Here is a 144179-nt window from a genome sequence, read left to right on the forward strand (position 1 = left end):
GGATGGGGGGGGGGGGGGTGGGGGGGGGGGGGGGGGAGGTTGGGGGGGCTGGCGGACTGGGTACTGTTTGCTTTCAAATTACGCATCAGCAAAGCCAAATAGTCGGCTGTAAGTTAGTGCATGCTTGTCAGGTGCAATATGGAGAGATATTCTGTAATTTTTTTCTCTGCAAAAAATAACTTTGCAATGAGGTTTATTGTCTCAGATGGGGTGCAGTGCCTCTTTGTCAGCTGTTTGGCTATTTCGCTGTGCTGTGCTAGTTCTCTGATCTCCTCTCCTCTTTTCTGTAAGTCAGCGACAGGCCCTGTCATGGTGCCATCTACGTTTGAGGATTGTGCTGAGCACTCAGTTCCCAGTTCCTGCCAGTACTCGGAGCCAATAATTGGACATCGAGCTTACTGATGACCCAATTAGGACATTTCCAGGTGAATATTTAGTTTTATGGAAGTGATACAGACACTGGTTCTATTTACACAGTTTGCATGCCCCCTGGTATTAATATTATTTGAACCTATTGGCAGATTTAGTGCCACAATTTCAAGGCTTTCCTCCCACAAGTCCCAAAAGATGTGTTGTTAGGTAATTTGGGCATTCTGAATTCTCCCTCAGTGTACCTGAACAGGCGCCAGAATGTGGAGACTAGGGGCTTTTCACAGTAATTTCATTGCAGTGTTAATGGAAGCCTACTTGTGACAATAATAAAGATTATTATTATTGTAAAAACTTATAAAATTCTAACAGGATTAGACAGAGTAGACTCAGAAAGAATGTTCCCGATGGTGGGAGAGCCCAGAATTAGTGGTCATAGTTTGAGGATAAGGGGTGAATCGTATAGGACTGGGGTGAGGAGAACTTTCTTCAGAGAGTGGTGAATCTGTGGAATTCACAACCACAGAAAGTAGTTGAGGCTAAAAATGTTGTGTAATTTCAAGAAGGAATTAGATATAGCTCTTGGGGCTCACAGGATCAAGGGATATGTGAGGAAAGTGGGATCAGGGTATTGAACTTGATGATCAGCCATGATCATAATGAATGGTGGAGCAGGCTCGAAGGGCCAAATGGCCTCCTCCTGCTTCTATTTTCCATGTATGTTTCTATGTATGTTTCTTAATTCTAATTTTGTCATCGCACCATTGGAATTTCAGGCCAAAGGCCCCAGAATTACACAGGTTTTGTCGGGTGGAACCATGGGGATGTCACATAAAAGGGGGGCCGGGGTTGGAGGGGGGGGGGGGGGGGGGCAGGGCATGCAGTTGTGGAATTTTAGATTTTGATTACGCTTTAGATTTTAGCTTAGGCATTCAATTCTGTTTTTTTTCTTTTATAAATTTAGAGTACCCAATTCATTTTTTCCAATTAAGGGGCAATTTAGCCTGTTCAATCCACCTACCTTGCACATCTTTGTGGTGTGGTGGCGAAACCCTCACAAACACGGGGAGAATGTGCAAACTCCACACCGACAGTGACCCAGAGCCGGGATCGAATCTGGGACCTCGGCGCCGTGAGGCAGCAGGGCTAACCCACGCTGCCACCATGCTGCCCTCTCAATTCTGTTTAAAGCCAGGGAGAGTATAAAATCCTGGAAAAAGTACAGCCATAAAAATGTTTTAACTACAGATGACATTATTAGTATGAAATTCCATTATTTATGCTCTATGTACTGTCATTCCAGAATGCAACTTTAAAACTGGGATAAATTAGTTCTGCGACTGACGTGAACATCTTAAAGAGGAATTTCTGTTTTCATTACGCGGTGACAGAGACTTGTAGCTTTACTTTGGATCAATGTTTTTGCCAATATTTTTTGCTTCTATTTTGGAGTTATTTCAAAATCTCCCTTCAGGTGGTTTCATGCTTGCAAAATTTCCCTAACACAGGACATGGCAAAAACATCGACTGCCTGGTGAAAAGCACAATAGATATCTGCCAGAGTACTTTGCAGTCTGCCAATGCTCAGATGTTCCATCATGCAGGGACTGCAGTCCTGTCAAGATGTATTCTGAGGCAACATTGTAAAATTAATCTAAATGTAAGCACACCTTACACAGCAACCTGCAGAGAGAGACAGCTGATTTCTTCCTCACCAGCTCCTAACTTTAGGATGCAGCTGAAACAGCATTTAGTCTGTCAGCAATCTCATCCATTGTTTTTAACTGAAAGATACCCCTAGTTTCTTAATGATCCACCTTTCTTTGATCCAAATTGGTTTTGTTAAATGGAACGCCTCTGACTTGTGTCTTTGTACCGACCATTTTGACCCTTCTTCAGTGTCTGTAGAAAATCATACCTAGGGCATCACACTGTAAAAATGTGAAATTTACCTTTTTTTGTTTGCTCAGATGATCACTATCTATTATAATCACCATGTTGATTCGGTCAAATGTCCCTTGATTAAATATATTCCATGTGAAAACCACATCTATACACAAAGATAGGATAAAACTGCTGATTAGCATAAGGCAACCATCTGAAAACCAACTGTCAAATCACTCTTTATATTTTCAAAGTGACTCAATAATAATCAGAAAGAACAACCAACCAATCAAATACCTGAGGAAGCTTTCACTACCTTCTTTCAGGGGTAATTTGGTTCCTCTGAAAGCTCAATAATAATCTTTATTAGTGTAAGAAGTAGGCTTACATTAGCACAGTGGTGAGCACTGTTGCATCACAGCACCAGGGACCCGGGTTTGATTCCTGGCTTGGGTCACTGTCTATGCGGAGTCTGCACATTCTCCCTGTTGTAAGTTGTAGCAAACTCATCAAAGGCCCAAAAGAAACTGGACATGTTGGGACAGCACATTCCATTTTAAATGAGCAGATCAGGCAGACAACGGAATCAAGACAAACAGGCCATCAGTCATGAAACAGCCCAATCTCATCAAGAGACCAGGGGCAGTTTAAATGCAAATCACTTATTGTCCTGGCCAGACGGAAGCCCAATACCTTCATGAGATAACAAAGTTGGCTCCAGCGACCATTGTCAAATACCAGGGACATTGCAAGCCTTTTGTAAGGGCACTGATTAAAATCAAATTACATTATGACACCTTGTGATTGGGGAACTTGATCACTTCCATTCTGTCAACCATCAGAAAGGTTTCCTTTGTCCTGGAACTCACCTGTGGGAGGATCAGTGTTTGACCCATTCAGGGTTTTGCCCTTAAAAAGTCAAGTCTGAGGAACTGTGAAGAAAAAAGGAACTCTACTCGCCCCTGCAAGAACTCTACTCTCCTGAAAGAAACTCTACTCTCTTGCCTGACACACGCTTCGCCTGGCTGAAAAGAGACCACAAGAACTGAAGGAGCAACAGCCGCAAGGACCAGCCGGCTTGGAAGAAGATCCAAATAAATCTGTGTCAACGTTTATTTTAACTATCCTGTCCCTGGAGCGGTGAGTATATTCCTCCAGTTCACAGAAAACTCCCAATTAGTATAGCTTGTTGAGGTTTGGGGTGGGTGAGTGAATGTATCTGTGTTTGCGTCGCTAAAGTAAATCTGTGTAAACTGTAAGAATTTTCGATGTGCTGTTTAGTCTCTTGTTTTACACATAGTATTTCATAATCAGTGTGTGTGTGTGTGTGTGTGGGGGTTAATCTGAGTTGCAGAAGACTTAATTTCTCTTGAATAAATCAATTATTTTAAAAACTACCAATATTGTGGTCTCACCTTCCTTTCACTGTCCGCTCTGGTCAAATCACAATAATTGCCAGGACATAATCCCGTAGTCAAGGACCGGAAAAGGGAATCTGAGCGCTTCGAACATGCTCACTCAAGAGAGGCTACTGGTCAGGAATAAACAGTGGTCCCTCTCTCTCTCTCTCTTGTGAAGTTGCACTAGTGGGGCACTTCCGGGTAACATTTCACCACCACAGGAGAGAGACTCACACAGGCATAGGTGGCAGTCAAGGTAACTGGTGTGGCATAAGGACAACCTCACTGGTTAGGTATAAACAGTGAGACTTTCCCCCTCTCTCTTGCGAAACTGTCCCAGTGTGAGACTTCCGGGTCGTGGTTTTAACACCTGCAGGAGAGAGATACCCACAGTTATCTGTGACACCCAATACCAGCCTGTTGTGGAGTAAAGGAAACCCTTTTCGTTACAACACAATGGTTAGCACTGTTGCATCACAGCACCGGGGACCCGGGTTTGGTTCCTGGCTTGGGTCACTGTCTGTGCGGAGTCTACACGTTCTCCCTGTGTCTGCGTGGGTTTCCTCCGGACGCTCCAGTTTCCTCCCATAAGTCCCAAAAAGACATGCTGTCAGGACATTCTGAATTCTCCCTCAGTGTACCCGAACAGGTGCTGGAATGTGGCAATGAGGGAATTTTAATAATAATCGCTTATTGTCACAAGTAGGCTTCAATGAAGTTACTGTGAAAAGCCCCTAGTCGCCACATTCCGGTGCCTGTTCAGGGAGGCCGGTACGGGAATTGAGCCCGCTCTGCTGGTCTTCTTCTGCAATACAAGCATCTGTTTAGCCCACTGTGCTAAACCAGCCCTTCACAGTAACTTCATTGCAGTGTTAATGTAAGCCTACTTGTGACACTAATAAAGACTATTGTTAATATAAAGGGTGGAGATGGAGCTTAATGTCGAACACTGGACAAAGAGGGTCGAGTTTATGAACAGGAGGCCATGGCCTAAATGGCCTGTCTTGCTGTCAATAATAGAAGATATTTGTGTTCTTTACAAAGAAAATAAAATTTCTCTGATGGTTTTCTGAATGAACATTAAGATCAAGACATTTCTTCTGAGCTCAAATATCGTCACACTTATCTGCATCTGTGAAGCAACTTCTAACTCTTTCAAGGGTCACTTGTTTTAATAAATTTTTTTTTTACCGTGTTGTGCATCACTTGAAAACATTTATTTGCTCCATTGTCCCTGCTGTGATTCTAGCTCCTATTATTCTCCTACTCATACCCTGCCACAGATTCCAAGATTGTCACTGTGCTTTTCAAACTATCTGTGCTCCCGTGCAGGCCTTACTGTTTATTCCTTGCCAACATGCTTTGCTTTTAGGCCTCTTGTAGTTTTTTTTGTCTTGGTCCCCTGCTATTCTGGACTCGCACTGTGGTCTGCTGGCTCAGTTTGGTCCACACTCGCCATTCCCACCATCAATCTTCATCAATCTCTGAAGTACTCTAACAGTTATACCAGGATCACCCAAGCTGGTCACTGCCCCCCCTCCTCCACCTCTCCCCACCCCCCTCTCTCCCCCACCCTCCTCCCATCGCAGTGCTGAGCTGGCCACATGAAGCTGCAGAGGGGCAAATATAAAATTATTTAGAATTCACAGTGAGCAGAACTGGGTTTGCCAAACAGCCTGAGTCCCAGGCTTCTGTGTGAGGCAAGGGAGGAGATTGCAGAGTCTCTGACCTAAATTTGTAATTCCTGTCTGGCCATGGTGAAGGTGCCTGAAGGACTCGAGAACAGCTAATGTGGTCCCACTATTTAAGAAGGTTTGTAGAGATAAGCCAGGAAACTACACACCAGTGAGTCTCATGTCAGTGGTCGGGAAACTATTTGAGAAAATTCTCAGGAGAGAATCTATCTCCACTTGGAGAGGCAAGGTTTGATCAGGGATAGTCAACATGACTTTGTCAGAGGGAGGCCATGCCTAACAAATTAGATTGAATTTTTTGAGGAGTTGACTAGTTGTGGAGATGAGGGCTGTGCAGTTGATGTGGTTGATATGGATATCAGAAAAGCCTTTGACAAGGTCCCTTATCAAGAAGGTAATTGCACATGGTGACTTGATTCAAAATTGGCTTAGCTTTAGGAGACAAAGGGTAATGACAGGCGGCTGCTTTAGTGATCGAAAGCTAGTGTCCAGTGGCGTACCACAGGCATCTGTGCTGGGTCCCCTGTTATTCATCATTTGTATAACTGACATAGATGACTATGTGGAGGGGGGGGGGGGGGGGGGGGGGGGGGGGTAGGATCAGTAAGTTTGCAGATGACACAAAGATTGGCTGGGTGGTTAACAGTGAGATTGAGTGTCTTGGGTTACAGGAAGATATTGACCGGATGGTCAAATGGGAAGATAAGTGGCAGATGGAATTTAAGCCTGAAAAGTGTGAGGTGATACACTTTGGAAGGAGTAATTTCGCAAGGAGGTATTCAGTGAATGGCCTGACACTGGGAAGTTCTGAGGAACAAAAGAACCTTGGTGTGTTTGTCCACAGATCTCTGAAGGCAGAAGAGCAGGTTAATAAGGTGGTGCATATGGGACACTGACCTTTATCAATCAAGGCATAGATTAGTATCGACAGTCAAAGAGATATTGGTGTACAGGTCCACAGGTCACTGAAAGGGGCAACACAGGTGGAGAAGGTAGTCAAGAAGGCATACGGCATGCTTGCCTTCATTGGCTGGGGCATTGAGTATAAAAATTGGCAAGTTATGTTGCAGCTGTATAGAACCTTAGTTAGGCCACACTTGGAGTATAGTGTTCAATTCTGGTCGCCACACCACCAGAAGGATGTGGAGGCTTTAGAGAGGGTGCAGCAGGGATTTACCAGGATGGTATGGAGGGTATTAGCTATGAGGAGAGGTTGAATAAATTTGGTTTGTTCTCACTGGAACGAAGGAGGTTGAGGGGCGACCTGATAGAGGTCTACAAGATTATGAGGGGCATAGACAGAGGGGATAGTCAGAGACTTGTTCCCAGGGTAGAGGGGTAAATTACTAGGGGGCATAGGTTTAAGATGCGAGGGGCAAGGTTTAGAGGAGATGTATGAGGTATGTTTTTTACACAGAGGGTAGTGGGTGCCTGGAACTCGCTGCCGGAGAAGGTGGTGGAAGCAGGGACAAGAGTGACATTTAAGGGGCATCTTGACAAATATATGAATAGGATGGGAATAGAGGGATACGGACTCCGGAAGTGTAGAAGATTTTAGTTCAGACGGGCAGCATGGTCGGCGCAGGCTTGGAGGGCCAAAGGGCCTTTTCCTGTGCTGTACTTTTCTTTGTTCTTTGTATTACAAAAGCTAGGGAGGTCATGTTGGAGTTGTGTAGAACTTTGGTGAGGCCACATCTGGAGTACTGTGTGCAATTCTGGTCGCCACATGATAGGGAGGATGTGATGCACTGGAGGGGGTGCAGAGGCAATTCACCAGGATGTTGCCTGGGATGAAACATTTAAGCTCTGAATGGAGGTTAGATATGCTTGGATTGTTTTTTTAGAGCAGAGAAAACTGATGGGGCCACTGCATTGAGGTGTATAAGATTATGAGAGTGGATAGGGAGCAGCTGTCCCCCTTAGCTGAAGTGTCAGTCAGGAAGAGACACAAGTTCAATGTGAAAGGCAGGAGGTTTAGGGGAGATGTGAGGTTGCCTCACATTCTTTAAAAGTACTTGGATGAGCACTTGGCCATCACAACATTCAAGGCTATGGGCCAAGTGCTGGTAAATGGGGTTAGGTAGATAGGTCATGTGGTTTTCACAAGTCAGTAGAGATTCAATGGGCCAAAGGGCTTCTTTTGCACTGTGTGATTCTGTGATTCTTTGTGAATCTGGAGAAACTGCTAAGGGAGCAGTAAGGAATCTCTCTCTTAAATAGATCAACAGTATAAAAATCCAGCACAAGAGATAATGGTTGCCCGTCGGCAAGAGTCTCAGGAGAAACTCATTGATTTTTGGAAGACAGATTGATCTTTAAAAAAAAGGGAAATTGTCTCCAGCAGGTGCAGTTACATGGATTTCAATGTAAATCCAGGATTTTCCAAGGAATCAGACAACTCCATTTGGCTGGAATGCTTAACAATCCATTGTCTCAAAGACAAGCAATGGATATCCAACTATATATTGATCAACTTTTTATTTGGACTCTAATTTTCCTTACTTCTGATACCTCCATGTATGTTATGTTACATCTTTTATAATTTTTTCCTCATGTATTGTGGATAATAAACTTGCTCTTTCTTTGATTCAAGAAAACCTTGTTGATTGACTTCTTCTTAATTACCTGCATTGATAGTAGGAGGTCTGGTGGTGCAGTGAGTAGTGTCCCTGCCTCTGAGCCCAACCCAAGGGCTTGATGGTAAAGGAAGGTGCATTCATAACGCAGTCAAACAGGTTGAGCGTCAACCTGCATATCCTTCCACACACGCCAATGGGAAGAGTGGGGAGACCCCTGGTCAGCCATGCATGATGTGCAATGGCGCTCCTCCTGGCGACAGACTAGTGGAATATTCCGAGGATTGAGAGCTGTGGAAACAGATTAGATGCGGGAAGAGAATTGGAATTGGTATAGATAGTAAAAAATAATTTGGATTTGAAAAAGGCATCTACGGGAACAATAAAATTAAAAACCTATGCAGTGTTGAATTGAGGAGGCTGATTAGAGGGGAGCCAATTCACTCCTCTCTGACTGATCATAACCAAATTGACCTTGTTGACCTTGGGTAGGATGCTCTTTACAAGAGCCGGTGCAGACTCGATGGGCCGAATGGCCTCCTTCTGCACTGTAAATTCTATGTAAAATTGGGGGGTACCTGGAAATGTTCTCACAGGCCAATGCTTTTCTAGAACAGAGGTAAGTTATTCATCAAGAAAAAAAAAGAAATGAAAACCACTTATTGTCACAATAGGCTTCAAATGAAGTTACTGTGAAAAGCCCCGAGTCGCCACATTCCAGCGCCTGTTCGGGGAGGCTGGAACGGGAATTGAACCGTGCTGCTGGCCTGCTGTGGTCTGCTTTAAAAGCTAGCTCTTTAACCCTGTGAAGAGTTCTGTCCTTCAAAGAGTTAATCGTGACAGCAAAGCACTTTGAGTTTCACCTCAATGCTGTAATAGGTACAATATTAAAATGCTGGGCCAGCAAATAAATTGCAAACTGAAGACAAGAGTAGGAAGAGAGTTGGTGAGAATACAGCTGGAACAGAGACAAAGAGATTTGGAACTCCAAGAATATAAGCGTGGAAGCTCTCCAAGTCAGATAGCAAAAGAGAGGAGGAGGTTGGGCAAAAGGGAAAAGAAAAATGGAAAGAGATAAACGGGAAAGGAAGGAAACTTTCTAAACAAAGTTACATGTACTGGAAAAGGATAATAATAATATAATAATCTTTATTGTCACAAGTAGGCTGACATTAACACTGCAATGAAGTTACTGTGAAAACCCCCTAGTCGCCACATTCCACCCCCTGTTCAGGTACACAGAGGGAGAATTCAGAATGTCCAAATTACCTAATTATCTACCAGCACATCTTTTGGGACTTGTGGGAGGAAACCAGAGCACCCGGAGGAAACCCATGCAGACATGGGGAGAACGTGCAGACTCTGCACAGACAGTGACTCAAGCCGGCAATCGAACCTGGGACCCTGGCACTGTGAATCAACAGTGCTAACCATTGTGCTACCATGTTGCCAGGCAAGCCAGAGAATAGCATTCCTGAAAGGTCAGAACAGTGCACAGAAGGCCAGCAGGAATCTGTAAGACTGCAGGGAACACTGGGAGGTTCAGATGCTCTACAGGGCGTGCGGGTTGGAGTAGCTTAAAAAGGGCTACTTTCGTTTAAAAAGGCTCGAAACAAATAGTGACATCCACAGGGATGCAGAGGGCTGGAGAATGATCAGAGGCTCTGAAGGGGGTGGAAGTACCTGTGAGAGTTAGAGTAGCTAAAATTATGCTGCTTGAATTTAAAAAGGGCAAAGTAGAATTAAAGGAGGTCAAGGAAGAAGCAGTGGAAATTAGGGGAGATGATGGCATAGTGGTATAATCACTAGACTAATAATCCAGAGACCCAGCGTGATGCTCTAGAGACCCAGGTTTGATTCCCACCACAGTAGATGGTGAGAGTTATGAATAAAAATCTGGAATTGATAGTCTAATGATGACCATGGTTTTGTCGATTGTCATTAAAACCCAGCTGGTTCACTAATATCCTTTAGGGATGGAAGTCCTCCACTATTACCTGGTCTGGCCTACATGTGACTCCAGATCTATAGTAGTGTGGCTGACTCTTAAATGGGCAATTAGGAATGGGCAATAAATGCTGGTCCAGCCAGCGACATCCATGTGGCCCATTAAAGAATTTAAAAAAATTATAACAGACAAGAGAATGACGCGGAAATTAGGTTTGTATCATAGAATTTACAATGCAGGCCATTCAGTCCATCGAGTCTGCATGGCTCTTGGAAAGCGCACCCCACTTAAGCCCACACCTCCACCCTATCCCGTAACCCAGTAACTCCACCTAATCTTTTGGACACTAGGGGGCAATTTATCATGTCCAATCTACCTAACCTGCATATCTTTTGACAGTGGGAAGAAACCGGAGCACCCGGAGGAAACACACGCAGACACGTGGGACAAAGTGCAAACTCCACACAGATAGTAACCCAAGGCCGTAATTGAACCCGGGACCCTGGAGCTGTGAGGCAGCAGTGCTAACCCGTGCGCCGCCGTGCTGCCTCAGAATTAAATGGGCACCAGGGAAGTCCCAAAGCATGTAAAGAGATAGTAATGGTGATGCCATACCGAGTTGGGGAGACCCATTAAGTCAAAAGAGCCAAAGTCAGGCCCGTTGAAGTACAACAAGCTGAGCTGGATACTGAAGGAGTGTCACAGTAAGTTCATTGCAGTGTTAATGTAAGCCTACTTGTGACAATAATGATTACTAAAGTTAATTAAACGGACCAAAGCTAGATCAGCTGAAATAGAGGAGGTCCATAAGGGCCTGTAAAGGTTAAAACAGAGAAGAGAAATAGGCCGATGACCTGTTTGGCATACAGCTTCATGACAGATTTAAACAGGGACAATGAGAATTCCCAAACAGGCAAGCAGATCGTGAGGAGATGCCTCACTCAGTTGAAGAGTGACAAGGGAGTACAGCAGGAGCTGAACATCCACTTGGGGGCAGTAGAGTTCCAGGGGCCATGGAATAGCTCAGGAGAAAGCACATTTCCAAGTCAATAGAGGGCGCTAATGAGCCAATGATCTGTTTACCAGATACTAGAACAGGGAAGTTCCCAAATAGGCCATAAAGAGTTAGGGTGGTGCTCCACTTAGATGAAGAGGAACAGGGGGCTACAGCAGGTGCTAAACATCCACCTAAGGCAGTATTGTTCCAACAGACAGGGGACAGTTTATGGGGAAACCCATTCTCAAAACAAAGGTGGATGTAAGGAACAGTGGGAATGAATTGGAGTAAGTCACGGATGAGGCCTGTATTGAACCTCTTACTATCTATCTAACAAACAGATAAATTCAAGAGTAATTAGACTCCATATTTACCCTCCTAAATGCAGAACACTGAGGAGATCTGATGGGGCTGCTCAATATTTAATAGCCAGATAAATTAGGCTGCACCGCTTCAGCTCTACATGATGTGAATATGGGAGAGGTCCCTCCCATAATGCAGCATCCCTATCCTCTGGGTCCAGAAAAGCAGACCTAGGTTTGGGAGGAGATTAACTACATGCTGCAGGACAAACTAGTAGAGCCCAGGAGCAGTAGCTGGAGCTCCCCAATTGAGTTTGTGGAATCCCTACATGAGTCAAAAATCAAATTACAGCCCAGTAACCTCCAAGTAATCAGATTCATAGCATTTACTATGCAAATCCATCAAGTCTGCACCAGCCCTTGGAAAGCGCACCCTTATTAAGCTCACACCTCCACCCAATCCCCATAACCTAGTAACCCCACCTAACCACCAAGGGCAATTTAGCATGGCCAATCCACCTAACCTGCACATCTTTGGACTGTGGGAGGAAGCCGGAGCACCCGGAGTGTGGTAGTCACCACTGTTATATTATATTGTATATATGGGTATTACGGTAAGGCTCCTGTACTACAGGTACGGGTGTAGATCCCTGCCTGCTGGCTCCACCCAGTAGGCGGAGTATAAATGTGTGTGCTCTCCGAACAGCAGCCATTTTGTCAGCTGCTGTAGGAGGCCACACATCTCTGTGTAATAAAGCCTTGATTACATTCTACTCTCGTCCCATCATAATTGATAGTGCATCATGGAGAAAACTATCTGCCATTACTACCACCAAAAATAAAGCAATTTAAATAAAGCGATGCATGGGAATGTAAGTTGACGACTGAGTTATTACATGGATTTCACAGCAGAAATGCCCAGACATGATTGCTCAAGGAATATAACACCTTGGGGTGTCAAGGCCCACTTCAGAAAATAGTGGGGAGCTGCTAGCCAGTCAGGATGTACAAGCACCCTCCCCCCACCCTGTGTCAAAGTGTAAAAGGTTTTAATCTGAAACATCAAAATGTGATCAGTTCTATAACAATGGCTGTAACAAATGTGGCACTCAAATTCCTTTGGAATATACATTGAGCAAGACATTAAGAACTAGGTTTGAAATGTCAAGCAGAAGCAGAGGAATCTGGTGAAGCAGCCATTAGAGGGGTAAGGAGTTTCTCGCTCTCTCTCCCCCAAGTTAAATAAAGCCCCAGCTTTACATTCTAAAAATCCAACACAAGAAATTGGGAACCTCAGGAGCACTTCACTGATTTCTGGAAGGCATGTAATGGATTAAAAGCAAAGGCAAATTGTCTCCAGCAGATGCAGTCACACGGAATTCAGTTTCCCCCAGTCTCCACCCACCCTCCCCCCACCAACAGTCGCCCAATTATGTGTTGTAAATTATTTTGCCAGGTGTACAGAGTTGATGCTATTGAGCTTGTGCACAATACTCTACCAGTTATTCTATTTTATTTTTTATTGTATTTTTTTTATTCTTCACTATTTTCTTTTCTTTGGTATGTTTGGGTGTGACCTTCCCTTCTCTATATGTGTATATATATAAATGTCTCTTATCCTGTGTACATAACGGTAAATATACTTTGTTCAAAAACCCAATAAAAAACATGTATTAAAAAAAATTCCAGAATTTTCCAAGGAATCAGGTAACTCCAATAGGCCACAATGTTTAACAATTTGCTTCCCAAAGACTAGCAAAGAATATCCAATTGTATGGAACAAAGAACAAAGAAAGAACAAAGAAAAGTACAGCACAGGAACTGGCCCTTCGGCCCTCCAAGCCTGCGCCGACCATGCTGCCCATAAAAACTAAAATCTTCAACACTTCCGGGTTCCGTATCCCTCTATTCACATCCTATTTATGTATTTGTCAAGATGCCCCTGAAACATCACTATCGTTCCTGCTTCCACCACCTCCTCCGGCAGCAAGTTCCAGGCACCCACTACCCTCTGTGTAAAAAACTTGTCTTGTACCTCGCCTCTAAACCTTGCCCCTTGCACCTTAAATCTATGCCCCCCCAGTAATTGACTCCTCTACCCTGGGAAAAAGTCTCTGACGATCCACTCTGTCTATGTCCCTCATAATTTTGTAGACCTCTTGCAGGTCGCCCCCTCAACCTCCTTCGTTCCAGTGAGAACAAACTGAGTTAATTCAACCTCTCCTCATAGCTAATGCCCTCCATACCAGACAACATCCTGGTAAATCTCTTCTGCACCCTCTCTAAAGCCTCCACATCATTCTGGTAGTGTGGCGACCAGAATTGAACACTATACTCCAAGTGTGGCCTAACTAAGGTTCTATACAGCTGCAACATGACTTGCCAATTTTTATACTCAATACCCCGGCCAATGAAGGCAAACATGCCGTATGCCTTCTTGACTACCTTCTCCACCTGTGTTGCCCATTTCAGTGACCTGTGGACCTGTACACCTAGATCTCTCTGACTGTCAATACTCATGAGGGTTCTACCATTCACTGTATATTCCCTCCCTGTATTAGACCTTCCAAAATGCATTACCTCACATTTGTCCGGATTATACTCCACCTGCCATCTCTCCACCCAAGTCTCCAAATGATCTAAATCCTGCTGTATCCTCTGACAGTCCTCATCGCTGTCTGCAACTCCACCAACCTTAGTGTCATCCGCAAACTTATTAATCAGACCAGTTACATTTTCCGTCAAATTATTTATATATACTACGAACAGCAAAGGTCCCGGCACTGATCCCTGCGGAATACCACTAGTCACCGCCCTCCAATCAGAAAAGCACTCTTCCATTGCTTCTCTCTGCCTTCTATGATCTAGCCACTTCTGTATCCATCTTGTCAGCTCACCTCTGATCCTATGTAACTTCACCTTCTGTACCAGTCTGCCATGAGGGACCTTGTCAAAGGCCTTACTGAAGTCCATATAGACAACATCCACTGCCCTACCTGCATCAACCATCTTTGTGACCTCCTCGATAAACTCTATCAAGTTAATGAGACACAACCTCCCCTTCACAAAACCGTGCTGCCTCTCGCTAATACGTCCACTTGCTTCCAAATGGGAGTAGATCCTGTCTCGAAGAATTCTCTCCAGTAATTTCCCTACCACTGACGTAAGGCTCACCGGCCTGGGTTCCCTGGATTACCCTTGCTACACTTCTTAAAACAAGGAACAACATTGGCTATTTTCCAGTCCTCCGGGACATCACCTGAAGACAGTGAGGATCCAAAGATTTCTGTCAAGGCCTCAGCAATTTCCTCTCTCGCTTCCTTCAGTATTCTGGGGTAGATCCCATCAGGCCCTGGGGACTTATCCATCTTAATATTTTTCAAGACGCCCAACACCTTGTCTTTTTGGATTTCAATGTGACCCAGGCTATCTACACACCCTTCTCCAGACTCAACATCCACCAATTCCTTCTCTTTGATGAATACTGATGCAAGGAGTCAGAGTATCTGTTGGATGACAGAGTATATTCTTTTAGAACATAAGAGCATAAGAACTAGGAGCAGGAGTAGGGCATATGGCCCCTCGAGCCTGCTCTGCCATTCAATGAGATGATGGCTGATCTTTTGTGGACACCAGAACCCTTAATCCCTTTATTCTTCAAAAAACTATGTACCTTTATCTTAAAAACATTTAATGAAGGAGCCTCAACTGCTTCATTGGGCAAGGAATTCCATAGATTCACAACCCTTTGGGTGAAGAAGTTCCTCCTAAACGCAGTCCTAAATCTACTTCCCCTTATTTTGAGGCTATGCCCACTGGTTCTGCTTTCATCCGCCAGTGGAAACAACCTGCCCGCATCTATTCTATCTATTCCCTTCATAATTTTATATGTTTCTATAAGATCCCCCCTCATCCTTCTAAATTCCAACGAGTACAGTCCCAGTCTACTCAACCTCTCCTCGTAATCCAACCCCTTCAGCTCTGCGACTAACCTAGTGAATCTCCTCTGCATACCCTCCAGCGCCAGTACGTCCTTTCTCAGGTAAGGAGACCAAAAATGAACACAATACTCCAGGTGTGGCCTCACTAACACCTTATACAATTGCAGCATAACATCCCTAGTCTTAAACTCTATCCCTCTAGCAATGAAGGACAAAATTCCATTCGCTTTCTTAATCACCTGTTGCACCTGTAAACCAACTTTTTGCGACTCATGCACGAGCACACCCAGGTCTCTCTGCTCAGCAGCATGTTTTAATATTTTATCATTTAAATAATAATCCCATTTGCTGTTATTCCTACCAAAATGGATAACCTCACATTTGTCTACATTGTATTCCATCTGCCAGACCCTAGCCCATTCACTTAACCTATCGAAATCCCTCTGCAGACTTCTGGTATCCTCTGCACTTTTTACTTTACTACTCATCTTACTGTCGACTGCAAACTTGGACACATTGCCCTTGGTCCCCAACTCCAAATCATCTATGTAAATTGTGAATAATTGTGGGCCCAACACTGATCCCTAAGGGACACCACTAGTTACTGATTGCCAACCAGAGAAACACCCATTAATCCCCATTCTTTGCTTTCTATTAATTAACTAATCCTTATCCATGCTACTACTTTACCCTTAATGCCATGCATCTTTATCTTATGCAGCAACCTTTTGTGTGGCACCTTGTCACAGGCCTTCTGGAAATCCAGATATACCACATCCATTGGCTCCCCGTAATCTGCCGCTCTGGTAATGTCCTCAAAAAATTCCACCAAATTAGTTAGGCACGACCTGCCCTTTATGAACCCATACAGCGTCTGCCCAATAGGACAATTTCCATCCAGATGCCTCGCTATTTCTTCTTTGATGATAGATTCCAGCATCTTCCCTACTACCGAAGTTAAGCTCACTGGCCTATAATTACCCCCTTTCTGCCTACCTCCTTTTTTAAACAGTGGTGTCACATTTGCTAATTTCCAATCCGCCGGGACCACCCCAGAGTCTAGTGAATTTCGGTAAATTATCACTAGTGCATTTGCAATTTCCCTAGCCATCATTTTTAGCACTCTGGGATGCATTCCATCAGGGCCAGGAGACTTGTCGACCATTAGCCCCATGAGCTTGCCCATCACTACCTCCTTAGTGATAACAATCCTCTCAAGGTCCTCACCTGTCACCGCCTCATTTCTATCAGTCACTGGCATATTATTTGTGTCTTCCACTGTGAAGGCCGACCCAATAAACCTGTTCAGTTCCTCAGCCATTTCCTTATCTCCCATTATTAAATCTCCCTTCTCATCCTCCAAAGGACCAATATTTACCTTAGCCACTCTTCTTTGTTTTTTGTTTAACTTTTATTTGGACTCTTTCCTTATTTCTGATACCTGCGTGTTTATATTTTATTTTTCTCTCTCAGGTTTAGTGGCTAAGAAACATGCTCTTTCTTTAACTGAAGCAAACCTTGTTGATTAGTTCCAGCGAGCCTGCAAAATCTATTGCACGTTAATTGGTCAAATTAACAAGGCCTTGCGGTTTTCTCGCCACAAATGAAAGCTCGCCAGCCAATTCGCTGGGACCACGTTCGGCAGCGCCCGCTAACAAGGTCGAGCAGCACTTAAACATCACTTGCACAGCCAACCACCACAATCAGTCAGCTCGCGAACATGTCGGCGAGAAGATCGACCCCAAGATTCCGCGAGGCGGACCTGGCGAGGCTCCTAGATGCGGTGGAGGTCAGGAGGGAAGTCCTGGGCGGGATTCTGTGATCCTGAGGCTAAGTGTTGATGCCGTCAGAAACGCCGTCGCGTTTCTCGATGGCGCCAACACGGTCTCAGGATCAGCAATTCTGGCCCCTACAGAGGGCCAGCACGGCACTGGAGCGATCCATGATGCTCCAGCTGCTGATCCTGGCATGAAATGAGCACCGCGGGGTCCGCGCATGCGCAGTGGCACCAGACGCATGCGCAGTGGCTACTTTCTCCGCGCCGGCCTCAACGCAACATGGCGCAGGGCTACAGGAGCCTGCGTGGAAGAAAGAAGACCCCCAGCCAGAGAGACCGGCCCGCTGATTAGTGGGCCCCGATCGCGGTCCAGGCGACATTGGTGGCACCCCCCCTCCGTCGTTCGATCGCCCCCCCCCCCCCCCCGCTCCCAGTCGCTGAAGGTAAGCATGCAGGTGCAGCAGGCGGTAAAGAAGGCTAATGAAATGTTCGCCTTCATTGTGAGAGGCTTCGAGTCTCGAAGCAGGGATGTGTTGCTGCAATTATACAGGTCCTTGGTAAGGTCACACCTGGAGTATTATGTGTTGTTTTGGTTTCCTTTCCTGAGGATGGATGTTCTTGCTCTTGAGGGAGTGCAGCAAATGTTTACCAGACTGATTCCAGGGATGGCGGACTGTCATATGAGGAGAGATTGACTAGGTTGGGATTGTTTTCGCTGGAGAATTAGGGGGGATCTCATAGAGACTTATACATTTAAAAAAAAAAATTAGAGTACCCAATTCATTTTTCCAATTAAGGGGCAATTTAGCACGGTCAATCCACCTACCCTGCACATCTTTGGGTTGTGGGGGCGAAATCCACGCAAACACGGGGAGAATGCGCAAACTCCACACGGACAGTGACCCAGAGTTGGGATCGAACCTGGGACCTCAGCATCACGAGGCTGCAATACTACCCACTGCACCACCGTGCTGTCCTAAAATTTTAATGGGACGAGACAGGGTAGATGCAGGGAAAATGTTACCAATGATAAGTCTGTCCAGAATCAGGGGTCACAGTCTGAGGATTCAGGGTAAACCATTTCGGACAGATATAAGGAGACATTTCTTCACAGAAAGAGTGGTGAGCCTGTGGAATTCATAACCACAGGAAGGAGTTGTTGCTAAAACTTTGAATATATTGAAGAGGTGGCTAGATATAGCTCTCCGGGGTGCGACGTGGGTGCAATAGCCCAGACATGGTCCGGCATGGTCTGATCGTGGTCCTGCAAGGCAAGCCAAGACACATGATGAGATCTTGGGAAAGAGTGGTCTGCGTTAGGGGGTGAATAATTTACGTTAGGGACATCATTTTGCATTAGGGACTCACTTGGTTGTTGCATGCAGAACTGGGATATGGCCCTCTCCTGCACCTCCCCGGTTAATTCCATCGCCCTCTGCTCGGTGGGGGTGAAGAGCCCTGTGATGTGACTGTCATGGCAGTGTGTGCAAGCTTTATGATGTTAGTGTGAAGCTTACACCAGTGCTCAGTGAGAAGGTGCTGGGAAGCTATTAATGTCAGGTACGAGTGCTAATTGATGTGGGTTATTGGTAAGTTAGTGACTGTTGAGCTTCAATTGTATCTCTGCAATATATCGCTTATTTATTCACAAAGTATATTATATTTCTCATCTGTTATACCCGTATCTTCAGCAATATTTTTAATCTTTGGGAAGATAGATGGGCAAATTGCTGATGCAACGTTAACGCAATCAACTTTTTGTCTTCTAGAGGGGCACCACGGTAGCTCAGTGGAGGGGCAGCACGGTAGCACAGTGGAGGGGCAACACGGTAGTACAGTGGAGGGGCAACACGGTAGCACAGTGGAGGGGCAGCACGGTAACACAGTGGGGGGGCCGCACGGTAGCACAGTGGAGGGGCAACACGGTAGTACAGTGGAGGGGCAGCACGGTAGCTCAGTGAAGGGGCAGCACGGTAGCTCAGTGGAGGGGCAGCACGGTAGCTCAGTGGAGGGGCAACACGGTATCTCAGTGGAGGGGGCAGCACGGTAGTACAGTGGAGTCGCAGCACGGTAGCACAGTGGAGGGGGCAACACGGTAGTACAGTGGAGGGGCAACACGGTAGCACAGTGGAGGGGCAGCACGGTAGCACAGTGGAGGGGGCAGCACGGTAGCACAGTGGAGGGGCAGCACTGTAGCTCAGTGGAGGGGGCAGCACAGTAGCACAGTGGAGGGGCAGCACGGTAGCTCAGTGGTGAGGCAGCACGGTAGCTCAGTGGAGGGGCAGCACAGTAGCTCAGTGGAGGGGCAGCGCGGTAGCTCAGTGGAGGGGCAGCACGGTGGCACAGTGGAGGGGCAGCACGGTAGCTCAGTGGAGGGGGCAGCATGGTAGCTCAGTGGAGGGGCAGCACAGTAGCTCAGTGGAGGGGCAGTACGGTGGCACAGTGGAGGGGCAGCACGGTAGCTCAGTGGAGGGGCAGCACGGTAGCTCAGTGGAGGGGCAGCATGGTAGCTCAGTGGAGGGGCAGCACGGTAGCTCAGTGGAGGGGCAGCACGGTAGCTCAGTGGAGGGGCAGCACGGTAGCTCAGTGGAGGGGCAGCACGGTAGCTCAGTGGAGGGGCAGCACGGTGGAGGGGCAGCACGGTAGCTCAGTGGAGGGGCAACACGGTAGCACAGTGGAGGGGCAACACGGTAGCACAGTGGAGAGGCAGCACGGTAGCTCAGTGGATAGCACTGTGGCTTCACAGCGTCAGGGTCCCAGGTTCGATTCCCCATTGGGCACTGTCTGTCCGGAGTCTGCACATTCTCGCCGTATTTGCATGGGTTTCCTCCAGGTGTTCCGGTTTCCTCCCACAGTCCAAAGACATGTAGGTTAGCTGAATTGGCCATGCTAAATTGCCCTGAGTGTCCAAAACGGTTTGGAGGGGTTATTGGGTTCCAGGGATAGGGTGGAAGTGAGAGCTTAAATGGGTCAGTGCAGACTCAATGGGCCGAATGACCTCCTTCTGCACTGTATGTTCTATGTCTATGACTCCTGTTCTCTGATGCTAACAGTACTTGCATACTTTCTTTATAAGAAAAATTAGGATTCATTAACCAAATAGAATAGTGTCCAGATTGGGTAATTTGTGAGTCCACAGTTTTTTCAAATACGATGGCCTTGACATTTTCTATATCAAGTTTGATTTATGCTTTCTTCATCGATGGTCGGATGAATAGAGAAGGTCTTTCGCTGGATACAACATCCATGCCAATAAAATGATTCCTTTCGGAGATTTTACAAGGAAACACTACTGGGCGGGATTCTGTTATCCTGAGGCTAAGTGTTGACGCAGTCAGAAACACCGTCGCCTTTCTCGACGGCATCAACACGGCCTCAGGATCAGCAATTCTGGCCCCTACAGAGGGCCAGCACGGCACTGGAGCGGTTCACGCCGCTCCAGCTGCTGATCCTGGCTTGAACTGGGTGCAGCAGAATCCACGCATGCGCAGTGGCACCGGCGCCAGCGCGCGCATGCGTAGTGGCGTCCTTCAAAGCGCCGGCCCTGACGCAACATGGCGTAGGACTACAGGGCTGGCTCAGAAGAGGGGAGGCCCCCGGCCAGAGAGGCCGGCCCGCAGATCAGTGGGCCCCGATTACGGGCCAGGCCATATCAGAAGCCCCCCCCCCCCCCCCCCCCCCGGTCGGACACCCCCTCCCTCCCCCCACAGGCTGCCTCCCGACCCTTCCACGCCGAGTTCCCACTGGCTGAGAGCAGGTGTGGACGGCGTCGGTGGGACTCGGCATTTTTATGATGGCCGCTCGGCATCCCGGGCCGAGAATCGGCGGGCTGGCCGCATAGAGCGGCCCCCGACTGGCGCCTCACCAACCACCCCGGTGCCAATGAGCGCCGATTTGTCGCCCTGCAGAGAATCGCGTGCTGGCTTCGGGGTGACGTGGCGCGACTCGCCCCGGCCCCGGGCTGAGAGAATCCCACCCTATTCTTCTCAGCGATTTAAGGGTATTATCATCCTAAATCTGAAATTCGTGGAACATCCAAATTCTATGAAGCATTCCTGTCCACATGCAGCAAGATCTGGACAATATCGAGGGTTGGGCTGACAAGTGGCAAATTACATTTGCGCTACACAAGTGCAAAGCAATGGCTACAGGAGAGGATCAAACCATCACCCCTTGACATTCAATGGCATTACCATCGCTGAATTCCCACAATCAGCATCCTGGGGGTTACCATTGATCAGAAACTGAACTGGACGAGCCACATTAATACTGTGGCTATCAGGGCAGGTCAAAGACTAGGAATCCTACGGTAAGTAACTCACCTCCTGACCCCGCAAAAACCTGTCCACCATCTACAAGGCACAAGACAGGAGTGTAATGGAATACTTTCTACTTGCCTGGATGAGTGCAGCTCCAACAAAACTCAAGACGCTTTACACAATACAGGACAAAGCACCCCGCTAGATTGGCATCCCTTCCACAAACATTCAATCCCTCCACCACCGACAAACAGTGGCAGCCATGTGTACCATCTACAAGATGCACTGCTGTAACTCACCAAGATTCCATAGATAGCACCTCACAAACCCATGACAACTCCCATCTAGAAGGACTAGAGCAGCAGATACCTGGGAACCCCACCACCTGGAGGTTCCACTCCAAGTCACTAACCACCCTGACTTGGAAATCTATCGCTGTTTCTTCACTGTCGCTGGGGCAACATCCTGGAACTCCCTTTGTAACAGCACAATGGGTGTAGCTACACATCAGGAACTGCAGCGGTTCAAGAAGTCAACACACCATCACCTTCTGAAGCGCAACTGGGGATGGGCAATAAATGCTGGTCTAACCAGCAACACCCACATCCTATAAATGAATAAAAAAGAAAACTTGTCCTATATCCTTGAATGTGGTGGTGTTTCAAGTTCATGTGGTGATTTGAGAATAATGATACAGTTGGTGAGATGTACCATTTGAAGATACATTTCTTGGTCGTACTAATTGATGTCAGGTTATTGAATTCTTTGCAACACTGCATCAAAATCCTCAGATCCTGACTCCTCGCATTGATCACAACAGCCGCCTGGCTCCACTTCTTTCTGAGTTTGAATGGAGGGCTTCTGTTGGCAAAACACGTCTCTCCTCCTGTGCATCTCCTCAACCAAGGCTTCCAGTGCTGTATTAAAAAGTCTTGGAACCCATTCTCCTGTGCATGAATGTGCCCCATCAGAATCAGTTTAGGATGACTTCTAGCACCTTCTTCAGCCACAAGGCTCTTCCACTTTAAGAGGCAGAGGCTGACTTCAAGTGCTAATCTCTCATGATTTTGGGTCCCCTCCATAGATATGCAGCCACTCAACAACGCACCTAACACTGGCTGCATGCTGCATGTTGATTCGCAGACAGTACAAAGTTGGTGCATTACCTGCATTGGAAACAACAGGCTTGGTTAATCCTGCATCTCAATCCCGCTTTTAGAGGTGATCAAATTTGCCCTTGCCCACATACGTTGTACCAGTGAGTGTGTTGCGATTGATCACTGCTGTGCTGCATCCTCCACAACATTGCACAGCAGAGAGGATCACAATGGAGGAGGTCAAAGGGATTCATTACGACTCATCTTCAGAAAAGGAAAACATGCTTGAGAAGGAGAAGCGGCAAGAGAAGGAGCATAAATATGGGACACCCATTACGAGTCTAGTCATTTAAATTGCTGTCTGGATGCCAAGGATACTGGGAGGCACCGTGGCGCAGTGGGTTAGCACTGCTGCCTCACGGCGCTCAGGATCCGGGTCATTGTCCGTGTGAAGTTTGCACATTCTCCCCGTATCTACGTGGGGCTCACCCCCACAACCCAAAGATGTGCAGGTTAGGTGGATTGGCCACGTTAAATTTTCTTAATGAAAAAAAAGCATTGGGTACTTTACATTAAAGAAAAGTTTGAAAAAAAGGATGCCAAGGATACTCTAATATCACAAAGGTTTACCCAATGTAAAATATAATGTGAAATTCTGGGGTTCACTCCCATCACCTGGAACACCCTGACCTGTGCCCTTGCACTAACCCATCCATCAACCACTTCAAAGAACCATTCCTCAATGCATGCTGCCATGTGTTGACATTCAGCATGAAACAGGTGCTTGTGGAACAATAATTTACTGGGAAAATCAAAAACCATCATGTGTTATTATAAGAAGTGATAACTTTCCAATAAGGTATTATGGTAAAAACCCATGCCCATGCCCTTGATGAATTCCACATAATTTATAGAATCCTTGCAGTTGATCATGGCCAATCCGCCTAACCTGCACATATCCATTTCCTGAATTTACACTTCGTACTGTTTCAACGTGGTGCCAGTCTTGTAGATTTCGCAGGGGCAGAGACAGGCAGCTCAAGTCACTGCCCTAACACCTGAGATGCTTTGGACTTTAGAGCCCTCATGGCTCTGCTTGAGATTACTGTGCCTTCACCTATACAGGGGTAAACTTAGCCATTGGGTGATTAGCTGCATGTTGAATACTGACTGACAGTGGGAAATAGGGCAGAAATCAGAACACTTCAAGTCGTGTTTCGATTTGCATGTCTACTTTCATTATCATCCCTCTCATTGGTCAGAACCACAGCCCTTGTCAATCAGGAGGGAGCAGCTTTCTATATTTCGAGCATGGAGGGAGGACCATAAGAGCTTGGAGGGGGTACAATGGCAGTGGAGATTACAGCACTGGGAAGAGCAAGGCAGCAACGGACAGAGAGAAAACTGAAGTCTTCCTTGAAGGATTGTTGGATGGTCGGGGAAAATACATGAGGGAAACATTTCTGCTCCTCCTAGTTCTGAGGAATATTATCAAAGGAATGCTGACAGCTCCGGCCTCCCTTCGGGTTTTGAAACAGTTCCAGACTCAGTGAGAGTTAAATTGGCATTGGAATTGCTTTGTGGGAATCCAGTTTAAATGTATTAATGAAGTGTACGTCCTCTCTACAGCAGAACACTCCGTCACCTTGGCATCCCCCACTGCAAAAGAGCAATAAGCAAGTGTGTGGTGTTGTGTTCCCACTTTTTCAGTTTTAAACACCTCCAAATCCTCTCCCAGCTGTTGTAGCAGTATTAATATTATGACAATGGACAGAACAGATCACCTTCATTTTATTTTTAAGACGATGGATGATATTTTTTATCAAAAGAAATAATGAAACACAAAACAAAACAGTTATTAATAACACTGGAAGAATACGCCATATGGTTAACTATTTTAGGTCGTATGATTTAATGGATGATGGAGTCAACTATAATGTAATTGGAGATTCATTCATCTATCTCTCCCCTGGGAAAATACATGCGCACTATGAGACCATTCTTTTGTCTAATTGCAGAACTATATTTGCTATTGGAGCTCCTTGTCCTGAATGTTCAGTGAGCTTTTTGCAGCTGCACATCAGGATGAATGGAAAGTATTCCATCACATTTCTACATGATTTTACTAAATGGAGAGGCATTAGAGAGTCAAAAGGTGAACCACAAGCCACAGAATATACAGCCTCTGACTTACTCTCATAGACATTGCACTTATGTCTGTCCAGTTATTTTTGGTTAATGGTGATTATTAAGACGTTGTTGGAGTTGGCAGAGGTACTGCTACTGAATGTCAAATGAATATGGTTAGACACTTGGCTGCTGGAGATAGTCATTGACTGATACTTGTGCAGTGCAAATATTACTTTCCTCTTCTCAACCCATGCCTTGATATTGTCCAGGGCAGAATTTTAGATAATAAAGTTCAGGCATGCGCCCGACCTGGAAGCGCATAAAAAGTGTGTAAGAAGACATCAGGCGCATGTCCGAATGTCATCACACCCTCATGTGATACTTCACTCAGTGGGCATGTGAGTGAGTTGCAAGTGCGCCCACTAACAATCAAGACGTCAATTTAAATTAATGATGTTGCCCTTCTGCCTTCATGACTGGTTGGCGGGGCCGATAAGCAAGGCAGCCTTTACATTTGAGCTGCAGCCTCGATCCAGGGTGAAAGGTCAGGGTTTGATTAAAATTAACAAATGTGTCTGGGCACTGAGGATTGTGCTGCGTAGACGCTTGTGGCATAATTGTCAGCTGACATTTTCTTTCTAACAGGTGTAGGGGTCCTTCCTGTTTATTCCCTTATTTCCCTTTTCTTTTATTTTGCCATTATTATTTTTTGTCCATGGATGATTAATGGACATGTATCTTTAAGTCAAGTAGGATTAATGGACAAGTATATTCCAGTCAAGCAGGGTTAATGGACATGTATATTTCAGTCAAGCAGCAGAATGCAGAAGTTACAGGAGAGAATACTAGTTCTTGCTGGTTTGAGCAGGAGGCTTCAGACTTGTTTGCACCAGAGAAAGAGATGGGCTGGGACTCGGTTTGATTGATTGGCTAGGAGTCAGTGAATTGGCCCAAAAGGCTGTACTCTGTCCGATAATGGGCAGCAATTGCATCTTATCCCAGTCAAATGCTTTTCAGATTCCAAGGAGTTAAAGTTTGACTCCATGTTTCTCCAGAAAGACTGTATTGCTGGGACTGCAGAGAACCTTAATAAGTTCATAAATATAGGAGCAGAATTAGGCCATTTGGCTCATCAAGTGTGCTCCGCCATTTGATCATGGCCAATCTAATCCTGGCCTTAACTACGCCATCCTGCCCATTCTCCATAACCCTTCAACCCTTTACCATTTAAAAATCTGCCTAAATCCTCCTAAAATTTACTCACTGTCCTCGCGCCCACCTCTCTTTGGGGAGCAAATTCCACAAATTCACAATCCTTTTGGAAGAAGTAATTTCTCCTCAACTCCATTTTACATTTGTTAGCTCTTATCTTAAGACGATGACCTCTCATTCTAGAATGTCCCACAAGAGGAAGCATCTGCTCCACGTCTACTTTACTAATACCTTTTAGCATCTTGTACTTTCATTCTTCTAAACTCAAGAGAGTACAGGCCTAAACTGTTCAATCTCTCCTCATATGAAAACCCCTCATCTCTGGAATCAACCGAGTGAACCTCCTCTGAACTGCCTCCAATGCCATGACATCTTACTTCCAATAAGGGAGCCACAACTGTCCACAAAACACCAGGGTGTGGTCTCACAAATGCCTTGTATAGTTGCAACACTTCCTTACCTTTAAATGCTATTCCTTGAGCTATAAATGCCAACATCCTATTTGCTTTCCTTATTATCTACTGCACTTCATGCTAGTTTTCTCTGATTCATAAATGAGGACCCCAGATCCCTCTGCATCGGAGCACCCCGATGTCTCTCCCCATTTAGATAATAAGTTGCCTTCCCATTTTCCTAACCAAAATGCATGACCTCACACTTATCCACATTAAACTCCATCTGCCACATTTTGGCCCACACTTTTAACCAATCAATATCCATTTGTATCTTTCTTATTTCCTGAATGCAACTTAGTGTCCCACCTGAATGAGTGAATCTACAGGAAAACCATTACAGGTTGTGGACAACACTCTCTCTTTCTCCAGAAAAGCTGAGGATGCTGTTTTTGTGGAACTACAGAGACTGGAATAAACCTGCAGTTCCTACAAAGACTCTTTTTCTATTTTACTTACGTTGTGTTTACCCCCTTCTTTCCCTCTGTGTTACTCTGTTTTGTAATTGTGTGTGTGTTGAGGGTGGTGGCAAGTTCAATTGGGGAGTTAAAATTCATTAACAGTTAACCAGTTGTATTTTCTGCATATTTAATGATAGTTCTTGTTAAAAATAAACAGGAATTGTGTTTACATTTACAAATCTGGTGACTGTAATTATTGGGCAGCCAAGGTCAAAGACTTTGGGTATTTTTCGAAGAATTATTAGTTAATTCACTTTGTTGTGATTCCGGGACAAGTGGGGCTGGAATTGACTACACATTGACCCAGGGTGTTCAAACACAGGATAGCAGCTCCCTGACAGGTCCATAGCGCTGTTGCCCTGAGGGAGCGCAATGGAAATTCCAGCTAGTGCACTTCTTTTCATGGCAACCACTGTATTCCTGCCCTCCCCTGTCTCTGCATTTCCCAGAGTGTGTTTCATGCTAGATGGCTGGAAATTGGTGAGCCAGGGTTGTCCATAGCAAGGAACGCATTTCGTGCCCACTTCTGGGTCCGCGAAGTGCGCGCATCTGACGGGTGAAAATTCAGGCCCATGTCTTTGTGTGTGCAGACATGGACAGTTCTACAACATGAGAAATTATACTGAATACTGTGTATTCCTCCCTGAACAACCACAATTTTGACTGTATATTGGATGATGTGGCATTGATGAAACAGCTGAAGTGAGTTGAGGCCGTATTGCGAGGCTGCTATAACAATGTCCTGAGATGCCTCTCTCTCCAATAACCACAATCATCTAGATGTCAGCTATGAATCTTGACACTGGTGAGATTTCCTCGAATCCCTATTGACTAAAATTCTACAGGGCTTCTTGGTGCCACACTGGTCCAAATGCTGATTTGATATTACCCTCATTTCCCAATTGGAATTTAAATCTTGTACGTTTGCTTGGAGCAATATTGTTTTGAGGTCGGGAGCTGAGTGATCTTGGCTGTACTCACATTGAGTATCTGTGAAAAGGTTTTTTAAAATCTTTATTATTTCATGGGATGTGGGAAATGTTAGAACAAAGAACAAAGAAAAGTACAGCACAGGAACAGGCCCTTCAGCCCTCCAAGCCTGCGCCGACCATGCTGCCCGTCTAAACTAAAATCTTCTCCACTTCCAGCGTCCGTATTCCTCTATTCCCATCCTATTCATGTATTTGTCAAGATGCCCCTCAAATATCACTATCGTCCCTGCTTCCACCACCTCCTCCGGCAGCGAGTTCCAGGCACCCACTACCCTCTGTGTAAAAAACTTGCCTCGTACATCTCCTCTAAACCTTGCCCATCACACCTGAAACTTAGTAATTGACCCCTCTACCCTGGGAAAAAGTCTCTGACTATCCACATTGTCTATGCCCCTCATAATTTTGTAGACCTCTATCAGGTCGCCCCTCAACCTCCTTCGTTCCAGTGAGAACAAACCGAGTTTATTCAACCTTTCATCATAGCTAATGCTATGGTAGCTAATGCCCTCCATACCAGGCAATATCCTGGTAAATCTCTTCTGCACCCTCTCTAAAGCCTCCACATCCTCCTGGTAGTGTGGCAACCAGAATTGAACACTATACTCCAAGTGTGGCCTAACTAAGGTTCTATACAGCTGCAACATGACTTGCCAATTTTTATATACAATGCCCTGGCCAATGGAGGCAAACATGCCGAATACCTTCTTGACTACCTTCTCCACCTGTGTTGCCCCTTTCAGTGACCTGTGGACCTGTACACCTAGATCTCTCTGACTGTCAATACTCATGAGGGTTCTACCATTCGCTGTATATTCCCTACCTGTATTATACCTTCCAAAATGCATAACCTCACATTTGTCCGGATTATACTCCATCTGCCATCTCTCTGCCCAAGTCTCCAAACAATCTAAATCCTGCTAAATTCTCTGACAGTCCTCATCGCTATCCACAATTCAACCAACCTTTGTGTTGTCCGCAAACTTATTAATCAGACCAGTTACATTTTCTTCCAAATCATTTATATAAACTACAAACAGTAAAGGTCCCAGCACTGTGCCTGCGGAACACCACTACAAAAGCACCCTTCCATTGCTGCTCTCTGCCTCTGTGACCTAGCCAGTTCTGTATCCATCTTGCTAGCTCACCCCTGATCCCGTGTGACATCACCTTTTGTACCAGTCTACCATGAGGGACCGTGTCAAAGGCCTTACTGAAGTCCATGTAGACAACAGCCACTGCCCTACCTGCATCAATCATCTTTGTGACCGCCTCGAAAAACTCTATCAAGTTAGTGATACACAACCTCCCCTTCACAAAACCGTGCTGCCTCTCGCTAATACTTCTTTCCAAATGGGAGTAGATCCTGTCTCGAAGAATTCTCTCCAGTAATTTCCCAACCACTGACGTAAGGCTCACCGACCTGTAGTTCCCTGGATTATCCTTGCTACCCTTCTTAAACAAAGGAACAACATTACCTATTCTCCAGTCCTCCGGGACATCACCTGAAGATAGTGAGAATCCAATGATTTCTGTCAAGGCCTCAGAAATTTCCTCTCTTGCCTCCTTCAGTATTCTGGGATGGATCCCATCAGTCCCTGGAAACTTATCCATCTTAATATTTTTTGAAGACGCCCATCACCTCTCCTTTTTGGGTCTCAATGTGACCCAGACTATCTACACACCCTTCTCCAGGCTCAACATCCACCAATTCCTTCTCGTTGGTGAATACTGATGCAAAGTATTCATTTAGTACCTCGATTAGGCCCGGCAGATGTTCGGGTGTCCCAGGTGGTGTGGTGCCTCCCTGTTCTGCCCATCGGCCAGCAGATGTGCCAGGGACAGGAGGAGGAGTGACCGACATGGGCCCCATCACCTTCTCTTCCCTTGGGGTGCCCAGTGTTCCCTGGGCTATTCCATGGGAGGGGGGTGAGAGCGGAGCTAACTCCTGAGGTTCCCCCCGTCACCTGGCCTTGCCAGTCCTGGAGGCCCGCTCGGGTCTGGACCAGTGTCTGCGTTCTAGCAGCCATGGAGCACAGGGAATGGGCACCTCGGTCTGGTACTGTGGCACATCACGCTGTGACTGTGCCACCTTCTGGGTCTGTGCTACATCAGCCAGTGATGGCGCATTTCCCTCTGGGTCTGAGCCACCTCCCTCTGCATCTGTGTCACTTCAGTCAGTGCTCGGGCAAGGCTGCCGATGCTCTCAGGCAGGGCCACAGGAACGCTGCTGGAATGTGCAGGTGGCTGTGGCACATGGCTGCCTGTGAGAGGGCAGCCCTGTTCTGGGCCGTGGCCACCACCTACACACATTGCCCCAAGGTTTCCACGGTGGACGCCACCTGTGCAGCGTTGGTCTGTGCGGCACACATGGCCGGCACCATCTCCTGCTCCTGCACGCGATTGGACTCCTCCACCTGCACTTGCAGGTACTGGATGCTCGCCGCCAACCCCTCGTGGTCACTGGCTCCGCGACTGCATCTCCACAATCGATGGGACATGTCCATTCCAGAAGCTCGAAACCCATCTGGACGGCAGCTGTTCCCTGGGGTCGACCCCCCCTCTGACCGCCCGGCCCCTCGGGAGTTCCTACCTCCACCTCATGCACCGGAGCATTTGTGTGGTGAGAACCCAGATTGAAAAATTGAAAATCGCTTATTGTCACGAGTAGGCTTCAAATGAAGTTACTGTGAAAAGCCCCTAGTCGCCACATTCCTGCGCCTGTTCGGTGTGTCCCAGGAGCATGACTTTCCTTTCATAAATCCATATGAAAAATGAAATGAAATGAAAATCGCTTATTGTCACGAGTAGGCTTCAATGAAGTTACTGTGAAAAGCCCCTAGTCGCCACATTCCGGCGCCTGTCCGGGGAGGCTGGTACGGGAATCGAACCGTGCTGCTGGCCTGCTTGGTCTGCTTTAAAAGCCAGCGATTTAGCCTTGTGAGCTAAACCAGCCCCATATTGACATTTTCTAATCCCATTGATATTTTCCAAATGTCCTGTTGTCACATCCTTTATAATAGTTTCTAGCATTTTCCCTACTACTGAAGTTTACTCAATCTGTCTGTTTTCTCCCTCCGTCCATTTTCAATGACGGGATGCATGAAGGTACAAATGAAAGAGTTTCTATATGGTTAGTATGAGCAGCTGGGCATCAAATTAAGAATCAGAACCACAAAGGTTATAATTTCGGAATTACTGGTGCCATGTGCAAATTGGCATGGGGCAAATAAGATTAGAGAAATTAATGTTTTCATGTTCTCCCCATGACTCTGTGGGTTTCCTCCGGGTGCTCCGGTTTCCTCCTGCAGTCCAATGATGTGCAGTTTAGGTGGATTGGCCATGCTAAATTGTCTGCTAGTGTTAGGGCTGAAGGAAAATTTAAATATCGTTTTCTTTTCTTTCGTTGTAATAAAGTTTGGTTATACAATAACCAAGCCCTATTTCTTATATTATCACTCATGGCATGAATCAATCTTTCCGCACCACATTAAAACTTTAAAAAGTTATGACATCTGGTCCAGTCTCTTAGCCACTGTTGAGAGCTGATCAGGCGTCCGTATTAATCATGACTTTGTGATGTGAAAAGAAAGTCTGAAATGGATTCTACTCATGTTACATTTTCATGCTTAAATGCAATATGATATGTAACTCATAGAGTATCAGTGGTGCTTAGTAATGAGTAATGTTTAGAGTTGAAAGGCTTTGGAAAGTGAAGTAATTTTTCATCGAATCATCACAGAATCTCAGAATTTACAGTGCAAGGAGGCCATTCGGCCCATCGAGTCTGCACCAGCCCTTGGAAAGGGCACCTTACCCAAGCCCACACATCCATCCGATCCGCATAACCCAATAACCCAACCTTTTTTCAACACCAAGGGTAATTTAGCAAGTCCAATCCACCTAACCTGCACATCTTTGGACTGTGGGAGGAAACCGAAGCACCTGGAGGAAACCCACGCAGACAGGGGGAGAATGTGCAGACTCCGCACAGACAGTGACCCAAGCCAGAATCAAACCTGGGACCCTGGAGCAGAGAAGAAATTGTGGAGCTGTGAAGCAACTGTGCTAACCACTATGCTATTCGTATTACTTGTTCATTTTTTTTTAAAAGTGGGAGGTGCGATGAATGTAGGAATTTCAGCTCCATTATATATGTATTTGGATATTAAGTAAATTGTTGGATTTGCTGGCTGACAAATCCCCGGGTCAACGGACTTCATCTTAGGGAACTGAAAGAAGTGGCTAGTGAAATTGTTTACAGGTTGGTTTTAATTTTCTAATATTCCCTAGATTTGGAGAAGGTTCCATTCGATTGGAAAATAGCAGATGTAACTCTTTTGTTCAAAAGGGGAGAGACAGAAAGCAGGAAATTACACGCCAGTTAGCTTGATATCTGTCATAGGGAAATGTTAGAAGCTATTATTAAAGATGTAATGGCAGGGCACTTAGAAAAATTCAAGGCAATCAGGCAGAGTCAACATGTTTTTTTTTGACTGGCACATTTCTGACATATTGAACATTTTGTGAAGATGGATAGAAATTGTCCCATTGGGCTGATGCAGCATGGGTTTATGAAAGGCAGGTCATGTTTGACTGATTTCGTGGAATTGTTTGAGGACATTACGAGGGCAGTGGACAATGGGGAACCGGTGGATGTGGTGAAACTGGTTTTCCAGAAGGCATTTGACAAGGTGCCGCACAAAAGGCTGCTGCACAAGATAAAGTTGCATAGCATTACGGGTAATGTATTAGCATGGACAGAGGATTGGTTAACTAATAGAAAGCAAAGAGCAGGGATAAATGGGTGTTTTTTCTGGTTGGCAATCAGTGGCTCATGGTGTGCCTCAGGGATCAATGTTGGGTCCACAATTTTTCACGATTTACATCGATGATTTGGAGTTGCAGACCAAGTGTGATCTGTCAAAGTTCGCAGATGACACTAAGATGAGTGATAGAGCCAAGTGTGCAGAGGTTACTGGAAGTCTGCAGAGGGATATAGATAGTTTAAGTGAGTGGGCAAGGGTTTGGCAGATGGAGTTCAATGTGGATAAATGTGAGATCATCCATTTTGGTAGGAATAACAGCAAAATTGACCATTATTTAAATGGTAAAAAATGGCACCGTGCTGCTGTGCAGAAGGGCCTGGGTGCCCTTGTGCATGAATCACAGAAAGTTGGTTTGCAGGTGCAGCAAGTAATTCAGAAGGCAAATGGAATTTTGTCCTTTATTGCTAGAGGGATGGAGTTTAAAAGCAGGGAGGTTAAGTTGCAGCTGTATAGGGTGCTGGCAAGGCCACACCAGGAGTACTGTTTACAGTTTTGGCCTCCTTACTTAAGAAAGGATGTACTGGCACTGGAGGATGTGCAGAGGAGATTCACAAGGTTGATTCCGGAGTTGAGAGGATTAGCTTATGAGGAGAGACTAAATAGACTGGGACTATGCTCACTGGAATTTGGAAGAATGAGGGTGTATCTTGTGGAAACATATAACATTTTTAAGGGATAGGGATAGGATAGAAGCAGCAAGGTTTTTTCTGCTGATGGGTGAAACTAGAACAGGGGGGCAGTGCCACAAAATAAAGGGAGCAGATTTAGGACTGAGTTTTTTATTTATTTATTTATTTATTTTTAAAATTTAGATTAGTCAATAATTTTTTCCAATTAAGGGGCAATTTAGCATGGCCAATCCACCTACTCTGCACATTTTTGGGTTGTGGGGGCGAAACCCACGCAAACACAGGGAGAACATGCAAACTCCACACGGACAGTGACCCAGAGCCGGGTTCGAACCTGGGACCTCAGCGCCGTGAGTCGGTTGTGCTAACCACTAGGCCACCGTGCTGCCCTGATTTAGGACTGAGTTAAGGAGGAACTTCTTCACCCAAAGGGTTGCGAATCCGTGGAATTCGCTGCCCAGTGAAGCAGTTGAGGTACCTCATTGAATGTTTTTAAGGCAAACAGTAAAAGAATAAAAGGTTACTGTGAGCGGGCGGGTAAATGGAGCTGAGCCCACAGAAAGATCAGTCATGATCTTATTGAATGGTGGAGCAGCCTCGAGGGGCCAGATAGCCTATTCCTGCTCTTAGTTCTTGGGCGGGAATCTCCGGTCTCCAACGGCGAAATCGCGTTCGGCGATCGGCCGGAGAATCCCTGTTTGGGGTGGAATTGGAAACGCCGGTACTTTTGCGATGCTCCGCCCCCTCAAAAACGGTTTACTCGAAGATTGCGCCACACGCCGTCGGGGCAACATCAGGACGCGACCTGTGGTCCTCTCCTGATGCTCTGCCCCCGATGAGCCGAATTCCCGACAGCGTGGAACACTTATCCTTTTTCTTTTCGTGAACCTGGCATGGTGGCTGCGAACTGAGTCCAGCGCCGCCACAGTCGGGGGGTGGGGGGGGGGGGGGGGGGGCTTTAACGGGAGCTGGGGGCACTGGTGGGGTGTGGTCCGGGGGTGGCGATGGGCGTTACTGGAGGACAGTGTGTGGCAGGCTGGCTCCACGTGCAGCCGGCGCCATGTTGCATGGCCATATTCACAGGTAAAGAGGGGGGCTTCACGCTGTGTGCCTGCTAGCCCCCCACCAGACGGAGGATCGGTGCAGTTTTTGCGCCATTTTTTATGGTGTAAAACGCCACTGTTCCCACTCTGCTGTCAGCACTTAGTCTTCAAATCAGATAATCCAGCCCCTCATGTTTTGTCCCCTTGAGCTAACGTTTTGCACAGTCATTATTTTTGCAATGTTCCATTTTTATTCAAAGCAGCATATAGCTATGTGAAAAAAGTAACATTCAAAAAGCTTCGCAGGGATTGTTGATTTTCACACTGTTACACAGCATGCATGAGGCAAATCTTTTCATGTTGGGGCATGCTCTTCAGGCATTAAGACACCTTGAGCACTTTGTGCACTTTTGCTCTCACTCAGTATCTGTGTATGCACACCATTAAACTCCTAGTTAAGCATATCAGAGGAGTCTGATCTCTGGTGCCTCAAATCACTGCCATTGCCACTTACTGCAGCCTGATCTGCAGATAATGTTGAGCAAGCTTTTCTTGTTGCTGTCAAGGTCACCACGACATTAAAGCTGCTAAGTAAATTCTAAGCTTCTAAGCTTCTAGGCCATCTAAAGGGACATCTGCCAGAGAAGACAGTCTCAAGTTTATTCCTGCAAGAAATATTGAATTATGTTATGTTTGCCGGAGGAAGGACCCTTTCCACGTACCGAACGAGAAAGGGAACTGCAAATGGAATGAGAGCTAGCAAAACTCCATTAGTCCAATGCATTATGCATAGAATCCATGTGACAATCAGTGCTCCACATGGCAACTCCAAAGCATATTGATATGACACCCTGGGCTAGTAGGCATTCAATTTCAGCTTCACTTGACCCGGAGTCGCAACATAATTCAATTAACCAATAATTCTTAGAAAAGTGCCTAAAATCTTTGACCCTTGGCTGCCCGTTAATGACAGTCACCAGGTTGGTAAATTTAAGAAGGGTCTTTTGTTACCTTACTGTAGTATGTTTGGTAGCACTACTGTATGTAACATGCGTTACTCAATCCAGTTGCGGCAGAGGCTTTCTGCACCTTGATGAAGAAGACTCAAAGTCGTCCAGAAGTATTGAAAGGTTTATTGAGTAACAGAATTTAACAACTGCGTGAGTTCTTACTTTAAGATCAATACCAGTAGAAAGGTTCCAACGTTTATATACAGTAGCTATGTCTGACCACACCAGTAGTCCTGAGCTAGATCTATGCTCCTGCTCTCGTCACAGTCTAATCACCAAGCGAGGCAGAGAGCCGCTTGCGTCTGCTTTTATACCTGCTAGTGCTGCCCCCTAGTGATCTTTCAATTTCCCATTAACCCCTTTTGTACATACCCATGTAAAGATCACTTTTTTCACATAGTTTCAGTGTTGTTACTAGAATGGAACAAACATAGTTGGTATCGTGTGCAAATGCATTACAGAAATCAATGATTGCATCAGTCCAATGTTCACAGGTTCAGACGGTTGGGTGTGCGTCTGATTCAAATTGATCTCCTAAGTGGGCATGGAGACACTGAGATTTTAATGTCCGTCTGTTCACCAGCTGATGGTGTCAAGTGTTGTCGAGTGAGTGAGTCCTGTAAATTTAACGTCGGAAAGACAGGTTCAAGAAGTGGAACCTTTAGCAGGTCTTGTCGATTGCATCTGAACAGCACACCTTCGGCGGACTTTACAATGTATGATCATGGTGCCTTAATCGAGCAATGTGGTCTTCTTCTATCGTTGACCATATGATGATGTCGTCGACATATACTCTGACACCTTCAATGCCCTCCGTCATCTGCTCCATGACTCTGTGAAAGATTTGGGATGCGGAGATGATCCCGAAAGGCATGCAATTATAGCAGTATCGTCCAAACGGCGTGTTGAACGTACACAACAGTCTGCTGGAATCGTCGAACTGCATCTGCCAGAAGCCTTGGGAAGCATCAAGTTTAGTGAAGATGCGAGCGTTTGCCATTTCACATGTTATCTCCCCTCGCTTGGGGATGGGGTAGTGTTCCCTGCGAATGTTTTTGTTTAGATAGATTCTGAGGTCACTCGATAGCTTCTTGACACACACCAGCGAGCTGACCCAGTCAGTCGGCTGTGTGACCTTTGATGTTATGCCTTGAGATTGTATGCGTAGGAGCTCTGATTTTAGCCTGTCCCGCAAGGGAGCTGGTACCCTCCTAGGTGGATGAATGACAGGTTTTGCATCTTCCTTGAGCAGGATTTTGTATTGGTAAGGTAATGTACCCATGCCACGAAAGACGTCAGGATACTCGCTGAGCAGCAGCTGGATGTCATCGTCTAGTCGTGATGAGTCAATTCCTGTGCATGACAGCAGTGGGATTTCCACAATCTCTTGGGAACTAGAGATAAAATTCTATCCATTGTCAACACAGCTACTCTGGCCATTATTTACAGGTATGAATTGAGGGAACCTTCTTCCTGTTAAAACAACATGCCCCCATCCCATCCCACCACGTTTAACATTTAAAAACCAAACACCCCAAGCTTATTGTGAGCAGAATTCAGAATGTGTTACATGACCCCCCTTTCATGCCTCCATCTTTCCCAAAATTAAAGGCACAGTCCCAAAGCAAAAAAACTCATAACATAGGGCCAGATTCTCCGATTCTGAGGCTAAGTGTGGAGGATTTGGGATTAGTAAATAGCTAATCAGTTGTATTTGCTGCACATTTCATTAGAATTCTTATTATAAATAGAAAGTAATTGTACTTAAATTTATGGTAAAGTTACCATAGTCCCAGCTGACCATAGTCCACTTTCCCCTTTGAGGGCAAGAACTGACTGGTAGTGATTTAGCCTGAAGATTACCACACCTCAGGCGAGAGGGAAGGTTGAGAAGGTGGGCCTTCTTGAATAACCTTTGACCGTATGAGAATTGAACCCATGTTGCTGGCCTTGCTTCTGCACCATGAACTAGCTGTCTAGCCAAGTGAGCTAAACTGGTTCCCTGTGTAGTGATTTTTATATGGGTATGCACATCAGGAGTTAATGGGAAATTGAAAGATCACTAGGGGGCAGCACTGCTGGGTATAAAATCAGACGCAAGTGGCTCTCTGCCTCTCTTGGTGATTAGACTGTGACGAGAGCAGGAGCATAGATCTAGCTGAGGGCTACTAGTGTGGTCAGACATAGCTACTGCATATAAAAGACACAGCAGAGCAGGGAGACCTCGTCGCATTGTTTTAAGACATTTTAATTGCTCAACAAAAAGGTGTGGAAGAACGAGGTGAAGAATTGAGGAGTCTCAGGGTGACAACTCAAACTGCTCCCATATTTACACAGCACAGACAGTAGCCGCAGACAACCTCTCCCAACCCCAGCTCCATGGCGACCATGAGATTATGCAGAGGGACCAGTCAGGAATCCTCAGGAATGGTAGGTATGTTGGGTCCTGTTCTAGTCACCTACCCATCTCGTGCAGAGACAAGGTGCCGCCCTATTAAGAGAGAGAGGATTTGAGAACTATGTCCTACGTTTTGAGCCACGCACTTTGGCGTGGTTTACAATAGAGTGGACTTATCACCTGGTGCCTTTGCTGACGGAAAAGGCCTACTCCACCATGGATGAGGAGAGGACAACTTCCTACAATGACCTTAAGCCAGTACTACTGGTGAAATTTGACATTGCTGAGGAGACATTTCAATGTGCACTTCCGGTCCAGCATGGTTCTGCCAGGGGAGACACCATGGGAGACTTATCATTGGCTTCAGAGTCTCTACAGAAGGTGGATGCGACCAGACCATTGGAGAAAAGGAAACATTTGGGATGGCTCCATTTTGGAACAGTTGTTTCAGGTTTTTCCTGCAGACATTTGGACTTGGGTAAAGGAGCACAAACCTGAGAATGAGGAGGAAGCTGGACGGCGGGTGGGGCAATTAATGAATGCAGAGTGTGGACTTCCAAAACCGCTGCACCTCCCTGTAAGAACAACATTTACCAGCAGCAAGCGGGGTGCTCCAGTTGAGAGTAAAGGGGTGGGGTGAGTGGAGACACAAATCCTCCTGACAAAAGATTTACTTGTTATTATTGTTAGCAGCCAGGACACACAGCATCCGTTTGTCCACTTAAGAATCCCAAACTGCCGAACTTTTATGTTCCTCGAGAGCATAAGGCTTTGATGGAACAGGGGTTGTCAGGATCCATCCATAAAAGTTTTTGTTAATGGTCAACCGGTACATCTGTTGACATGAAAGGGCAATTTAGTGTGGGTAATCCACATAACCTGCACATCTTTGAACTGTGGAGCACCTGAAGGAAACCCATGCAGACATGGGGAGAAAGTCCACACAGACGGAATTGAACCCGGGTCCCTGGCGCTGTGAAGCAGCAGTGCTAACTACTGTGCCACCATGCTTCCCTTGCAGTCAAGGTTACTACTCCAGATATACCACAGGTAGATGCAGAATGGAAGATCCCTGTTAATATATGGGCATTACAATGGTCAGACCAATCCCTAGCCTACTTATATGAGGATGTGTGTCAGATTGATGGCTCTCCTGTAGGTCAGCCAGACATTTCCAGGAAAGACAAGTAAGTTCCAGATAAAGTTGTTTTGTACCACTCAGGAAACCAAGGCAACTGCCTGGTCATCCCTGCGACCTATAGGCCTCATGTCTTACTTTTGCCGCACACAATTCCATGGGCAGAGCATTTAAGGCAGAACAAGACTTATCTGCAACTCAGTACCCATTTTTACTGGTCAGCCATGTACACTGATGTTAAAAAGTTCTGGAATTGATTGACCAGCTGCGTCCTGCTGGAATCAGGATGGGGCATGACCAATAGATCCCACAAAAGGCCCCTTCCGGGATTCCTGATGGTTTAACGAGATGTTGCGTTCTGGACCATACCCACAATGGCCCGAATCCAGACTTGGATTGTCAAGTGAGCTTAACTTCTCACTGAACTATGCCTCCGCCAGATCTAACAGGCCCCCAGGATCTATTGCCCTCACCGAGGAGACGCTAGCAAGGCTCCATTTAGCATTGGTCCCCACAGACGAGGACCAAGCAGAACGGCACCTCTGAGGGGGTCTCCCAGGCGATTGGAGGCTCCTGGATGGTTGGAATCTATGCAGGGTGGCACACTGATGCCCAGGTGACACTGACTGTCTGGCAGGGTGCCAGGCTGGCAGTACCAAGGTGCACACATGGCATTTTGACCAGGCCCGTGATCGGACCTGAGGGTGCCCTGCCCATATGAGGTGGGGTGTGAGAGGGGGCGCAAGGACCCCCAAACAGGTGAGTTGGGACATTGGGGTGGGTTGAGAGATCTGGGAGCCATTTAAAATGGTGCCCCGATCTCTTCCTGCACTGCTCCATGGTGCAGGAAATACGACTGAGTGTGGCTTTGGTAGGGCATTCCCCGCTGAGACCTGAAAAAACCATATAGTCCAGTTCAATCGCGGGGAAATTGGGCCCACTGTGACAGTTGTACTATTTTTCAGAAAACAAAACCGACTCACACTCCTCATAGAGTTACTTTAAATCCCTTGCCTCTTATTGATACACAATTTCAGCAGATAGCCGTGGATATTGTGAGTCCCCTAGATATCAACAGTTCAGGGTACAAATATATGCTGGTTGTCAGTGATTCTGCTACTTGATTCCTTGAAGAATATCCTTTGAGAAACATCCATACGAACATCATTAGTTGTCTGGTACAATTGTTTTCATGAGTGGGGGTACCAGAGAAATAACAACAAACCAAGGCATAAACTTTACATCAACCCTCATGACACAACTTCATAAACAGCTGAGGATTAAGGGGATTAGGTCCAGTCCATATCATCCACGAACAGATGGGTTAGTTGAACGTTTTAATCAAATCCCTGAAGTCAATATTGTACAAATTTGTTTCAGACACCAGGAAGGGACTGGGATAAATGGCTGTGCTTTTTGTTGTGGAGATGTTCCTCAGGTATCGGCAGGTTTCTCCACTTTTGAGGTTTTGTATGGGCGGCAGGTGCCAGGTCTGCTGATATTCTGAAGAGAAGCTGGGAGGAAGAGCAACAGTAATCACCAAGCATCGTATTTTTATGTCCTGCAAATATGACTCTCTGAAGTCATGAGACGGAAGGGACCTAGGAGATTTCACAGCCGGATAAAAAGAAAACGCAACAGATGTACCACATCAACTTAATAAAAAAGTGGAAAGAGAGAGATGTACCAGAGGTATCCTGATGGTGCTGCAGGTGGAGGAAGTGAAGGAGATACCAGAGATGGAGTTAGAGATGCTGTCCAAATACTAGGGACCAGAACCATCCCATCTGGAAGAACGGCAGCAGCAAGACATGCTAAATCTGTTCAGTGATGCTCCTGAACTCTTTCAAAGTCAGGCAGGACGGATAGGTTTCACTGAGCACACCATCCACCTGAAGGATGATATTCCCATTTGACAGCAACCATACAGGGCACCGGTAAGGATGGTGGAAGATCTAAAAACTGAAATAGGGGCAATGATTGAACTGGGTGTGATCAGGCCTTCTCAGAGTGAGTGGTCAAGTCCAGTGGTGATGGTTTGTGCTTTTGCATGGACTTCAGGAAAGTCAATGGGAGGGATTCTCTGTTTCTGAGGCTAAGTGTTGATGTCAATACAGAATTTGAGAACGTTTACGACTTTAGAACTGGCGCTGCACCTGAACCGATTCAGTTACTGTGAGGGGCTAGCACCGGTGTTGTGTGGAACACAATCGATCCCAATTAAAAACTGCGGGATTCACTGGGCCTGTGATTGAGTCTCTTAGAGACTGACAAGCTGCAGCTGCACGTACACATTACAATCCCCACACATACTCATCTCAGTCAATAAGATGGCACTGGTTGTGCGGGGGTGCGTTCATAAAGCTGGGTTGGCTGGGGCCAGAGGGTACCCAGGGTGGGTGGCCTGGGGAGGACCAGTGGCCCTAAGTTCACAGTGGAGTGTCAGCGGCATGCGCATCGCCCTTTGGCGTCAAATTGGCGCCCGTCGCAATTTCGGCGTTGGAACGATTCTCTGCCCAATCGCGTTTCGCGATTTTGCCGTCGGCCAATGGAATATCCCACCCTTTTTTAGCAGCTTCAAAAGGCTACAATGTATTTGAAACACCATTTGGGCTATACAAGTTCACACTTGGGCTGCATGGAACTCCAGAAACATTCCAATAACTGATAGATAGGATGTTGTCGGGCTGAGAAGTAGTTTTGGCAGCATATCTAGATGATGTAGTTATCTTTAGTGTCACATGGAAGGAACACTTATTTCATCTGCAGAAAGAACATCAAAGCAGCGGACTGACCCTCAAAGCAAACAAATGTGCATGGGCAGTGATGCACTATCAATTACGACGAGACGAGAGTAGAGAGTAATCAAGGCTTTACTACGCAGAGATGTGGAGCCTCACGCAGCTGCTGCCAAAATGGCTGCAGCTCAGAGAGCCCACACATTTATACTCCGCCTACTAGGCGGAGCCAGCAGGCAGGGATCTACCCCCGTACCTGTAGTACAGGGGCCTTACCGTAATACCCTCGTATGCAGTATATAATACAACAGTGGTGACTACCACATTCACCCCCTGTTAAAAAAGAGTCCAGCGGAGGTGACGGAAACTATTAACATACAGGTTGTTGAAAAACATATAGAAAGAGTCTACAAATTTAGACGGTCGGGCGCTTTGATCCGTCGTTGCGAGCGCCGCAGGTGTGGTGTTGATGCCGGTGTCGGTTCGGTCATTGGTGACTCCGGGAGCGTGTCGGCCTCATCTTCATCCATGGGTGGGACCAAGGGGAGGGTGGATCATCCTGGAGTGGGGGCTCTGGTGGGGTGTGCCGGGGGAAGGGAGGGTGGTGCCTAGGCAGAGAGGGGGGTGTGCAGGGACCCCGCTGGTGCCAGGCCTCAGAGGGAGACAGTGTCTTGGCGGCCGTCGGGGAACGCTACGTAGGCGTACTGCGAGTTCACGTGGAGTAGCTGTACCCTCTCAACCAATGGCTCCGCCTTATGTAGCCGCATGTGCTTACGGAGGAGAACGGGTCCTGGAGCTGCCAGCCATATTGGGAGAGAAACCCTGGAGGTGGACTTCCTAGGGAAGGCAAACAGACGTTCATGGGGAGTTTCGTTAGTCGCAGTACACAGGAGCAACCGAATGGAGTGAAGGGCTTCAGGGAGGACATCCTGTCAGCGGCAGGCTGGGAGATTTCTAGACCGTAGGGCCAGCTGGATGGCCTTCCAGACCGTCCCATTCTCCCGCTCCACCTGCCCTTTTCCCCGGGGGTGTACCTGGTCGTCCTGCTCGAGGCAATGCCCCTGTTGAGCAGGTACTGGCTCAGCTCATCACTCATAAATGAGGATCCCCGGTCGCTGTGGACGTAGGCAGGGAAACCGAACAGAGCAAAGATGGTGTTAAGGGCTTTGATGATGGTGGCAGACGTCATGTTGGGGCATGGGATGGCAAAGGGGAATCTTGAGTACTCATCAACCACATTGAGGAAGTACATGTTGCGGGAGGTGGAGGGGAGGGCCCTTTGAAGATCACGCTAAGGCGTTCAAAGGGGCGGGAGGCATTCACCAGGCGCGCACGGTCTAGCTGGTAGAAGTGCGGTTTCCACTCCGCGCAGACCTGGCAGTCTCTGGTGATAGCCCTGACTTCCTCGATGGAGTAGGACAGATTTGGGGCCTTTATGAAGTGACAAAAGCGGGTGACCCCTGGGTCACAGAGATCGTCGTGCAGGGTGCGGAGTTGGTCCACTTGTGCGCCGGCACATGTACCTCGGGATAGAGCATCGGGGACTCATTGAGCTTTCCGGGGCGATACAAAATCTTGTAATTGTAGGTGGAGAGCTCGATCCTCCACCACAAAATTTTATAATTTTTGATCTTGCCCCGCTGTATGTTATTGAACATGAAGGCAACAAACCGTTGGTCAGTGAGGAGAGTGAATCTCCTGCTGGCCAGGTAATGCCTCCAATGTCTCACAGCTTCTACGATGGCTTGGGCTTCCTTTTCGACTGAGGAGTGCCGAATTCTGGAGGCATGGAGGGTGCGGGAAAAGAATGCCACGAGCCTGCCTGCCTGGTTGAGGGTGGCGGCAAGAGCAACGTCTGATGCATCGCTCTCAACTTGGAAGGGGAGCGTCTCGTCGACCGCGTGCATCGCGGCCTTGGCGATGTCCACCTTGATACGGTTGAAGGCCTGGTGAGCCTTGGCCGTCAGTGGGAAAACAGTGGAGTGAATGAGTGGGCGGGCCTTGTCTGCATAGTTTGGAACCCACTGGGCGTAGTACGAAAAGAACCCCAGGCATCGTTTGAGGGCCTTGGGGCAGTGGGGGAGGGGGAGTTCCATGAGGGGGTGCATACGATTGGGATCAGGCGATAGAACTCCGTTGTGGACCACATAGCCAAGGATGGCTAATCGATCCGTGCTGAACACACACTTCTCCTTGTTGTAGATTAGGTTAAGGCGTTTGGCAGTGTGGAGGATTTGGAAAGGTTAGCGTCGTGCTCCTGCTGATCATGGCCGCAGATGGTAACGTTGTCTAGGTACGGGAAAGTGGCCCGCAGTTCGTACCAGTCAACCATTCGGTCCATCTCCCATTGGAAGACTGAGACCCCATTAGTGATGCCGAAGGGAACCCTAAGGAAATGGTGAAGGCGGCGGTCCGCTTCAAATGTGGTCTGGCGGTCCGTCTTGCGAATGGGGAGCTGGTGGTAGGCAAATTTCAGGTCCACTGTCGCGAAGACCCGGTACTGTGCAATCTGATTGACCATATCAGATATGCGAGTGAGGGGGGTACGTGTAGAGCTGCGTGTACCGATTAATGGTCTGACTGTAGTCAACGATCATCCTGTTTTTCTCTCCGGTTTCCACCACTACCACTTGGGCTCTCCAGGGGCTGTTGCTGGCCCTGATAATACCTTCCAGCAGCAGCCGCTGGACCTCAGACCTGATGAAGGTCCTATCCTGGGCACTGTACCATCTTCTCCTGGTGGCGACGGGTTTGCAATCCGGGGTGAGGTTCGCAAACAGGGAAGGTGGGTCGACCTTAAGGGTCGTGAGGCCGCATACAGTAAGGGGTGATAGGGGCCCGCCAAATTTCAAGGTTAGGCTCTGGAGATTGCACTGGAAGTCCAGGCCGAGCAGCAAGGCAGCGTAGAGGTTGGGGAGGATGTAGAGGCGGAAGCCGCTGAACTCTACACCCTGGACAGTGAGGGTGGCAGTACAGTACCCCCGGATCGCCACGGAGTGAGATCCTGAGGACAGGGAGATTCTCTGATTGGTGGGGTGGACCGTGAGGGAGCAGCGCCTTACCATATTGGGGTGGATGATGCTCTCAGTGCTCCCGGAGTCCAGAAGGCAGGAAACCTTGTGCCCGTCGATTTTCACCGTCGTCGATGCGGTTGCGAGGTTGTGCGGTCATGTCTGGTCGATCGTAACGGAGGCCAGGCATGGCTGGTCGGCAGCGGTTGCAGGCGATGAGTGGGCCGATGAGGTGTCTGATGATCAGGGATCCTGAGGCGGGGAAGATGGCGGCGCCCATGGGCCGCACGTGGCCTGTGGCGGGCTAGATGGCGGCGCCCACGGGCCGCACGTGTGAGTCGAGCAAGATGGCGAGTAAGATGGTTGCACCCACAGGCCGCACGTGTTGTGAGGGGAGCAAGATGGCGGCGCACACGGGTCACACGTGGTCTGAGGCGAGGAAGATGGCAGCGCCCACGCGCTGTACGAGATCTCTGGCGAGGAAGATGGAGGCGCCCACGGGTCACACATAGGGGGCACTGGGGCAACAGCGGCAACCGAGCTTGCCTGGCACACAGCAGCAAAATGTCCTTTCTTCCCGCAGGCCTTGCAGAGCATGCTCCGTGCGGGCAGCGTTGTCGGGGGTGTTTTGACTATCTGCAGAAGTAGCACATGGGTCTCCTGGGGTTGTGTGGTTGCCATGCGGCGCAGGCCTGGGGTTGGCTGGGGGCGACCGCTGACGGGGTGCATGGTAGGGTGTTCGCTGGCAGGTCCACAATGCCCAGGAGGGGAGGGCTGTGCGGTCGGGGGCATATGCCTGAATATTGCGTAAGGCGACCGTGAGCGAGTTTCTTGGTTGCCGCGAGGTCGAGGGTAGCCCCTATTAAGAGTCACTGGCGGATGTAGGCTGACTCTATGCTTGTAACGAACGCGTCTCTAAGCAGCAAGTCCGAATGTTCAGCGGCCGAAACGCAGTCTCTCACTAGGAGTTGCAGGGCATGCCAGAAATCCTCCACAGTCTCATCGGGCAGTTGATGCCACGTGGAGAGGAGGTGCCTGGCGTAGATCTTGTTGGTCTGCTGCGTGTAGTTCTCCTTGGCCTCCGTGTAGTCCAATGGCCTCAGCGTATGTCGGCGCATCCCGGAGTAGGGGGAAGATGTCCGAGCTCAGGCGCTTGAAATGAAATGAAATTAAAATCGCTTATTGTCACGAGTAGGCTTCAAATGAAGTTACTGTGAAAAGCCCCTAGGCACCACCTTCCGGCGCCTGTTCAGGGAGGCTGTTACGGGAATTGAACCGTGCTGCTGGCCTGCCTTGGTCGGCTTTCACAGCCAGTGATTTAGCCCAGTGAGCTAAACCAGCCCCTACAAACCAGCTTGTAGAGGATCTGGAGCTTCTGTGCCTCTGAGGGTGGTTCAGTCGCAGATCCTATGTATGCCTCGAAGCAGGCTAGCCAATGTGTGAAGGCTGACTTGCCGTTGTCTGCTTGAGGGTGCAGCTGCAGGCGATCAGGCTTGATGGGGAGATCCATCGTTTTAAAATCTCTGCATAACAAATTGATGCACTATCAATTACGACAAGACGAGAGTAGAGACTAATCGAGGCTTTATTACGCAGAGATGTGTAGCCTCCCGCAGCTGCTGCCAAAATGGCTACAGCTTGGAGAGCCCACACATTTATACTCCACCCACTGGGCGGAGCCAGGAGGCAGGGATCTATCCCTGTACCTGTAGGACAGGGGCCTTACCGTAATACCCTCGCATGCAGTATAAAATACAACAGTGATGACTACCACAGACAGAGGCAGAGACTTAAATACCTGTGGTTTAAGCCGGGGAAGAGAATCATTTGCCCACAGGTCGACATAATGGAGGCAATCAGGAACAGCCCAGAGCCTCAAACAAAGCACCAGATGCACTTGTCCCTTGGCCTGATTGGCTGGTATCGCCATTTCATTCCTCAGTTTTCCACAATTGCAGCCCCCTTACCAACCTTACAATGAAAACTGGGGGAAATCTGGCACAATGGGACAAGAACTGCACCAAATGCTTGCGTGTCTGAAAGGATACATATGCTTAAAACCTGTGCTGAGGGGTCCAGTCTTCAATAAAAAGTCTCTGGTCCAGATAGATACTTCTGCAGTTGAACAGGGAGTGGATCTCGCTCCAGGGTGAAGAAAGGCAGGAACATCCTATCCTTTATGTAAGCAGAAAGCTCTTTTCCTGTGAAACCAGATTCTCCACCGTGGAAAAAGAGAGTTTGCAATCAAATGGGCCTTGGACTGTTTGCGCTATTATCTCCCAGGGCATGAGTTTAATCTTGAGACTGATCACCATGTGGATAACCAATAACTGATCACCAGAACTCTCGGGTGACTCGGTGGTATCTGGCCTCGCAGTCCGAGAGTTTCCCTATTTGTCATTGAGCAGGCAGCAAGATGATTGTAGCTGATTACCTGTCAGGATTGCCCCACATGGCCAATCTGGAGGGAGGAGGTGGATAATGTGACAGAGAGCTCGGTCACAAACACATTTCACACACACATACTCGCAAACATAAAGTATAAACATTTTGTTTAGTTGCACCAATGTTCAAACATACATTATTGGACACTGACTTTGTAAAAGGTGACCTGAGCCATTGTATCCAACCTTTTGCATATCTTTTTTCTCATTCAATTTTTTCAGTTGAAGGACAAACGAGGAACTAAATCCTGTGTACCACTGAGTGTTGTTGGTGAGCTATGGCTTTCGCATTCCTCCGCTAGGACCCAAAGTGGGGAGAAGAGTTGTGCACATAGGGGGCTGTTAATATGCTTATGTGGAAATGACACCTGAAACTTACACTTGTACAATGGGTTTGAATTTACGAAGGGGAGGGGGGTGCGGTGGTGCAGTATTGTCATAGGATTAGCTATTTCTTTGAATATATTGCACCTCAATGTGTATTATCTTAATTGTGGTTTGTGTATTTATGTTCTAACAATCTAGATTGACCCTAATGTTTTGTCATGTCTGTTGTGACAATTTATGTTTTCAAATGTTTAAAAAGTCCAGCCTATTGAGTGGGCTTAATCTTATTAATGCATGTTCTTCCCTCTCAAATGTGTCACTATATGTATGGCCTTTTGGGGGCAATAAAAGATCCAGTGGTGGCACAAGATTTGTGTACTGTCAGCTTTATATTGGAGGTCCTTGTCAGCTTTATATTGGAGGTGCTTTTTAAAAACTAAATTTAGAGTACCCAATTACATTTTTCCAATTAAAGGCCAATTTTGTATGGCCAATCCACCTGACCTATACATCTTTAGGGTGTAGGGGTGAAACCCACGCAGACACGGGGAGAATGTGCAAACTCCACACAGTTTGACCCAGGGTTGGGATCGAACCCGAGTCCTCAGCGCCTGAGGCACTAGTGCTAACCACTGCACCACCGTGTCGCCTACACTGGAGGTACTTTTAACACGGTGTCTGAGGTTCATGCTACCTGCACTCAAGTAGTAGTATGACAGAGATGTTTGGAATACAAGGCTTTGTAAATGGCCATACTTTAAGCTGTCTATTTAATTCCATAACATAATGGCATTGGGGTGAATGTGTCTTGAGGACACCTGATCAGCATTTTATCTAGATACAAGGTCCATGTGTTTCACATCACCATGGAGATGTTTTTTGAAAGGAAAAGAGTCCAATGGAATCCATTGTAGGGTTGGGTTAAAGGTTTCCCTGATAATCTTGCCTTGATTTCACTACCAAGTCAGTCTGTAGGAATCTGAAAGAGAGAGAGAGAGAGACAACAAGTTTCTATTGTTCACCATGCAAAATGCGTGTGGGAACTCGTGTTCGAATTAACGAGACCAAGGTTGTAAGTTTTTAAATGAAGCTGTAAGATTCGCCTAGCTTTGGCTCGAGTGAAGAATCTCTAGTGTAACCCATACTGTGGAAGTCAGTTCAGGGATTAGAAGTTATCCAGCTAGAAAAGGGAAAAGGAACTAAGAATGACTTTGGACTGTTTCATGGAGAATAAACGGACACAGTCAATGGCAAGGCTGTGAGATGAGAAAAGAGCAGTCTTGCCATTTAACACTCAATCATCACCACCATCACCCACTGTAGGTTCAGCTTTATTTAATGGGATGTGACCACAACAGGTGGTCCATGTGACACTGGCAAAAATGGAGAACATTCATGAAGTGCCTCACAAATTGGCTACCTGCTACTGCCCATTGCTGCCCAGTGCCGCCATTGCTGATTTGCTCACATCTCTGGGGAAAATGTGAGATGATGAAAACACATCCAGGAGCTGATTCATTTCTCAAATTCCCAGCCACATGCAGCCTCCAAGGCTGCCTCCAGGTGGGGTGGGAAAATTCCGCCATTACTGAAACTTGCATTTATACTTTATTATGAGGAATTCAAGATGAATCTGACAACCCCTAACTTTGCTCTAGGACTCTTTAAAATCGAGGGCTGGATTCTCCGATTTTGGGGCTGTGTCCGGAGGATCCATGGCATTTTACATGGGAAAAATTGGCCCGGCCGCAGCACCAATCTTCAGATCAGTGCAGGGCTAGCAGCCGTGCCATGTAAAACACATAGCCTTCTGATGTAGATGCCTGGAGAATTGCCGTGTCCGTGGCCGCGCATGTGCACAGTGACGACCTGCAACATGGCGCCGGCCGTGCGCAGACGCGACCTACCAGATGGTACTCCCCTGCACACCCCCTCGCCATCCCCGGACCATCCCCCAACAGTCCCCCCCATACCTCTCCGAAGCCCCCGCCCCCAGCCAGCAGCATAGCTCCCGCCCGACTGTTGGTGGCGCTGGACACAGTCCGCAGCTGACACGCTGGGTTCCCGACCGCTGAGACTATGAGGGGATGGAGCATCCGAAAACAGGCGCTGCCCCCTATTCCATCGTAAAAAGGGATTCTCCCCCAATCGCCAATCACAAAATCACCGTCCTGAACAGAGAATCCCGTCCAATGTTTCTGGTGCAGACCAAACATTTACTTCTAAGGAGTTAAAGCCTTTTACTAATTAAGATCAGTCTATTAATCCCAATAGACTGGACTATTACATATAAATCATCCATTTGTAGCATGTGCCAACAGGAAACACATAGAAAAGACAAATGGAAGAGTGTCTGCTTGTAGTAAGTGTATGTTTTGCCTTGATTATTCCTTGTAGAGTCTCCTTGATCGATACAAAAATGTAAATACTAATTAGGATGATCGTTTAGTGAGTGCAGGAAGCGCCCTAACTATTCTCATTCTTCAAAATACTAAACAGTCACCCAGAATTAGAATTTTACAGCACATAAACTGACCTTTCCGCCCAACAGCTCTATACCAATCTTTATAATCCACACGAGTCTATTACCATTTACTTCATCTCACCCCATCTGCCTACCCTTCTAATTCTTTCTCCCTGATGTACTTAATACCCAAAATTGGGTTGCTTGGGGTCAAGTCATATGGATGAAAATGGAATAGTGTAGGTCAGATAGGCTTCAGATGGTTTCACAGGTCGGCGCAACATCGAGGGCCGAAGGGCCCATACTGCGCTGTAGTGTTCTATGTTCTAAGTCAAATGTGAATGTTTTTAATTATTATCCACCTGAATTTGCCTTCAAACCACCACTTCCATATTTAAGAAAAAGGGACAGAAATGGGCAGCATCCCATTCCCAGGATGTGGTTTGGCAATTTTGATATTTTAATGATGTTGGCAGCCTAAGATTTTACATGCTGGGCTGCATCTAAGATTGATTAAAATTGTGGCCAACCAGTATTCCCAAGCCCCAGACATCCCGGCAGCTGAGAGGAGACCAATAGCTTCAGAGACAATGCTGCTGGCCAGGAGAAACTTTGTCTGAGCACCCACCTTACCCATCCCAAGCTGCTGCCCCACAATCAACCCCCCATACAAAATCATCAGGGATCAAATCCCCCCCCCCGCCCCCCCCCCCCCCCCCCCCCCACCGCACCTTTCCCCACCTCCACCCATCCCCCACTCCTGCCCCCAAAGATTGAACCCCAGAGTTTGGAATCGTCTCTTGTACCTCAGTGGATGGCACTGGGTAGAGAGTGGTAGACTCCTGCAGCCTGCCCTGGAATCCTCCCTCCTTACTGGAAGCTGCTAGACAGGGATTTAAGACACATGCTGTCCATTTAAATCTCCAACATGCAGGAGAAAATGGACTTCTTATTCACACATCAAAGTTTACAACCCTGCCCTGTCCTCGCATTACCAGCCAACGTGACCTGACTGCATTAATATCCAGGCCAAAGAAACTTTGAATCCCATTGCACAGCCAAAGGCCCCATTTGTGCCATCACGCCTGTGCCAGTTTCTCGAAAGAGCAATCCAATTAGCCCTCGTCTCCGGGTCTGCAATTTTTTCATCAATTTCAATTCTCTTTTGTGAGTTACCATAACAGCTCGCCTACTCACTTTCGACATCTGTTTTTTAAACATTGTGTGCAAATTCGGTTTGATATTTAACAATGTTTCTAGGTTATGTGACCTTTTTAACACATACAAAATCTGTACTAACTGAGTTGGCCACTTATTCTTGCCTCTGACATTGTATTTCTAATACCAGTTCTGTTTGTCAACATTCCACATTGCTTGTTTATGTGACTATCTGAATGTATATTTGTTTCATTTTTTGCCTCTTCTTGATTTTCTTATTTTTTTTTCTGAACTAGGGAAGATTTTGGTTTAATTCACAGCTTCACAAAACAATAAAAGGAAAGAGTTAATGCAGTAAGAAAAACAGCAGTGAAAGCACAATCTCTACTGACCTTGGATTATTCCAATCTGGTTACGTGCAGATTATATAAATCCAGATGATTTAAATTCCAATCTTATTTTAGTTTTACATTGATGAAAGCTTTGCAAAACACCAACAAACGGAAGCAGCAAGCAATGGAAATATGTTTCAATTTATATATCAATCAATCAATGGTTTAAAAAAAAACAATATTCTACTTGCTTATCATGCTGGGCTGCATCTAAGATTGATTAAAAAGAGTTTATCAACAGATGAAAATGAACTGACTGCTCGAAGGTTATAATTAAGGTACCAATTAAATTTCAATGTAACTTCCACAGCAATATTTGCAGTGGCTACATGTGCTCTTCAGATTGTTGGGTTGAGTTTTACATTGAGATAGTGGCACTGCCCACTGGCTGTAAAGTAACGGGCAAGCACACGTCCACCAGCCCAGAAAGACATAACCTGACTTTACTGGTATCAGGTAGTTAACTAAGTGGGAGGATGTCCCGCCTCCAAGAGCTGCCGACTAATCAGAGGCTGGTAGCCCCTCAGTCTCAGCAGTGCCACCGAGAGAGGTGGCTACTACTGGGACTGCAGTCAGAGTCCACTGAGGTGTCACAGAAGAGGCTGGACTGGAAGGTAAATGGGACGGCCTGATCGGGGGCCAGTCAGGTGGGCCCAGGTGAGGTGGACAATGGCAATTAGGAGGATGGAGGGGCAAGCAAATGGGAATGAATGGCTCTTTCTCTTTGGAGGCTCCTCTGTTGAGCACAATTCAGAATTCAGAATGTCAAAATATGTTTGAATAGAAGGAACCCCACCACCACCTCTCTGAGTCTGCAGTTAGGGTGTAATCAGCCTTGCCATGTGGCATGGGCACACCAGTTGCTTGTAAAATAGCAGTGGTGATGGGAGGAGATCCTTAAGTTTAAAAAAATTAATTTATGGGATATGGGCATGCTCGCTAGGGCAGCATTTATTGCCCATCCTAGTTACCCTTCAGAAGGTGGTGGAGTTGCCTTCTTGAACTGCTGCAGCCCCTGAGGTGCAGGTACACCCACTGTGCAGTTAGGGAGGGTGTTCCAGGATTTTACCCCAGCAACAGTGAAGGTACCCCAGATGGTGGGGTTCCCAGGTATCTGATGCTCTTGTCCTTCTAGATGGTAGTGTCGTGGGTTTGGAAGGTGCTGTCTAAGTGAGTTACTGCAGTGCAACGTATGGATGGTACACACTGCTGCCACTGTTCGTCAGTGGTGGAGAGTTTGAATGTTTGTGGAAGGGGGAGCAATCAAGCGGGATGTTTTGTCCTGGCTGGAGACGCTTCTTGAGTGTTGTTGGAGCAGCACTCATCCAGACAAGTGGAGAGTATTCCATTACACTCCTGACTTGTGTCTCGTAGATGGTGGACAGGCTTAGTTTTGGGGGGGGGGGGGGGGGGGGGTCAAGAGGTGAGTTACTTGCTGTAGGGTTCCTAGCCTTTGATCTGCTCTGGTAGTCACAGTATTCATATGGCTAGTCCAGTTCAGCTTCTGATCAATGGTAATCCCCAGGATGTTGATGATGGGGATTCAGCGATGGTAATGCCATTGAATGTGAAGGGACGATGGTTAGATCCTCTCATGTTTGAGATGGTCATTGCCTGGCACTTGTGTGGCACGAATAAAAGTGACAATTAAATAGCCAGTTCAGAGCTTCCAATGGCGCAAGGGAGGTCGGCCATGAACACCTATCCCACCACTGGTAAAATTCAGCAGAGGCCAGTAGCCGATGAGCACTGGGACCCCTGCCGTGCCATTTAAACTTAAGACCGTCACCCCTCCCACCTGCTACAGTGGGTGAGGGTGAGGGGGTGGAATCTAGCCATTATCTTTGTAGCTTTTGAAAAGTGTATTTAACTGTTCCAGCAAGTCAGGGGGATGTAAGCAAATCACAATGCAGTATTCACATGCAGAAAACCTGGAAGTTAAAATAACTTAATATCCTTCACTTTTAATTTAAATTTTCAGGTAGTGAAATAAATGAGTGTGATTGAATTGAGATGGAAGTTAACAAAAGAAAAATAATTTGTTCAAAGTTTGTCAAAAAAGTTATTTTAAATTTTCTAATCATTGTGGAGAATAATGACATTCCACAAACATAAAATTAGCTTTTCAAAGCCAGTGAGGGTGTCTTGCAGTAATTATGAAGTTCGTACTTTGTTAAAAACCCAATTACACCTCATTCAGCAATGTGCAATCTTTTCAAGGAATTTTACAGCAAAGCTAAGGTTGGGAATTTCTCTGATGTCAGCAAAGGCCAGTGCTTGGTGTGAAAAGTGGTATTGAGGTCACCGATCGCAATGTTAACTTTTTCCATCATTTAGTCTGGGACTACAGTCACGGCTTCCATGACTGATCGCTGGCAGGTAGCCTCTGATTTCTCTGCCCTGTCATCAAATCAGATACTCAATGATTCAGGCGCCATTTCTAAAGGTCATCCAGCACACAGCTAGCAAACCAGAAAATTATATTCACCCAAGTGCAACCCCTGGCACCCCCCTGGAACTCCCTGGGATCAAACTGGAAACTCATGGCCTTATGTTGGCACTACCCTGGCATGACCCTCTCCCCCCGTGAGCACTGCACTCACCACCGAGTTCCCCTGGTAGTAATTCTCCAACTGCATGCCTTTAGAGACCAGTCATAGAATCATGGAATTATAGAATTTACAGTGCAGAAGGAGGCCATTCAGCCCATCGAGTCTGCACCGGCCCTTATGTGGTGAAACCACTGTGTTGTATTGTGCTGCCACAGTATAATGTATTGTATAGTATTGCCACTATATTACATGCTGTATGGTTTTGGCTCTGCCCGTGGTTCCTCCCGCTAGGGCCTAGGTATATAAGCTGCCGACCTTTCACACTGCCTCATTCTGGGGCCAACTGCCAGTTCTGTTGTAAGTTAATTAAAGCCATAGTTAATTTACTCTGCATTCTCCGTCTTGATTGATGGTATATCACCTTACAAAGAGCATCCTATTGAAGCCGACGTATCTACCCTATCACCATAACCCAGTAACCCCCACTTAATATTTTTTGGACACTAAGGGCAAATTAGCATGGCCAATCCACCTAACCCGCACATCTTTGGACTGTGGGAAGAAACAGGAAAGCCACGCATGCTTCACATCGTTCTGATATTATGCCATTGTGGATGGATTTTTTGACATGTGAGGGGATGATTCTGGTGTATGGGCCTGATAATTATATAATTTATAATGACGGGGTTCCTGACGTTGAATGTTGGGAAACACAGCCACTGACAGAGTGAGGGAAAAGATTTTCCTGTTTTGACGTCATCGTGACACACGACTTTGGCCTTCTCACGATACTTTCTGCTTCCACTGCCGAACACACCCAACACGAAAGGGAGCAGAAAATTCCAGCGTAAGACTGGGAGTTCTCACCAATTCATAAGATTCCTCATTGATTGCAGTCTAGCGGTGCCTCAGCCATGCGCCTCTAGAAAAAGTATCACTGACAGCAGCTTCCTGATCTCCGCATTTAACTGCTCATGTGCAGACTCCAGAAGGAGTTGCCAGTCTTAGTGGAGAAATGTTGAATGCTGACAGTTTCACCATTATTACCATCATAAAATACCTCTTGCATTTCTCAGGCAAAATCTTATTGTAGGGTTGGGCTACCAGGTTACAGGCTTGTGTTGACTATCTTCAATGTGCTTAGCTGGGATCTGGTTCTGTTTATTCTTAAGCGTGGCATGGTGGTGTGTGCCTGCATGTGACTGGCAAGATATGAGGGCTGGACATTGAATCTTGCAAATTTTCTGTTGATTCAATTTGAAGGAGTGTGTGAATTTACTCACGCCAGGCTATCTTTTCACATGATTACTCTTGTGCAGTGAGGAAATAAAGGGTTTGCTTATACTTCACAGTGACTGTGGGCCGTGTTTGGATGAATGGAAGATTTTAATTCAATGTATGAATGAAAATCCCCCAAAATGGGTGAGGGTAATGCACAAAAGATAACATTTATATCTCAACTTGCTATTTGTGGAGAGTCTAAAGACGGATTTGAACTTTCCAGTGTCTGCAGTGTGAGAATCATAGAATTTACAGTACAGAAGGAGGCCATTCGGCCCATAGAGTCCGCACCGGCCCTTGGAAAGAGCACCCTACCCAAGCCCACACTTCCACCCTATCCCCATAACTCCACCCCACCCAACTTTTCTCTGGACACTAAGGACAACTGGTTTAGCACAGTGGGCTAAACAGCTGGCTTGTAATGCAGAACGAGGCCAGCAGCGCGGGTTTAATTCCTGTACCGGCTTCCCCGAACAGGTGCTCGAATGTGGCGACTAGGGGCATTTCACAGTTACTTCATTGAAGCTTACTTGCGATTATTATTATTAATTTAGCATGGCCAATCCACCTAACCTGCACATCTTTGGACATCTGGGCTGGGATTCTTCGAAATCCCGGCCAAGTGTTCATGCCGGCGTAAACACCGGAGTGGTGTACGCCGGCGTCAATGGGCCTCCTGGCCCAGCAATGCACCACTGTTCAGAGGGCTAGCACGGCGGCGGAGACCTGCGCGCTGCTCCGGTGCCGAAAGGAGGCCCTGCACGGCCGTCGCGGGTCCGCGCATGGTTGCTGTCTCCACGCCGGCACAGAGAAACATGTTGGGGACTTTACAGCGAGCCGCGCGGAACGAGATAGGCCCCCTCCATATCGCGGCCGCCCGCCGAATGGATGCCCCTGATCGGTGGCCTAGACCCCACTGGAGGCCCCCCTGCTCTGGTGTCAAATCCCCCACTCCCCTACCAGGATGTCCATAGCGGCCGCGGGTCCGAGCTCCTGCCTCGTGGTACCAGGATAGAACCACGCTGGCGGGACTCGGCGGAACTCGCCGGGAGTTCGGCCCGTCGCCTGCAAGAATCGCCACAGGGGCCTAATTCAGTGGCCCCCAACCAGTGCCGCGGCCACTGCGCGGGCGCAATTGCTGCCGGAGTAGCGTGGCGGGAATTTCCCCCGACCCAGCGATCCTACAACCTGTCGCGAGCTTGGAGAATCCCGCACATGAGGCCTGAGTGATTTTAATGTGGAGGTCCCCAGTTTTCCAAAATAGTCAAGTAGCAGCCAGCATCCACAAGAAAAGTCAAAAATCCATGGGCTTCCTCTGTCGCTGGTGTCTCTTGGGTCAGTTAGGTTGATGCACTGGGAAAACCACCCTCTCGGGCCTGCAAGTAAAATGGTCAGCGGAGCTCAGTGTGCAAACTTAGAGAAGAGATCCACCAGTTTCCATCACGTTTCCTTCTCACAAATTCGGAAGAGCCGTTTCAAGTCGTAGCCTGTGGAAAGAAAGTAGGATATTGCTGGCAATTAGGGATGGGCAATAAATGCTGGCCCAGCCAGCACCACCCACATCCCAGAATGAATCAAAAATAAAGTGGATGATTCCTCCTTGGATGGTCATGATGCAAATTGTCACTTCCCACACGTCAGGATAAATGTTATCTTTTGTACCGGCTAAGGGTGGCACGGTAGCTCCAGGGTCCCAGGTTCGATTCCCGGCTTGGGTCACTGTCTGAACAGAGTCTGCACGTTCTCCCCGTGTCTGCGTTGGGTTTCCTCCGGGTGCTCCGGTTTCCTCCCACAGTCCAAAGATGTGCAGGTTAGGTGGATTGACCAGGCTAACTTGCCCTTATTGTCCAAGAAGGTAAGGTGGAGTTACTGGGTTATGGGATAGGGTGGAGGTGTGGGCTTAAGTACGGTCTCTTTCCAAGGGCCCGATAGGCCGAGTGGCCTCCTTCTGCACTGTAAATTCTATGATTGTATTTGTCCATTCAGGCAGCGAATAATTTTGTGAACTGGACCACATTCAGATAGAAGCTGCTTGCTACAGGAAACAAATGGTCTGATGGATTCAGGCTGGCATTGTAGCAGGTATCTGGGAGATCACCCTTTGGCAGCAGGTTATGCCCATGTGACTGAGGAGGTTGAGAGGGGTCGTGGGGGGGGAGGGGGTAGTTGTGTGGTGGTGCTCAGCATATCAGTGGTCCAGATTATGTTTGAGGATCACAGAGCTGTTGGCCTGTGAGGGTAATTTAAAGTGGTACGGGAGTGACAGGGTGATTGCTGCATTCAGACGTTAGCTCTGGCTGTAACCATTGCCCTTGTATAGTGGCGGTAGGGATGACTGCTGCCCTGACATAGTCTCTGTGAGGTATAGTCAGCCCTGGAATATAGCACTGAGGATAAATGCTGCTGTGGTTTTCAGAGCTGAAGTAAACTACCATTCTGATTTGGTATCTCTGAGCATGAATGCAATGATTTGACTATTTTCTAATATATTGGCAAATCTTGAGTGTAAGAATGAGACAGAATTTCCAATTTTGCGTTCACGTTGACATTTTATTAAAATTATTGATTGGAAGCACTTACATTATTCCAGATTTCCTGGTCGTCTTAGATATCCATCTGTTTATTTGTCCATTTTCTCCGATGTACCAGGAAAACTCTATAGACAGATCCTGATGGACAAGAACTTATTTTTTTTGTCGATTCGAGTAATCAGATAATCTGAATATCAAGAGATTTAGTTGTGGAGCCTAAAGTAAAATGTCTGAAATAATCCAAATGCTTATGCCCAGTTGTGAGATGAATTTGTCTTATTTCAGTGCTACATGGTGAGAACAGCAGATGGTGATAGCAACTATGCGGTAAGTAGATGCAAAAATCTTACTGATTCCAAGTCGCTGAATGCAAACATAATGAGGAAAGGAATTGGATTCGGCCTGTTTTTGGCATAAGTATCATGAAGCATAATTACCCCTCATCTGGTTGAGTTGAGGCAGGCAGCAAACAAACGTCTCTGCCTCTCGGCCACATCATTGTAACAAGCTTCTCCATTGTGGTAGAGTCTTGGACTAGAGGGCATCAACCCAGAATAATGGGTGGCCCATTTAAGACAGAGATGAGGAGGAGTTTCTTCTCTTTATTGCAGAGGGCTGTAGAAGCTGGAACTTTAAGTATGTTCAAGGCTGAGATGGACAGATTTTCAATCAGTAAGGGAATAAAGGGTTTTGGGGATAAGGTTCGAAAGTGGAGTTGAGGATTTTCATATCAGATCAGTCATGATCTCAGTGAATGGCAGAGCAGACTCGATGGGCTCAATGGCCTTCTGCTCCTACGTCTTATGGTCTCAGCCCAATGCAAAATGTGCTGCAGGCTCAGAAGGGTTCTCAGATGTGTGCACAGCTAGCACAGTGTACAGCTAGTCAACACCTCTTATAGGCAGCCTGCACTCCTTCAAGGGGAGCTTCACTCATGCTGCTGGATTTGCTTGAAAAACCTCAAGCAGGCTTTGGGGGAAAGTAGACGATGGCATATGAAGGCCAGAGAAAGAGAGCTCCCAGGTTTCCTGTTGTGACTCTGGAGGCCCTGGTGGTGGCTGTCGAAAAAGTGAGAGATGCCATGTTTCCACTGGGGGAGTGAAGAGGTTCTCAGGCATGCCCTGCAAAGGAAATGGAAGAAGGTCATCAGGGAGGTCGATTCTTGGGGTCTGGCACAGAGGATCTGGCTGCATTGCTGGAAATACCTCACGCAGGCAGTCAAGGTCAGTGAATGCTTCTTCAAAAGACATCACCGAGACATTTCACCGCCAACCTCTCATACTGCTGAACGCACCATGATCCCATCACTCACACATCAACAATCAGGACTCATATCAATCATTCAGAGGCTCCATCTCACTCATATAAACATACCAGTCTAAGATCCATCTCTTGCATTTCACACATATTTCCAGCTATTTAGCTTTGGCAGGCACATCACTCAAACATAATGCCGAAGAATCCTGTTTCTGACACCATGAGGTAGGCTTTGTAGTCTTGAATATATTAACAGTGAGTCTTTATTAACAGCTCATAGCTATTTACATATGCAGTCGAGGATACAGGTATGGAGCTGACACCATCCTCGGTCTTTATGCATTTCTGTCCATCTCTGGATTGAACCTGGCTCTGGTCATGTGCCTTCTTACATAACTGTGGGGAAAATATTGTACTGAGTCCCACCATTAATCCTGTATGTGCCAGACTCTACTACTACACCTCTCATCATTCTTGCCTCCCAGAAGTCTTCATCCATGGATTTAGAGTTACTTCAGTTTACTTGAAATCTTAAATTGTGTTAAGCCTTGGGCATATAACTTATTGTTATAATTTTAATGTTGTCCTCGCATTATTGCTGTAACAGTCTTAACATTAAGAACATTCTCGCTACCCCATCTCCCCGCCTTCAAGTCCTTGAAGTCAGAGCTTCAGGTGGTCTGGAGTCCCTAAAATCCTTTCATATCTTGTTCACTGTTCTGTCAGGAGAGTGCCAGGCTCTGATGGTTCTGGTTCTTATTGTTGACTTGGAGATTGGACTGGTTGGGCGGTACATGGTTGTTGTTACTCTTGCTCTTCTTCTGCCATCTCAAGGAGTTCAAGGGCTTTGCAATATCCCTGCACAGAAGCAAGACATGCCGATTCCAGACAATATACATCAGCTCAAAGATCTGTTTATTGCATACCTCAATGTTTCAGGATCTTGCCAATGACCAGGAGTTGGACTCCCCTTGTTCCATAATGTGGACTACCCATCATTCTACTCCAAAGACCTTCGGGCCATGGTTCCTTGACTGAAGACTGTCACGCTGGCATCTGAATCAAATTTACAATTTGTTAGATCGCGATTTACCAAAATGTTACCATTCCAAAATGAAGAGCAACTTATCTGATATCACCCAAGAAGCGTGGTTCCGTGTCTTCAGGGTTTTCGGTCTTGACCTCATGGATTACTTTTGACATGTCTGTGTGGTACTGGGGTTTTGACTTCCAGTCTACCAAAGCTCCCCTTGCAATGCAGTGGAAGCATTGGGCAGTACTCGCAGGACATGATCTTTCCTGTGAGGGTACTTTGCACTGCTGCATTGGCAAAATCACTCTGCATAGCAGTTCAGGAATTGCTTTCCTTGTCTGGGATGGTCCCTGTATTTCTGTGACCTGATATGGTGGGCTGAGAGTTAGTTTCTCCCCAAGAAGTGTTCTCTCCCCTTAGCATGATCCTGTGTTGGTCATGTAGGTCAGAGAGTCTAACTAGTTGGATTGCCTTGCCTAGGGTAAGACCATCTTTAGCTCGTAGGTCAGAGAGTGAATCATCTGCAATGCCCACCATGATTCTGTCTCAGATGAGCACAGACTTCATACTGCCATATTCACATCCCTTGGCTTGCCTACAGAGATTCCCCAGACATCTGGACTCTATTATTAAATTTTGCTTTCTCCAATATTTTGTTGGATCTCAGGTTGAAATAAACTTCGAAGCCTTTTAAAACATCATCAAGTTTTGCAGATGACTCATTGATAGCTTGCCATGCAATGATGTGATCTACAATTCGCCCAACTCATAGGACACTGAACTTTCCTGTGAGGGTACTTTGCACCGAAGTGCTGGCAAAATCACTCTACAGAGCAGTTCAGGAATTGATTTCTTTGTCTTGGATGGTCTCTGTATTTTAATTTGAAAACGTCAACAAGTTTAGCAGATGAATCATCGATATGTCATCTGCAATTGGCCCAACTGAGTAAAGGAGTGTATTGACTTGTTCTGCTTCTGAATTTTTATTTGTACCTATGGCAACGCTGAATCTTAAAATTCTTTCCTCCTAAGAGTCAAATTCTGTAACTGGTCTGGACCATGGATGAATCCCAGTGGAGCTGGAAATGTGAATTATGATCCACTTGGAAGATTTTCAAAAGTGTGGGCACAGCTTTAAGAGATTTGAGGCCCCCAAGATGGCATCACCATTAATTGCCAAACAATGGATCTTCTCAAGCTTGCCATTTTTGGGCAGCCTTTTACAAAATTGAGGCGGCATAGTTCTGCCTGAAGAAGGGTCTGCAATGACTGTGTGGATTGGCTGGCTGCCAACTTAATTTTATCAGCCGTATAGTGTTGTGAGTCAGGATGCATAGAAAAGAACCGGACAATCATGAAATACCAGAAGTAGACACAATCAAATATTAATTTATTACTTTTTTGCCGAACGTGTTGAGACTTGGAGCCAGGAATCGGGCTTAGTTATTTCTTTCACATGACGTTTCTGACTGAATAAACAAACATGGGTTTCTCAGGACTGACTGGCCTTGCATTTGCAAAAAAACTTTGACCCTTATTTTCCTGCCCGTTTTCAGACTTAAGTTGATTGTCCACCGCACATGCCTGGTGCGACCAGCCAAAAATGTAGATGCACAGGCACGCTCGCTGGAAGCGTGCCACATTTAATCCCCCGATGTAGTTTTTTTCACCTGCTTTCCTTCCACCACTGCGCAGAAGAGACAGCGTTAACTTGGCCGGCTTGCTCCGATGTTAGGTGAGTTTTTATTTGTGCTTTTTTTCATGGTTCAGGATCATCGAGCAGAGGCAGGAGTCGGGAGCTATTTTTCTGTTGTGTTAATGTTTTATTTTATTCGTGCTTAGCATTTATAAATATATTTAAAATGCAAATAAAGTGAAAGGAAGATATATATTTATTTTGTTAAATATTTGGTTTGCTATGAGGCTGTTAATTCCATTAAAAAGTGAGTTTGGAGTCACAGAAAATGAAAGAAAGATTTTTTAAAAACTCCATTAAAGAAGCTATAATGGTTAGAATGGATTTGGAGTGTATGTAATCTTCAGCGATCACTCGCTAATGAGCATGCGTGTCCACTAAGATACTCCATGTTACTGGTCATAGATTCTATGGGTCCTTGAGCCCGATCTTAGAGCTGCATCTTCAATCACTCACTTGGCAGGGGTTTCCAAAAGGTGGGGTCAGTCCTTGGACTCTATGTCGCGAGTATTCCTTTCTCAGGCTCCTTTTCCAGGCCTCCTCTTGTCATCGGATTTTCTTGAAGAATTGTGTCCCTTCAATCAGGATGCTCCTTCAAGTAGGCCTCTTCTGAGCAAGGATCAACTAGGCATTAACCCATTACCCATTTCTTGAGGTAAGCTTTTGAGGTGTCTTTGAAGAGCTTCCTTTGTCCTCCTCTTGTTCGGGCTGCTTTCTTGAGCTGGGTGTAGATTTGTTTTGGCAGTCGGGACTCTGATATCCTAAGTATGTGGGCGGTCTAGCAGAGCTGGCTTTGGATGGGTATAGCCGCGATACTGATGCTATTGACTCCTTCAAGGACACTAATGTTAGCACACCTGTCCTTCCAGCTGGTTCAGACCAAAAGTACATTTGAATTTTGCAATATATTTTAAGCTGTATTGTTTAAGAGTCTCCCTGATGTAACGTTCATCCTTACAAGTGATTACTTCAAATGCTTTCATGTAGGTCAGAGAGTTTAATGCCTGTAGGTCAGAAAGTGTAATGTCTTAGTTGACGTAGACAAGCCTCCTGTAAGCTAATATGAACTATCTCTCTGACAGGTATTGCAGAATCCAGTGCAGATTCAGAATCTGTCGTCGTGCTTCACCTCCGCTGGGGCATCTTGCTTATTGTTTGGCTCCTTAACATCAAACTTCTTTTGAGGCTTCAACATGGGGATCATAAGAGAAGAGTTAGGCTACAGCTCCTCCTGGCGAGGAAGCAAATCAGTTATCTATACCTAAGAGCGTACAGGCACAGGACATCCCGAAATGATTTCAGAGGAGATGTGTGCCAGGCTTATGCTTCAGCAGCTGCTCCGTTTGGACTTTGAGCTTGTAAAATTAACAATTGATGTGTCTAAACCCTCACTACCTCTTTATCTCACTCCCTCTCTCTCTCCTTCCCACTCTCTCTCCTCCACCTCCTTCCCTCTCCTCTACAAATAGACAGTTGTATTTATATGGAAAATTATATTTTACTGACCATTGTGTTCAAGTGAGAAAATATGTTTTATTGCAAGAAATTTGTAAAAGTCGAGGTTGTTTTCTACAAAATGTAATTTTACAACCGATAAAGTTAAATATTAAATTAAATGTTAAATGGTTTCAAAGATTGGAATTTATAAAATTATTTTTGTCACTAAACGTTGTATATTAAACTTTACAATCTTCTACAAATGTCTCACTGAAACATCAAAACACAACATTTCATGTTGAGATAATTATAAATGTATAAGATAATTTAAGTAGAGAAGGCAGAAACATAATATACCGGTAACACAGTGGCACACCGGTTAGCACTGCTACCCCACCAAGGACCCGTATTCATTTTGGACTTGGGTGACTGTGTGATGTTTGCACTTTCTCCTGTGTCTGCATGGGTTTCCTCTGGGTACTTTGGTCTCCTCCCACAGCCAAAAGATGTGCATGTTAGATGGAGAGGCCATGCTAAATTGCCCAAAGGTTAGTGTCCAACGGTTAGGTGGGGCTATGGGGAGAGGGCAGGAGTGTAAGCCTGGGTAGGGTGCTCTTTTGGAGTGTCGGTGCAGGATCGATGGGTTGAATGGCTTTCTTCTGCACTGTACTGATTCTATGATTCTATAAACACAAAGCAAAAAAATATTAGATGTTACAAGGACAGTGACAACAAAAAGCCCTAGGGTGCTTTTAAAATCTTATGACAGTAATCTAAATTAAAACATTTGAACACTTTTAAGCATGCCATACGCAAAGGTAGAGAATAATATAGTGCAGATTTAAATAGTTTCACAGATTTAAAACAATGAAAAAAAGTCTGTTCATTTCTAAATGGATAATAATCACCTTTAATCATAAAAAATTAAAAATTACTTTAAAAGACCCAATAACAACAGCAATGCCTGTATTAAACAAAAATAAAAAATACTGTTAAAAAAACATATACATATCTTTAAAACACTTGTGAAGGATGGCACGGTGGTGCAATGGTTAGCACTGCTGCCTGACGGCGCTGATCCCGGTCCCAGTTCACTGTCCGTGTGGAGTTTGCACATTCTCCCCGTGTCTGAGTGGGTTTCACCGCCACAATCCAAAGATGTGCGGGGTAGGTGGATTGGACACACTAAATTGCCCCTTAATTGGAAAAGAAAGTCTTTAAACCACTTGTAAAACTTGTTGCATGGTGCCTTCAATATAAATCTGCAGTTTAAATGTCTGCCCTCAATGGGCGTTCCCATAGCTGCTGTATCACAAGGGGATGTGGCTACATCGAAATTGCGCCGCACTGGAGTCTGTGCAGGGTGTCCCCGCTGGAGGACCGAGGCTGTCGCTGGAACAGGAAGGCCCATCGCAATTTCTGAGCGCAGGTAAGTGCAGTTTCCTCTTCCAGTCTCAGCGGGCTGTGGCTTTCTGCCGATACTCGGACATTATGGCCCATTGCCTCACCCTGCAGACAGTGAACTCTGCTTGCCAAAGTTGGACTTCCATGGGGGATTCAATGGAATCTTATGCTGATATAAAACTTCTACCCTTTCGCTTGCAGGCTCTTTCCTCTTTGGAACTTTTTTCTTTTTGCTGCATTTTCTCCACATCTGTAGCTTCAGTTGAAAGTTTGTTTCTGTTCAAAATCTGTTAAAGGTGTCCTTTTAATTAGCTTTTCTGCATTCTTGTGGGTGTAAGGGGTTTTGACTTGAATGCTGTCACCATGAGGAGTCTTGCTTTGGACACCATGAAGTAGGCTTCATAGTCTTGAGTATATTAACAGAAAATCTTTATTAACAATTCATCACTAGATACATATACATTAACCAGTACAGGCCTGGAGCTGACCCCATTCTAGGTCTTTACACATCTCTGTCCATCTCTATACTGCCCTTGGCTCTAGGTCACGTGCCTTTTTACACCATACTGTACTCAGTTCCGCATTAATCCTGCATGTACCATACTCTTATTCTACAAATGCAGCACACTCACTCGTATTCTTCTCTCTCGCCTGCAGGATAAAGTCATGCATAACCACAAGGATCATCAGAGAAACTACCAGGGACAGGCACACAAGGATCTTCTAAGTCTAATGGAGGAGATGGTGCTTGCATCATGGAGTTGCCTGTGAAGGAGGTCAGTGCATTGTGTCTTGTTGAAAGAATTTGGGATGATAGTATGTCGTTGTATAATGTCCCTCGTGCACTTCACCTCCATCCTGAAAACTGCCATGAAATGCATGGTGCAGATGGTGTGACTATGGACCTTTTCCACCCCACTTCGCTTCTCTCACCCCAACCCTACCTCGCTTTCTGATGCCCAAGAACTGTCTCCTGACCAGCTGCAAAGGCTAGAACAACACCACACCTGTGATGAAGAAACACCATCACACCAAATACCATTAGACGGGATGATTTGGAGGAGAACGCTGATGGTCATGCACAGTGAGATGCTCGGTGCATTCACAGGCCATCCACAGGGCCTGCGGGTATGATCAAGGAGTATGGAGGAATCTGGCTACAACTTAACACAGAGCTTGTGCCTATCCTTTCCAGTATGGACAGGGTGACCAACTCCAGGACAGAACTGTGAAACCAACACGTGATAGAGCTTCTGATGGTTGAAGTTACAGCTTCCACTGCATCACAAATGGAATACACTCAGGAATCGTAGTGTCGCAGTAAAAAGCTAAGATGGATATCATGAAATCAATGCTTGCTTCTAAGACCAGCCACCATGGCTGCAGAAATGTCCTGTCCTGGAGTTGGTCACCCTGTCCATACTGGAAAGGATAGGCACAAGCTCTGTGTTAAATTGTAGCCAGATTCCTCCATACTCCTTGATCATACCCGCAGGCCCTGTGGATGGCCTGTGAATGCACCGAGCATCTCACTGTGCATGACCATCAGCGTTCTCCTCCAAGTCATCCCGTCTAATGGCATTTGGTGTGATGGCTGCAGAAATGAGTGCTCAAGAGGCCTTGCAGGGTCTCAGAGCAGTCCAGGAATCTGTGCACCAGCAGATTACTAAGATTGCTGAGTCACCTTGCCAGGGGAATGACAATTGCTTGTGAAGCTCATATCTGCTGTCTTCTCTCAGGATTATAGCATTTGTGTTCATACGACTGCCATTCCACCAGTACCTTTGCTGTTGCCTGTCAGTCATTCATCCTGGGCTGATGCTGCCCATGTCAAGACAGTGCAGCCCAAAGCTGACCCAGATTTGCCTGAGGGCACCCTGAGAGGCCATCTGCAGTTTCCTGCAATGTAAGCCAGTAGCCTTCCATTAGAGATGGTACAGCCACTGGGAACATAACACTGAGCAGGAATATTAGGACACACAAAATCAATAAGATAGGCATTAATAGAAAGTACAACAGTGAAAAATTCAATTTTTTAGGTGAAAAGCCTTGTATTCGGGCAGATTAGAAGTGTACAAAGAAGTAAATTGACCATTAAAATTTTACACAATGCATGCCAAAATTGCCACCTGCACAGAACCTGCCCTGTTGCAGTGTCCAATGTCCACATGCCAATTCTCCCACCGTGGAACCTTAACCCAGTCTCCCAGAGAACTGCCATCATTTAAAGCCTGCGTGAGCAGCAGTGTGATATTTCTGAAACAGATACTGCAAATGGCATTTATACTGCAACCCTCAGTTTAATTAATAGGGAAAATTTTCATTCACAGTGAATGATCAGCTTTTGTAGGCAAAGGATAAAGATTCTGGCCAGTTAATGATTTATGGTCCCTTAAGTGCCCCTTCCTTTTATCGTTTGACTGTGCAAAATGTCAAAGCTGCTTGGCTGCCTTCTGGCCAGGCTGGGGAATGGTTCCTTTTCAGGCATTGTGCCCCACAGAGATGCCCCCCACCCACCTCGGCAAGATATTCACCCCCCCCCCCACCCCACTGAATTTCCTCTCCATCTCCCCAACAATGTAAAATATCAGAAATATTAATACAGAGGTAAAATCCTCATATCATACTTTGCCTCTAGCTCATAAATTAATTTAATTGTTTGCTAATATGTTAGTGTGGATCATTATGTACATTGCTGATGCCTGTATGCCTTTTTCTATTTATAGATGAGCGTGGACCATCTGGAGTGACAGCATGTACTGCACAGTGCCAAATGAAGGCACCAGTTTAGCAAACATCAAATCAGATATTTCGGCACCCGCATCTATACAATGTAACCATCACACCTCATGCGCACTAATCTAACACAGAGGAATACCTTTACCAGTACGGAATGATAATTGATGAGACTGGTGCAGGATTCCAGGTGTGACAGGTCCCAGTTATATACACAGCATCCGGATTACAAAGAGGACAATGGGCAGGATCTTATGGCCTCTGCCACCCAGCGGGATGTTACAGTCCCACCGAAGGGAATGGAAATTCTATCGCCCTCCTGACATGTGCCTTGCTGCTGGTGGACAGGATTTGAATGGACAGGATCAGGAGGTGAGTTGCTTTCCGTAGAATTCTCAGCCTCTCACCTGCTATTGTGGACACAGTATGTTTATGGCTGGACCTGTTTAATTTCTGGCCAATTGCAACCCCAAAGATCTTGATAGTTGGGGATTCAGCGATGGCCATGCCATTGAACTTTATTTGCTTTTACCCAGTTTCGGTCTCCACAGAGGTTTTGGCTTCTAATATCAGTTTCAGTCTTATTTTCCTTAGAAACCGGAACTGTCCCTTCCGTTTTTCAGTTTCCCTTTTCATTTATGGTCTGTCTCAAAAATAAAGCTTTGGAACCATGGATTAGTAATAATAATAATAATCACTTATTGTCACAAGTGGGCTTCAATTAAGTAACTGTGAAAAGCCCCTAGTCACCACATTCCAGCGCTGTTCGGGGAGGCCAGTACGGGAATAAAACTCGGGCTGCTGGCCTAGTTCTGCATTACAAGCCAGCACTTTAGCCCACTGTGCTAAGGATTCCATCACACATAAAATCTTCTCATAGCAAATTGGCAGTTTCTTCAATATTGTGTCTGATTTTCTTTCTCTTTGTTGTTCATGACGTGTATAAACACATTATCAGTTGGACAGAGTGGTCTTGTCTATAGTATAAATTCGGAATTATTCTATTTTGGACTTATATTGGACTTACGCTGCATGTGGCATCAAGCTGCAACGGTGTGCATCAACCCCCTCCAGTGATCTATCACTGGTTCTCTCAAAAATGCAGGAAAACCTCAGTCGCTCTAATTCTCCAGGATGTCTGTACAGATATCTGGAAGCTTCCTGGACTTTACACTCATGGGCAGGAGACACCAATCTGAGCCCGTGGGTAACTTAATTTGAGCTAAAATCTGGAAAACAGTGGGATTGAAAAAAGAAAAACAGAAAAGCAATAAGTTGAGATGGGAACTTTACAGAAATCAAACTGCAGGATGTTCTGACTGAAGCTGGTTTGCTTTACTTGAACATTTTCATTGAAATGCTGATGATTAATAATTTTCTGACTGTGCAACACAGCTTTAGTTTCTGTATTTTGAATCAATGTCTGAAAATTCAATACAGAGAATTCATCCCTGGTGACCGGGTTTGTTCAAGATCAAATGAATATAATTTTCTCTGCTAATCCATTGTTCATGAAGAAAATCAGCTCATGGTACTGACCAGGTAAAATGACACTGTTTTCACGTGAAATACTTCATTGTCCTGTGGCCCTGCAGCCCTTCCTGTCTTGATCAGATCAATTTTAAGAGAGGGCCCAAGGAAAGAGCAGAATTTAATCTATTCAGTGATAACCAATATAGAGAAAGTAGTTTAACCACCGGTTTAACCACCGGCTTAATGAGACTTAATTACTATCATAAGGTTCATTTTGAACAAATGGAAACATTTGAACTCCATTTCAATTATAGATTGAATGCAATAATTATTTTAACCCCTTTCGAACCTATGAGAATTGAGAATAAATACAATGGTGTTGAGCTCTGCTTTGGTTGTAGTTGGGAAATTGTGTCCAAGATTTGCTCGAGGTTCTGGTGGTAGGTTTACGTGTTTAGTTTCTGTTACAATGCATTATCGTAAAAATCACAACTTCCACAAGCCATGAAATCGAGCAGTGTAATAGAAGATAATAATTGACCATACCTTCAGAGCTCCAAGACAGTGTATCTGGGTGAGTTCCCCAATTCTGCGCTGGGCAACCCCACACCACAGAGGTTCCAACATGAGGATTGCACAGCAATTGCCCGGGATGTTCAAACGTCCAATAGGCAACAGCCCTGCTCTGGGAACCATCTGATTGAAATCGCAAATTTTGAATGATTCATGCCCGACATTACCCAGGAACTGGGCAGTGCGCAAGCAGTGGTGGAAGGGTTCTGGGGGGCGGGGGGGGAGGCTGTGGGTGATAGGGGTATGCTGTCGGATGGGGTGGGGGAGGTTCCAGCATGAATTCCTATGCTCTCTTTGCACTGGGCGACCTTTAAAAATGGCACCCAGTCCAAAACAAACACAGCGGTCAATAAGTTGGACGTTTTGGAGGACGTTGATTCCTATATGGAACCTCAAACGTGTGTTTTGTGAAAGCCACGAAGTATCCAGCATGAGTTCTAGAATAGACAGAAATAACATTTAGTTACAATAACATATATGTATATATATGTGTACACACACAACAGCAGCAGCAACTCCCTTGCTGCTCACTTCTCTCTAGCTGGTTCCATACTGGCCAGCTCTATTTATGCAGGGAATTGCTAATGATTTCTCCGCCCCCCTCATTGGGGAAACTCATACTCCCTAAGGATTGTGGGATTGCCATTAGTCCCCAGCCAGTGGTAAGCAGGCAGGTTCTAACATCCCTCCCCCACAAAAGTCCAAGGAATTCACCGAAAACCTAGACGAAGGAGGGCGTCAAACGCGTTTTGCATGAGTCTCCAGTTTGGGCGGCGTGTAACGAGACAAAGAACGGCGCTTCATTGATGAACGGTGTAACGGTTGTACATTCATGGCCCCTGAGCCCGAGGACTCCCCCTCTGAGGCGTCCTGTGTCTCCATCTCGAAGTCGGAGTCCAAAGCTTCCGTCATCTCGCCGTCTCTATCTCCATGTGGTTCTGCAATGACCTGCGCAGGCTTTGAGTGCGGCACCAGAGGAAGATTGTGAGGAATACCCTCCACTGTGTCAGGCCTCTGTGGCTGTAGAAGTGAGCTCCGGGGGCGGGGAATCTTTGGAAGAAATGGTCTTCTGGACCGAACATGGTCGACATGGTTGCGCAGGAGACTACCCTGGGCTTGCACCTGGTCAGAGATAGGGCCTGATCGATGAAAGATAACGCCAAGGACCCACTGGGCACCACCAGCAAAATTTCGAATTAACAATGGGTCACCGGGCGCAAACTGCCTAATCGGCCGATACCGAGAAAGGCCATGTCCCTGATGTTCTTGAGTGCACCGTACATTTGCGCCCATGTCCAGGAAAACCATGCTAAGGCGCGTGCGAAGTCTTCGGCCCATTAGGAGTTCTGCGGGAGCCACCCCAGTCACTGCATGTGGAGTGGTCCTGTATGAAAACAAAAAACGAGCCAGTCTCGTGTCCATAGAGCTGGAAGACTGCTTCTTTAGGCCCCATTTGAATGTCTGCACTGTGCGCTCCGCCAACCCATTGGAAGATGGGTGGTATGGGGCGGTGCGGATATGGCGTATGCTGTTCATCTTCATGAACCTCGCAAACTTGCGCAAGTCAAGGAGATACAGCCGGAGTGAGGCACATCCAGAGTGGGAATTGCAATTTGGTGCAGTGAGGTAATCAGGAAAGGTAAGTGGTAAATCTAATTTTGCTGTTTTTCAGTTAAAAGTGCAGTGTGTAGCTTAGTGGCTGATAGGCTGAAGCCACCCCACCCTAATTGCTGAGAGGCAGTTATCTGTCAGTCACCTGAGGCCTGTTTAGGGACACAAAGGTGCACATTGTATTCCTCTCTTTGAAGTTTAGGTAGTTTTGAGTCATCGGTTAGCTGAGGTCTGCATAAAAGACAGACAGAAAGCGCACTCAGTAAGCTTGCGCAAGTCAAGGAGACACAGCTGAAGTGAGGCACATCCAGACTGGGAATTGCAACTTGGTAATTTGGTGCAGTGAGGTAATTCGGTGCAGAGTGAGAGAAGGTGCTTTTTCGGAGGTGCTTTTTAACCCTGGTAAGTGACTGGTAAGTAGTTTTTATTTTCATTGTCTAATTCACTCCAAATGAGTGAGCTCTCATTCTACTTTCTTGAGCAAGGACTAAGGCACTGGGCGTGCCCGGAAATAGCGCGGCGTGGCTCCTGGTTCGACTTGGATACGGATTACAGCCCCATTTATTTTCCCCAAACTGGGCTGGAATACACCTGTGTACCATCCTAGTACCTCAGTCAACCCTCCAGAACCTGTTTGGAGGATTTGCTGTCACTGCAGCCGCAAATGGCGCAACCAGTCCCGACCCAACAGGCTGGGCCCATGGGCGCCACCACGATAAGTGGGAAACGCCCCTCCTAGCATCCAGAAATAACAGGGGTCATCGTAGTTCCGGCAATGTCCAATGGTTCCCCCGTGTAGGTGGCCAACCTGGCAGTTTAATGTAAGGGTCTGTATACCCTTCTTGATGCGGTCGAATGTCCTCTGGGCAATCACGGAGACCGTTGCGCCAGTATCCAACTCCATCTCAAGCGGATGACCATTGACCCGTACTGTCACCTTAATGAGGGCCACACGGAGCTGCCACACAATGCAGCTGCAGTCAGTCGTCCTCCATCTCCATGTCCTCAGGAATAATCGGCGCAGGTTAATCCAAATGGAAGGTACGGCCCCTGGGCTGACCCCAGTTTCGGTCGGAACGACGGCGCCTCTGGTGCCCCCAGGACTGGCGTTCGCAACGGGGTCAGCGCCCACAGGTCCGACACTGACATGGCCCCTCATCCATTGGTTCTGGAGAAGGCTCCCTTTGGGGAGGAACATCCGGCGGCCACTGGCGTCGATCCGGACGCCGACCCGCCCAAGGTACCACAGGGGTGCGGGGAGACGCTTTTGGACGGAAGGGGTTGTGCCCCAAGGCATGCACCTCCATTCCCTGTAGCTCCTGCACTCCCCGTTCTGTGCTCTCTTGGGATAATACTATTTGAATGGCCTGTTGAAAAGTCAATTATAGCTCAGCTAACAACTTTCTCTGGGTGGCCGTATTGTTAATATGGCAAACCAAACGGTCGCACAACAGTTATGACAAGGTCTCACCATAGTCACAGTACTCCGCAATCCAGCATAGCCTGGATAGAAACTCAGCAAGGGGTTCTGCTGGGGTCCTCTCAGAGGTATTAAACCGATAATGCTGGGCTATCGTGGATGGGGGTGGGTTAAAATGTTGCCCCACTGAGGTCATAAGTTCATCAAACGTCTTGGTGTCCGGCGCAGCTGGGTACGTAAGGCCCCTAATCACCCCAAATGTCTGTGGGCCGCAGGCGGTGAGCAAAATGACCACCTGGTGCTTGTTTTCAGTGATGTTGTTTGCCCGGAAATAGTAACGCATCCGTTATGCGTTCTGGTTCCAACTTTCCAGTGCAGCATCAAAGACATCCAAACGTCCATACAGAGGCATGGTGTAACAGAAAATAAATTTCCAACCTGTATCCAACAAAAGTCCAGGGAGGTGGCATCAGCAGGGTAGACAGCTAGCCACTTTAATCCTCATCGCCAGTTTTGTGAGGGGCACAAAGAATCCAGCACGAGTTGTAGAATAAAATAAATAACATTTATATATACACATACACACAACAGCAGCATCAACTCCCTTGCTGCTCACTCCTCTCTAGCTGGTTCCATACTGGCCAGCTTTATTTATGCAGGGACCTGCTAATGATTTCTCCGCCCCACCCCCCTCATTGGGGAATCTCATACTCCCTAAAGATTGTGGGATTGCCATTAGGCCCCAGCCAGTGGTAAGCAGGCAGGTTATAACAGTTTGTTTTTTCATGTTGACTGCAACCTCTGGTGTTTTTGGTTGCATTTCTACCACATCTGTTGTTTCCTCAAATGGAGTCAACTTAGGCTTTGGAGGTTGACTCGATGTTGAAATGTGTTCAACTGGGGTACTGTTGTTCACAGCTGTTTCCGGTACTGTCAGATTCTCAGATATACACAGGTCCTCATTTGGCACAGTTTGTTGTGGCCTTCCGTCAGGTAAAGTTAATCTGGAGAGTCCATCATCGTTCCCATGCAGATTTGATTGATGATATGTTATCATACAGGTGTGAGCTGACGAAAGTAATGGCTATCTCTGCATCTGGTTCACTGCTAAAGATGGAGTACTGATGTGTGACCCCAATATTGTTATCAGTGATCAGTTAGCAAAGTAAATTTCTATCCACATAGCTATTGGTAAAAACGTTTGATCCTGAAGATGGTGCCCAGAGCTTCCTTATTTATCTGTGCTTTGCTCATTTCTGCTTTGTTCAAGGATCTTGGTGCAGACGCTATTGGCTTCCCTTCCCTATTGGGCATTTTATGAGAAACCAATGTTCTGACCCATAAAGTGATGTGTTGCAAGCCAGTTGCAAGGGTAACTTTGGATCAAAGTGTATCAGCACTTCTAACTTCAATAATGCCTCTTGCGAAACAGTTTCCGGTAACAATATTGCCCATCTCCATTTTCACTGGTTGTCCATGCAGTCATGGAATGACCCAGTAATGGGTCATTGCGCCCACAATGGTCAGTACGTTCAATGACAGTTCATCATCTGACTGTGACACTGGTCCTTTTTTGCACCTTTTTCGTCTCACATGGACACTCTGCCCTCTTTTCAATTTCTTATTTGACATATTTGGATCTTGCTTTTAATAATTTTGTTTCAAATGTGTTGCATTCTCCAGCACGCATGTTCGATGTGCCCCTTTTTAACCACAATTCCCGCATTTTGCATCTTTGTCCAGTTTTTACACATCAGTGGCAGTTTGAACCTATGTTAGTGTTCAGGTCTCAGCTGATATTTTATGGTTTTTAATGCTGGAAGTTAATTGTTGGTTACGTTTATAGAACCTGACTCTCTCGGCAATGGCCAAAGCTTTATTTGAGTACTGGGTCTGAAATAGCTCTGCCAGTTCACCATAAAGTTTTCGAGCTTGTTTTGCTGGTTGCATCCAACTTAGCAGAAGGTTGAAAATTTCCCCCCTTTGTACTCAGGGCAGTCAAGACTACTATGTCCTCCGAACGTTTGTTCATCTGAACAAAGTATTCAAATCTGTCCGTGTGTGAGCTCCGACGCTCGGTGCTTTCATCATATGGTACCACGTGTAATGTTCTTGTCAGATGGCCTGATTTATATTACAAGAGCAATTGTAGCTAAAGCTATAAATGATTTATTAATCAACTAAAACAACAGATGAATAACAGCATGATCATGCACAAGCAACCTCTCTCTCCAGCGCCCTCCAGCCAGTCTGCCATCACCTGACTCTAACATTCACTTATATACTAGTAAGACTCCTAGTGGTCAGTCATTGAATTTCAACACAACCATGATATCACTACATCCCCTTTCCTTTGAAGGAATAAATTAATACATTATCAACAGTATATTTACATGTGATATCATGGGCCTGTAAGTCGAACAGTATTAATTTAACAAATATACATAAAGCAAGCATAGTATGTACACATAGTCCAAATCTACAAATTAAGTTGATCAGGTTTTCTTCTGACTCTGGTTGATCTTCTCAAAGTTTGACCTTGTGGCTCAGAACTTGTAGATTCAATGTTCTCCATGACATTCTAATGCTCAGGAACTGCCAAACTTTCTGACATTACAGCTGACGTTGATTCTGATGTAGATCCATCATCCATCACCTTGTTGCGAAAGTCTTCTCTGGTTTTCAAGAGTGTGCGACGATTTCTTCTTAAAACCAACCCTGCCTCTGTCTGTACATTGTCGGAACGAGGTGCTACTTCTTCAAGTACAATGGCTTTTCCTGACCAATTGCCTGAATCTTCTAATCTCACAATGTCATCTCTACTCAGAGGTAGTAAAGTTCTAGACATTCTATCATAGAACTGTTTTTGTTTTGCTTTAATGCTTTGTATTTCCTGCAGTACCACTGCATTCCTGTCCTTCCTTCCCAAATATGGAAGTGTGGTACACAACCTTCTATTCATGAGTAACTCTGCTGCCGACGTACCAGATTAAGAAGTCTTACAACATCAGGTTAAAGTCCAACAGGTTTGTTTCGAATCACTAGCTTTTGGAGCGCAGCTCCTTCCTCGGGTGAATCACAGCTACCATATCACAATGGTAACGCTTTGTAATGTGATTTCATAGCATTTACAGTGCAGAAGGAAGCCATTCAGCTCATCGAGTCTGCACCAGCTCTTTGAAAGAACACCCCACCCAAGCCCACACCTCCACCCTATCCCAGAACCCAGAAACCCCACCCAACATTAAGGGAAAATTTGGAGACTAAGGGCAATTTAGCATGACCAATCTACTTGACCTGCACATCTTTGGACTGTGGGAGGAAACCGGAGCACCCAGAGGAAACCCACGCAGACACGGGGAGAACGTGCCGACTCCGCACAGACAATGACCCAAGGTGGGAATCGAACCTGGGACCTTGGAGCATTGAAGCAATTGCGCTAACCACTATGCTATCGTGCTGCAGTTTGTTTCGGTGCTTTAGATAATGCATCTTCTTTAAATTCTATCTTGTTGGCGACTGGTAGTGCACTAAAATCAGTGAACACGTCACTTAATTCGTTGGTAATGTTCTCAGAATCGGCAGAATTTTGATCCAATCCTTTGTGGATGCGATATACCAACTGCACTACGGGGCGCGATTCTCTGCAAATGCGGCGAGTCGTAAAGGCTGCCGTGAAACTGGCCGTGTTTCACGGCAGCCTCCGCGCCCCCTCCCGGGACCCGATTCTCCCCCCCGGGCGGGGTTAGCAGCGGGGCCCCGTGAAGCACGGCATCGCGGGCTTAGCGACCGTCGCTAAGTCCATGCGCCAAGCGTCACACCGGCTGACGCGCACGATGACGTCAGCCGTGCATGCGTGGATTGGACGGCTCCAACCCGCGCATGCGTGGGGCCGTCATCTCCCTCGGCCGCCCTGTGGACTGATCCTGCGGGGCGGCGGAGGGAGAAAGAGTGCGTCCGTTACGATCGCGGGCCCATGCCCCCCTTGGCACGCCCGTGGTACTGCCGTGCCAATCAGGGCCCTGGATGCCCAGAACGGGCATGTTGCGGCCGATTTTACGACGGCAGCAAGCAGGTGTGTTTAAAGGCCTGGGAACTCGGCCCATCGGCCTGGGGAGAATCGCTGTTCGCCGTAAAAAACGCGAGCAGCGATTTGTGTCGTGGGGCGGCCGTGGGGGGGGGGGGGGGGGGGAGAATATCGGGAGGGCATGAAAAATGTCGGGGACGCCCTCCCGCTATTCTCCGACCCGTCGTGGGCAGCGGAGAATCGCGCCCAATTCTTCACAGGACTGATCACCAAACAATGAATCAAGACCTCGGACACAATACAGAATGGAACAGAATAAACTGTGTTCTTCACTACCACACTCAGGTCACAAGGACCACACATTTGATGCTTGAACAATTATAATCTCTCAGAAGTATTTTGTGATTTCTTCTAATCGGCTGCAGCTTTAGATTTTTCAAATCAGTAACGCTGATTAAACTGCCATTGGCACCAGTGGCTAACTTCAATGAGACCACTTTAGGATCAGTCTGCATTTTTTGTAAGTGCTGAAGAATTTTTTAATGTCTCCAAAAAATTCTTCTTCTCTGTTATTACTCCAATAAACAATGACATTTCATCACTAGAGACTGTGGGCGGAATTCTCTGATAATGGGGCTATGTACCTGCGCCCGTGGGTAAACGGGCGCGATCCACTCTGGCATTCCTAGAGTGATTCTCCATTTTGCAGGGGGCTAGAAGGGCCCTGGAGTGCTCCTCTCAGCTCCGGCTGCCGTTACAGGGCCCTGTACTTCCAGCCGCAGATCCGCGCATGGACAATATAGACCCCCCCGTGATTGCGCGCAACCGCCGATCGGTGGCCCCCGATCGTGAGCCTGGCCACCCTGGATGTCCCTCCAGTGACTGATCCCCCCCCCCTCCCCACCAGGGCAGCTGCGGACCAAGTCCCTAGCCACCACTTCGAGCTCTCGCCGGGTGGAACCATGAGTGAACCACACCGGCGGGAACTCAGCCAGTTGTCGGCTGAGAATCGCCGCGGGGGCCTCTTTCAATGGCCCTGATGGTGTCGCGTTGACCGCACGCGATTGCCGTTGGACCCGATCGCAGGTCTGACGCCCATTCACCGCCCCTGCGCCAAACGCGATTGCGGCGTGGAGGCTCAGAGAATCCCGGCTTGTGTCGTCCACTGTGCTGGCTGATAGGGGCTGAGCTAAGAGTAGCTCAGAGTAACAATTCTGAGCAAAGTGAGTTTTCCTTTCCATCGAGAACAAAACTTGCCAAATGCTGGACACCGCCTTAATTTGTGCCTTTGATCACGTCGTATACACAGAAATACTTTGTCTTCATTTCTAACCTGTTTGTTGGTGTGTAAGGAGCTGCAGGAAATTTCCCGCCTTTTTTCAGAATTTTCCCGCCCTTTTGTAAAAAGGATGGCAACCGGAGTGTTTTCACCTCCAAGAAGATGCCGCCAATACTGAGAAACATTTTAGAATACTGTGCATCGACCTTCTTAGCCTGAAAAATCTTAACTGTTTGTTCCAAAGACAGCTTAGATTCCCTCAGCAACTTTTTCTCAACTTATTTTCATTCACACCAGACACAATCTGGTCCTGAATCATGGAAGCTTTGACTGCAGAAAAATTATAAGTTTTAGCTTTTAACTTTAAATCAGTGATGAAATGATCTATGGACTCCCCTGTCTTCTGTGAATGAGACCTAAACACATAGCTTTCATAAATTTCATTCTTTCTGGGGCTGCAATGTGCATCAAAGTTTGAATTCAGGAACACGTTTACTATCTTCATTATTTGCAAATTTAAATGTACTGAATACAGCAATTGCTGCTGTTAGGAGCATCACTACCTTATGCAAATCTAATTGATCTCCTAAATTTACTGCAGTAAAAAAACAGATTACATTATTGTTTGAACACACACCAGTTGTTGTCCATATTACCATGAAATATGAGACTCATTGGTGGCTTCAATGTCTCCATGCTGTTAATTAAGGCAGTCTATAAAATCTTCAAATCTCTGTGGACCTTGTGGCAGGCTGATAGTTTTTTCCCCCAGTGTTAATAACATACAACTCTGGTACCATGCAATGTTCTTGTCGGATGGCCTGATTTATATTACAAGAACACTTGTAGAAAGCTATAAACGATTTATTAACATTAACTGTTGGTAAACGATATACAAAACAACAGATGAATTACAGTATGATCTTGCACAAACAACATCTCTCTCCAGCTCCTTCCAGCCAGTCAGCCATCACCTGACTCTAACATTCACTTATATACTACTGAGACTCCTAGTGGTCAGTCAGTAAATTACAACACAACAATGATATCAGTACACCATGTGCTAACCCCCCCCCCCACTGCCATTTTTACTATGAAAACATTTGCATAAGTACAAATGTGCCATGAAGTTTTTAGCCTCACCTTGCTTCTATTTTTCAAACAAAGTAATCCTGAGCCAGCCTGTTCCAATCCCCTAGCTCTCAATTAATTTGTTACTTTATTTGCTACTCACAGTAGACGGAGCACTTGAGTACTGTTCCAGAATGTTCTGAGCAGAGCAAGTGGCAGCTTCTTTTCTGATGCCGTTTCTTCTGAAATCTTGTTGAATTTAGATTTCTTCAATGGTTTCTGTTATTATTCGGCACCCTTCAATTACCAGCTTTAGTGTAGCAATGTTTTTATTGCCTTAGACATTTATGGATGGCTGCAGCATGGATCGATGATTTATTTTTACTCACTGGATTTCTGTAGTTCTTTCTCATGTTTTTGCAGTGTGGATTCCGACCACTTCTTTGCCAGTTTTCTTTGTGATATTTCAAAAGAGAAGCTTGAAAATCATGAAGGTACAAGAGCAAACAAAAGCTTTATTGGGAAGGTGTTGTTACACATGCTGCTCGTGTAGATTGGTTGCTAGCCTGCCCAAACTGCAGATGATGTCATCAGTACATCATGTGATCAAACTCTTAAAGTGACCCTGTTCCAACTAGGAACAAACATGAATAAACAATTATCAGATTAAGATCGGACCAAATCTGATACTGAGCTACAAAAGGGGTTATCAGAATAGGTGACCAAATAGCTTAGTCAAAGAGGTACGCTTAAAGGAACCTCTTGAAGCTGGAGAGAGGACAAAAGATTGAGGCAAGGATTTACAGAGATTAGGGGCAAAGCAACCCTAAAGGTACAGCCACCAATTGCTGAGTGAAGTCAATCAAGGATGCACCAGAATTGGAGGAACACAGAGTTTTCAGATGGTTGCAAGGCTTTGCGATGATTACAAACACAGGATGTAACAAGACCTTGGAAACATTTGAACACTAAATGAGATTTTAAAATGTGTTGCTGGTCTGGGTGTCAGTGTAGGTCAGTGAGCTCAGGGATGATGGGTGATCGGGATTTTGTGTGGGTTAGGACACATGTAATGGGGCTAGCTGAGTTGCTTTTGCAGAGAACCAGCATGGATAAAATGGACCAAATAGCCTCCTTCTGTACTGTGACCATCCTATGATTCTCTGGGCTGAATTTGATGCAGGAGGCAGGAGTTCCGCTGCTGGATTGAAGCCAGGATCTAACCCTGCTTTGGCAGATGGCGGGATCCAGGGAGGCACATTGCCAATGGAGGCCAATTAAGTGGTCGTTGCTTCATCCCCAATCCAAATAAGGATTCCACCACCATTTTACAAGACATCCTGTCTCCTAGCCCATCGCTAAAGGACTGGTAAAACTCTGACCTGTATTTTGAACCATGACACGTGGAAACTGAGAAAACTGGCAAAAGTTGTTCAATAGTTTTCAAAAATGGACAGCTACAAATTGTCCAAAATATAGGCCGCGTGAAATGTAAAGATTAGGTGTTACACAGAGACCAGTCAACGTCTAAAGTGTTGCTATAACTAAGTGAACTAAACAACATGAAACCATTGCTTATAGAGTGGTGGATTTGGATTGTATGTCTTGTTTTGATTTTCCATTACATTATCCATAGGACATTCACCTGCATTTTTTGAAAATATTACTATAATATAAGGATATCTGGCATAGCAAGGGTTAATGTGAGACTGGGAAGAGAGTACCACCCACAGTGTAAATAGACACATAATCTGAGACTAGGGTCAGTTCTAGACTGGACAGAGACCTGTGTAGAAGCAAGCATGGAGTTAGCTCATAGCTTGGGCTACACCCTGTGTATAAGTACATAGTTATGTGTTAGCGATAAGCACACAATGTTTAAGCATTCAAGACTCAAAACATCCTTGTGAGACCTATTGAACATACAATGCACAACACACAGTACTTAGCACTGCTGCCTCACAGCGCCAGGGATCGAGGTTCAATTCCAACCTTGACTGTCTGTGTGGAGTTTGCATATTCTCCCCATGCCTGCATGTATTTCCTCCTGGTGCTCCAGTTTTCTCCCGCAGTCCAAAGATGTGCAGGTTACGTGGATTGACCATGTTAAGTTACCTCTAAGGCCCAGAGGCTAGGTGGGGTTACTGGGTTACGGGCATAAGGTGGGGATATGGGCTTAGGTAGGGTGCTTTTTCAGAAGGTCGGTGCAGAATTGATTGTCCGAATGGCTTCCTCTGCACAGTAGTGACTCTATACTCTATAATTAATTAGTAATGATATGGACTTGCATGTGCTTCAGTATAACTTCAGGAGTAACGTTAAAACAATTACCATCCTGTAATGAACTCCAATTGGCTTTATTGGTTGGCCAATTGGAGTATGAGCTCCCTCAATGATAGCTCATTGAGGGGGCCCATATAATCACCTGTGTAGGCTTTGTGAGCCAGTCTTAAGTTGACTGGACTGCTAGCAGCACTGTTTGTAGCTGCTCCTGTAATATCGTTATTGTAAATAAATATTGGTGTGGTGACGGAACTCCTGCCTCCCATGGATTACTGCAGTGGCGACGAGGTAAACTACGAATTTTGCGGAGACCAGCTGCCGCACTCGGAGGGTAAGCCTTGCCATTTTAAAAATGCCGTTTTTTGGGAGGTTAGAGACAGTAATGACTCTAAATGTTTTGGACACCCTACCAGTAGTGGCACAACATATTCGGTTGTGGACGCAAAAAGACCCAGTTTTAGCCAAGATGAAGCATTTACTGCTAACAGGGGAACTGGAAAGACCAGTGGATCCCAGATGCACCCATACTGGAGCAGAAGGGACCAAATAACCGTAGAAGACGGTATCCTATTATGGGGAGCCCGGGTAATCGTCCCAGCTCAGGGCCATCAGGCAATCTTAACTGAGTTACATCATGGACACCCAGCGGTTCTAAAATGAAGATGCTAGCTCGAAGCTACGTTTGGTAGCCAGGTTTGGACACAGACATAGCAGCCTTGGTACGTCGGAGCTAGGAGTGCCAACAGGGGCAAAGAGTGCCACCAGCGGCGCCATTGCACCCATGGGAATGGCCAGGCAGACCGTGGACCCGCCTGCATATTGACCACGCCGGCCCTTTCATGGGCTCAATGTTTTTGGTGATAGTGGACGCCCACTCCAAATGGTTGGACGTCCACCGGGTAAACACGGCAAGCACAGCATCGACAATTGAAAAGCTCAGGGCCTCGTTTGCAACACATGGACTTCCGGAGGTATTGGTGTCGGACAATGGAACGGCATTCACAAGTGGGGAATTTGGAAAATTCCTGAAGGAAAACGGAGTCCGTCACATCAAAACGGCCCCTTACCATCCAGCGACCAATGGCCTGGCAGAGAGAGCGGTCCAGACACTTAAAGCGGGACTCAAGAAGCAGCCAGCAGCGTCAATAGACACAAAGCTCTCCCGCTGGCTGTTTGATTACGGAACCACACCTCATTCCACAACGGGCATACCGCCAGCTGAACTCTTAATAGGAAGGCGGCTGTGAACGAGGCTGAGTCTCCTTTTCCCAAATTTAATGGGGAAAGTGGAGAAACAACAGGAGGCCCAATGTAGGGGGCATGATAATAGTCGGCAGCAGAGACATTTCCAGGTGGGGGCACCGGTTTGGGTCAAGAATTATGGGAATGGACCAACGTGGGTCAAAGGCACGGTAGAGTCCCAAACAGGGCCCATATCCTATGAGGTTTCAATAGGAGGTAAGGTGCTGAAGAAACACCTAGACCAAATAAGGGCAGCAGAATCACACCTGGAGGCAGGCGAAGCAGGACCGCCTCAAGCTGGGATAGCCCAGACGGAAAGGATACCCACACCCCAGCCCCGAGCAATTTCTCCAGACCCCGTCATCCAGTCATCAGAGTCGGAGATGGACACACTCGACGAGGCCGCCGCGACACCTCTCCCCGAGGAGGAGGAAGAACAACTTCCAAGGAGGTCGTCAAGGAAAAGACGGGCACCTATAAGGTACACCCCGCCCACTTTGGAGAATGACCCGGCAGACGACACAGAGGTGACAGACCCAGACATGAGGAGCAGGAAGAAGCTCAGAGGAATGTCAGCTGGCAGGAATTCCTCGGACCATCGGGGGGGGGGGGGGGGGGGGGGGGGGTGTAATGAACTCCAATTGGCTTTATTGGTTAGCCAATTGGAGTATGAGCTCCCTCAATGATAGCTCATTGAGGGGGCCCATATAATCACCTGTGTAGGCTTTGTGAGCCAGTCTTAAGTTGACTGGACTGCTAGCAGCACTGTTTGTAGCTGCTCCTGTAATATCGTTATTGTAAATAAATATTGGTGTGGTGACAGAACTCCTGCCTCCCATGGATTACTACACATCCAATGATATAGCGAGCACAGCAAAGGAGTAAATAGTCATGGGATGCTATCACCATCACCAATATCAACTTGAAAGAAACATAAAAGCAAGGAAGTTAAACTTAAAACTTTACACAGCACCGATTAGACTTCATCTGGAGAGTTGTGTTAAATTCTGAGAATGGCACGTTAGGGAGAATGTTAAGGCCTCGGATAGGGACAGAAGAGATTCATTCGAATGGTACAGGGAATGAGAGACTTCGGTCATGTGGCAGGTGGATTGGTGACCAGAAGACACAGATTTAAGGTGATTGCGTTTGCACCCATAATGCTTTTGGCCTTTGTTTTCCTCCTTTGAAACAGTTAAAGAGGGTTATTTTCTTTTACTGGAAATACAAAACATTGAAAAGTGCAATCATTAGAAGAAATAAAATGCACAAAAATGAGATTTACTGGAAGAGGTGGATTTTATGCTCTCTGATGTGCTTGAACTAATACTTCTGGTCTGCCACTATTAACATTTCCTTATGGACTAGGGTGCTCTGATAATAATGGTGAAGGTTCTCTCTCTCTCTCTCTCCAGTTGCTGCATAGTATTAAAATTACTTCAATTATGAACACATAAACAAATGGAAAACAGTTTTTCTAACACATTTCAGAGGTGTGATTCACAGGAAAAAACAAGCCAACAGATTACACAACACATCACCTGAGCACACTGCAGTCATTTCCTGGAATGGGGATTTCAGTGTAATTTGTTAGGTTGTGTGGATCTTGAAATAATTTTAAAAAAATTCTCTGCAGAAAATCCCTTCTGCTATTATTTCCAAACTATGGATATAATACAAGTCCAGCGATGGATAGTTAAATAAAGTCAGCTAATGCATCAATTTCAGGGAAAATCCTCTTCATCTCTGCCAAGTAGTTGTAACAGATCTTGAAGGAAATAAATTTTCACATTTGATAAAAGTTGGACCAGCACCAGGACATTCTTCTAATGAATGGAATAAATTGTTCAAATTTACGTTTAACGACTTTGTTGTCATATATCATTTCGTTGGGGACAAGCACAAATTGAATCAATATGTCACTGTGTCTCTGAGAAACTGTCAATTCATCTCAACACATTTCTGCTCTGGTTTTTGCAAAACTCGAATGGTGAAAGGAACATTTGATTGATTGATTGACTGTAACAACCTTCAATCCCACTTTCAAAATTGATCTACTTGGTTATATCTTGACGTGGATGGTTTATGAAAAAGATCACCATTCCCAGTGAAAAAGGTATTTTTCTTTTGAAATGAATGCACTCAAATTTTAGACAATGGTGCTGAAGACCATACAGTGTTGATGCAGTGGGAGAATTTACCGGGCAATCTGTGGTAGGTCTTGTCTGTAAGTTGAGCCCAAGCCGAACTCCATGAAAGCTTTCCTTCTGAAGGTCTTTTCTTTGGGCAGCACGGTAGCACAAGTGACTAGCACTGTGGCTTCACAGCACCAGGGTCCCAGGTTCGATTCCCCGCTGGGTCACTGTCGGTGCGGAGTCTGCACGTTCTCCCCATGTCCACGTTTCCTCTGGGTGCTCCGGTTTCCTCCCACAGTCCAAAGACATGCAGGTTAGGTGGATTGGCCATGCTAAATTGCCGTTAGTGACCAAAAAAGGATAGGAGGGGTTATTGGGTTATGGGGATAGGGTGGAAGTGAGGGCTTAAGTGGGTTGGTGCAGACTCGATGGGCTGAATGGCCTCTTTCTGCACTGTATGTTCAGACACGACTACGAAGGCATTAAGGTTGCAATCAGCAAATCACTCACAGTGGGCTAAATTCTCCGCCTCACGATGTCGCAAACGACAACCACGATCAGGCGGAGAATCGGGCGTCCTGCCAAAATCGAGGTCCGCGCCCGGTATTGAATCCGCCGCCATGCTCCAGTACCTTGCTGGTGGCGATGACGAGGTTTGCGTCCTGCTCCGGGCACTCTATGAAGCGCCCCCCCCCCCCCCCCCCCCCCCCCCCCCCCCCCCCCCCAATCTCAGGCAGAAGTCACGTGGACGTGGTTTACTACAGGTATTTACAAAGGGAAACTGGGCTCCTTGGCTGCTGAGGCAGAGAAAGAAGGTGAGCAAAGTTTGAAAAAATGTTTAATTTGTAGTGCTTGCTGGGGGGTGGCTGCCAGGGCCAGGGGGAGTAGCGGGGAATGACTTGGTGACATCTCCATGGATTCGGGGTGTCAAACTCAGGATCGGGGTGATCTGGCTCAGGCTTCTATTGCTGCAGGATTTGTTTTAAACGCACCCATTTGACACACGTTACAGACCCCTGGCTGATCACACTGCTGACTGATCACTATGTCTTGTAAATGTTCACAGAGCTTCTGGTTATTTGGAGCCCACTCAGGCCGTCCCTCTGGAAACCCACAGACCCCAGCTGACCTATCAATGGGATTGGCATGGTCAAGCTCAATCAGTGGCACATCAGGTACTTCCACTCCTCAGTTCACTCTTCAGAAGTGCACCCCACTGCAGGGGAAGCAGAATCCCAGAGTTCACCCCAAACAAAGGACACATGCACAGTGACATTTGACACCTTCCTTAGCACACTGCCCCTCTCAAGGCAGAGGTCTCACCAGTGACACAGTCAGCTAGCCCACCCCTCAAGACCATCAGATGTCTCCAAGCCCTGCCTGCCCACTGACCCCCAGCTGCCATCAATCGTGTCACACCCAGGACCCACATCATACTGCAGCTACACTCTATAGGACCTGCCCACACACAAGCCTCCATGGAGGTGATTGGTGGCACACCGTGACCTTCTCCACGGCACAACCAGGTGCCAACCTGCTGGTGGGATAACACACGGCCCACTCAATGAGGATACCCTCTATAGACCGCACTGGGGCAACAGGACAAGGCAGAGCCTATCACTGACACTGGTTGCAGCAGCCACTGGTACCCCTGTTGACAGGGACGGGTGGTGAAGACAGAGGCTTCCGTGTGTCATTCACTGATGGGGACAGGGTACAGTGCCGAAGGCAACATTTCAGGGGAACGGCTGAGGGGTGGGGGTGGATTTGGGGGGAACATGTGGAGGGTGGAGCTGAAGTGCAACTCAGGGTCACCATGTACCCAGTTGGACTTGGATGGGCAAGGAAATACTCACCTTACTAACATGTCTTCTCTTTCCCCCCCTCTCTGCAGAGAATGAATTTCAGAGTAAAGCCAGAAATGCTTGCTACCTACCTGGCCGCAGCTGCTGTTGTGGGTCCATGGAAGGTGGAGGCTCAGGGCCTGCATTGGGAGGAACCTGCACAAGAGGAGCCAGCTCGAGAAGAGCAGGGGACAGCTGGTTAGGCTCATGCTGGGTGTCCAAAGGCCTCGGAGGAGGTGCAAAGGAGGTGCTGCATCAGGGAAGGGGTATACTGTCAGGGCCTGTCCTTCGAGGATATGCGGGACTGCCTGTGGCGCCAATGACTTTGGCTAAGCAAGGTGACCATGTGCCACCTTTGCCAGATGATGGCGCACCTAACGCTGCGAGGATATGGAGGCGGACACCCACTCCCGGTGGCCATAAAGGTGATGGTCACCCTGAACTTAAATGCCTCTGGGTCCTTCCAGAGTTACACGCTGTGGTCTTGGCTAATGACACCTGCCTGGAGGCCCCAGACCGACGTGGAGAACCATTATAACAATGTCCCGACATTATCCCGGCAAGACTAATAACCAAACTCTTCAATCTTGGACTTGACCCCTCCCTGTGTAGCTGAATCCTTGACTTCCTCACCAATAGACCGCAATCTGTCAGGATAGGCAATAGCACCTCCTCCACAATAGTCCTCAACCCTGGGGCTCCCGCGAGGAAGTGTGCTCAGTCCTCTACTGTACTCCCTATGCACACATGACTGTGTGGCAAGATTTAACTCCAACTCAATGTATAAGTTTGCGGATGATACGACTGTCGTGAGCTATATTTCAAACAACGACGAATCAGTCTACAGGAGGGAGATAAATCACCTGGTTACATGGTGTACTGAAAACAACCCCTCTCTAAATGTCGGGAAGACCAAGAAACTGATCATTGACTTCAGGAAGCGCAGCACGACACACACTCCCGTCTGTATGGGGCAGCAAGGTAGCATTGTGGACAGCACAATCGCTTCACAGCTCCAGGGTCCCAGGTTCGATTCCGGCTTGGGTCACTGTCTGTGCGGAGTCTACACATCCTCCCCGTGTGTGCGTGGGTTTCCTCCGGGTGCTCCGGTTTCCTCCCACAGTCCAAAGATGTGCGGGTTAGGTGGATTGGCCATGATAAATTGCCCTTAGTGTCCAAAATTGCCCTTAGTGTTGGGTGGGGTTACTGAGTTATGGGGATAGGGTGGAGGTGTTGACCTTGGGTAGGGGGTAGGGTGCTCTTTCCAAGAGCCGGTGCAGACTCGATGGGCCGAATGGCCTCCTTCTGCACTGTAAATTCTATCTATGTATATTTATATCTATCTATGTATTAATGGCTCCGAAGTGGAGACGGTCGATAGCTTTAAGTTCCTGGGGTCACCATCACCAAAGGTCTGTCCTGGTCCACTCACATTGATGCAACAATCAAGAAAGCCCAACAAAGTCTCTGCTTCATACGGAAGCTAAATAAATTTGGCATGTCTGCCTTGACTCTCACAAACCTCTATAGTGATGAGGAGATGCCAGTGTTGGACTGGGGTGAGCAGAGTAAGAAATGAAATTGAAAATCGCTTCTTGTCACGAGTAGGCTTCAAATGAAGTTACTGTGTCTTACAACACCAGGTTAAAGTCCAAGAGGTTTGTTTCAAACACTAACTTTCAGAGCACTGCTCCTTCCTCAGGTGAATCAGGGAAACCTCTACAGATGTGCGATACAGAGCATCTTATCCGGCTGCATCACAGCCTGGTATGGCAACTGCTCGGTCCAAGATTGCAAGAAACTGCAGAGTGCGGGAAACTCAGCCCAATGCATCACACAAGCTTGCCACCCCCACATTGATTGTGTATACACCTCATGCTGTCTTAGGAAGGCAGACAGCATTATCAGAGACCCCCTCCCACCCAGGCATTGCCTTCTTTCAGAACCTTCCATCAGGCAGAAGGATCAGAGATCTGAAGACCCCCACATCCAGACACAGGAACAGCTTCTTCCCAACAGCTACAAGACTCGTCAACGACTCCCCCTCAGACTGATCTGTTCCCTGTAAGAACACTATTCACAACACCTTATGCTGCTCTTGCTCATGTATTTGCTTTGTTTGGCCCCTTGTTCCGCACTGTAATCAATCACTGTTTGTCGATGTACCATTTGTCAATGTTCTCTGTTTATTATTCTCTTTGCCTGCTATGTACGTACTGCGTACGTTCCCTCGGCCGCAGAAAAATACCTTACACAGTACTTCAGTACATGCGACAATAAATCAAATCAAAATCAAATCAAATCAAATCAAATCAAAGTCTATGCAGCAACCAGGAACGTCATTGAGCGGTGCATCGACATCCTCAAAATGTGCTTCCAATGCCTGGACCGCCCAGGAGGGTCTCGGACATAGGGCTGACCGGCCGTGTCCTGCACAACACCAAACAGCAGAGGGGGGGGGGGGGGGGGGGGGAGGCATGCTGGAGGAGGAGGAGAAACGCTGATGAGGATGGCCAGGAAGAACCAAACAGGCCTTTCACTGTGTGCTCTAGGGCCGCCGCACACGGAGTCTCTAGATTTGGTACCTATGAGGCCTAGACACTGGCAGCTCCATCACCTTTTCCCAACTTTCAATACTCTCCCCAAACCGTGGTGGCATGGTAGCACAGTGGTTAGCACAGTTGCTTAACAGGGTCTCAGGTTCAATTCCCGGCTTGGGTCACTGTCTGTGCGGAGTCTACACGTTCTTCCTGTCCCTCCATAGGTTTCCTCCGGGTGCTCCGGTTTCCTCCAGCAGTCCAAAGATGTGCAGGTTGGGTGGACTGGCAATGATAAAGTGCCCTTAGGTTAGATAGGGTTACGAGTTTACGGGGATAGGGTGGAGGTATGGGCTGATTAGTAAGTTTGCAGACAACACAAAGGTTGGTGGAATTGCGGATAGCGATGAGGACTGTCTGAGGATACAGCAGGATTTAGATTGTTTGGAGACTTGAGCGGAGAGATGGCAGATGGAGTTTAATCCGGACAAATGTAAGGTAATGCATTTTGGAAGGTCTAATGCAGGTAGGGAATATACAGTGAATGGTAGAACCCTCAAGAGTATTGAAAGTCAGGGAGATCTAGGTGTACAGGTCCACAGGTCACTGAAATGGGCAATACAGGTGCAAAAGGTAGTCAAGAAGGCATATGGCATGCTTGCCTTCATTGGCCGGTGCATTGAGTATAAATATTGGCAAGTCATGTTGCAGCTGTATAGAAGTATAGTGTTCAATTCTGGTCGCCACACTGCCAGAAGGATGTGGAGGCTTTAGAGAGAATGCAGAAGAGATTTACCAGGATGTTGCCTGGTATGGAGGGCATTAGCTATGAGTAGCTGTTGAATAAACTTGGTTAGTTCTCACTAGAACGATGGAGGTTGAGGGGCGACCTGATAGAGATCTACAAAATTATGAGGGGCATAGACAGAGTGGATAGTCAGAGGCTTTTCCCCAGGGTAGAGGGGTCAATTACTAGGTGGCATAGGTTTAAGGTGCGAAGGGCAAGGTTTAGAGTAGATGTACGAGGCACATTTTTTACACAGAGGGTAGTGGGTGCCTGGAACTCGTTGCCGGAGGAGGTGGTGGAAGCAGGGACGATAGTGACATTTAAGGGGCATCTTGACAAACACATGAATAGGATGGGAATAGGGGGATATTGACCCAGGAAGTGTAGAAGATTTTAGTTTAGACAGGCAGCATGGTGGGCACGGGCTTGGAGGGCCGAAGGTTCTGTTCCTGTGCTGAACGTTTCTTTGTTCTTTATTGTTCTTAAGTGGGGTGTTCTTTCCAGGAGCCGGTGCAAACTCGATGGGCTGAATGGCCTTCTTCTGCACTGTAAATTCTGTGATTAAACCCCCACCCACTTCCAAGTGCCACCTCCTTCCCCATAGCTGCTCACATCCTTCCCTGCCCCTTCTCCCTTCACTGCACCCCAGCTCCCTCTCCCCCCTAGAAGGGTCTGACTGGCGTCATTAAAGGGTGTTGGCCCTGGGCGGGCAGCACCAGTGAGACTTGTCCAGGGATGGAGGATAATGACAACTTGCTGTGAGATGAGCTCTGGTGCTCCTCATTGTTTGACAATGTCCGATTCCTGCCTTCAGGATCACCTTCCACCGCCCGCCCCAGTGATCCCTGAATATGTGCTGTCCAATCCATCTCACGGATCTATATATCTTTTGGGAGGTAGTGGAGGTGGGGGGGGGGTTGTAGGGTGGGCAGTTATGAGATGGTGAGCAGTGATGTGATACTCACTGGGTAAGCTGCCCTGCAAGGTGGCCTCACAATTCTAGCCCTGTTCCTGCTGACTCCGAGGGTGAGCCCAGGTAAAACATTCAATTGTACCGGGGGGTCTTGCACCGTTCCATCCTCCAACACCTACAATGTGGCTGGGGCATTTTTCATGCCGAATGACATAACTTTGAATTGGTATATACCATCTGGAGTCACAAAAGCTGAAATCTCCTCAGCCCATTCGGCTAAAGGTACCTGCCTGTAACCTTCAAGTAAATCCAGTTTAGAAATAAAAGCTGATTGTCCCACTGTCTCAATGCAATCTTCCAAACATGGGATGGGATAAGAGTCCATTCTTGTAACTGCATTAACCTTTCTATAGTCCACACACAACCATTGGGTACTGTGATTTTGGTACCATCACTTTGGGTGAGTTCCATTGGCTGCAACCCACTTTAATTATGCCATTTTTAAGCATACTCTCAATTTCTTTGTTAACTTGTGCCAATTTTAAAGGGTTAAGTCTATCTGGATGTTGTTTGATTGGAACAGCATTTCCCACATCTACATAATGTGTACCCATTTTAGTATTTCCCAATTTATCTCCACAAACTTGCCCACGTGATATGAGTAACTCTTTCAGATAAGTTTGTTTTTCCTCTGGAAGATAACTCAACAATTTATCCCAATTTTTAAGAACATCCTCAATTTCCAATTTAATTTGAGGTATGTCAAATTCACAGTCATCTGGATTTGGTTCATCACTTTGAGTTTGAATCATTAAAACCTCCTTTTTCTCTGATTCCCTTCAAAGTACCTTTTACATATTCACATGACACACTCGGTGAGTTTTCCTTCTATCTGGTGTTTTTACCACATAATTCACCTCACTTAATTTCCTTTCAATCTGATAAGGTCCACAAAATCTTGCTTTTAAAGGTTCACCTAACACTGGTCACAATACTAAAACTTTATCTCCACTTGCAAAACTACGAACTTTGGATTTCTTGTCCACTACCTGTTTCATCACATTTTTTGCAACTTTTAAATGTTGTCTAGCAAATTCACCTGCTCTATTTAATCGTTCCCAAAAATTTGACACGTAATCCAATAATGTAATTTCCGATTTCTCACCCACCAATTTTTCCTTAATCAATTTAAGTGGTCCTCTTACTTCATGACCAAAAATTAGTTCAAAAGGACTGAATTTGGATGACTCATTAGGTGCATCCCTAATTGCAAACAGTACGAATGGAATTCCTTTAGCCCAATCCTCTGGATAATCTTGACAATAAGCCCTCAACATTGTCTTTAATGTCTGATGCCACCTTTCTAACACTCCCTGCGATTCTGGATGGTATGCAGTTGATTTAAATTGTTTTATTCCGAAGTTACCCATAACTTCTTTGAATAAACTCGAGGTAAAATTTGATCCTTGATCCGATTGTATTTCTGTGGGTAGCCCATATCTAGTAAAGTATTTAAGTAACTCCTCCACAATCTTTTTTGCTGTAATATTACATACTGGAAAGGACTCTGGAAAACTAGTAGACACATCCATTATCATCAAAAGATATTGATTCCCACTTTTTGTTTTAGGAAGCAGTCCTATGCAATCAATTAGGACCCTTGTAAAAGGTTCCTCAAATATTGGAATGGGTATTAAGGGCGCTGGTTTTAGTACCGCTTGAGGTTTCCCTATCACTTGACACGTGTGACATGATTGACAAAATTTAACTACATCTTTATGTAGTCCAGGCCAATAAGAATGTTTTTGGATTTTAGCTTGAGTTTTCCTTATTCCCAAATGACCTCCCACTGGTACCTCATGTGCAACTTGCAACACCTCCTTTCTATACCCTACCGGCAATACTACTTGATGAACTTCTGCCCACTTTTCATTCGCCTGCACATGTAAAGGTCTCCATTTTCTCATCAAAACATCACTTTTCGGTAATAATACTTTGGTATACAGTGAGATTCCTCTTCTGTGTATGCTTTCTGATACATTCATTTTATTTCTCCATCTTTCTGTTGTAACTCCGCCAATTTTCCTGAACTAAAAATATCCGCCTCTGTTACCTCCTCAGGAAATTCAACAAAGCTAATCAAGCAAGATTTTCCTTCTTTGAAATCCATGTTGCCTATTTATTATTCTTATCGATTTTCTATACCCCCTATCGTTGGAATTCTATTATTTTTCCTTCCACCAGTGTTAAGCTAGCTGGTCCATAATTCCCTGGACATGTACTGCCCCCTTTCTTAGACAGAGGAACTGCATTAGCTACCCACCAGTCCTCTGGAATGACACTTTTTTCTAACAAATTCTTAAATATGTACAGTTAATGTCTCTGCTAATTCTTCCCCAGATTCTTTTAAAATATGTGGATGCAGTCCATCTGGATCAGGGACTTATGCTCTTTGAATTTGATTAGTTTATTCTACACATCTTTTTTTTAATGCCCTTTTCTTCAGACTCATTTCACCATTCAACGTCATGTCTACCTGTTCTAACATCCTGTATATCCATCGTATCTCTATTGCCATCCCAGCCTTACTTTTTTATTGATACGCTTGCAAAATATTTTACTATTTTTCTTATGTTCCATGACAATTTAATTTTATAGTTTCTCTTTGCCTTCCTAATTTTTTTGACAGCAATAAACTAACATGAAGATAAAAACATTAATTAAGGAGAAAATTCGCAATTTTATGCACAGTGAATGGTTTGTAGACTATTTTAGGATGTATTTGAGATATTTTTAACTGCAAATTAATTGCAAGGCAAGTAACAATTCAAGGCTTGACATTTTTTACCACAGAAGGTGACACTGCTTTTCAAGTTACTGCATCTTTTGAAACTATTTTCTTCCTGAGCTCTCTGTCCGAGTGTCGGTCTAACCCACAGCGCTGTGGCCTCTGCCATGGGTAGGATAAGGATGCAGGCCCCAATTCCATCCCTGCCAGAACAGACATCAGGACTCCATGCTGTTGAAACAAACCTGATCCGCACCCCAGTCATCCAACCAACTACCCCCCCCCCCTCCCCCCCCCCCCCCCCCCCCCACAAGAAGTCTGAGTTGCCTTGGCAATATGCAATGTTACATGCATGTTGTAGCCCTGAGCTATGGATAGTGAGGGTAGAGGCTCCAATTTTCTTTTCCATCGCATGGCTCATCAGGAGTCTCTCGCTCTCTTGCTGCCTGCCATTGGCTTATGTTGGAAGCATTTGCAGGTTGATATTTAACCTGTTTGGTGAAGTTATGAACACATCTTCCTTGGTCAGCAAGTTTTGGAGTGGGATTGAAACTTGGAGCTTCTGGCTGAGAGGCAGTGATGCCACCCAATGAGCCACAGGTCTCATAAGAATATAAGAACTAGGAGCAGGAGTAGGCCATTGGGTCCTTTGAGCCTGCTCCGCCATTCAATGAGATCATGGCTGATCTTTTGTGGACTCAGCTCTACTTTCCCGCCCGAACACCATAACCCTTTATTCCCTTATTATTAAAAAAATCTATCTACCTTTACCTGAAAACATTTACTGAAGGAGCCTCAACTGCTTCACTGGGCAGGGAATTCCATGGATTCACAGCCCTTTGGGTGAAGAAGTTCCTCCTCAACTCACTCCTTCTCCCCCTTATTTTGAGGCTGTGCCCCCTAGTTCTCCTTTCACCCACCAGTGGAAACAGCTTGCCCACATCTATCCTATCTATTCTCTTCATAATTTTATATGTTTCGATAAGATCCCCCCGCATTCTTCTAAATTCCAATGAGTACAGTCCAAGTCTACTCAACCTCTCCTTGTAATCCAACCCCCTCAGCACTGGGATTAACCTAGTGAATCGCCTCTGCACACCCTCCAGCGCCAGTACGTCCTTTCTCAAGTAAGGAGACCAAAACTGAACACAATACTCCAGGTGTGGCCTCCCTCCTATATCATTACACAGGACCAGGTCTGAGACTGCTTGTTCCCTCGTAGGTTCCATTACATACTGTTCTGGGAAACTATCACGGATACATTCTATAAACTTCTCCTCAAGGCTGCCTTGACCGACCTGGTTAAACCAAATAATATGTAGATTAAAATCCCCCATGATAACTGCTGTACCATTTCTACATGCATCAGTTATTTCTTTGCTTATTGCCTGCCTCACTGCGATGTTACTATTTGGTGACCTATAGACTGCTCCTGTCAGTGACTTTTTCACCTTACTATTCCTGATTTCCACCCCAATGGATTCAACCTTATCCTCCATAGTATCGATATCATCCCTCACTACTGCCCATATGTCATCCTTAAATAACAGAGCTACACCACCTCCCTTAACATCCACTCTGTCCTTCCGAATAGTTTGATACCCTTGGATATTTAAATCTCAGTCGTGACCATCCTTTAACCATGTTTCAGTAATGGCCACTAAATCATAGTCATTCACAATGATTTGCGCCAACAACTCATTTACCTTTTTCCGAATGCTACAAGCATTCAGGTAAAGTACCCTTATGTTGACTTTTATACCTCCCTTTTGAATCTTAACACCTCTATCAGCAACCTCGCCTGGATAATATTTCCGTTTAACTTTTATCCTAATTTTCCTTATCATTGAACCCATATCTTCATGTAACAACCTGCTGCGTCGCTTTCTATTTATGTTTTTACTTCCTGTTTTATTCCTTTTAGTATTACTGGGCCTATTCACTGAGCTCCCCTCAGTCACTGTACCCTGTACTGTGGCCCTTTTTGATTTTTGAATATTTTGACTCATTTCCTCATTGCGTTTTCAACAAACATAATATAATTGTCCAATTATGGAAGTTTTTCTTTTATATTTCAGTTGATAAAGACAAGCACAATTCATTCTGCACAACTCTTTTAATTATTTTAGTTTTCTTCATACTTGGATATAAAGTTATTTGGGAGTTTGGTGATCGATGTGTTATGGGCCAGGGTTTAGAGAACCCTGTATCCTGGAGTTCACCTGATCCACAGTTTTAATAGATTGTGGTATGGGGAGCACACGGCCCACTCTACCGTTGTGGTACAGCAGAACTGGGAAAGTATTTTTTCAAGCAAAACAATGTTTATTCTATGAACTCAAGTTAACCTTTTTAAAACATACAGTGAACATCTTAGCAACCATCAATTCAAATACAACCCCCAAAGAATCCTTTTACTAACGATTACTAAGTAATCAATTAAGTTTTCCTTTTAACATCCATAAGACTTAAAACTCCTTTTACCAGAAGCACATCAGGTTAAAGTCACGACTGTTATTAGTTTTAAATCACCAGGATGTCACATCACCATTCAAATCAATATCCCCAATTATTTAGTTCTCTTAATCATTGAACTGACCATTTAATTTTAGAACTTGTTTGAGATATATTGCGGGGGGGGGGGGGGGGGATTTTCCACCCCTGTTTTTGGGGTTAGGATTAGAGAACGAGAACAGAGGAGGGCATGGAGAATCGAGTGGGACACCCAAAATGGCTTTTAGTATGGCAGGATTTCCCCTCTTGATTGTCCCCTTGTCCACCTCCAGTGACATAATGGGGATCCTGACTTTAAAAGTCATTTGCTCAATTTTCCGCCCCGCGGCGCTGGCAACATGGATTGCGATTGTGCAGAGAATGGGGTATCTGGCCAAAATTGAGGTTCATTCTGGGTGCCAAACTGACCGCAATGCTCCGGCCCACTGCCGGTGGCAGGATCGGGCTTCACGCCCACATGCCGGCGGAGGATGCTAATGGTTGCAAATGGGTCTTAATGACTCATTTGCATCTGCTTAGTGGGAACGACACCAGAGTCTCTGGGCCCTCACGATTCTCCAATCCTCCGGGCCGGGAATCATGCAGGCATGGATCACTACAAGTGTCACCAAATGTGTACCTGACATGGTGGTCCTTGTGGTGGGCCAGGAGGGTAATTCCTCAAGGGAGTTGGCCCCAAAGTCCATGCAAGGGCCACCCACCCCCCACAATGCGCTGGGTGCTCAAAGAGGGTTAAGTGCATTCCAATCATGGCCCTTCACTCTTGAGTGATTTTGAAGTGCTAAGTTGGAAACTGACAGCGCTTAACTCTCTTTGATGTGGTTGATGTTTGTAAACATTGTGGTTGCAACACTTAGAGTGAAGAAGATGAATGAACAAAAAACAAAGAACAAAGAACAAAGAATAAAAAACAAAAGAACAAAGAACAAAGACCAAAGAAAAGTACAGCACAGGAACAGGCCCTGCGGCCCTCCAAGCCCGTGCCGTCCATGCTGCCCGTCCAAACTAAAATCTTCTACACTTCTTGGGTCTGTATCCCTCTATTCCCATCCTATTCATGTATGTGTCAAGATGCCGCTTAAATGCCACTATCGCCCTGTTCCACCAACTCCCCCGGCAGTGAGTTCCAGGCACACACTACCCTCTGTGTAAAAGACTTGTCTCGTATATATCCTCTAAAACTTGCCCCTCGCACCTTAAACCTATGCTCCCTATTAATTAACCCCTCTACCCTGGGGAAAAGCCTCTGACTATCCACTCTGTCTGTGCCCCTCATAATTTTGTAGACATCTATCAGGTTGCCCCTCAACCTCCGTTGTTCCAGTGTGAACAAACCGCGTTTATTCAACCGTTCCTCAAAGCTAATGCCCTACATACCAGGCAACATCCTGGTAAATCTCTTCTGCACCTTCTCTAAAGCCTCCACACCCTTCTGGTAGTGTGGCAACCAGAATTGAACACTATACTCCAAGTGTGGCCTAACTAAGGTTCTATACAGCTGCAACTTGACTTGCCAATTCTTATGCTCAATGCCCCGCCCAATGAAGGCAAGCATGCCATATGCCTGCTTGACTACCTTCTCCACCTGTGTCGCCCTTTTCAGTGACCTGTGGACCTGCACACCTAGATCTTTCTGACTTTCAATACTCTTGAGGGTTCTACCATTCACTGTATATTCCCTACCTGCATTAGACCTTCCAAAATGCATTACCTCACATTTGTCCGCATTAAACTCCATCTGCCATCTCTCCGCCCAAGTCTCCAAACATTCTAAATCCTGCTGTATCCTCTGACAGTCCTCATTGCTATCCGCAATTCCACCTACCTTTGTGCCATCTGCAAACTTACTAATCAGACCAGTTACATTTTCCTCCAAATCATTTATATATACTACGAACAGCATAGGTCCCAGCACTGATCCCTGCGGAACACCACTAGTCACAGCCTTCCAATTAGAAAAGCACCTTTCCATTGCTACTTTGCCTTCTATGACCTAGCCAGTTCTGATTCCACCTTGCCAGCTCAACCCTGATCCCGTGTGACTTCACCTTTTGTACCAGTCTACCATGAGGAACCTTGTCAAAGGCCTTACTGAAGTCCATATAGACAACCTCCACTGCCCTACCTGCATCAATCATCTTTGTGACCTCTTCGAAAAACTCTATCAAGTTAGTGATACATGACCTCCCCTTCACAAAACCGCGCTGCCTCTCGCTAATACGTCCATTTGCTTCCAAGAGGGAGTAGATCCGGTCTCGAAGAATTCTCTCCAGTAATTAGCAAGGCTCGCAGTTGTTTTGTGGGAACTCACTGCCCACTACCAGAAATAAATGAACGTCTGGCTGCTAAAGCAACTGAGAGGGTAAACACAGGTTTACAGCTGTACTCTTTCCAGAATGCTCCCAGTTGATTGTTACAATTGTAATTATTTCTACTGGCCCTGTCTTGACTACTCTCCAGCTTGCAGACAGACATCTCTTTTATGGGGGGAGGGGTTACTGGGGAGGATGCAGGGGAGTCCTCTTAGTTAAGGGGTTTCTGTGGGGGGGGGGTTCCTTTAGACATGAGACACGCAATGTCCCCCACAACATGCACCGGGCGAATAGATCCCTTTGGGGATCCACAGGTGAGCACAGCCCCCGGGGGAGTGGGTCATGCCTGGCAGGATCCTGGCATCACACTCCGACACTGCCTCCTGGGCAGTATCAGGGTGCAGTACCTAGGTAATGGCGAGGTGGTGTGAGCTCCATGGGGGTAGGAGGAAGGAGGAGGGGAGGGGCTGTGCCTCGCACACATGATGCTGTGGGACCCGCCCATTCAATTTTTTATTTGGCGGTAAAGTTAGGCAAGGCAACTAATGGGCTGCTCTCTTTTTCCTGCCTGTGACAATACTTTGAAAAAAAATTGGAAAATTCCGCCCAACACTAATAATGTCATGTGATGAACTATTCAATAACCAGCTTCAGATTTTTATATAGGCATGCAATTTCCATATTGAGAACGAACAAATGTTATTTTCTGCTGTAAATGGGTTGCTTGTGTGTCATGTGTTTTTTGGCTATATTTTCCCATGGTGCACTTTAAACCTTTGTTTGATGTTCTCTTAACTAATTCACTTCAATAATCCTGAGCTGCGTGAGCCAATAAAATGAACTCAGGTGCAGTTGTATCAACATCAAAGTTTTCCTTTGATGGAGTCATGGGAGTTAATTGATTTCCAAGGTGGTTCCCTGTGCCAGGATCTCCAATGAGACAGATTTATTGCTGATCTGGGTGCCAAGAGATTTCTCCTGTGTAGCCAATGCATACAACTCAAAAGGGCAACTCCTCACCCTGCCAACATATTTGTGTGTATGTGGAGCATTGCTGCCTGTGACTGCTTCACAAGAGCAGTCAAGTCTTTGAAGTCTTGCTGTGGTCTTCATGATAGCAGTGACAGATTTATGAGAAATGCTCCTGGCGATGCCAAAAATCCAGAGCTCCTGCATACTGATAAGAGTATTGGGATGTGCCCACTTTTGACCTCTGCTGTTGAGCCTGCAAACTGGGCTGAATTTGAGCAGCTGGAGTCCCCTTTTGAGGTGACTGGAAAATTTAGTTCAAGTTCCTTATTTCTTCAGTGACTCAGGTCATGATTGACATATAAACTCCTACATGAGACCCGCATAGCTATTTTGGGCACTGTAATACACTACACACACTCTCAGGTGACTGTGAACAATAAGTGTTGATGTATCATGTTGTGCAAGTATGTTAATAATGTCGTCGAGACCATGATCTCTACACCCACATCTAATCCACGATGGCCCCATACATTCTAAGTATTTTGTCTCCAACTGTTCCAAGCTGCAGCCACATACTGCACTCCCCACACACACCATCCTCGCCAACAAGGTGGCAGCGAGGAGCGCAGCTCCACGCTTAACCGACGCCGAGCTGCAGACCCTCCTGGCTGCGGTAGAGCAGAGGAGGATGACCTTGTGCCCCAGCCCAGGAAGGAGGCTGCCAGCCCCAGCCATTCGGCGGGCCTACGGGCAGGCGGCTGAGGTGGTCAGCGCCGTGGGCAATACTGCCCAGACAGGTCAGCAGTGCCGTAAAAAACTGCATATCCTCCTGAAGGTGGCCAGGTGAGTAGGCAGCACTATGCGACTGCCATCATTCCCAGTCCCAGTCCCACACACATCACACACCTCTCCCCACCCCAACCCGGAGGGCGGGCAAACACCCACCCTGCCCCACATTCCGGCACCTATACTGACCGTATGGCTAGGTGCCCTGGCCACTGAGGCCACCAGCTACCCACCCCCTGGGCTGCATTCATTGTCGGACTATCTAACACTGTTGTCTTCTATATCCCCCCCCCCCCCCCCACTCCCCCCCCCCTTCCCCCAGGAGAAGGCTGCGCACAACCGCTGGGAGCGGGAGAAGACCTGCAGCCCCTCACTGTGGCAGAGAAGGGTTCCCTGGACGTGGTTGGCAGCCCGGAGGAAGGGGAGGTCGTCGAGGTGGTGTTGGGTCGTGGGCGTGGATGTCAGACCCCACTGAGTTCCCTGTGACACATGTGTCAACCCCCACAAACACCATCCTCATCCCCACACCACCCTCACCCCTGCCCTCACCCCCACACCACCCTCACCCCCACCCTCACCCCCTCACCACCCTCACACCACCCTTACCCCCACGTCACCCCCACCGTCACTCTCACCACCACACCAGCCTCACCACTTCACCACCCCACACCACCCTTACCCCTGCCCTCACCCCCACACCACCCTCAACCCCACCCTCACCCCCTCACACCACCCTTACCCCCACATCACCCCCACCGTCACTCTCACCACCACACCAGCCTCACCACTTCACCACCCCACACCACCCTCACCCTACACCACCCCGCCCTCACCACCCCTCCATCTCCACCCACATGCTCACCCCACCACCCCTCTGGCCTGCGGTCTAATTATGCATCTTGTCTTCTGTTTTGCAGAACCTGCTGCAGATGGGGCGGGTCCATCTGGGGTTCCCCGCCCCCAGCCAGTGCCTCAGCCGAAGCCCCCACCGTGAGCTGACCAGTGCGAGAGCAGCTCAGACACCAGCCCTCCACACGAGACTCAGGAGATCCAGCAGCGCAAGTGCGGGGATGACACAGATTTCCCATCATAACTGTCTCCAACACCCTCCACCACCTCAGAGAAACTCACCGCAGTTGGTCACTTTAGTGAAGAGGCTTCTGGGACACTCTCTGCTGTGCAGCACACAGCTGCTCCGGTACAGCAGATGGAGGTAGGAATACCCAAAGGGGTGGACAGTCGGAGGTTAGGCTGACCCCAGGAACTAGCTGCCGTCCAGATGGGTTTCAGGCTTCTGGAAAGGACTGTCCCATCTATTGTGGAGATGCAGTCGCAGAGCCAGTGTGGGGTTGTCGGCGAGCATCCAGTATCTGCAGGTGCAGTTGGAGGGGTCCAACCACATGCAGCACCAGGAGATGGTGCTGGCAATCTGTGCCACCCAGGCCAACATTGCATGGGCCACAATGGGAACAACATTCGCTGTTCCGGTTCCTCAGCGATGCCAGTGTTAGCATATACTGGTGGGGGTTTATACTCCTGCTGCTCATGTTGGGTGCCACGATTGTTGAGCTGGGCTGTTCACAGCGCAGAGCTAATCCTGGATGATAGCACTATGTCCTGTATGTCTGAGGCACGGTCACACTCTAAATGTGTTATATATGTGAGTTATTGTAGTTGTGTCAATGTCTCTTTAAGATTTGAGTCAGGTGACCTGCATGACATCATTGGCTACTTCACGGGCTTTTCGGGAGTCTCGTGTCAAACCTTGTACAGTGAAGACCTTTTCAATAAACTTCTGTTAATTTTTCATCAAACCCATGTGCTGTTGCAATCCTATTTCTTTTAAGGTGTTAGTCTAAAGATACAACAGTTTGCAGACAAAACTGGCGACGAGAGTGGAATCAGAAGAAAGAGAAGAAAAATTGTTTTTCAGAAATCTGTTGGCAGCTTCAACAGATCAATCAATCAACTGATTAACAGAAGGTCAGAAAGCACTGGCCGCGAGATGGGTAAGGCTTTGGGGCAAAAATTCAAAGAAAGAGCCCATACCATTTTATACCAGCAATCCGAGGAGTAGGTTGTGGGGCTCTCCACATGCAGTGCAGACATGGAGGTAGAGCGGGGCAGAGAACAAAAAATTACCATAACTTTCAACAGTTAAAGCTGTTGGAAGTTTAAATTATTACAAGTTAAAGGTATTGCAAGTGAAACCTGATGTCAGTTAAAGATGTTCCAAATTGGTAATCCATCTTGAATGAACTAGACAACTGAATTAAATTTCAATGACATTTCAAATGCTCACCCACGTACTTTTTGAAGAATGAAGTTTCCTGCCTAAACTACCCTCCAAGGCAGTGCATTCCAGATTCCCACATCCCTTTAGGTGAAAATATATTTCCTAAAATCCCCTCTAGACCTCCTGCCTTTCACCTTAAAATTATGCCCCCTTGTTCTTGATCCTTCAACTAAGGGGAACAGCTGCTTTATATCCACAACATCTATGCGCCTCATAATCTTATACACCTCAATCAGGTCCCCTCTTAACCTTCTCTGCTCAAAAGGAAACAACGCGGCCTTATCCAGCCTCTCTTCATACCTCAAATGCTCCATCCCAGCCAACATCCTGGTAACTTTCCTCTGCACCCCCTCTTGTGCAATCACATCCTTCCTATCGTCACCAGAATTAAACACAATGTTTCAGTTGTAGTCTAACTAAAGTTTTTTACAGATCAAACATAATCTCCCTGCTCTTATAATCTATGCCGTGACTGATAAAGGAGCTAGTCTCCGAAAGCTAGTGAATCCAAATAAACCTGTTGGACTTTAACCTGGTGTTGTAAGGCTTCTCACTGTGCCCACCCCAGTCCAACGCCGGCATCTCCACATCACGACTGATAAAGGCAAGTGTCCCGTATGCCCTCTTAACTACCTTATTAACCTGTCCTGCCGCCTTCTGGGATCTGTAGACAAGTACCCAAGACCCTGCTCTTCCTCGGAGTTTCCTAGTAGCCTGCCATTCATTGAGAACTCTCTTGTCTTGTTACCCCTTCCAAAGTGCATCACCTCACACTTTTCAGGGTTAAATTCCACCTGCCACTGATCTGCCCATCTGATCAATCTGTCTAATTCCTCCTGTAACCTAAGACCTTCTTCACTGTTAACCACCTGGCCAATCCTCATGTTATCTGCATCGCCCACTACATTTTCTTCCACATTGTTTAAAGATATCGCAAATAATAAGGGACCCAGCACTGATCCCATGGCCTCCACTCACACAAACAGCCTTCTATCACCCTCTTGGCTCCTATCACTTAGCCAATTTTGATTCCAACTTGGCATCTTACCTGGATCCCATTGCTTTTATCTTCTTTATCAGTCTCCCATGTGGGACCTTGTGAAAGACTTGCTGAAATCCATATAAACTACATCAACTGCACTGCCCTCATCTACGCATCTGATTGCTTCTTCAAAACATTCAATCAAATTTGTGAGGCATGACCTTCTTCTGACAAAGCCATGCTGAATATCCATGACCAAACCTTACCTCTCCAAGTGGAGATTGATTCTGTCCTTCAGTATTGTCTCCAGTAGTTTCCCTATCACTGATGTGAGACTCACTGGTCTGTAATTCCCTGATATTTCTCTACCACCCTTCTTGAAAAGTGGAACCACATCAGTCATCCTCCAGTCGACTGGTACCTCTCCTATGGAGGTCAAGTTTCTGCATTCAGAAGCACTTCCTGAATACGCGGTCATCTAGGATGCCGGCAGGGGCCATGACTACCACAAATGACAGGTCACACATTCCACTTGGCTGACCTCACCTGCCATGCCTTAAACTTGGGTTTACTGAGTCCTATGCACTAATTTGCTGATTACCTAATCTGAAAGATACTCCATTTACTTTAGCTGTAGCCTCCTTCTCTTCGTCTCTGACATTTTACTTATCCCTGGTGCTTCTCAGTTAATCCCTTAATATTTTTCCAGCTTTTGGGTCTTGCTCTGCAACTGCCTCTTCTGACCTGCGAAAGTAGATGGGAAAACAAGACAGCATAAAAGAGAGAGAAAACCTCCCTCCTTCACTTCACCTAACTCCCATACTTACCAAACTATTAACTCCACTCACTGTTCGCTTCACTCTGTGCTAGATTTACGGAGGGCTTCTGATTTAAACTCTGTCTCAGCTGTTTAGGAACTGGTTTAAACCAGACTACCTGTTAGTCCCAGTGAACTATTCAAGCTACAGCAGCCCCACCCACTGGGAGAGATTGTTTTCCCTTCTCCTCAGCCCTAAAGATACTTAACTGTCTACCCTTTAGAATTTAAACCCTACTAAACAGTGTATGTTATCAAAGAACTAGCAGCAATTAGTACCAGAGTCTAACCATAAGACCATAAGACTATAAGATATAGGGGCAGAATTAGGCCTCTCGGCCCATCGAGTCTGCTCTGCCATTCAATCATGGATGATATTTTCTCATCGCAATTCTCCTGCCTTCTCCCCATAACCCCTGATCCTCTTATTAATCAAGAACCTATCTAACTGTCTTAAAGACACTCAATGATTTGGCCTCCACAGCCTTGTGCGGTGAAGAGTTCCACAAATTCACCACCCTCTGGCTGAAGAAATTCCTCCTCATCAATTCCCGTACCGGCCTCCCCGAACAGGCGCTGGAATGTGGCAACTAGGGGCTTTCCACAGTAACTTCATTGAAGCCTACTTATGACAATAAGCGATTATTATTATTATCTCAGTTTTAAAGGATCGTCCCTTTAGTCTGAGATGGTGTCCTCTGGTTCTACTTTTTCCTACAAATAGAAACATCCTCTCCACGTCCACTCTATCCAGGCCTCGCAGTATCCTGTAAGTTTCAATAAGATCCCCCCTCATCCTTCTGAACTCCAACGAGTATAGACCTAGAGTCCTCAACCGTTCCTCATACGACAAGTTCTTCATTCCAGGAATCATTCTTGTGAACCTCCTCTGGACCCTTTCCAAGGCCAGCACATACTTTCTTAGATCTGGGGCCCAAAACTGCTCACAATACTCCAAATGGGGTCTAACCAGAGCCTTATAGAGCCTCAGTACATCCCTGGTCTTGTATTCTAACTCATGAGATTAACTCTTAAACTCCCAAGTTTACTTAACTAGCGGCTGATTCAACCGCTATAAAAACATGAAAAATGAATCAAACCGGACGGACCACCCGCATTGACCCAGGCACCGGAAACGGCAACAGCAAACCCAGCCCTGTCGACCATCCGATGTCCTCCTTACTAACATCGGGGGCTTGTGCCAAAGTTGGGAGAGCTGTTTCACAGATTGGTCAAATAACAGCCTGACATAGTCATACTCACAGAATCGCATCTTACAGACAATATCCCAGACACCACTATCACCATTCCTGGGACGCCCTATCTCACCAGCAGGACAAACCCAACAGAGGTGGCGGCGGCACAGTGGTACACGGTCGGGAGGGAGTTGCCCTGGGTATCCTCAACATTGACTCTGGACCCCATGAAGTCTCATGGCTTCAGGTTAAACATAGATAAGGAAACCTCCTGCTGATTACCACGTGCCATCGACCATCAGCTGGTGAATCAGTACTCCTCTATGTTGAACGCCACTTGGAGGAAGCATTGAGGGTGGCAAGGGCGCAGAATACACTCAGGTTGGGGGACTTCAATGTCCATCACCAAGAGTGGCTCAGTAATACCACCACAGACTGAGACTGCAGCAGGTGATGAGGGGACCAACAAGAGGGAAAAACATACATGACCTCATTCTCACCAACCTGCCTGCAGCAGATGCATCTGTCCATGACAGAATTGGTGGAAGTGACCCCCGCACAGTCCTTGTGGAGACAAAGTCCTGCCTTCACATTGAGGATACTCTCCATCGTATTGTGTGGCACTACCACCGCGCTAAATGGGATAGACTTCGAACAGGTCTAGCAACTCAAGACTGGGCATTCATGAGGTGCTGTGGGCCATCAGCAGCAGCAGAATTGTATTCAACCACAATCTGCAACCTCATGGCCTGGCATACCCCCCACTCAACCATTATCACCAAGACAAGGAATCAACCCTGGTTCAATTAAAAGTGCAGGACAGCATGTCAGGAGCAACATCAGGCATACCAAAAAATGAGGTGTCGACCTGGTGAAGCTACAACACAGGACTACTTGTGTTCCAAACAGCATATGAAGCAAGTAATAGACAGAGCTGAGCGATTCCACAACAAAAGCATCAGATCTAAGCTCTGCAGTCCTGCCACATCCAACTGTGAATGGTGGTAGAAAATTAAACAACTCACTGAAGGAGGAGGCTCCTCAATGATGGAGGAGCCCAGCATATCTGTGCAAATGACAAGACTGAAGCATTCGCAACAATCTTCAGCCAGAAGTGCCAGGTGGATGATCCATCTTGGACTCCTCCAGTGGTCCCCAGCATCACAGATGTCAGTCTTCAGCCAATTCGATTCACCCATGTGATATGAAGAAACAGCTAAAAGCAAAGGCTATGGGCCCTGACAATATTCTGGCAATAGTACTTTAGACTTGTACTCCTGAACTTGCCACATCCCTAGCCAAGCTGTTACACTACAGTTACAACACTGGCATCTACCCGGCAATGTGGAAAATTGCCCAGCTGTGCCCTGTGCACACGAAACAGGATAAATCCAACCCAGCCAATTACTGCCCTATCAGTCTCCTCTCCATCATCAGCAAAATGATGGAAGGAGTCATCAACAGTGCTATCAAGCAGCACTTACTCAACAATTAGGGTGGCATGGTGACACAACGGTTTGCACTGCTGTTTCACTGCCCCAGGGACCCAGGTTCAATTCTGACCTCGGGTGACTGTGTGTGGTGTTTGCACTTCCTGTGCCTGCGTGGGTTTCCCCTGGTGCTCAGGTTTCCTCCCACAGTCCAAAAAAGGTTGGCTTGGATCACAGGGATAGCGTGGTGGCATGACCCTAGGTAGGTTGCTCTTTCAGAGGGTCAAAGGTCGAATGGCCTCCTTCTGCACTGTAGGGATTCTATGAATAATCTGCTCAGGGACAATTAGGATTCCGCCAGAGTCACTCATTTCAGCCTTGGTTCAAACATGGACAAAAAAGCTCAATGCAAGAGGTGAGGTGAGAGTGACTGCCCTTGACATCAAGGCAGCATTTGACCAAGTATGGTATCAAGGCGCCCTAGTTAAACTAGAGTCAATGGGAACCAGGGGGGAAAATCTCCGCTGGTTGGAGTCATACATAGAACATAGAACAGTACAGCCCAGAACAGGCCCTTCGGCCCTCGATGTTGTGCCGAGCAATGATCACCCTACTTAAACCCACGTAACCCGTATACCCGTAACCCAACAATCCCCCCATTAACCTTACACTACGGGCAATTTAGCATGGCCAATCCACCTAACCCGCACACCTTTGGACTGTGGGAGGAAACCGGAGCACCCGGAGGAAACCCACGCACACACAGGGAGGACGTGCAGACTCCACACAGACAGTGACCCAGCCGGGAATCGAACCTGGGACCCTGGAGCTGTGAAGCATTGATGCTAACCACCATGCTACCGTGAGGCCCCAAACCTGGCACAAATTAAAATGGTTGTGTTGGTTGGAGGTCAATCAGCTCACCTCCAGGACATCACTACAGGAGTTGCTCAGGGTAGTGCCCTAGGCCCAACCATCTTCAGCTGCTTCATTCCATCATAAGGTCTGAAGTGGGAATGTTTGCAGATGACTGCACAATGTTCAGCACCACCTGCAACTCCTCAAATAATTAAGCAGTCCGTGTCCAAATGCAGCAAGACTTGACAATATCCAGGCTTGGGATGACAAGTGGCAAGTTACATTCGCACCACACAAGTGTAAGGCAATGACCATCTTTTAATCTTTTACAAGAGAGAATCTAACCATCGCCCCTTGACATTCAATGGCATTTCCATCATTAAATCCCCACAATCAACATTCTGGGGGTTACCATTGATCAGAAACTGAACTGGACTAGCCATCTGAACACTGTGGCTACTAGAGTAGGTCAAATGCTAGGAATACTATGATGAGTAACTCACTTCCTGACCCCCCCAAAGTCTGTCAACCATTTACAAGGCACAAGTCAGGAGTGCAATGGAATACTCTCCACTTGCCTGGATGAGTGCTGTTCCAACAACACTCAAGAAGCTCGCTCAGGATAAAGCAGCCTGCTTGATTGGTACCCCTTCTACAAATATTCAATCCCTCCACCACTGACGAGCAGTGGCAGCCGTGTGCACCATCCACAAGGTGCACTGCAGGAATTCACCAAGGTTCCTTTGGCAGCACCTTCCAAACCCAGGACCACTATCATCTAGAAGAACAAGAGCAGCAGATATCCGGGAACCCCACCACCTGGAGGTTCCCTCCAAATCACTCACCACCCCGACATGGAAATATATCACCGTTCCTTCACGGTCACTGAGTCAAAATCCTGGAATTCCCTTCCTCACAGCACAATAGGTGTATCTACACCTCTAGGGCTGCAGTCCTCAAGAAGGCAGCTCACCAGCACCTTTTGAAGCGCAACTAGGATGGGCAATAAATGCTGGCCTAGCCAGCGATGCCCTAAGCCATTAAGCTTCACTCTGTCCCTAATTCCTGAGACCATCTATGAAAAGAATCTTAACCACCTGTCATTAAATCCAGCAGATGTGATCTTGAGGACCTCAACTGAAGAGATGGTCAGAGGTTACATCACAGTCAAGTTTGAGCTAAAGGGACAAACCACAGAGTTACCATTCCATGTGGTGTAAAGACGTTTTCCAGCTCTCTTTGGCCGCTCTTGGCTGGAAAGGATTAAACTGAACTGGAGTGCTGTCGACGGTTTAGTCGAGGACCATAATGGAAAAAGGCAGCAGTGTGTTTGAAGCCATACCAGTGTCCCTGAAGGCAGCATGGTAGCACAGTGGTTAGCACAGTTGCTTCACAGCTCCAGGGTCCCAGGTTTGATTCTCGGCTTGGGTCACTGTCTGTGCGGAGTCTGCACGCTCTCCTCATATGTGCATGGGTTTCCTCCGGATGCTCCGGTTTCCTCCCACAGTCCAAAGATGTGCGGATTGGCCATGGTAAATTGGTTAATTGGGGTTACTGGGTTATGGTGATAGGATGAGGTTGTGGGCTTGAGTGGGGTGGTCTTTCCAAGGCCAGTGCAGACTCGATGGGCCGAATGGCCTCCTTCGGCACTGTAAATTCTATGATATAAATCTATGAAGATTAAGTAAAATAGCCTGCTGAAATGTCTCAAGACTGGAGCTGTACCCTACACAATATGTCCAAAGAGTGAAATGGAATTACTGAGACTTGTGGAAACAGGAGTCTTAAAACCCATCACTACTTATAACTTGGCAACCCCTATTGTACCTGTTATGAAGCTGGATGGTACAATTTTTATCTGCGGAGATTTATGATAATCAATTGGGACCATATGCCGATTAATACCCAATACCATTGATTGAAGATTTGTTCGCAGGCCCAGCTGGAGGACAGAGATTCAGCAAGATTGATCTATCGCAGACCTACCTGCGAATTAACGTAGCAGCTGAATCTCAACAGCTGCTCACCATCATCACTCACAAAGCCTACTCCGCTACAAAAGATTTCCTTTTGGAATATCATAAGCACCAGCATTATTTCAACCCTCAGTAGAGCATATCCTTCCAGGCGTACGGGGCAACGTGTTACCTGGATGATATATTGATCACTGGGAAAAATGAGCAAGAATATTTACACTTCGAAGCTGCACTGAAATGGCTTCAAATTCATGGAAGGAAAAATAACTGTGATTTCTTCCTGACATCTGTGCAATATCTTGGACATGTAATTGAAATTAAGGGTCTGCATAAAGTACTTTAAAAATTGGAAGCCATTATTGAGGCTCCAAGATCAATAAATGCCACTCAATTTAGGTATTTCCTAGGGTTAATCGGCGACAATGGAAAATTCATCCAGAATCTGGCAAAGGATTGAAACCCTTACATATGCTATTGTGCGCAAAATTGGCACGGCAATGGACAGATGAATGTGAAGACGCACATCAATCTGCAAAAGAAGCACTTAAAAAGTCGGAAGTTTTGGTATATTTCAACCCAAAGTTACCATTTCAACTTGCCTGTGATGCTTCACTGTTTGGTGTTGGAGTGGTGGTGTCACATATACTACCTTCAGGGGAAGAAAGACCAATCAGCTTTGCATCTTGTATGTTAACAAGTGCAGAACCTAACTACACTCAGTTGGAGAAAGAGGCATGGAGTATTAGATTTGGAGTACGGAAATTTCACCAGTACCTGCATGTCCTCACTTCACATTGCTGACGGACCACAAGCCCTGAACAGATATTCTTGGGCCACACAAATGTATCCTTTCATAGGCTCCAATGATGGTCATTAATCCCATCACCACATTCGTACAGAATCAAAGCTGGAAAATCTTACCAATGCGGATGCACCTAGGGATGATAATTTTTGTTACTGTCCACAGATTGAGAATGTTCCAGTGGCTGCAGCTTAAGTCCAATGACATATCAGACATGATTCTGTGATGGGAAATGTTATTAAAGGGGAGGACAGCAGGAAAACCATCTGAATTAAAACTCAAATTAACAGCACAGAGCGGATATCTGCGCGATTCTCCGCAAATGCGGAGAGTCGTAAAGGCTGCCGTGAAACTGGCCGTGTTTCACGGCAGCCTCCGCGCCCCCTCCCGGGACCCGATTCTACCCCCCGGTCGGGGCTAGCAGCGTGGCCCCGTGAAGCATGGCACCGCAGGCTCCAACCCGCGCATGCGCAAATGACGTCATCACGCATATGCGTCAAACCCGTGCACGCGCGGGCCGTCATGCCCTTCAGCCGCCCCGCGGACTAATCCTGCAGGGCGGCGGAGGAACAAAGAGTGCGCGGGTTTTGGACTCGCTGCCCGCGATCGGTGCCCATTGATCGCGGGCCCATGCCACCCTTGGCACGGCCATGGTGAGGCTGTGCCAATCGGTGCCATGGTTGTCGGGAACGGCACATTGCGGCCGTTTTCACGAACGTTGAGAGCAGGTGTGTTTGCGTTCGTGAAAACGGCCGTAAAGGCCTGGGAACTTGGCCCATCGGCCAGGGGAGAATCGCTGTTCGCCGTAAAAAAACGGCGAGCAGCGATTCGTGTCGTGGTGCGGCCATGGGGGGGGGGGGGCAGAGAGAATAGCGGGAGGTCGGGAAAATGTCGGGAAGGCCCTCCCGCTATTCTCCGACCCGTCGAGGGCAGTGGAGAATCGCGCCCCAGTGTGGGATGAGTGTAATTATTGCAACAAATGTCCAACAAAATGTTTAGGAGCAGTTACACGAAGGATACCCAGGCATAACGCGAATGAAGGAACTAGCGCAAAGTTACTTCTCGTGGCAATGAATTGATGCCCAAATAAAAGAAAAAGCAGGACTGTGCCAGTCATGTGTATGGGTAAGGAATGCTATGCCATTGTTCCCATTTCATTCATTAGGAGTGACCTAAAATGCCGTGGCAATGTTTGCACATTGACTCTGCTGGTCCAGTCAAGGGGCATATGTTCATGATCAGTGTAGACGCACACTCAAAGTGGTGTGCATGCAGTGGTCATAGTCTCACAATCAGGGGTGTTGGGGGTGCTTGGCTCAGTACTGAGCTGTCGATGGGATGGTTATGGTCAGGGGAGGCACCTGCAGCCTCTAAATGAGGAAAATATAATCAAGTGGTGGTGGTGGTGGTGGTGGTGGGGGGGGGGGGGGGGGGGGGGAATTCAGCGTTCTCTCTCGGTGTGGGGAGGGGGGAAGTGCGGGGTTCGCATTTGTATGTCACCATGCACACAGCCTCAAAGTGGGGATGGGTGATGTCCACATGAGGCATGAGAATATCAACAATCATGGGTTCAGGAGGGAGGGCAGGAATGTCCAGCACAACGACCATGGGATCCAGGGTTACTGAGGCAGGCTGAAGACTCACCAGCGAGAGTGCTACCTTCACATTGTGAGGTTTGAGGAATGTGGAATTCGGGGGGGGGGGGGGGGGGGATGGGACACCGGAGCGGGAAGTTTGAAGCTGGTCTCAAAGTAAAAATGCAGCGCCACTATCTTGAGAGCTCAAAGTTATGGTGCAGTTTAGACTGAAAGTGGAAAAGAATGTTCACAGGAGGAGTCCGAGACAGTGTGGGAGAAGCCAGCAGCTGGACTGATGGGCACCCACAAACTGTTCAGAGTAACAACATTGAGCTAAGCTGGTGGAAGTCTGTTTTGAGAAGGTTCAATTGGAATCACTGACATTTGGAGCACTTTAACTCGAGAGTACAGGACTTATTGAGGTTACAATAAAGTGGATCAATCTGAGCTATAACTAAGTGAATGTGAGAATGGAAGATGCAGCCAACCATTAAGGAAACATAGCTGCTGGATATCTGCAAGATAATCAATGAAAGTCTGCAAGGTGCTTTCTGCAATTGGTATGGTTAATGGGCCATAAAGGGCATCCAGTCATTCCAAAGGTACAAGCTGGGCATAATCAGACTACCAGAGCATACAGCACACATAGCAGCAGTGCCTTTGGTCAGGTTGAACATATCATAGATGTGCCGAAGACTCTTTCAACCTCTCAGTAAGTGAGATGTCAAATTGTGGGGTAGTATCCTAGTCACCTACATCTGTTTGACAGAGCCTTGGCTGGAACACTGGATCATAGAGTCATCGAGTCCCTGCAGAAAATAGAAAGGGTTAGTAGATAGGAAGAAACGTTTCCTCTGAATAGAGGGGTCAGCAACCAGTGGGTATGAATTTAAGATAAGGGCAGGAGATTTAGAGGGGATTTGAGGAAAAACCGTTTCACCCAGAGGGTGGTGGGAATCTGGAACTCACCACTTGATAGGCTGGTAGAGATGGGAACCCTCACAACATTTAAAAATAATTTCGATGAACATTTGAAACACCATAGCATACAAGGCTATGGACCAAGTGGTGGAAGATGGGATTAGAACAGGTAAGTGTTTGATGGCCGCGCAGACACAATGGGCCAAAGGGCCTCTTTTGAGCTATAAAACCCGATGATTATAAAGATCAGAGAAAGGCGAGTGTGCAGATGCAGCTCCAGGGCATGTCAGTGGCTTTCTGGTTGCTGGCGGGAGGTCAAGCATTGCTGCCCATAATTCATCAATCTGTTGCATCTACCTGTTTAAAGGAAGAAGAAGGAGTGAATAATGGAGCATGCGCTCAATGCTGCAACATTCTGTGGGAGGATCAAATGCTGCATGGACTGGGAGGGCCAGTGCCCCTGAAAGTCATTGCTATACTCAATTTTAATGCCAATGGCTGGTTCCAGGGATCCACAAACGGGCCTATGTGTCATTGCCCAGTCGTCAAAGACATAAGTGTATCTTGGAGGTGAGAGATTCCCTTTAAGGCTCATAATTATATGAGTTTCACACTAGATAAAACCAACTGGGCAGCTAGATTCCAGGGCTTTGTGGCTTTCACAGGCTTCCCTAAAGAACAGGGTGCAATCAATTGTACAAATATGGCTTTGAAAGCTCCATGGCAGCAGCCTCTGATGTTCATTGACAGGAAAGGGTTCTATTCCATAAATGTTCAGCTGGTATACGATTATCAGAAGCATATAATTCACATCAGTGCCAGGTACCTTGGTGGTTTCCATGACACCCACATCCTGAATTACTCACAGGTGCCTCAGATATTTAAGGGGCTGCGGTGTTTACAGTGCTAGATGCTGGGTGTTAAGGGAGACCCATTGAAAAGATGGCTCATGACCCCCATGCATCATCCTCAAAGTGCCTCGGAGGAGAGATAGGACTCAACACATAACTTGACAGGATCCAAGATGCCATAATGAGAGTGTGAGTTTGGAGTGAGCTGAAGGTTGTCTTACCCTGCCGGCGCAGATGAGATCATTCATCCTTTTCCTGCACTGGATAGAATTTCCCTGACGGTTGCCCATGGAGTTGACCTGCTTCGCCACCCCCTCCCAGGCAGGCAAGGTGAGGTTGATGGACCTCCTGGATCCATCCCTGGGAAAAGGAACCGCCCAGTGCTGGTGCTTTACATTCATTAAAACATCCAGGAAACTTTGGCTAAACCTTGGCGCACTCTTTTTGCTCCTTCAACCCATCTTGGGAACTTCCAACCAGTACTGACTACTTCCCCAGTCAGTAATGTGTGTGTTCGGATGGCGGTGACTGGATGAATCAGTGCCCAGCCCGCCTCGTGTTTCGGAAAGCAGCTCAACTATGCATAATTAATGAGGTTTCAAGTGGAAGATTGGGCGTGAGAACCCAACCTGCCAATCAAAGGGAAACCACTGTTAATTCTGCCTGCCACTGGAATAGAAAATTCCACGCTATATTTTACCTTCATCTCACCGAGGCACTCAACCACGTAAGCAGAGGGGCCGGTTTAAGCTGCTCGAGAAAATTGGCTACCTTCGCAACATGACCCCTCTTGCCATGAGAAGATGACAGACAAGGTCAGCTGTGATGGGCAATATCGGAACACTTTGAGATCCACAGTGGGGACAGAGTTGTGTCCTCGCGCCGACTTTCCTCAGCATATTCTTCTCTCTGTTTCTGTCAGATGCTTTCAGGTCATCTTCAGAGGGTGACTACTGACAAAGCAAACTGATAGAAAGCTGCTCAGCTTTGTTCACCTGAGATCCAAGACAAATATGTATCAACTCCTCACCAGAGAGCTGACCATGCCACATTAACATTCCATACAGAGAGACCTCTTCAAAATGGACAAATGTTCTCATGCCTGTAAAGAGTTTGGTTTGACCCATTAGCTTTAGGAAAACAAATGTCATGGACCAGGATGTGTCCAAATCGCCATCTATCAGCATTGACAATGTTTTGCTGGAGGTTGCTGATAGCTTCATATTTCTCAGCTCTACATCACCAGCTGTTATGTCCAAGCTGAGTAAGAGAGTGTGGAACAACAATAACCTGACTGAGAACACAAAACTCCGAGTTACCAAGCCTGTTTTCTCAGCGCACTCTTCCAAAGCGATAAGACATGGGCACAAATGTTAGACAGGAAAAAAGGCTGACCAGTTTCCATCTCCGCTGTCTCACACTTATTCTCAGTATCACTTGGAAGGACAAGGTCACTAAATCAGAAGCCCTGGAGCGTGCTAATTCCATCAGCGTACAATAATTGCTGGGCCAACATCGTCTGTGCTGGCTCAGCCATGTTCATCGGATGGATGACGGCTGCGTACCCAAAGGCTTTCTTTTTCACATTTATTTATTGGTTTTTACAAAAACCTACAAAACGGTACGTCATAAAATATAGGCCAAGAAAAAGTTAGAAAAAAGGGGATGTAAAAGAGACAAAAGGAAAAAATCGGAAGAGGAATTGGCAGAATTATTCAACACGTAGAGGGAAAGGAAAGGTTGTCAAAACAACAAAAAGGTTGCCAGACTGAAACAAATTTTTTAATTGACCCACGTAAATAGGGGCAGCACAGTAGCACAAGTGGCTCGCACTGTGGCTTCACAGCGCCAGGGTCCCAGGTTCGATTCCCCGCTGGGTCACTGTCTGTGCGGAGTCTGCACGTTCTCCCCGTGTCTGTGTGGGTTTCCTCCGGGTGCTCCGGTTTCCTCCCACAGTCCAAAGATGTGCAGGTTAGGTGGATCGGCCATGCTAAATTGTCCTTAGTGTCCAAAAAGGTTCGGAGGGGTTATTGTGTTATAGGGATAGGGTGGAAGTGAGGACTTAATGTTGGCCGGTGCAGACTCGATGGGCTGAATGGCCTCCTTCTGCACTGTATGTTCTATGTTCTATGTAAGGTGTATTTAATCTTTACAAGTTTAAGAAACATTGTCATCGCTTTGATCCATTGTAGGTGAAAGGGTGGAGCTGCTACTATAGGGTAACCCCATTCTATATAAAGGGAGCACCCCCCTACTATACTCCCTGTACACACACGACTGTGTGGTACAATTTGGTTCCAATTCCATCTACAAGTTTGCTGATGAGGCGCCCATAGTGGGTCGGATCTCGAAAAGAATGAGTCAGGATACAGGAGGGAGATAGAGAACCTAGTGAAGTGGTGTAATGACAACAATCTCTCCCTCAATGCCAGCGAAACTAAAGAGCTGGTCATTGACTTCAGGAAGCAAAGTATTGTACACACCCCTGTCTGCATCAACAGGGCCGAGGTGGAGATGGCTGACAGCTTCAAATTCCTAGGTGTGCACATCACCAACAATCTACCCTTGTCCACCCACGTTGATGCTACCACCAAGAAAGCATAATGGCGCCTATACTTCCTCAGGAAACTAAGGAAATTTTGGCATGTCCACACTGACTCTTTCCAACTTTTACAGGTGCACCATAGAAAGCATCCTATCTGGCTGCATCACAGCCTGGCCCAAGTGCTCGGCCCAAGACCCCAAGAAATTTCAGAGAGGCGTGAACACAGCCCAGTCCACCACACGAAACCGCCTCCCATCCATTGACTCTAGCTAGACCTCACGCTGCTTTGGGAAAGCGGGCAGCTTAAGACCCCTCCCACCCAGCTTACTCACTTCAAACTTCTTCCATCTGGCAGGAGATACAAAAGTCTGAGAACACGCACAAACAGATTCAAAAACAGCTTCTTCCCCGCTGTTACCAGACTCCTAAATGACCCTCTTATGGACTGATCTGATTAATACTACACTCCTGTATGCTTCACCCAGTGCCGGTGTCTAGGTATTTACATTGTGTTGCCCTATTACGTATTTTCTTTTCTTTTCATGTACTAAACGATCTGTTTGAGCTGCATGCAGAAAAATACTTTTTACTGTACCTCGGTACATGTGACAATAAACAAATCCAATCCCAACCAAAGAACAAAGAACAAAGAAAAGTACAGCACAGGGACAGGCCGTTCGACCCTCCTAGCCTGTGCTGACCATGCTGCCTGTCTAAACTAAAATCTTCACACTTTCTTGGTCCATTTCCCTCTATTCCCATCCTATTCATGTATTTGTCCAGATGCCCCTTAAATGTCACTATCGTCCCTGCTTCCACCACCTCCTCTGGCAGCGCGTTCCACGCACCCACTACCCTCTGTGTAAAAAACTTGCCTCGTACATCTCCTCTAAACCTTGCCCCTCGCACCTTAAACCTATGCCCTCTACCCTGGGGAAAAGCCTCTGAGTATCCACTCTGTCTATGCCCCTCATAATTTTGTAGACCTCTATCAGGTTGCCCCTCAACCTCCGACGTTCCAGTGAGAACAAACCGAGTTTATTCAACCGCTCCTCATAGCTAATGCCCTCCATACCAGGCAACATCCTGGTAAATCTCTTCTGCACCCTCTCTAAAGCTTCCACATCCTTCTGGTAGTGACCTAACTAAGGTTCTATACAGCTGCAACATGACTTGCCAATTCTTATACTCAATGCCTTGGCCAATGAAGGAAAGCATGCCATATGCCTTCTTGACTACCCTTTGCACCTGTGTTGCCCATTTCAGTGACCTGTGGACCTGTACACCTAGATCTCTCTGACTTTCAATACTCTTGATGGTTCTACCATTCACTGTATATTCCCTACCTGCATTAGACCTTCCAAAATGTATTACCTCCCATTTGGAATCCAGATTTCAATTGAATAAATAAGTCGATGTGCAAGCAATGAAGCAAAGGCCAAGGTATCTGACTAGTAATGATATACAGCCACTTTGTCAGGGATTACCCCAAAAATACCAATAACAGAATGCCTACAGTGCAGAAGGAGGCCATGTGGCTCATCAAGTCTGCACTGACCCTTCAAAAGAGCCTTGGTCCACTCCCCCTCTCTATTCCCATAATGCTGCACATTGATCATGGCCAAATCACCTAACCTGCACATTTTTGGACTGTGCGAGGAAATGCCCTGAGGAAACCCAGGCAGACATGGGGAGAATGTGCAAACTCCACATGGAAAGTCACCCAAGATCGGAATTGAACCCGGGTCCCTGGTGCTGTGAGACAGACCGTTGAGAAGCTATTTGAAACCTTTGCACAATTTGGAACATCCGAACAGATGGTAAGTGAGAATGTTACTCAGTTCACGGACTCCCTGAAGGGGAATGATATACACCACATCAAGTCAGCTCTGTATCATCCTGCAATGAATGGATTAGCTGAATGTTTTGTTCAACCTTTGAAGCAAAGTGTTGATGAACCAAGGGACATTGGCAAGAAGTGTGAACAAATTGTGAATGTCTGCCTGGAACACTGCACACGCAACAACACAGAGTTCACTAGCAATGCTGCTGTTCAAAAGGAAATGGAGAACACAGTTTGATCTTTTAACACCACCTGATACATCAGATGACAACAAGCACAGATTGCTCAGAGGGAACAAAACTCTAAAAAGAGATTAGTCAATCAAGGAGAACGAGTGCTATCCAGAAGCTACAGAGGTGACTGTCTGTGTGATGGGTATCCCCCAGGTAACATGGTTTACCCCCAGAGTCCAAAGATGTGAAGGTTAGGTGGATTAGCCCTTAGTGGATAGCTAAATTGCCCCTTAGTGTTCAAAAGGTTTGGTCAGGTTACTGGGTTCACAGGGATAGAGTGGAGGCATGCCCTTTCCAAGGATGCTCATTCCAAGGGCCATTGCAGACTCATTGGTACGAATGGTCTCCGTCTGCTCTGTAAATTCTGTGTAAATGGGTACCTAGCAAAGACAAGTCCAATATCATGCACCATACTGATGGATGATGAAAGAGTTTGGTGACTGTGGTAGTCGGTATTAGTGGTATTAGGGCAAGCCAAGCACCCCGGCAGCGTTGCCCGGCCTGTTCCTCCACATGCAAAGGGTGCAGCAAATAAGGCCATTTCGTGGCCGTATGCCAGGCCCGGGCGGTCGCCGCCATCTCCGGGGGCGAACCGGGGCCCCCACCACAACTTTCTCCACAGGCCACGTGTGGGCAGTGGGCGCCGTCATCTTCGTTTTCCCAAGCCACGAGCGGGCCCCGGGCGCCGCCACCTTGCACACCCCCAGCCATTGCGACCCATGGGTGCCGCCATCTTGGCTGGAGTCTCAGGACCCCAATTCGGATCAACTTTTACCACGACTCGCCTCGGTAACCCTGGATAAGACTCGGCCCCGAATGCTCTCGACCACGACGACGACTGTGCTCATCAACGGACACAAAACATCCTGCCTGATCAACTCCGGGAGCACAGAGAACTTCATACACCCCAACACGGTAAGGCGCTGTTCTCTACCTGTGCACCCAGTTAACCAAAGAATCTCCCTGGCCTCCGGGTCACACTCCGTAGAGATCAAAGGGTTCTGTGTAGCTAACCTCACGGTCCAGGGAAGGGAATTTAAAAATTTTGGACTCTATGTCCTTCCTCACCTCTGCGCTGCCACGCTCCTAGGGTTAGACTTCCAATGCAACCTCCAGAGCTTAGCCTTTAAATTCGGCGGCCCTATACCTCCCCTCACTGTCTGCTGCCTCGCGACCCCCAAGGTCGACCCGCCTTCCCTTTTTGCGAACCTCACCCCGATTGCAAACCAGTCGCCACCAGGAGCAGACAGTACAGTGCCCAGGATCGGACCTTCATGAGGTCGGAAGACCAGCGGCTACTGAAAGAAGGTATTAACAAGGCTAGCAACAGCACCTGGAGAGCTCCAGTAGTGGCTGTAAAGACCGGGGAGAAGCACAGGATGGTCATCAACAGGTATACGCAGCTCGACACGTACCCTCTCCCCTACATATCTAATTTGGTCAATCAGATTGCACCATACAAGGTCTTTTCCACGGTGGACCTCAAATCCGCCTACAACCAGCTCTCCATCCGCCCAGATGACCGCAAGTACACTGCATTCAAAGCAGATGGGCGGCTCTACCTCTTCCTGAGGGTTCCCTTCGGTGTCACAAATGGAGTCTCTGTCTTCCAACGGGAGATGGACCGAATGGTTGACCGGTACGGTTTGCGGGCCACGTTTCCGTACCTCGACAATGTCACCACCTGCGGCCATGACCAGCAGGACCATGACACCAACCTCCGAAACTTCCTCCATACCGCGGAAATCCTTAATCTCACCTGCAACAAGGACAAATGCGTGTTCAGCACCGACCGTCAAGCCATCCTCGGCTACATAGTGCATGATGGAGTTACAAACCCAGATCCCGAAAGCATGCGCCCCCTCATGGAGTTTCCCCTTCCCCACTGCTCCAAGGCCCTGAAACACTGCCTGGTATTTCTTTCATATTACGCACAGTGGGTCCCCAATTATACGGACAAGGCCCGCCCACTAATCCAATCCATGGTTTTTCCCCTGTCGGCAGAGGCCCGCCAGGCCTTCAGCCGCATAAAAGTGGACATCGCAAAGGCCACGATGCACGCAATCGACGAATCCCTTCCATTCCAAGTCGAGAGCGACGCGTCCGACATAGCTCTGGCGGCCACCCTCAACCAAACGGGCAGGCCCGTGGCCTTCTTCTCACGCACCCTCCATGTTTCAGAAATCCGTCATTCCTCAATTGAAAAGGAGGCCCAGGCCATAGTAGAAGCTGTGTGGCACTGGAGGCATTACCTGGCCGGCAGGAGATTCACGCTCCCCACTGACCAACAGTCGGTTGCTTTCATGTTCGATAATGCACAGCGGGGCAAGATAAAGAACGAAAAGATCTTATGGTGGAGGATCGAGCTCTCCACCTACAGCTATGAGATCTTGGATCATCCCGGGAAGCTAAACGAGCCTCCTGATGCCCTATCCTGTGGCACATGTGCCAACGCACAAGTGGACCGACTCCGGGCCCTCCACGAGGACCTCTGCCACCCGGGGGTCACTCGATTCTTCCATTTTATAAAGACCCATACCCTGCCCTACTCCATCGAGGAGGTCAGGACCGCCACCAGGAACTGCCAAATCTGCGCGGAGTGCAAGCCGCACTTCTACAGGCCAGAGAAAGCGCACCTGGTAAAGGCTTCCCATCCCTTTGAACGCCTCAGTATGGACTTCAAGGGGCCCCTCCCATCCACCAACCGCAAAACGTACTTCCTGAACATGATTGTCGAGTACTCCCGGTTCCCATTCATCATCTCCTGCCCCGACATAAAAGCCCTCCACAGTATCTTTACACTGTTCAGTTTCCCCACTTACATACACAGTGATAAGGGGTCCTCCTTCATGAGCGACGAACTGCGTCAATTCCTGCTCAGCAAGGGCATTGCCTCGAGCAGGACGACCAGTTATAACCCCCGGGGAAACGGGCAGGTCGAGTGGGAGAACGGAACGGTCTGGAAGACCGTACTACTGGCCTTGCAGTCCAGAAATCTCCCAGTCTCCCGCTGGCAGGAGGTCCTCCCCGATGCACTCCACTCCAGCCGATCACTGCTGTGTACCACGACAACCGAAACACCCCATGAACATCTCCTCGTCTTCCCTAGGAATTCCTCCACCGGGCCTTGCTCTCAACCTGGCTGGCAGCTCCTGGACCCATTCTGCTCCGCAAACACGGGCGGGCGCACAAGTCGGACCCATTGGTCAAGAGGGTCCACCTCCTTCACGCTAACCCTCAGTACGCCTACGTGGCGTACCCCGACGGCTGACAGGATACGGTCTCCCTTCAGGACCTACCACCCACTAGATCCCCCCCACACCACCCCCCCCCCACCTACCCCACCCTCCCGCCCACCGGTGCACCCCACGGCCGCCCCCTTCCCAGGTGGATCAGTTCTCCAACTGGTCCCATCTAGGGGTGATGAAGCTACCGAAGAAACCAAAGTCACGCTCCCGGAGTCACGGATGCCCGAGATGGCACCTACATCACCGCCGAAACTGCGACGCTCACAGAGGCCGACCAGGGCTCCTGATCAACTAATTGCTCATTTTGATATGTTCATGTAAATTAATACTGTAAATAGTTATGACATGTAACAAGACAAAACACTGTACCACCGACACGTACCACCATAATCTCAACCTCTACCACTGTATAACTCAAGACCACCACCCCCGCCGGACTCTTTTTTTAAAGAGGGGGTGAATGTGGTAGTCGGTATTAGGAGTATTACGATACCCAGATTGAGGCTGTAAGACCATTGGTGTGGGAGGTACCTGAGACAGCAAGATCATTGGTGAAGCCTGCCTGCTGGTTCCACACAGTAAGGCGGAGTATAAGAGTCTGTGTCTCCCCAGCTGCTGAATTCTGTACCTGCGCTGCTGGGGGAAACATCTAGTCCAATGAAGTCTTCAATTGTCATCCAATCTCGCTTCTGGAGTCATTGATCGAGCATCAATGACATCATACTGACTAGCTACAAGCTAAAGCTGCACAAGACGTATTTCCCGTGGAAAATCTAGACAGTGGTACTTCGGAACAGAGAGAAAACGCAGAGACAAGTACAGATTCTGTTCCTGAGGACACCCTAATCTCTACAGAGATGGACATAGAATATCGAAGATACAGTGCAGAAGGAGGTCATTAGGTCCATCGAGTCTGCACCGACCCACTTAAACCCTCACTTCCACCCTATCCCCTAACCCAATAACCCCTCATAAACTTTTTGGACACTAAGGGCAATTTAGCATGGCCAATCAACCTAACCTGCATGTCTTTGGACTGTGGGAGGAAACCGGAGGACCCGGAGGAAACCCATACAGTCATGGGGAGAACGTGCAGACTCTGCACGGACAGTGATCCAGCGGGGAATCTAACCTGGGGCCCTGGTGCTGTAAAGCCACAGTGCTAACCACTCTGCTACTGTGCTGCCCTTTAACTTCCCAGTACCCCCTACTGAAGGAACAGAGATCCTTCCAAGGTTACAAGTAATCAGGTTCCAGAATTTTGAATACAACCTAAAAGGAATAGATGTTCACTTGAGAAACTGCCTTACTGAGTTGTATATATCGAGATGATGCATAAGTGGGTCTGTTGTATAAATATTAAGGTGTGCTCTGTCTAGCAACTTCATCTCAGGCAGATCCAACACATCTTTCAGTAAATGTGCCATAATTTCAGTATTGAATGCTCTTGACTGCTGAAGCGTTCCCCGACTGGAAGGGAACATTCCTGCCTGGAGATTGTCGTGTGATGGCTGTTCATCCGTTGTCGCAGCGTCTGCATAGTCACGCCAATTGGCAGTCTACGGTATCCAGCCTCTGATCTTCTAGTATGCGTTCTCCAAGGCGGCCTTCAGGACCTGTGACAACACAGAATTACTGAGCAGAAACTGATAGCCGAGTTCCGCACGCATAAGTAGGGCCTCAACTGGGACCTTGGATTTATGTTTCATTACATTCACCCCCCACCATCTGGCTTGGGCTTGCAAAATCCTACCAATTGTCCTGGCTTGAGACAATTCACACCTCTTTAACCTGTGATTATCCCTCATTCCAGTCGCACCGTTTGGACCTGTAAAGACTTAATTACCTACAAAGACTCGCATTCAAAGTATCGTCTTGCATCATTGACTTTGTCTATATATGTGTTTGTGGAACCCACCTCTTCACTCACCTGAGGAAGGAGCTGCGCTCTGAAAGCTAGTGATTCAAAACTAACCTGTTGGACTTTAACCTGGTGTTGTAAGACTTCTTACTGTGCTCACCCCAGTCCAACACCGGCATCTCCATATCATAAATTCAGTAGGACAAGGGGCCTCAACATTCCCCCCACCCCAAACATCCTCAAATTGGATCTCCTCAATATTCCTTCAAGGCCTTTGGTTTTAGCCATCAATTTTCTGTTTAGATGAGAGTGAGACCACTTTATTCTCAAACTGCAATAATCTGTCCGAATACTTGTTGGCAGAGCGCTCAAGACTAGCAAGGCACTTCCAATGTGAAGCACAAACAACATTGACCGAGTTAGTAAAAGTCAGCCGCTCTTCTCTGAGAGTAATAATTTGACCACAAAGTTTGGTAGATAGAAAATCCACCATTTTGTCAATTTTAGATAAATGCCCTGACATGAGAGAAGCCACAGCATAAAGAATTGCATTTTCCATGTTTAGGAGCTTGTCCATTCTATGATCAGGCACAAGCAATGCCGAGGTTTGATGGGCTGCCTCAGTGTTTTCCTTCTTCGAGCAGGCAGCACCACAATGAAAATAATGGCAGCTAAGCCTGGTGAAAATAGAATAGAGCCAAAAAAAAAGAAAATAGAACAGTAGTAGCTTTGCAAACTTAAGCACTAAATAAATTAACTTGACAAAGGAAATGTCGAGTTTTGTTCATCAAAACATACATAAAGTTGCTCGAGGTGAGAGTTCAGAAAAAAAACACCTTTACATCATGTTGCATGAGAGCCAGGGATGAAGCTATCTTAGATCTAGTATTGTCTCACAATACTAGAATTAATTAGTAATGTCAGAGTGAAAGATACACTGGGAAATAGTGACCATAACACCATAAAATTTCATGTTAGGTTTGAAAATGAAATATTCAAATCACAAACAAAAATCTTAAACTTAAACAAAACCAATACATAGGTACGAGGGGAGAAAAACTTAATTGTATAAATAGACTCAAAGGTATGGAGATAATTGAACAGTGGGCAACATTTAAAGAAGCAATTCAAAATGTTCAACGAAAAGTATTTCATTGAAGAATAAAACAAAACAAGAAGGACCCATCGATGGCCCACTTAGAAAGTTAAGGATAGCATTAGATTAAAAGATTGCAAAAAAAGTCGTCTGAGGATTGGGAATGTTTTAGAAACTAGTAAAGAGCCAACAAAAAGTTGATAAAAAGGGAAATAATAGAATGAGAGCAAACTAGCCAGAATATAAAAATAGATTGCAATAGGTCCTTAAGTATATAAAAAGGAAGAGAGTAGCGAAAGTAAATGCTGGTTCCTGAGGGGCAAAGACAGGAGAAATCATATAATTTACAGTTCAGAAGGAGACCATTCGGCCCACCAAGTCTGCACCGGTCCTTACAAAGAGCACCCTACTGAATCCCACATATCTGCCCTATCCCCATAACCCAGTAACCCCCACTTTACATTTTTTGGACACTAAGGGCAATTTAGCATGGCCACTCCACCTAACCTGCACAGCTTTGGACTGTGGGAGCAGAACAGAGCACCCGGAGGAAACCCACGCAGACATGGGGAGAACGTGCGGACTCAGCACAGAGAGTGACCCAGCCGGGAATCGAACTTGGGACCCTGAAGCTGTGAAGCACCTGTGCTAACCATTGTTCTGCCGTGCTGCCCTATTATCATGGGGAACAAGGAAATGGCAAAGGCATTGAACAAACATTTTGCATCTGTCTTCACAGCAGAAGATTCAAGGTCCATGCCACAAGTCGATGATAACCTAAGGGTTAAAATGTGAGTAAATTAAGGAAATTAATATCTGCAGAGATAAAGTACTGGAGAAACTTCAGGGACCAAAGTACGCCAAATCCTAAGATCTGAAGGCTGATAGTGGTGGGATTTTCCAGCAGTTCCCGCTGGTGGGATCTTATGGTCCTGCCAATGGCGGCACTCTGCCATGGGTTCCCTGATGATGGAGGGTACAAACAGCAGGAAATCTCATAGAATAGCGGTGGGACCATAATATCGTACCACCATGATGCACTATCAATTACGACAAGACGAGAGTAGAGAGTAATCGAGGCTTTATTACACAGAGATGTGGAGTATACCGCAGCTGCTGAAGAAATGGCTGCAGCTCGGAGAGCCCACACAATTATACTCCGCCTAGTAGGCAGAGCCAGCAGGCAGGGATCTACCCCTGTACCTTTAGTACAGGGGCCTTACCGTAATACCCTTGTATGCAGTATATAATACAACAGTGGTGACTACCACACACCGGTAAATTGTGGGCTGTTTCCGCTGCTACAAGGCATGCCACGAGGGCAAATCCTGCCAAGTGGTAGTGCTGGTTATGATTTTCCAAAATTCCTTCAGTTCAGGAAAGGTTCCACTAGGTTGGAAATTAGCAAATATTACTCTGCTTTGCAATAAAATGGGAGGGAGAAAACAGGAAAATAGAAGACAGTTAGCCTAACATCAGTTCTGGGGAAAATGTTGGAAACTGTTATTAAAGAAGTTTTAACAGTGCAATTAGAAAAGCAGGTCACCATGAGAACAAGTCAAAGGAAATCCTGATTGATCAAATTTATTAGTGTTTTTTGAGGATGCAACTCATAGGATCAATAAAGGTGAACCAGCAGATGCAGTATACCTGGATTTCAAAAAGTATATGATTAGGTGCCACACAAAATGACAGATAAGATATGGACACAGGTGTTGGGATAGAGGATTGGTTAATGGATGGACAATAGAGAGTGGGTATAAACAGGGCTCTTGCAAGTTGGGGGACAGTGAACAGTAGAACGCTGCAGGGATCAGTATTAGAGCCTCAGCTATTTACAGTCTATATTAATGATTCGGATGAAGAGTCAGAGAGGAATATAGCTAGGTTTGCTGATCATACCAAGCTAGGTGGAAAGGTAAGCTGTGGGGAGGTTGAAAAGAGATAAAGGTAGGTTAATTGAATGGGCAACAAGATGACAGGTGGAATATAATGCAGTGAAGTGTGAAGTTATTCACTTTGGTTAGAATAAAATGTTTTTGATGGATGAGAAACTTCTAAGTGTTGATGTTCAAAGAGACTTGGGTCTGTTTGTACAAGGAATGGAGAAAGTTAACACTCAGTTGCAGCAACCAATGAGGAATGCAAGTGACTTATTGGCGTCCATTGCAAGGGCATGGGACTACACAAGAAATAAGTCTTCTAACAATTTTATTGGGCATTGGTGAGGCCGCATCTGGAATATGGTGGTCAGTTTTGGCCTCTGTATTGAAGAGAGGATATATTTACATTGGAGGCGTTATAGTGAAGGTCCACTAAATTAGCTTCTGGGATTGAGGCCATGGCCAACGCGGAAGGAAAAGAGTGCCCCCAAGGCACAGGCCCGCCTGTGGATCGGTGGGCCCTGATCCCAGGCCAGGCCATCGTGGGGGCACCCTCCGGGGCAAGATCGCCCCCTCCCCCCGCGCCCCCCCCCCCCGCACCCCCCACCCCCCCCCCCCCAGGACCCCGGAGCCCATCCGCACTGCCAGTCCCGCCTGTAAGGGAGATGGTTTGATTCACGCCGGTGGGAGAGGCATTACAGCAGCGGGACTTCGGCCCATTGCAGGTCGGAGAATCGCCGGGGGGGAGCCCGCCGACCGGCGCGGCGCGATTCCTGCCCCCGCCGAATATCTGGTGCCGGAGAATTCGGCAGCCGGCGGGGGCGGGATTCACGCCGGCCCCCGGCGATTCTCCAACCCAGCGGGGGTCGGAGAATCCAGCCCCCTATATTCATCACATTTTTCTCTGTGTGAATGTCTGGCATGCTTTTTCATGTTTTTGAATAGCTGAGGCTATTTACTATCCCCAAACTCTGTCCATCTCACTGTGATTTTCTTTGTAGATCATAAGCAAAGATACAAAATCAATGCTTCACCTATTTTCACTAAGTGAAGGAAAATATTTCTCCTAAATATAAACAAGAAACACATTTTCCTGTAACAATCCGCCTTGTGTATTGTATAGAACTTGAATTGTATCATTGCTGCCAGATACCAGTAATCACATTAATTTATTATTGATATGAGTCTATAGCATCCTGTTTTTACCATGCACAGAATTAAAACTTATTAAATGTATTCTATTTAAATATTTTAAGTATTGCTATTCAAATTACCTTGTTAACGTAACGTTTACACATGGAAGAATGTTTAATTGCTGAGTTAAAACTATAGTGGTATGCAGTTTGTTTCGCTTGGAATCCCTTGCAATTGATGGATTCTTCCATCTCTTTGATGGATGAGTGAGAATGTAAATAGCAAAGGATGGTTTTGATCTATTGACTGCTGGGTTATGGGCTGAGCATGCTTCAGCTGCACCATTTCCAATAGACTTTGGTTCCAGTTGTCAATAACATGTCTAATATTCTTAGATTCCAATTCATGGGCCATTTGATTTAATCTGCAAAAAGTGTGTTAATTTTAGTCAATAAGCTCTCGGCCTGCCAATCGGGATGGGTAAAAATAGCATAGAAGACAATAAAGGTGCAACAATTATGAAAACGTGTGATTAATAATTAACTGCAGCGGTGCTCAATTCTTGATGTTCTAGCTGATAATTTTACTATATCTGACGAGGTGAAATACTACCAAGCATTGGACAGGATTCAGCAATCCATTGAGCCCAGCGCAGATCCGGGTGCCATGGGCGAATCACGTGACTCATCTGGCTCACTCTGCCCACACGATCTGGAACTCGCCCAGTCATTAGGCTTATTTAAATACCCGGACGCCATGTTCACCCAGCGCCCGGGAGTCAATGGCTGCATCTATAAGAGCTCACCAGGGCGGTGTTTAATACTGGTTCAAGCAGGAACAGAGCAGGATAATACCCTGGCACACCCCCTGGCACCCAGACACCTTGGCTCTGCCAGCCTTCACCAAGGTTGGCACTGCCAGGGTTTGGGCCCAGGGGGGCCTTGCCCATTGGAGGGGGTTGAGGGGGGGATTCCAAGGGCCTTAACAAGGTTGCACCAGCAAAGAAGAGTCAATGAAGTGGGAGGGAGGGCCTGAAAGGTGGGGTGGAAAGATCGGGGCTGCTGGTCAAAATGCTGCTCTGATCTGCGAGGAGCATTCCTGCTAGTGGTGGCCATAGCGGAGAGAAATTCCGCGGCCAAAAAAAAAAGCAAAGTGCCGTTGAATAGTGAGATGTTTCTTGGCGCTGAACCCCATGGGAAACACCCTGCCAAAAGAGGACTTGGACATTTCTCCACTGAATCGCTCTCATTATTGCAGCACCAGAATCTTGCTTTTCTTCCACTGAATAGCTAAAGGACGGTGGCATGATGGTGAAATCAAAACAAATGCAAGCCAGAGAACTTATGATGATTGCGAATGCTCAAATTACATTGTATGATATTACTGGCTGAAAGTTTAATACTTTATATTGAATTGTTTTGTCCTTTTTCTCAACCTGTTAACCTGTTTATTTAGATTTGGATTTGTTTATTGTCCTGTGTACCGAGGTACAGCGAAAAGTATTGTTCTGCATACAGCTCAGACAGATCATTCCGAACATGAAAAGAAAATACATAGAGAAAACATAAAATGCACAATGTAAATATATAGACACAGGTATCGGGTGAAGCATGCAGGAGTATAGTGCTACTCAGTAGAGAAGAAGCGTGAAGAAATCAGATCAATCCATGAGAGGGTCGTTTAGGCGTCTGGTAACACGGAAGAAGCTATTTCTGAATCTGTTACTGCAAGTTCTCAGACTTTTGTATCTCCTGCGCGATGGAAGAAGTTGGAAGAGAGAATAAGCCAGGTGGGAGGGGTCTTGGATCATGCTGCCCACTTTCCCAAGGCAGCGGGAGGTGTTGACAGAGTCAATGGATGGGAGGCAGGTTCATGTGATGGACTGGGCTGTGTTCACAACTCTGAAGTTTCTCACGGTTTTGGGCCGAGCAGTTGCCATGCCAGGCTGTGATGCAGCCAGAAAGGATGCAGGATTTCCAATAGGTAATGTCAACTGTTGCTCTTGGAATGCTCGTGGGTGCAATAGAAGCTTGAGAACAGTTAAAAACCATAGAATGTAAGAGCAGTGCGGTGGCGCAGTGGTTAGCAATGCTGCTCGACAGTGCTGAGGTCCCAGGTTCGATCCTGGTCCTGGATCACTGTCCGTGTGGAGTTTGCAGATTCTCCCCGTGTTTGCGTGGGTTTTGCCCCCACAACCCAAAGATGTGCAGGGTAGGTGGATTGACCACGCTGAATTGCCCCTTAATTGGAAAAAATTAATTGGGTACGATAAATTTTTTTTTAAAAGGCAGAATGTCAAGAAACCTAACTTTTTGCGTTTCTTGTCCATAATTCCAAATGAACTCTGTGAATGTGAGACTCTGCAAATACTTGGATCAGGTTCTCTGTGTGTACAATATTTACTATTTCTATTCAGTATCCACTATGCATCATGCTTTTGCTCAATGGTAGCCCTTTCACCTCTGAGAGAGAAGAATGTTGGTTCAAGTCTAACTCCAATATTTGGGCATATAATCTTTCCTGGGTGAGTGAAGCTCAAACATTCAAGAAGCTCACCACCCAGGACAAAGAAATCCACTTGATCAGCACCATACCAACACTTTAAACATTCACTCCCTATAAGGTGCACTGCAGCAACTCACTACACTCCTTCAAACTCCTTCCAAACCTGTGACGTTGACCACCTAGAACAACAAGGGCAGTTTGCACATGGGAACACCATCACCTCCAAGTTCCCTTCCAAGTCACTCTCTATCCTCTTGACCTGGAACTGCATCATTGTTCCTTCATCAAAACCAGGATCAAATTCTGGAACTTCTGCCCAAATAGCATTGTGGATGTACGTACACCAGATGGACTTCAACAGTTCAAGAAGATGGAGCATCACTAGTACCTTCTCAAGGGCACTTAGGGATGGGCAATAATTATTGGTGCAACAATAATTATCGGATATGACGGTAGCATTGTGGTTAGCACAATTGCTTCACAGCTCCCGGGTTCGATTCCCGGCTTGGGTCACTGTCTGTGCGGAGTCTGCACGTTCTCCCCGTGTGTGCATGGGTTTCCTCCAGGTGCTCCGATTTCCTCCCACAACCCAAAGATGTGCAGGTTAGGTGGATTGGCTATGCTAAATTGCCTTTAATGTCCAAAATTGCCCTTAATGTTGGGTGGGGTTACTGGGTTATGGGGATAGGGTGGAGGTGTGGGCTTGGGTAGGGCGCTCTTTCCAAGAGCTGGTGCAGACTCAATGGGCCGAATGGCCCCCTTCTGCACTGTAAATTCTATGATTCTTAGCAGTGACATCCACATTCCATGATTTAATATTTTAAGAAATACCCTCAACTGGTGCTCCACTGGAGTCCTGATGGTGTAGTTCATTGTTAGTGGTGCAGTTGTTTGACTGAAACAGGGCTAAATCGCCAGCTTTGAAAGCAGACCATGGCAGGCCAGCAGCACGGTTCAATTCCTGTACCAGCCTCCCCGAACAGGCGTCGGAATGTGGCGACTAGGGGCTTTTCACAGTAACTTCATTTGAAGCCTACTTGTGACAATAAGCGATTTTTATATCATTTCTTTGCTGATCTGCCCTCAGTTGGATGTAAATTATCCTGTGGTTCTTTTTGAAGAATGGCAAGTGAGTTGGCCTAGTGTCCTGGCCAATATCATTCCTCAATCTTTACCTAGAAAAACATTGAATTGGACACTGATGTCATTGCTGTTTGTGGGACCTAACTATGCAAAAAGTGGTTGTTGCATTTCTCCACATCCTGGTTCCCTGATGTCTCTGGATATCAGAAAAACCTGTTTTATGATATTTTGAAAGAGAAGGAACACTTTTGATAGATTGAAGCAGCGATATGCAGGCATATGAATGTTACTTTAAGACTGCTAACAGTGTTTGATTAAAAGCCAGACTGGAAAGGTGCAAATTTTCCCTTATCCACGATGGCGATGGCAGTTAATAAAGGAGGTTCGGCAGGTTCGACAGTTTTTTAAAATTAAATTTAGAATACCAAATTCTTTTTTTTTCCCAATTAAGGGGCAATTTAGCTTGGCCAATCCACCCAACCTACACATCTTTGGGTTGTGGGAGACCCACGCAGACACGGGAAGAATATGCAAACTCCACATGGACAGTCACCCAGGGCTGGGATCGAACCCATGTCCGCAGCGTTGTTGGCAGCAGTGCTAACCACTGTGCTGCCCTAATTCGGCAGTTTTAATCCAGATCCCATTGAGCTCAAGTTGTAACTTTAATTGAATCTCACTTAGTCTGCCGTAAACCAACCATGCATCAACAATTGGCCTAGCACAATTGTGCAAAACTCCATGAAACCCAATGCATACTTTTATATTCAAAATTTAGACTGGAAGATTATCACGCGGGCAACACATGTCACATGGCCTTCTCCTGAACCAGCATCTGTTCAACGTGCCAGTCAGAAAATTGAGTATGAGTGAAAATTAATCATTGTGAGCAGCTCAGCTCCATGCTGTTGCTCCATGGTTCATTGCTCATTGCTACTTCAACATTAATAAGAAGGAAAGTGGAGACTCTTCTGAGAATTGATAGTCTAAATAAATTATGGAGGAAATTTTAACCCTTGTGTTTTGGGCAGGAACAGAGCAGGCGAAGGATAAGAATCCAGTCGGAATGATTCCATAGGTTTCAAGTTTTAAGCCAGTAGTGCCCCCCTGACATTCAGATCATTGGTATCTTTTCTGCATGAACAGTTCAGGTAGCTCAGACACCCTTTGCCCTGTATTGTTTAGAATTTAAATTGTTCATCTGACTTTCACATCAAATGTTTCTTGATAAAGCAATCTCATAAGCTGCTGTCCAAACACAATATCGACGAACGTGTCAAAAGTAATAAAAGGAAATATAATTGTGGTGACTTCAACCTGCTTCTTGTGGTGCTGCAAAGACTTATGCTGATTCTCCATAGTCAGGCAGCACTGAATTGCCTCATACATAGCCTGCGTAAAGTTCTTCAATGATATTCAATATTATTAGTGCAGGTTGTGGCCCATTGGTGTTGCCTCCCATTGAACCAAGCTAAGTCTGCATAGTGGCTCTCGAAGTGGAGCTATGGATGCATTTCTCCCTTGAAAATATCAATGTATGCCCATCATAATTAACTCCTTCAAATTATTAATCACCCGGATGCCAGTTGTCGTGGATTTCTCTGCTCGAATTGCAGCTTCTCCAGGTTCTGCATTCCAGTAAATCTTTTTGGTACCGTCTCTGAGGTCTTGAAATTCTTTTGAAGGTGAACAAAGAAAGGTACAGCACAGGAACAAACCCTTCGGTGCTCCAAGTCTGCGCCGACCATGTTGTCCGTCTAACCTGGGGCGGTACGGTGGCACAGTGGTTAGCAATGTTGCCTCACGGATCCAGAACACGGGTTCAATTCCCGCCTCGAGTTACTGTGTGGAGTTTGCACTTTCCCTCCGTGTCTGCTCGGGTGTTCTGGTTTCCTCCCACAGTCCACAGATGTGCAGGTTAAGTAGATTGGCTATGCTAAAATGTCCCTTCGTGTCCAAAATGTTAGGTGGGATTACTGGGTTACGGGATTAGGCGGGGACATGGTCTTAAGTAGGGTGCTCTTTCTAAGGGCTGGTGCAGATCCAGTGGACAAAATGGTCTTCTTCTGCACTGTAGAGATTACTATTACTATGATTACCTAAAGTCTTCTACATTTGCGGGGTCTGTATCCCTCTATTCTCAACCTAATCAAGTATTTGTCAAGATGCACCTTGAACGTCTCTATTGTATCTGCTTTCACCACCTCCTCCAGCAGTGAGTTTCAGGTACCCACTACCCTCTGTGTAAAAAACCTCCCTGCACATCTCCTCTAAACTATGCTCCTCGCACTTTAAACCCATGTCCCCTAGTAATTGACTCTTCCACCCTGGGATAAAGCTTCTAACTATCTACTCTGTCCATGCCCCTCATAATTTTGTAGATTCAAGAAACTAAGGAAATTCGGTATGTCCACATTGACTCTTACCAATTTTTACAGATGCACCATAGAATGCACCCTATTGGGCTGCATTACAGCTTGGCATGGCAACTGCTCAGCCTAAGACCGTAAGAAACTACAGAGAGTCGTGAACACAGCCCAGTTCATCACGAGATCCAGCTCACATCCTGTGACTCTGACTATATTTTCCGCTGTCTTGGGAAAGTGGGAAGGATAATCAAAGACCCCTCTCACCCGGGTTATTCTTTCTTCCAACATCTTCCTTCGGACAGAAGATACAAAGTCTGAGAACACGCACCAATAGATTCAAAAATAGCTTCTTCCCTGCTGTTACCAGAGTGCTGAATGGCCCTCCTATGGACTGAATTGATCTCTCCACGCATCTTCTCTACTGTATAGCACTACACTCAGTGCTTCATCCGATGTCTATGTATTTACATTGTGTGTTTATTGTATGCCCTATGTTTTTTCATGTATGGAACAATCTGCCTGGAAGGTACGCAGAACAATATTTTTCACTGTACATCGGTACACATGACAATAAATCTAAAGCTGTGTCCAGAATTGGATCTAATACTTCAGCTGAAGCTTAATTAGAGTTTTGTGAAGATTTCAAATAATTTCCTTGCTTTTGTACACCATTCTTCTGTTAAGAAAGACAAGGATCTCATATGCTAATTTAACAACCTTCCCAACTTGTCCTGCCACTTTCAAAGGCTTATGGATGTACAAGTGCAGGTCCTTCTGTTCCCTTTCTAATATATGTTGGGATGTGGACAGCATTTGTTGCCAATCCCAAATTGGTAATTTAAGGAGACTTAAGCATCAACCACATTGCTGTGGGCCGGGAGTCACATATATGCCAAGCCTGGGTAAGAATGGCAGATTTCCTCCCTAAAAGGACGTTAGTGAACCAGATGGTCTTTAAAACAATCAGCAATAGTTTCATGGACACTATTACTGCATCATATTCCAGAATTCATTGAATTTAAATTCCACCAGAGGCCTGGTTGGATTTGAATGCATGCTCCCAGAATATTAGTCTGGGCCTCTGGATTACAAGGTCAGTGACATTACTACTGTGCCACCATCTCCCTCTTATTCATTTTATATTGCCTCCCCTCATTCTTCTTACTTTATACTTCTCTGTGTTAAATTTCATTTCCCATGTGTCTGCTCAATTGGTTTATGTCCTCCTGAGGACTTTTACCATCTTCCTCATTATTTATTACATTTCATTGTTTCATAACACCTTCAAACTTTGAAAAGATATCCTGCATACCTAACACTAGGTCATTAAAGAGCATTTGTCAATCACTACATACTTCTCTCCAATCTGAAAAACAAGTATACTCTCTGCTTTCCATCCCTAGCCAATTTTGCATCCACAAAGCTACTCTCATTTAATCCGTGGGTTTTCATTTTGCTCACAAGTCTATATTGTGTGAGAATTTATAAAAAATGCCTTTGAAAGTCCATATGGAAATCAAACGTGTTAACTCATCAATGTTCTTCATTACTTCATAAAACATCTCAATCAAGTTAGTCAAACGTAATTTGCCTTTAAAAAAATCATGCCATCTTTCATCAATTAGCCATCTGCCAATTAACTTTATCCCAGATTACGTCCTCTTTAAGTGTCCCCACCTTGGTGCTTCAAGATTTTTACAGGCTTTCAAATCATACATTATCGGTACAGGTGTGCCTCAAGAACTTTTGTTGCCATGCCAGAAATTGCATCTCTGGCCTGTTCCATAGAACTAGGTGAAGACAATGACCCTCCAATGGGTCTGCCTTACGCCCAGCATGTGCCTCTGCTCAGTTATGAATTTTTGTTTCAAGAGATGTGAACCTCTAAAATTTGCTAATTATCCCACCCACCAGGCAGAAAAATATCAATGCGTTGTTGCACAGGGAAGGAATCGAGTGTAGAATCCAACGGAACAGGCACAAGAACGCACATTAGGGTAGGAAGGAACTAAGGTTTATTTTGGTATACACAATAAATACAATGCCATCAACTCCTCTTCCAGAAGGGCCACCCTCCCTGACCTACACCAGGTTAGGGTTTTTATATTGAGAGGTTCCCCCTTGTTAGTGGGAAACCTCGCGCCCATTCCCCCCACCCCCAATTGCCTGGGGAGTTCATACTCTGCGGTAATTTCGGACATATACAATGTCCCCGGCTTGACGTTGCGCAGCTGCGTGCGCCGACCAGTGTCTGTCTCTGAGCGGTCCTGTCGCTGGCAGATCCGTGCACCGATGTCCGGGATGGCAAGGTTGAGGTGTGTCCTGACCCGACGTCCCATCAGCAACACCACCGGTGCCACTCCCATAGTGGCATGAGGGGTCTTTCGGTCACTGCTAGTAACCGGGACAGCTGTGTCTCCCAAGATCCGACGGTCAGCTTCTTCATGGCCCCCTTGAAGGTTTGGACTGCCCGATCAGCCAACCCTTTTGAGACCGGGTGACACGGGGCAGTCTGCACGTGTCAGATTCCATTAGAGATCACGAATGACTCAAATACCCTGATGGTTATCAGACGCCAACACCATGGGGATGCCATGGGCACTGAATCTGTGCCTTTGCATGTCCATGGTTGCCTTCGTGGTCATGGTCTACACTTTGTGGATTTCGAGCCACTTCGAGGGATCCACCTTGATGAGCAACGTCATCCCCTGGAATGGGCTGGCGAAGTCTACATGGACGCAGGACCACGGTTTTCCAGACCACTCCCAAGGGTTCATTGGAGCAGCCGGTAGGGCTTTCTAGTTCCCCAGGCAAGGGTTGCAGGGCTGGGCCCCCTTCTCGATGTCGGAATCTATTCCTAGACACCAAACGTAGCTATGGGCAAGCAACTTCATCCTAGATACTCCGGGTGTCCATTGTGGAGGTCTTGTAGCAAAAGTGTGCAACCGTGTTCCGGGACGACCATCCATGTTGCCCATATAAAACCCCATCCTCCACGCTAAGCTCCGGGGACGTTAAAGCCCGTGGGTCATCGGACAAGGCTGTGTGTTGGGCCCTGTACTGGACCATATGCTGGATCCGGGATAACTGCTGGTCCTTCTGGGTCCACGCTTTGCTGCGAGCCAACATGACCAAGAAACAGTCCATGAAGTGGAGGGCCGTTATCACTTCTGCTGTTGAAGTGGGTGCCGGTGGCTTCATGGAGAGGGGCAGGTGGCTCAATGGTTTGGCATGCGGGATCCGTGTGATCCGGCGGTGTTCCAAGTGTGCACTCCTCCACCATTGGGAGCGATGTCCACTTTTGGACCCTGACCACACGATCGGGGGAATCACCCGATCATCCTGGAAACAGCCCAAGTAGGGACCACAGCTTGTGGTCCAAATAGACCATGAACGTGTGGCCATAGAGGTACTGGTGGAACTTCAGCATGCCAAACATGACAGCCAGGCTCTCCTCGATCTGGGTATAGTTATGCTCAGCATTGGCACATGTGCGAAACACGAAAGTGATCAGCAACTATGACCCATCGGGCATCTTATGTGCAAGAACAGCCCCCAAGCCATAAGGGGAAGCATCACACGTGAGGAGAAGTGGTTTCTTTAGGGTCAAAATGCGTTAAGCAGCTTCTCGGATGACAGCCACCGCTTGACCTCTTGGAATGCCTTCTGGTGCGGGAAGCCCCATTCCCACTCGTCCCCGTTATTCAACAATTGGTGGAGTGGGCTAAGCAGCGTGGTTAAGTTGGGGATGAATTTCCCATAGTAATTGATGAGCCTGAAGAAAGAGTGGAGCTCGGTTTGACCTGGAGGAATGGGAGCCTGCTGGATGGCCTGCACTTGTCTTCCACCAGGCGAAGGCCCTGCCTGTCTACCCAGTACCCCAAATAGGTGACCTCGCGGTGTTAAAAATGCACTTTCTCCCTGCGGAGGTGGTCTCCGGCCTGATCAAAATGGCAGAGGACTTCGGCCAGCTTCTTCAAATGCTCCTTGTCCAAGGCCCCATTGATGAGAACATCATCCAGGTAGATGGCTGCCATACGTAAGATATTTTCCATCACTCGCTGCAAAATCGCACAGGCTGATGAAACCCTCTGTGCATGTTATTGGTGATGAACCTCAGGGAGCCCAGATCTAAGACCAACATTTTTCCCCCACTGAGTTTGGCGTACAGGTCTTTGATGCGAGGCACCGGGTAACGGTCGAGGCAAGAAACCTGGTTCACCATCATCATGTCGTCCCCGCATAGACACACGGGTTTTAACACCAGGACCACCAGCGCAGCCCAATCGAAGTGCCGAAGTGCTCCAAGTGATCTAACTCAGCATGTCGACCTTAGGGCGTAGTGTGTATAGTACTGGGCAGGAGCTGAAATAACAGGATTGTGTGTTTTCATCCACACTGATTTTTGCCACTGCGCTTTTATTGTGCCGAGGCCTTTGGCGAAATCTCCAGTAAATTTCGTCAGCCCTCCTTCTGGCCATGGGGTACGTATGGCAAACGCGTTGCCAATCCAACTTTAAATGGTGTGGCCAGTCATGGCCCAGTAAGCTGGGTCCTCCACCACGGCTACCACCAAGGGCAAGCATACTGACTGGTCCTTATGTGTCACAGTCACGTGGGTGGTGCCCTCAATGGCTAATGGCTCCGCCGTGTATGTAGAAAACTGGGCATCCATGTCCTGAAGGTCCAGGGGCTGGAGACCGGTCCAGATCATGGCGAACATCGGCGGCATGACCGAGACCGCTGTTCTGGTGTTGAACTGCATGTCAATGGAGTGTCCATTTACCTTCAGTGCAATTCAGATTGGTGCAACCCTGGGAGCTGTAATGCAATGCCACTCTGGTATGCATATTCCTGGTCTTCGACATAATATGCTTGGTCTCTAGGGCAAGCTTCCACAAGAGCAATTAAGGTTGGGGAGTAAATTCTAACCTTGCCAATGACGTCCACATTCTATGAGCACATAATAAAATTAATAATGGCCTGCATCATTCACAGACCATTATTTTATCAACTACCTCTGGCATATTACGCATTCTGTAGCTCAATCAACCAAGCATTTGGCATTTACATTGATCATGACAGAGGATAAAGCTTGCCTCATGACATCAGTTATGATGACATTTTCACTGTAACATTGGAGTTACATGCATGTATAATTTTGAAGGGTGAAAACTTTGAGTCCCTGTAGCTAACAGAAATTCACTTGATGCAAATGTGGGCTGCAGATGTTACAATGTGATCCCAGTTCTGTGCCCCAGACTAGCAACGGAGCCTCTCGATTTTACAGGAACATCACTGTGTTTCTTGCCGCTGACACAACTTTACACTCAGCTGCACTTTCAGAATGTGAAGTTCTGCCTCCCAGCTTCAAAGAATGGCGAATTACTGGAATACAAAGAGAGATTTTCTTTTTGAACAGAGAAAAATATTAAATGATTTACAATAATACCCAATCAGTGGGAAACCTGGACCACCTGCAGAGCTTATCAGAAAACCAGAAAAGGTTCAGCAGGTCAGCCAGTATCCTTGGATAGAACACAGATCATTCTGATGGAAGTGCAAACATGAAACATTGACCTCTCGCCTCTATGTTGTTCACTGCATATCGGCTTCTTCAAGCTGGAGCTGACTGGTTTCTAGAGAGACAATTCTTTTCTATTACCGTTATTGACTGCAGTTTCTGAATTATTGCTTGTGACATTTGTTGTTCTATACCGGTTGTGGCTGCTTTTTATTTTGTCAGGGGCCCTTTGGCACACACACACTTCCAGACAGAACAGTGTTGCTGCCATCAGAAGCATGACTCAGCACTCACCATACCCCTCTATTCCATATGGCATGCCGATGCTATCATAGATTGCAAGGGGAAAGGGAGGCTGTCGGTGATGAGTGAAAAATGGATTTTAAAGCACCTCAGGTACCTGTACCCACCTACACATGAAGCATGTTTTCAAGTCCAGGCACACATACTTGACCCAAAAACAGGGGAGATCTGCCCACGTCCCCTCCACCTCATCTTATAGCCTCTACTGGAGCCTGACTTACAGACGTAATTTAGCAGAGGGACGATCTACCAGTTCCTGAAAGCCAAAGGGGGCAAAGAATCCAACAGGAGTCCATAAACGGAATTTATGCCGACAGGATTTCCCATTGAGATAGTGCCATGGGAATGTCACTTTAAGAAATGTTTGCCTGCTCAAGTGGCTGCAGTGATGTCAGCGTGTGGGCGGAGCTGAGCTCTGGCTCTCTTTTTTAGTTTCTCTTTGAGGAAAAGCTTGGGTGTGTCAGTGTTTTTTAGTTTTGTTTTAGTGTTGGAGCTGCAGCCAGCTGAAGAAGGTGTAATTTTGATCTTTCTGCCATCTAAAGACTATCTCTAGATCATTTGGTGAATTCAGAGTGATAACTTCTCTTAGTAGAGAATTTAAACCTGATGTGCTCTGCAAAAGGGGTTTTTGTCTTATGGATGTTAAAAGGAAAGTTTAAGGAGTACCTAGAGTGTTGTATTATTTGGCGGTTGTATTTGAATTGATCATTGCTAAGATGTTCACTGTATGTTTTAAAAAGGTTAACTGAGTTCATAGAATAAACATTAATTTTGTTTAAAAAATACTTCTAGATTTCTGCTGCACCACGCCTGTAAAATAGGCCGTGTGCTCCCCATACCACAATCTAGTAAAAGTCGTGGGTCAGGTGATCCCCATGATATACTTTTGAGTTCTCTAAACCCTGGCCCAGAACAAATTGGAGGCTTGAGGGGGATAAAAGTCTGCTAATTGGGTTGGCTTTGCGAACTTAAAGATGGTGAGGGGTGAGCATATTGTGGTAGCTTTTCAGGTGTGGTATTTTAGTTTAAGTAGGGAGTGTGTTGTGGACAATGGCTCTTTCAGAGGCTCAGAAGTTTTTGGGGGTGGAGATGGTCACACGCAGTACCTTATGGACAGAGACAAAAAAAGGCTGTTGGATTTGCAAATCCATTGCATTTAAAATTACCTGCCAAGGTACGAAAAGATGAGGTACTTACGGCGGAAGCTAGCATTTAAAATTGTCTGCGATACAGTCAGACGCATTAGAAATTGCAAAACGTCAGTTACAAATCAAGAACAAAAAGAGAGAGAAAGGGAGATACAGATCAAAAAAAAAGAAAAAGAGAGAGAAAAAAGATTGAGAAAAAAAGATAAAGAGAGAGAAAGAGATAGAGAGGAAAGGGAAAAGGAGAGAGAAGAAAGGAGAAAAGAAAAAATGGCCCGAGCATAACAAGAAGAAAGAGAAAGGGAAATACAGATCAGGGAAAAAGGAAGAGAGAGAGAAAGAGAGAGAGAGAGGAAAAAGAAAGAGAGAGAGGGCAGGAAAAGAGAGAGTTTGAACTTTGTAAAATGACCATGTAGGTCAGTTAAGATTGGCGGATAGAAAGAAAAATGTATAGTTGGAGGATAGTGATGAGGATGCAGTGAAAGAGCTTCATAGTCGAAGGCTTGGTGGGGATCTATTTAAGTATGTCCACACATTGCCAAGGTTTGTTGAGAAGGTAGCTAAACAAATGAAATGGTCACAGGAGATGTGGGTATTACTGATTCCAACAAAATTGGTTGGTGAAGCTAGTGAAGTGTTTGCATCACTATCAAAGGAGGTATCTGAGACGTATGAGGATGGAGTATAAGATGGAGTGAAAAACTTCATCTTAGGTGCAGATGAACTTGTGCCTGAAGCCAACAGACAAAGGTTTAGAAATTTAAGGAAGGAACCTGGACAAACATACATGGAGTTTGAAAGGATCAAACAGAGTAATTTTGATTGGTGGATAAGGGCTTTGAAAATTGACCAAACATATGAAGCTCTCAGAGAAATTGTACTTTTGTAGTGAGAACTCATGTGTAAGAGCAGAGGGTCAAAACTGCAAGATTAGCAGCAGAAATGGCAGATGATTATGAATTAGTTCATAAATCAAAGTTTGGTTTACAGCATCAGTTTCAGCCTGTGAGGGATAGAAACTGGGGACATGAAAAATACTCAAGCGGTAAAGGTAAAGGTGATCTGATGGGAGATAATAAGGAGTGTGTACCTTAGATTAAAAAGAAAATCCAGGAGGGTGGAAGAGACATGAATAGTTTCAAATGTCTTCACTGCAATAAACTAGGCAATGTAAAGTCACAGTGTTGGTGGTGGAAGAAAAGCACTGGGAAGGCTGATATGGTAAAACAGGATTAGACAGTGGGGTTTATTAAAGTAGTTAAGGAAAGCCCAAGTGAAGCGAAAGAGGTGCAAAAGATTGTACAACCTGATCAAGATGTGATTGGTAAGAAGGTGCCAGGTCTCTTCAAAGAATTTACTCGTGTGGGTAAAGTTTACTCATGTGTATCAGGAGGAGCAGATAAAGCAGTCACAATTTTGATACCGGAGCTAAGAATCTTTGATGGTAAGAGATGAGGAGTTACACAGTTTGGGAGGATTATTGCCAGAAAAGTTGGCAATATGTGGAATTCAGGGTGAGAAGAGTCATGTTCCATTATATAAGGTGAGGTTGGAAAGTCCAGTAAAGAGTGGTGAAGTGATAGGAGGCGTAAGAGAGAAACTATCTTGTCCAGGAATACACTTTATCTTGGATAATGGTACAGCTGGATCGCAGGTGGGAGTGATGCCTACGGTGGTTGATAAGGCAGTGGAAAATCAGACAACTGAAGTGTTGAATCACAAATATCCTGGGATTATTCCGGATTGTGTAGTGACAAGGTCGTAAAGTCACAGGTTAAAACAAGAGGAGAAATCAAAGAATGAAGATGACGTTGAAGTGCAATTATCAGAAACTATTTTGGATCAGATGGTTGAAAAAGAACAAAGATGAGGCGGATATTTTTAGTTCAGGAAAATTGGCGGAGTTACAACAAAAAGATACAGAAATAAAACGGATGTATCAGAAAGCATACACGGAAGAGGAATCTGAGTGTATACCAGAGTGTTATTACCGTACAAGTGATGTCTTGATGAGAAAATGGAGACCTTTACATAGGCAGGCGGATGAAAAGTGGGCAGACGTTCATCAAGTCGTAATGCTGGTAGCGTATAGAAAGGAGGTGTTGCAAGTTGCACGTGAGGTACCAGTGGGAGGTCATTTGGGAATAAGGAAAATACGAGCTAAAATACCAAAACATTTTTATTGACCTGGACTACATAAAGATGTAGTTAAATTTTGTCAATCATGTCACACATGTCAAGTGATAGGGAAACCTCAAGCAGTGATAAAACCAGTGCCCTTAATACCCATTCCAGCATTTGAGGAACCTTTTACAAGGGTCCCAATTGATTGCGTAGGACCGCTTCCTAAAACAAAAAGTGGGAATCAATATCTTTTGACTATAATGGATGAGTCTGCTAGGTTTCCTGAGGCCATTCCAGTACGTAATATTACAACTAAAAAGATTGTAGAGGAGTTACTTAAATTCTATACTAGATATGGACTACCCACAGAAATGCAATCGGATCAAGGATCGAATTTTACCTCAAGGTTATTCAAAGAAGTTATGGGTAGCTTAGAAATAAAACAATTTTAATCAACTGCGTACCATCCAGAAGTGCAGGGAGCGTTAGAAAGGTGGCATCAGACATTAAAGACAATGTTGAGGGCTTATTGTTAAGATTATCCAGAGGATTGGGATAAAGGAATTCCATTCGTAGTGTTTTCAATTAGGGATGCACCTAATGAGTCATCCAAATTCAGTCCTTTTGAACTAATTTTCGGTCATGAGGTAAGAGGACCACTTAAATTGATTAAGGAAAAATTGGTGGGTGAGAAGTCGGAAATTAAATTCTTGGATTACGTGCCAAATTTTAGGGAACAATTAAATAGAGCAGGTGAATTGGCTAGACAACATTTAAAAATTGCACAAAATGTGATGAAACGGGCAGTGGACAAGAAATCCAAAGTTCGTAGTTTTGCCAGTGGAGATAAAGTTTTAGTATTGTGACCAGTGTTAGGTGAACCTTTAAAAGCAAGGTTTTGTGGACCTTATCAGTTTGAAAGTAAATTAAGTGAGGTGAATTATGTGGTTGAAAACACCAGATAGAAGGAAAACTCACCGAGTATGTCATGGGAATATGTTAAAGGTACTTTGAAAGGGAATCAGAGAAAAAGGAGGTTTTAATGATTTAAACTCAAAGTGACGAATCAAATCCAGATGACTGTGAATTTAACATACCTTAAATTAAATTGGAAATTGAGGATGTTCTTAAAAATTGGGATAAATTGTTGAGTTATCTTCCAGAGGAAAAACTAACTGACCGGAAAGAGTTATTGATATCACATGAGCATATTTGTGGAGATAAATTGGGAAGTACTAAAATGGGTATACATGATGTAGGTGTGGGAAATGCTGTTTCAATCATACAACATAAATACAGACGTAAACCTTTAAAACTGGCACAGGTTAACAAAAAGATTATGTTTAAAAATGGCATAATTGAAGTGGGTTGCAGCCAATGGAGCTCACCCATAGTGATAGTACCTAAACCAGACGGTACCCAACGGTTGTGTGTGTACTATAGAAACGTTAATGCAGTTACAAGAAGGGACTCTTATCCTATCCCACGTTTGGAGGATTGCATGGAGAAAGTGGGACAATCAGCTTTTATTTCCAAACTGGATTCACTTAAAGGTTACTGGCAGGTAAGTGATTTCAGCTTTTGTGACTCCAGATGGTATATACCAATTCAAAGTTATGCCATTTGGCATGAAAAATGCCCCAGCCACATATTTCAATGGTAAACTACCAAAGTCATTTCAGGATTACCCAATTGTGCGGTATACATTAACGATCTGGTAATTTTCAGCCAGAGATGGACAGAACATTTGAAACATCTGATAGAGTTATTCAATCGACTTCAGGAGGCGTGTTTGGTGATAAACCTAGCCAAAAGTGAATTTGGAAAGGCCCAAGTCACTTTCCTTAGCCATACAATCGGACACAGTCAAATGGTCCCACGGGATGTGAAAACAAAAGTTATTGGGGAGTTTCCGATACCCTCGACAGGACGGGAAATAATGCGATTTCTTGGCATGAGTGGATTTTACCAGAAATTTGTACCCAATTTTAGCAGTGTGGTTGTTCCACTGACA

The 144179-nt window shown here is 46.4% G+C and overlaps 1 long non-coding RNA gene across 8 annotated transcripts; it reads left to right on the forward strand.

Moving 5' to 3' along the window:
- Positions 1-51130: 51130 nt before the first annotated feature.
- On the forward strand, positions 51131-101337 carry LOC119962777. Of its 8 annotated transcripts, none has more exons than XR_005459952.1 (6): positions 51131-51347; positions 57719-57760; positions 64159-64285; positions 64918-65036; positions 66987-67368; positions 100481-101337. It is a non-coding gene; the product is annotated as an uncharacterized LOC119962777 (long non-coding RNA). The 8 variants fall into 8 exon arrangements; XR_005459951.1 differs by lacking the exon at positions 100481-101337 and adding an exon at positions 87657-88261; XR_005459950.1 differs by lacking the exon at positions 100481-101337 and adding an exon at positions 86005-86779.
- Positions 101338-144179: the final 42842 nt, after the last annotated feature.

Source organism: Scyliorhinus canicula, chromosome 3 (assembly GCF_902713615.1).
Source record: "Scyliorhinus canicula chromosome 3, sScyCan1.1, whole genome shotgun sequence".
In the NCBI taxonomy this organism is placed as follows: Eukaryota; Metazoa; Chordata; class Chondrichthyes; order Carcharhiniformes; family Scyliorhinidae; genus Scyliorhinus; species Scyliorhinus canicula.